This window comes from Leguminivora glycinivorella, chromosome 2 (assembly GCF_023078275.1).
Source record: "Leguminivora glycinivorella isolate SPB_JAAS2020 chromosome 2, LegGlyc_1.1, whole genome shotgun sequence".
NCBI lineage: Eukaryota > Metazoa > Arthropoda > Insecta > Lepidoptera > Tortricidae > Leguminivora > Leguminivora glycinivorella.
The window spans coordinates 4,171,611-4,315,789 of record NC_062972.1 but is presented as its reverse complement, the minus strand read 5'-3'; the positions used below and the strand labels follow the sequence as shown (position 1 = coordinate 4,315,789).

The 144,179-nt window shown below is 36.2% G+C and overlaps 8 protein-coding genes and 2 long non-coding RNA genes across 10 annotated transcripts in view; 5 read left to right on the top strand and 5 right to left on the bottom strand.

Annotated features, from left to right (window-relative positions):
- Positions 1-7,549: 7,549 nt before the first annotated feature.
- Positions 7,550-16,434, top strand: LOC125242334. The gene is made up of 4 exons (XM_048151111.1): positions 7,550-7,685; positions 10,595-10,722; positions 15,216-15,559; positions 15,799-16,434. Exons 2-4 carry the CDS (start codon positions 10,692-10,694, stop codon positions 16,024-16,026), a joined length of 603 nt encoding a protein of 200 aa, XP_048007068.1. The 5' UTR covers positions 7,550-7,685; positions 10,595-10,691; the 3' UTR covers positions 16,027-16,434.
- A 24,438-nt stretch (positions 16,435-40,872) lies between these two features.
- On the top strand, positions 40,873-51,774 carry LOC125235028. The gene is made up of 5 exons (XM_048141493.1): positions 40,873-41,145; positions 41,239-41,522; positions 43,388-43,431; positions 47,179-47,271; positions 51,274-51,774. The coding sequence occupies exons 1-5, from the start codon at positions 40,945-40,947 to the stop codon at positions 51,525-51,527; spliced, it is 876 nt and encodes a 291-aa protein (XP_047997450.1). The 5' UTR covers positions 40,873-40,944; the 3' UTR covers positions 51,528-51,774.
- Positions 51,775-55,884: 4,110 nt separating this feature from the next.
- On the top strand, positions 55,885-64,546 carry LOC125235023. Its single transcript, XM_048141479.1, has 5 exons — positions 55,885-56,243; positions 57,357-57,451; positions 58,439-58,615; positions 59,344-59,523; positions 62,509-64,546. The coding sequence occupies exons 1-5, from the start codon at positions 55,885-55,887 to the stop codon at positions 62,700-62,702; spliced, it is 1,005 nt and encodes a 334-aa protein (XP_047997436.1). The 3' UTR covers positions 62,703-64,546.
- A 17,904-nt stretch (positions 64,547-82,450) lies between these two features.
- On the top strand, positions 82,451-92,585 carry LOC125235016. The gene is made up of 5 exons (XM_048141468.1): positions 82,451-82,469; positions 85,359-85,470; positions 87,044-87,167; positions 88,860-90,752; positions 92,355-92,585. The coding sequence occupies exons 1-5, from the start codon at positions 82,451-82,453 to the stop codon at positions 92,583-92,585; spliced, it is 2,379 nt and encodes a 792-aa protein (XP_047997425.1).
- A 4,733-nt stretch (positions 92,586-97,318) lies between these two features.
- Positions 97,319-101,178, top strand: LOC125242333. Its single transcript, XM_048151110.1, has 2 exons — positions 97,319-98,254; positions 101,048-101,178. The coding sequence occupies exons 1-2, from the start codon at positions 97,456-97,458 to the stop codon at positions 101,059-101,061; spliced, it is 813 nt and encodes a 270-aa protein (XP_048007067.1). The 5' UTR covers positions 97,319-97,455; the 3' UTR covers positions 101,062-101,178.
- A 3,016-nt stretch (positions 101,179-104,194) lies between these two features.
- LOC125242343 lies at positions 104,195-104,908 on the bottom strand. Its single transcript, XR_007178850.1, has 2 exons — positions 104,607-104,908; positions 104,195-104,431 (listed from the first exon to the last, which is right to left on the bottom strand). It is a non-coding gene; the product is annotated as an uncharacterized LOC125242343 (long non-coding RNA).
- A 5,290-nt stretch (positions 104,909-110,198) lies between these two features.
- LOC125235009 lies at positions 110,199-113,691 on the bottom strand. The gene is made up of 4 exons (XM_048141462.1): positions 113,622-113,691; positions 113,033-113,215; positions 111,352-111,724; positions 110,199-111,104 (listed from the first exon to the last, which is right to left on the bottom strand). Exons 1-3 carry the CDS (start codon positions 113,689-113,691, stop codon positions 111,441-111,443), a joined length of 537 nt encoding a protein of 178 aa, XP_047997419.1. The 3' UTR covers positions 110,199-111,104; positions 111,352-111,440.
- Positions 113,692-129,254: 15,563 nt separating this feature from the next.
- LOC125234969 lies at positions 129,255-131,991 on the bottom strand. Its single transcript, XM_048141394.1, has 4 exons — positions 131,988-131,991; positions 131,560-131,763; positions 131,072-131,200; positions 129,255-129,878 (listed from the first exon to the last, which is right to left on the bottom strand). Exons 1-4 carry the CDS (start codon positions 131,989-131,991, stop codon positions 129,610-129,612), a joined length of 606 nt encoding a protein of 201 aa, XP_047997351.1. The 3' UTR covers positions 129,255-129,609.
- A 4,087-nt stretch (positions 131,992-136,078) lies between these two features.
- Positions 136,079-140,260, bottom strand: LOC125242342. Its single transcript, XR_007178849.1, has 3 exons — positions 140,008-140,260; positions 138,684-138,979; positions 136,079-136,183 (listed from the first exon to the last, which is right to left on the bottom strand). It is a non-coding gene; the product is annotated as an uncharacterized LOC125242342 (long non-coding RNA).
- Positions 140,261-142,627: 2,367 nt separating this feature from the next.
- The window catches only part of LOC125234960, a 2,826-nt gene continuing 1,274 nt past the window's right edge, over positions 142,628-144,179 (bottom strand). The window contains exon 1 of the mRNA XM_048141385.1: positions 142,628-144,179. This exon is cut by the window's right edge and continues 1,274 nt beyond it. Coding sequence (XP_047997342.1) covers positions 142,628-144,179 — 1,552 coding nt within the window.

The window sequence follows — 144,179 nt, the reverse complement described above, 5'->3', positions numbered from 1 at the left end:
CACTATCAGGAGATCACCCTGTCTGTACCGATTTTGATAAGACGTAGTGGCAGTCCTAGAAAGAAAATCTTTTCTGAGGGATTTGATGATTTTCATGTTACCTCAACATTGTCATTGTAAAGTCTGTGTATCGTTAGCCTGGTCTGTCTCTAACCATGTGTCTTATAATGCTATTTTTGTACAATGATAAATGTTAATATATTTTGGTTATGGTTTCTTTGTTAAAATGGTTAATGGTTTTTTTACTGTTTTGGTGTACTTTATAACAGAAAATGTAAATTGAAGGAAAAATATATATCAAAAGACAGTTTTATAAATTACTTGTTTCATTTTTACTCTCTTACGCTCTTAGACATAATCCCTAATTGCTTAAAAGGCTCGATTCATGATCATAAAGTAGAAAATAAGAGACTTTCCTCTAAACTAAATCGGTTATAAAGGAAATTACAATATATGTCTACCTAAGGCGTGAATTATACACAGACGGAGTTTTGCGAGGGCATGATGCCGCTTTAAAAATGTTTTGCCATATTTGCGCCTGGCCTTCAGGCCGTCTCTGTATAATTCACGCCTAAAAGTGGCCTGGATCACTGGAAAGAATTAGTCTGAATCCGTAAGTGTAACAATTTCAGAAGCTCTCATATTATCCACACGAGGGGAAAACGGCCTCCTCATCTTCCGTGGTTACAAATATTCTTGGAGACACTCAAGGAAGGACGGAGGCGCCCACTGGGCCTGTTCCAGCCACCGCAAGAAGGGCTGCAAAGCTAACGTTATTACCAAGGAATCTGACACTGCTATTGTGGTGACTAAGTTTAATTGTGAACATACTCATCCACCGCCGAAGCTGGATATGACGCAGTGGGTTGTTAGAGTGGAGGAAGAGTCAAAATAGAGTGGAATGTAAAGTTTTCAAGTTTTAGGGTGCCTCACATGAGGATCTTTTTATTTTGTATATAAACTGTATTGAAAGGACTGTTAAAAATAAACTGAGTATGACCGTGATTTTTTAGTTGTACATACATACATACAATCACGCCTGTATCCCATAAAGGGGTAGGCAGAACACATGAAACTACTAAAGCTTCAGTGCCACTCTTGGCAAATAAGGGGTTGAAAGAAAACGAAACTGTGACATTGCAGTGACAGGTTGCCAGCCTCTCGCCTATGCCACAATTTAACCTATATCCCACAGTCGCCTTTTACGACACCCACGGGAAGAAAGGGGGTGGTGAAATTCTTAACCCGTCACCACACAGGCAGGCATTTGTACAAAACCAAAAAATACGAAAAAATTAAGAGTGAGAAATAATTTTGCTATTTTTTTAGTGTATCATGGCAATGGCACCAGTAAAATATATATTCGTGTAGAAATTTCAGTTTTTGATAATATAATGTTTATTAGAGTTATTGTTCGTTATATTGTTGTTTATTATATTATAAGTAATAAATATTTAGTTATTTGTTTTTGTCATTAATTTCGTGATTTGTAGTTGACGTAGGTGTAGATATTAGCGTAACGTCGCCTCTTCAACAAAAATATAGACACACAGTCAGTTTACATTTTCCCAATTTTTCAGAAATACACTTTATCACCTCCAAAAAGGGTTTCAAGTTGCTAGTCTACGAGCAATACACCTACGCCAAAAACAGCGTGAGCAAGAACCGAGTGACCTGGTCTTGTTCGTCCCGGTGTTCCAAAAAATGCACGGCCCAAGTGTCTCTAGACAATAACGGGCAGTTTGTAGTACTTGATAGTACACACAGTCACCCACCGCCGATTTTCTATGTGAATGATGACGGGGAATATATAAGAATGTCGGCTAAGAGGCTGAGTAAAATTGCTGAGACTGAAGCGAATGTTCAGGAAGAGTGAAGACTTATTTTACTTTATTATGAATAAAATGTTACGTTTTTCAGTTTGAGATGTTTTTACTTGAGTGTATCTTATATTTTTTCTTATTATGCTAAAGATTCTAAAAAAAGCTGACTGAGAGGAATAAGCTAAATAGTACAGTATAGTAAGCTAAGCTATACCAATACCATGGTCGCAATAAAATATTATTTTAAAAAATATACATTTGACTAGGTACTATTTGTAGGTATTACGTTGGGAGCTAAAGTCGCATCGCGCTGCATGCTTAAAACATTGCATAAATGTATATACCTATATTTATGTTTCTTTTACTTCACATGTAAACAAAATCACAAATACTGGAATTAATAATCCTAGGAAAATATCGCTTACTTATTTTCTAGACATTCAAACTATTCAAAGAGACCCCACACTATCTCCCGAGCGTCAGCCTGTAGGTATAGATACTCAACTCTGGTCAACTATGGTATATTGGATACGACTGGACCTGATGTTGTCGCAGCTGCGTAGCGACACTAGCGACATCTACCAAATCGCTGTCTAGTCACCGACGCACGAGACGCTAGTGTGGGGTCTCTCACTCGCTAAGACAGATATCTTTTCAGGCCGTATTATAACGTCTTCTCGAGGCGAACCAGTGCTCCTCTACAACGAATACACTTACAACAAGAGCTACGCCTCAAAGAAAGAGAACCACATCAAGTGGTACTGTTCCTCGAGAAACTCAAGAAAGTGCAAGGTTAATTGTATTACTGATCTTAATAATAAAGTGTTGCAATTATTCGGAACCCATACTCATGGAACCAAAATTGTCAAACTGCCGCAGGTTTTTTCGTCTCGAGACATTTTATGGCACAATCTTAAATGTATTAAAAAAATATGTTGTAAAAAATATTGTAATACCACGCCAGTCAACGCTGTAATAAACATTTAAAAATAATTAAGTTTATGCAAATAAAGGTCAATTTCTACCGTGGAAGCAACTACAAAATCGCCGGTATAATGTCCTAGAATCGATAAAGTTGGGCAAAGGCAAAGCTATTGAAAATGCACATTTCTATAAATATACTCGTTTATAATTAAATAATGGCACACCACACTCGTTCTGTTCAAGTAAGTTTTGTGTCATATTAGACGGACTTTCCTTTGGTTATTCCTTATTTTCCTTTTAGTTATAAAATACTTAAAACATACGTTAAATAATGGCAACTCTGTCTATTGAACAAATAATTTAATTTATACATAAATGATGTCGTATGTAAAAAAAAAACAAAAATAAACATGTATTGTGTGTTGTCACGCTTGGTGTATATAGGTACTATATTTACCTACATTTATTTAGATTTTATTTTGCATACACATATTTTACACATGTGTTTGTATTTTAGTAATTATTTTTATTTGTGATTGGTATTTGCCAGCAGCTTTTGTAAGTATTTATAGCTTATCTGCACATTTTTAACTCAATACCTTCGACTTATTTTATAACTTACATTTAATTATATATATGGGGGGGGGGGGGGGGGCAAAGAATAATAAGAATCGTAAATCCACCCTATATTTATAAGAACAAAGTTATTTGTCATAGGTACCTAAGTAGGCTTAGGTACTAAGTTTTGTGATATATTTAATATTATGTAACCAGTCATGTAGCTGTTAACAAAAAATATTGTATTTATAAATAAATGACTTCAAATATGGAAATATAATCACCGAAGAGTTGAATGTGTTATTTTTAAGATCCATTTGGGCCTGGCAATTTAGTTTACAACGATTATTATATTTATTATGTTACCACATACGAGTATGGTTGCAAGTCAATTCCATAATACTCTTGAACGGCTCTCCGTATTAGTTTGTGCTTCATACATGGGGAAGCACATTGCGAGCACTAACCTTAGGCAGTACTTTCACCTTTGAGGAGGTAGCCATTAGCTAAAGAACTGGAAGTGCACCCGCCGACCTGACGTCAGGATGGCGGGTATCATTAATTTCTTAAATATCTCTGTAGTTTCAAGAGCACATTGCTTCAATTTTGGCGCACATTGCTAGCACTAACTCCTGAAGTATACCACACCAGGATTGCTTGATGTACACCCGCCATTCTGACGATCACCTGATATATGTGTTACTAAACTTTTGACAGTAATTTTGACTTGCAATTGTGGTTGACTACTTTATAACGTTTTACTGTTTAATAAGCTAAATAAGTATTTCCAGATCAGTTAAAAAGGCATAGCCGAATGTGTACGTCGTTTCCTGACTTAAGTGAAGATGAGCTACTATCCGATTATGACGGAGATGAACATAAATTACTTTCGAGAAAAATCGTGGCAACCGAATTTATGAAAAAACCTAGAAGACGACAAGTAAACATGCCTCCAAGGGAATTAGCAGAAGATGGCATAGGCCATTGGCCAGCTTGGGGAACCGATAGGCAAAGGTGCAAATTTTGTGGGTTAAAATCATTCATCTACTGCAGCAAATGCAGTTGTTATTTTTGTCTAAACAAAGACCGCAACTGCTTCCAAACTTTTCATTTGAAATGATTATTTCTGATGATGTAGTTCGTTTAATTTTACCAGTATTTTTGTGCGTACTTTATGTATGTTTTATTTTTTAATTAAGGAATTAATAATCTATACTTACAACCAATTATATATTAGGTAAGTACTTTATTTTCTCGCGTGTTTTGAGCAAAGTGGTATATTTGCCTTGCCGAAAATTACAATTCATGATTTCGTACATTACACACACTATTGTTTCTTCGTCTGACAAAAATACTATCTAAATCAAAAAGAATATACTATTATTGATTGCAAATGTTTTTTTTTTGTAACCTATTGTTGAATAATGTTCCAAATTGGACAGTAGCAAGCATATATAGAACATATATTGTGTGATTTTTCTTCATTCTGTATAAATTAAACTACAAAAAGAAAAAATATTTGTCTCAAAAACTATTTGTTTAATTATTATCAAAAATACGCCCATTTCTTCGGCTGCTTTTCTTTTAATTATACGGCATGAAATAAGCGAAATAAACATTTATTTTCCACTGTCGTACCATGGCAAGCAAAGTAACTCACACCTATTACGTATATTACCTATATTAAAACTAAAATGAAATATACCATGAAATATATAAGTTGTCGATAAGCATTATAGACTTGATCGTGAGTATTTGATCAGGTGCGAGTTTTAGTACCTATTAGTAGTTCGTAGTTTACGCCTTTCGCTTATTTCTATTAGGTAAATATTTACTTCACAATGTACTGACCACGACCTATATTTATGTTTCTGCAGGCAACCATTAGGTTTAATGAAACACTACTGACAGCATAATTATAAACATTATTTTTTTGTTATAGGTCCAGTTCTTATAAAAGGTAACAAAAAAGGTATATACCGGCTGCTATATCAACGCTATATGTACTCAAGAGCTTCCAAATCCAAGAAAGGAGTGGTATGGAAATGTGTCGATAGTAAATCAGAAGAATGTAAAGCAAAAGTTACCACGGACGAATACCTGAATATAGTGGTAACCAGAGGAAAACATAACCATAAGAACCCACCTTTGGAGTCTAAACCTAAACATGTGTATTTTACGACCTAAATATCTTGTTTATTTTTTATCACTTTACGATAACAGATAGAGAGTATAGAGACTCGCCTATCGGCTCGTTTCACAAAACTATGCCTCTCATTATGCACCAGTCACATAATAGTGCATTGCATACAAGTGCGGAAAAGAGACTTTGTAACGAAATGTACGTTTTTCAGTACATATGGCCATTCGAAATTTCAACATAGGTCCATAAACTAAGTACCAGAAGTTGCATCGAAATAATGAATATATGTGAATAAATGATTTAAAAGCGTTTGTAATAGAAATATAAGCCAAGTTTATTGTAATGCTAAGAAAATTCTTAAATACATCCTATAATTGTGTTCAAAACGTATCATTCTGTTGGCAGTGGTGGCAGTACAGAACCGGTTCCTCTGCCACATACATTTCTAGCATATTTCTCATGTAATGTCTAATTCGACACAGTTCTATCGCTGTTTAAGCTGTTTTATAGGCAGCTTCTTGCTGACTTAGAAATATATAGTCTCAGTTTAATAGTATCTGATTAACTTTATTTTAGTTATTTAAGAGACAAATATGTATGTGCATTTTACTTGAATTAACATTTTACTAGTTTTTAGTATTTGTAGCGAAAAGTTATTTGTAGTGCTATTTGAGCATGACCTTATTGGTCATCAACAATGACGCCTTAAGAGTTTCTTGGTTGTATTACTTGTATTTAGTTTGTTTAATAATGTGAGAGTCTTTTGATTATCTTTAGTTTGTTAATAATATGTTTTATTGAGAAGTAATATAAGTATTTGTCATTTTACCTTCATATTTGTCTTCTCAGGTGCCTCACTCATATTCTCTACCTCAAATAAACGAAATAAGTAACGTAAATACTGATTATAAATGTAAGATTTCAAATATGGCAGATGATTTTATGTTTTGAGAAAGTACAAGTAGGTACGTAAGATTTATAACTTAGGTATATGAAAAAATAATGTGTTTTCTTAAATATTGTGACATTGTTTAACATTTTAGATATATTAAATAGATATACCTACGAAAAAAAGCATTTTATGTACGCCTTCCAATCATGTGACAAGAGTAACTTCAAAACAAAAGGTAGGTAAGTGCTTTTTAAACTAATTCTGCGTTAACTACATGCCTTAACATGTGTACTTATACGTTTTTAACAATATTTGACAGGTGAGGCAGTTCTCATCATGACAGAAAAAAGCAAGCCGCTTCTACTTCACCGTCAATATAAATATTGGAAGCACCATGTGACGGTGAACAAGATTTGTTGGTATTGCTCAATGACGAAGTCTCGAATGTGCAAAGCTAGGGTGTACACGGATTTTTCTAATGTGTTTATGTACTCAAAGTATGAACACACGCACCCGCCTGGGCAATTCAGGTACTTCTAGAGCATTTTATTACAATTGGGGTAACTTCGAAAACGGGGTGATTAAATAATTACTTATGAAATGTATAATTCATACCTATAAAAGCACTTTGTAAATATTTTAGCAAGTCAAACTCCTATGCAATACTTATTAAATAATACTTTTTATTACGGTATAACATATTTCTATTTTCAAAATTATCTCTTTCAAACCTGACTATGAATTTTTGCCAAAATGTCATCATCTTACAGTAGGTAAATAGTATATCTCATAAACTATTTATAAGTATTAAAACGTTTTACTACAGTTACATACTTTTTTTCACCGGTGAAATCACAACATATACGGTTAACTGAAGATACTATGAATCATTCAAAATTGTTATACTTGTACTATGTATTGTAACTGTAATTAATATGTATAGGTATTTTGCGTTCAACAGCTAAGACGCTCATAATTACCCAAGGCTTTCGAAAAGAAACTAAGGAAATCAATCATCTACATACAAAATGTAATATATAATATTCGATTTTTTCTCTTTTGTTTGCTCCTATAATACAATCTGACTCAGCTGTTTAGGACTAAGTTCTCGTGCGTGTCACATTCTTTTAATATGTTCCTTAGATAGATCTTGTACTTACTTGAGGGTACTTACAAACTTCCAGTTTCCGTGGTGACAGCGGTAGATGGCGCCACTCTGCTCATGCTGAATGGTTATTCTTTCTCCAACCCCTCCCCGTTGCCAGGAGGCGAACGCTGGTTCTGCTCGGGCAGGACTAAGTGGAAGTGCTCGGTCTGTCTCCACGTCAATGATGATTATGAGCTGGTCAGCATATCCAATGAACATATGCATTTGCCTCCGGTATATGAGAAAACAAGTAAAGGACTTTTTGTTGAGACTGTGCATTAGAATAGCATGCCCAGACTTTTTTGAAGACCAATAAGGTGTAGCTGCAATCTACACCAGTAACGGAGTAGTAGGTTTCAACTGGAATTTAGGAGAGCATTTTCGTAAGATTAATGTGGAACGGTCTTCGATAATCAGATTTGGTCTGCATATTTATATGTATGCTCCATTAATATAGGGTTGTAGAAAGTCTCACTTCCTAACTAGCTGAGCGAAGTACGGTAGGTACGTATACATTACTAGAGTTCTGTTCCTACATCGGTCTTGCTATCCAAACATAGTGTACCCGCTTGTTTTGTGCATATTGACGACTTAAACATTCAAAATAAGGATCCTTAAAGGTTTCATAATCAGAGCCTTAATTATTACGACAGTAATGCAATTTTTTTTTCGATATCTGCTCTCTTTCTGTAGTTTCTGTATAGTAATCTAGTAATTGTCTATAAGCAATCTGTTGCTCAGTGGAAAATATAATGCCTTTATACTCTTTATAGGTATAATGTAGTTAGTTATAATAACTTAACGAGTCGGTTGTGTTGAAATAATGTGCAGGGTGTCTGTAAATTGGCCATTTATAGATTTAGAAAAGATTAATATGTTTTAAATCAAGCGTGCAGTTGGGTGAATCAACTTTTTCTTGCTTTTTGTAAGAATTACCCTTACTTATTATTAGGTCTAATTTTGTGATTTTTAACCTTTCCATCGTGAATAAAGATCCTTATTTCACGTATACCAATTAGGGAAAAATTTAAAAACGATTCATTTTTAATTAAAACAATATGTGACCAGTGGAAGAGACATTTTTTTCATACAAAAGTGAGGGACAGCTATGTCCATTGGGTCACTGCTCGAAACAAAGTTATAAAATAGGAAATCCTATAATTACATGTTGTATTGCGTAGCTAGTATATTTGTCTTTAATATAATAAGTATACATTAATTAGACTAAATCCCAATTAAATTTTCTGACCACATGTAGTCGAAGTATGCGAAATTTTGCTGGCAAAGAAAAGTTGATTCACCCAGTTACACTGAGTCAGTTTATTACATACTTCCCACATTCAAAACAACCCTTTATTTAAACGACCCAGATAGTGTTGAGTTCCTCACTCATGAGGCACCTCCTCATTTGTACCACTCATATTGTTGATTTGTCGCAGCACTTCACAACCCAAAATCACAGCAGTCTGATTGCGCCTTTATCTGTGAAGTACAAAAGACGAAAATGTACGCGATTATGATATTTCTTATTATTCACAGAAATGATTTCTACTTTTGTATATTTTTATTATAATATGAGTAGAGTTTATAAAATTTTTTGATCTCGTTAGAAGGATGAAAAGGTTAAAAATTTAACGATACTTTTCTATCGTGTAATAAAATATAGTTTTAGAAATTGAATTGGAGTTTACACATGAAATAAATTTAATTGTAATAAAATTCTTGCCTTCAGTAGGTACCTATACTAAATCAGTATTAAGTATAATTGTACCTGCATTAGACATAATATTATTGCATGTAAGAACCGTATCCGTCGATCCAAAATTGGATCTAACGAATAAAAAAATTCTCATTAGATCCAAATTGGATCTACGGGTTGGATCTATAGAGAATGAAGGTAAGTACCTGTGTACCTACCACGTAAAAAGCAAATAAATAATTATAAATTACACCATTTCGATATTTATATTGAATTTCAAAAGTGGCAACATCGTAGTAAGTGGGAAGACCGCATTTTTAGGGTTCCGTAGTCAACTAGGTTTCGCCGTGTCTGTCTGTCCGTCTGTCCGTCCGTCCGTCCGTCCGCGGATAATCTCAGTAACCAATAGTATATCTACGAAAGCTGAAATGTTTTATTAGGTACCAATACATGTATATGGGGGCTGATAATCACGCCAACATGAATATTGTTGGACAAATCGTTTTTTTGATAATAAAATATGGGAAAAAAAAGTGCGTAACTTTTGAACCATATGTTTAAAAAATATGAAAAAATCACAAAAGTAGAACTTTATAAAGACTTTCTAGGAAAATTATCTTGAACTTGATAGGTTCAGTAGTTTTTGAGAAAAATACGGAAAACTACGGAACCCTACACTGAGCGTGGCCCGACACGCTCTTGGCCGGTTTTTATATATATATTTATTTGAAAGAGACGACACTAATAATGTTGCCACCTTTAAAATTTTTATTCTTTTTTCCACGCTGTACCTGAATTAAAAAATATGACTGGATAGGGACTGCTTTACCAGGACGATAATGACACTCATAATCAAAGTCTTATTGTAAGGCTTGAGTGCACGCTGATATCGGGCGGGGCGTGCGGCGTGCATGTCAAACAATCGAAGCTCATACAAGTGCCCTGAGTCGGCGCTGCATAGGGTGGACGCACGTTCGCCCGCACGCATCGCTCCGAGCGTCCACTCTGGCCTTACGCTTACCACCATCTCATGGCCTTAGGGACCGTCCCCACTCAAGAGACGCATGTCCGGAGGCGCGGAACGGACGTCCGCGCCACGCCGCCTGAATTTAATTTAAAAAACGTCTCCTCTGTACATTTTGTATAGGAAGGACGCGCAAGGGAGGCGCAAGAGACGTCTCTTGGCGCGCTCCAGACGGCGCGGCGCGCGCCAAGCGACGCGTCGCCTGGGGGCGCGTCTTACGTCTTTCCTATACAAAATGTACTGAGGAGACGTTTTTTAAATTACATTCAGGCGGCGTGGCGCGGACGTCCGTTCCGCGCCTCAGGACATGCGTCTCTGTGTGGGGATGATCCCTTACGCTTACCACCATCTCACGGCCTTAAGCTTACCACCATCTCATTTCAGCTGAACTAATAACTCTGGACAATGGTATCTCCAGGCTAGCATTCCGAGAATACACGTTCAGTAACCCAACAATAGTGGCTCACGGGACCTCGTGGAGATGCTCGGGCCGAACCGCCTACTCTTGCAAGGTGTACATCCACGTTGACAGGAACTTGCGTGTCCTCAAATTAGTCAATAGACATACGCATACACCACCTCAACAGAGATGTTAATTATTTAAGTTACAAGGAAACTGAAAACTTAATATATCACATTCTTTAACACACACGCACATCTTTAGCTAAGTTACAACTACACATTATTTTGGGTGCATTTTTGCTTCATTCCGTAATAAATATGCATTATGTTATTATTGATTTTAATGATATAGTATGTTAACTTTACTTTTGCTTAAGTTCCCTGGTAATTGTTTTAATACGTGTATACTTGTTTATAAGATTATATTCGGGTACTATTCCTAAGTTGCATTTAAATAGAGATAAATATGACTGCCTATTTATAACATTTTTACACCTCAATATATTAGACTTAAGACAGGAGTGTATAGTTCACCGTCCACATAGGTAGGAATAGGAAAGCACTGATGTAATTTTCTGTTCCCCGGTGCATGCTGGAGATGCCAATGTATACCTAAGGGTCTCTTGCACCACCGAAAATGGAGGGTTAACCCACCATTTTATATAGAATTTGACAGATGTCAGTGGGATTAGCCTAAGGGATTATAAAATTATTTGGTAATGTAGATAGCTAATTAGCTATACCTATTTTAAACAATTTACTTAAATCAATAAATACTTAAATTTATTTCAAATCTTCTTATTGGTTGATAGTATAAACGTTTATTATGTGTAATGGCTCGGTACTTGAACTATAGGCGTTAATAAACTACCGAACCTCACCGAAAAGAAATGACATGAAATCATATTCAGCAGTATGTTTCTGGAGAAGTGGCGCAATGGGTATAAATAAAGCTCTTTTAATAGCGTCAAACTGCACAGGAGGTAAACCAGCTCATAAATGGAACGAGAATGTTAAATAATTCATACCAGCGAAAATTAAATTAAGTATACAATTTAACAAGTTGATGAATTTCTCCATCTGAAGTGGTTATCTCTTTTTTTACTAGCCTGCACTGCTAGCCTGCAATGGTGTCCCACTTAGGGTTGTAAAAAGACGGTTATTTTTCTAGCTTGAAAAAAAAAACCGTGAACAAAAAACCAGATTGTTCTGGACCATCAGTTAATACATTTATCCGGTTTTTTAGACTTTGTGCTAACTATTAAAGGAATTTAATTTAATAACTTTAATTTCTAGTCTTATAAAACTAACATTTACGAAATCTGTAGTTTGTAGTTATCGCTATTTACGGTTGGCAACACCACTGCCTCTCCACGCTACACGCCGCATCGGGGATTCCCCAATAAACGTTTGTACACTGAATGTTTATCGAATTAAAATGTACGTTATTGTTATTACAACTCACGAAAAACTTTTATTGTCGAATGTTTCGTTCATCTGAAAAAAAAAACTATTCAGAAAAAAAAACAATGATGCTCGGTTTTCTTTCATTATTCGAAAAAAAAAACATTTGGTATTTTTTCTTATTTGCATCCCTAGTCCCACTGCTGGGCAAAGGCCTCTCCCCTTAATCTCCATGATTCCCGGGTTTAGTGCCTCTTCCGGCCGTGAAGAAGGTATCTAGGTCGTCCCTCTATCTCCTTTTGAGGCTGCCGCGTCCACGGTCTATGTGGCATCCACTTGGTAGCATCATATCATCCAATAATTTGAGAAGTGGGCGTTTTCCAAAATAAATTTCGAATATCGAATTTCACCAGATCTGGACGTGTCTGGGCTCATTCTTCTCAGAATCAAGAGCTGATTCGATCCTGACGGTAAAAAAATGTGTCCCAAATTTTCCATACAAAATTCGAGTTTCCAATACGTCACGCACGTAGTAAGTTCATACTAAAATCGTGACGTAAAAGGAAAAAAAATAAAGACACATTTTTTTACCATCAAGATCGAATCAGCTCGTGATTCTGAGTGCGTACATATTGCTATTCAAATAAAGATTGACATGATAACGAGTGTCATATTTAGGTGACCTATTTTATAGTTATTTTTATTTTAGTAAACTTTTTCTATTCCATTGTACAGTCAAGTGCAAAAATACGTATCGAAATAATCGTCTCATAAATATGGTACTACGCTCTTATTACACCGGACTAAGATGCTATAGGACATATTTTTGAGTAAGATGTGTACACCCATATTTTTACACTTGACTGTACATAGTAGTAGTAAAACATTTTATTGCACAAAACAAATTACATAAAGTACAGAGAATACCGATAATAAGAAGAGTGTACAGAGGCAAACTTATCCCTTTAAGGGAATGTTGTCTTGTTGAATGATATGAGTAAAAAAACGTTACCAATATCTTATTTCAGCTCAAATCATTACCTTCAAGAGCGGAAAGAGAGCGCTTGTTTACCAAGATTACACGTTTAGCAACCCAACAGGCATCAATCTTGGGACAATATGGAGATGGAGGTGCTCCGGTCGCACCGCCTACGCTTGCAGGGTGTACATCCACGTCGACAATCATCTGCGGCTCCGCAAATTGGTCAACAAACATTCCCATTCACCGCCTCATTACGTTAGACTTAAGTCAGGAGTGTATAGTAAACCTGCGCCCAAACTTTTTTCTCCCCTCCCTTCACTTACTATTAGTTAGGTAATGGATGTGTGCACTTGTCCCGCGGTCCCGCGCCCCCTTTATAATGTTGCTGGGTGCCTCACAGTTTGAAACACGCTGGTATAGTAGGTTGAGTGCTGGAAAACAACGATGTGAAAATTTTTGTCATTACTTGGGTTGAACGTGTATGTTTGATTGAACGATTTGGATCTTTCTCTTTCATTATAATAAACAAATTTTAACAATATTTTAAATTTAATTTTAAATAAAAAGGTAATTTTTTTATACCTTTTTTTCTACTCCCGTACTGTTATTCGTGAGTTACAAGGTCGTACATAGAACTTTAAGACCCTACATAAAAGATGTCAGGACAAGTCTATCTAGTCTATACCCTGAAAACATTTAGTAGCAGTAGCACGATATAGCTGTTACAGTTCAGTAAATACATTGCTACCAACTTAACAAACCAATTCGCAGAGTCGAGACTCCTTCGTTTTCTGCTGCGTTCATTGGCGACGCGTCGAATCGCATTCAAATGTATGAGAACTCGATTCAACTCGGCTGGATTCGTCTTAGTGGCCAGGCTTCAAAGAACCATACCATAGACAGTTTTATTTTCATGTTTGCACTCAAACTGCATATTCAAAATGGTAGGCGGTCCACCTAGATAACTATTAAGATGACTGAAAGTAGGTATTTGTTGAATTTATAATTTTCTTTCAAAATAAGTGCTTGGTCGTAGAAAAAGTATTGTATGCAATGGTGTTTAACTGAGTCAAAAAATGCTCGTGGCGTCTTTATTAACAATTTTCGGCTTCGCCTCAAATTGTTACCCACGCCACTCACCTTTTTTGACCTCTTTTAACCACCAGTTGCATAAAATACTATTATATGTGCTTTAAATGCTAATGTAAAAAGGATTATTTATACATTTTTTTATAGATTACTACACAGAGCACCGAATATTTTTACACCATGGTTTAAGTATATGTGACTTTTTATGGGTAAAGGGACCTTATTGTCGATGGCGCTTATGTCCCGCGGCGTCGTATTTGTACACGAACATCGCTCATAACGCCGTAAGCGCCATCGACAATAAGGTCTCTTTACCCAGATAACGTCACATATCTTAGTATCATTTGACTTAGTTTTTTCCTTTTTTGTAGCATAAATATTAATTGTACATAGGTATTTAGGTTAGGTAGAGTAGCAAATCAGTAGAAATGTAGAATATAAGTAGAAGTAAAATGTATGTATTCAGTAGGTATTCAGTTTAAAGTCTCACGCTTTGTAGATTTTTTTTCTTTTTGTTTTCTGTTGCGTGCAACGTGTTTTTTTCTTCAGTTACAGTAGTGACCTTGTCTACTGGGAACACCCTGCTTATCGTTAATGGGTATACTTTTAAGAAAGGGGTTAACTTCACTGGCGGATCGCGGTGGTGGTGTAACGAACCTAACCAACGTCACTGTGATGCCTATGTTCATATCAACGACAAGTTTGAACTTATATTACATAGTCAGAAGCATAATCATGATCCTGTACTTTGTAACGTGTTTCAGGAGCGATTTATGTAAAACCTTTTTTAATTTTTATAATAATCCAATTAAGTATGAATCTTGATCTGACTATAAAAAGTTGTTATTTAATTTTTTTTACTGATTGTTGTTCATTGAATAAGTATTGTGTGAAATACCTAAATTATCTTAATTATAATCGTGTTCATTATGTGATCTCCATTGTCATTCTGAATATTTAATTGATATTTTATTAAATAAATGCATGTTATGTTATAGTTTTATTTGTACTACAATCCAAAATCCCAATCCCATATTATAAATAATTGCAAAGATATGTAAACATTAACGGAAAGTAAACAAGTTAGTTACCAGTTCTTGAAAACTAACATATTTTTTTTGTTGACAGTTGAATTAGACCAGCAGTTAGAACTGGAAGTACTAGCCCAGTATGAGGAACAATTAGTAGAACAACTAGAGGAAGTGGAACCCGAAGAAATAGTAGAAATGGATGAAGATTGCGAAGATGTTGCTCTTTTTGTACAATCTCGCAAAGGACACACTATACTTCAATATGGCGGCCATAGATATAGAAAGGCGTATAGGTCCAAACATGGCATTAGATGGAACTGTTCTACAGACAAGGGATGTCCGGCGTTCCTTTATCTAAATGACCATGATGAGATCATCATGTCCAACAAGATTCACAAGCACAGCCTTCCTTCAATGAGAATATCGACACGGATCAAACTGGTACGTATCGTTCAAGTTTTTTTATGTACATTATCTAAATCAATAAACCGACTTTATTTATGATCAAGACATTGAACTACTAAACAAATTGAAACTGAAATCATAATCATATTGATCGTTTGAAAAAGTTTATTTAACAAGGTGTTCTCATTTGAATAGGATCTCTTTTACATAACATTTATGAAGGGCAATTGTAGTAAAAAAAGATGAAAAGATAATTTCGTATCTTTTATTCACAGACACAGCAGTCGTCATCACGTCTCGCAAAGGCAAGGAGATGCTTCTCTTCCGGCAATACACCTACCGCCGTCAATACACCAAACCTAACAGAACCAGATGGGTCTGCTCCACGCTCAAGAACTGCCGGGCTTGTGTCTTCACTGACGATGATAACTTCATCACTTCGGCTTTTGAAGAGCACTGCCATGACCCGCCTAAATATTACCTTAAACCGGATCATGTGCTAGGAGCGATAAGGGAACCTATTGTTGACAGTTAGATTTCTTAATAGTAGTTAATGTAATGAAATGGGTTGGACTGTACTTTATTTAATTCTTAACATGACATCTTAACATCAAAGTGCACTCGAATAGACACTGATGATTTAGTTGCAGGTTCTACAGAATCTTGAGACTCCTTACAAGCGTCATAAATATATTGACAAAATGGTTAACATATTTTCAAGTTTATGTCGTACATTTAATTGTGCATATAATTTAAGTTGCCAATTTTTTTACTTGTAATTTTTGCATGTAAGATATTTTAGTTGTATACCTGAGGTATAATATTGTACTATGTTTGGTTTGGTTTAATTAAGGGGATCAATAATGAGGTTTCATTTTGTAAATATCAACGGAAGTTAATATTGTTTACAATGTTTAGGTTTAAAGATATTTATTCTCATAAAAGACATACAAGTCACTTACACGCGAACAGAATTTCAAAGTAAAAATAATCTTATTTACGGTAGCATACAAAGTCGCTCAAGTCAAGAGGTACACGTGTATGTTTACGAAAGGAATGCCTCTTTCGTGTAGTTTTTACTAATTAAATTAGGTTATTTGTACCTTTTCCTTTTTAATAAAATGCAAAATATGTTTATCGACTAATTCATAATGTCTTAAATCTCTTAATATAATTTACACACCAATTTTTGTGTCTTCTTACCCTTTAGGGTATTTTACAAATAAACCTACTTATATCTATAGTGTGAACACTTGATCTCTAAGCCTAACCCAACTAAAAACCTTTCTTCAACTTGGTTAGCGTTACAAATGGCATTTGTGTTGTCAAAAATGTTTCTAGATACTACTCTAAAAGAGTTTCGAAATTGCCCTACCCGAAGCAGTTTACAGGAGTAACTAAAATTCATGTTTTCAGGGCTAACTCAAGTTATGTCAAAACGGGGACGTCCGCTACTGATCTACAAAGACTACACATATTCGAAGCACCCTGCACCAATGAAGAATGGGTGGAGATGGTACTGCTCAAAGGTCAAGTCCTGCAGGGCCTACATCTTCACGGATAAGGACAATAACTTGACGGCTGAGAAAGGAGTCCATCAGCATGACCCGTTTCCTCTTAATCCATCGTGGCTAATGCCGATGCCAACACAAGAGTTAAAGAAGGAAAGGTATCCAATGTTGGACGAATCTCGATTCCGGGATTGATATCCGATATAGATCCTTAAAAATTTCATAATTTTCCAATAGTCTATATTGAGTCTTTTTTACTTAGTCGTTTTTAATTTGTTTATTTAATTTTAGTCTAAATTTTATATTTAATTCAATACATTTCTAAACCCATTTTTAATTAAGTACTAATTTGTAAAACGGGAAATGGACTGTTTATCGCACACTTACTTGGCTTTAAACTTGTCATTAGTCAAGTTTAAAGAAGTCTATTAAATCCCGATTTAGTTTTAAAACTACGAGTACAAAAGGAAATCGTGTTTAGCTTAAATTAATAGGTATAATGAGGTGTTTGTTACTTATTCTTCATTTAAAATTAATTTGTGGCTATGACTAATTAAGTTCTTTTCAAAGTGTTTGATCAAAGTACCTACGTTTTATAAATGTAAACTTATATAGACCGTGATTACCTTTTTGATTTTTGTCGAGCACCATGATCACGGAAAACTGAAGAAGGCGCGTGGATTTCAAAGTTGCGTCGAAATATCGAGTGCGACAAAAATCAAAAAGGTAATCACGTAACGGTCTATATTTCGGTCAATATAAGTCTAATGAAAATAACCGTGAATCGTTCAAAACTCTTTGTCTTTTTATGTATGTAGGTACTAAAACATGGTTCCTTTAAAAAAATTAAGTCAAAATACTAATATCGGTTTCGTTGGATTTTTTAATAGTTTTCCTATTCCTACAGCTCAGCTTATAACTCAATTTACACTGTAGGGTCCAAGACTTAAGCGAGCGAAGAATAGAAATGTTGACGCTACTTTTTTGTTATGAAAGCAAAAATATTTCACATGTCATTTTGAACATTCACAAACCGCTATCGTTGAGCCTCTGAGGGTCCTAACTAAATAAGACATTCCGTAGCGTAAGTATTGAACAATTTTAACTAAGACTTAAAATAGCCCAATAATTGTGAAAGGCTCGAACTCGTCCACAGAGGGTTCCATTAAAACTGGTCTTCTGCATTTCTAGTGTTAAAGTAAGATTTATATAGTGTTTAGAAAAGTTTAACTTTTGTTCCTAATACTTCACCATAGAATTACAAGTAAGTACAGTACAAGTTTACATATCGTCACTACTTTAAAAAAAACTTGTATCTTCGTCTGTCAATGAAAAGAAAATTGTAGTAAGTATGTATGGAATGCATATAGACTCACTGCGTTTTAACTTTGAGGAGAAGCATGAGATACGAGATTTTTTAAAAGTAGTGACGATATTTAATTATAATTAGTATGTAGAGTTGAAATAAATAAACCTGGAGTGCCCAATTATATCATGAAATATTTTATCAAAATTATAGATTTAGAAATATTATGAAATCATTATATTTTATTACATTTATATTCATAATAATTGCGTGTTTGATTTTCTCGAGTTTGCATTATGATACGTACGTGTATTTCGGTTTCGGTGGATCAACGCATTCGTTTATAGTCAATTTGTATAAGTAGGTACTAACTGATATCAAATTATTGATGTGTAAGCCCGACCAGAAATATATGACTAATGTCAAGAGGGCTCTGTTATTCTGAATTTCTGATTTATGCGGTGACCGTTATGTTTAGTATGAAGCAAATAGTTGTAATGAAATTCCGCAGCATGACGCGTAGATTTTGGTCTGGCTATTAACAACAAAGTTTGAACACATCATGTGGTTTTCTCTTTATTTACAGATGTAAAAAAAAAGGCAAGAAAAAGAACCAATAAATCTCTTGCAGATCTATAAGAGGGCTATAGCAAGAATAAAAAACCGGCCAAGAGCGTGTCGGGCCACGCTCAGTGTAGGGTTCCGTAGTTTTTCGTATTTTTCTCAAAAACTACTGAACCTATCAAGTTCAAAACAATTTTCCTAGAAAGTCTTAATAAAGTTCTACTTTTGTGATTTTTTTCATATTTTTTAAACATATGGTTCAAAAGTTAGAGGGGGGACGCACTTTTTTTCCTTTAGGAGCGATTATATCCGAAAATATTAATATTATCAAGAAACGATCTTAGTAAACCCTTATTCATTTTTCAATACCTATCCAACAATATATCACACGTTGGGGTTGGAATGAAAAAAAATATCAGCCCCCACTTTACTTGTATGGGGGGTACCCTAATAAAACATTTTTTTCCATTTTTTATTTTTGCACTTTGTTGGCGTGATTGATATACATATTGGTACCAAATTTCAGCTTTCTAGTGCTAACGGTTACTGAGATTATCCGCGGACGGACGGACGGACGGACGGACGGACAGACAGACATGGCGAAACTATAAGGGTTCCTAGTTGACTACGGAACCCTAAAAAAAAGATTACAAAAGTGATCCTAAAAAATATGCTATAGAAAAAGAAAATGAAAGATTAAGATATTTCAGACGCAAGGCAGAAAAGAAAATCAAAAGTGTAGCTGAAATTACTCCATGGGAAAAGAGAATCCAAAGAAAAAAATGGAGGGAAACCAGGTCACGACACAGAGAAAGGTTGAAAATGCGTGAAACTGAACAGATTCTTATGTAGGTATAACACATCAGAAGCCAGTGATGACGACGATAAAAAAGATGACATCATTAAAATATTAAGTGAATTGTCATGATTTTAAACGTGATAATTTTGTATTTAACATTAAAATACAAATACCAACCAAAGTGTTTATTGTTCAGATAATTTGTTTTCAACGACAGAACTAGATGTTCGTTTCCCAATATCAAATTTACGAGTAGGTAGGTACTAGAAAATACTATTACATATCTAAAAAAAATTGAAATTACGGTTTCAAATAACTTATCATTTATTTCGTATTACTATCCAAAAGATGCTTGCCCGTACCAATATGAAAAAACTTTTAAGAAAAAGATCGCGTATTCTTCTAGATTGTCTGTAGTAATAACCGCGATACCAGCAATTTTCACATTCTCCTTTTTCATGCGAACTACTCTTGATAACAAGTTTGATATTTAACCAAAATAGTCTTCGTTTAAAGAAAGTCATACATACCATAATATAACACTTTGAACTTTCAGAAGCAACAATCACTGAAATCGTAATTCCAGTTAATCCATTTCACCAAGAAAGTACAAGTGTACCTCCTATAGCTCTTGAATCTATCCCACCAAAATACAAGAAGTCCAAACAAGGCGCTACTAAAATTTTGCCAGCTCGCCTCACTGGTAGACACTTTCCTTCGAGGATCCCAGCTACAGGAAAGAAACGCACGCCTTGCAGAAGATGTCATGTCTGCAGTACTACTACGAAGTTCAATAAGACCAGAAAGGAAACTAGATACTTTTGTGACCAGTGCAACGTTGCATTGTGTCTAGAACCTTGCTTTGAGATGTTTCACACTTGGGCGAAATATTGAAAATATTGAAATGAGAGGCTACCTCGATGGTTCACTTTTTTTATATTAGTTTGTTATCAAATCCTTATTTGAAAACCAGCTCGATATTACGATGAGTGATTTTTGGAGCTAATGTGTTTTGTTTTTTATTTTCCTTCTTACTTGAGCAATCCCGTTAAGTTTGTACATTTGGATCATGTCTCCGATTTTGATAAAAATTAGTAGGCTGATAGAGTCCATGATGCTAAGCAAGATCCACTAGGTTTCCCAAAATGTCCTAGGTTGATTGTATGAAATGAAACTTTCCTTTTTTTTACCGAAAATTTATAGCCTAAGAATTAAAATGAATAAAGAGAATGTAATAGAACATTACGATACAAGTGCGTAAAAAAGAAAGTTTTAAATCGACACGAGTTACGAATTGCCTTTTCGCACGTGTATCGTACGACGTTTTCCAGTACAAATGGACATCCGAAGTTTCAGAGGGCCATCTGTACTGAAATACATCGTACGATTGTCGATTACACTTGCGAAAAGGAAATTTCCTTCCATTTTTCGCACTTGTATCGTAGTGTACTATTATTGTATGTACCTAATAATAATTTACATGCAGAAATGTCGTAATCAGTAAAGGGTTAACTGTATAGTTGCTCCTTTGAATTAGAAGAAAGTTATGGAAACATTTTGTGTATTTTTTTGCAGATGTTGCCAAGGTATTCCTTAAAGAATCCTCCGGATCATCGATGAAAAAATCAGCTAAGAATAATAAATACAGAAGAAGTTCCCGTGAAACGAAAAAAAGAAAACTACTAGAATATTCAAACACTACGACACTTTCAACCAAAGAAATAGCAGAAAAACAAATGCGACCAGCCTGCAGTTGTAAACTCAAATCTTGCGAAACTTTTACTGAGAATGATAGACTCGGTATTTTTCTACATTTTTGGAAAGATATCACGAATTGGTCCGAGAGAAGACAGTTCATCGCAAATAGAGTGACGCGAGAGGGAAAACGGACGTCTATAGTAACCAAGTCTTCTCGTAGAAAGTATACTTATAGATACACTTTAGAGTCGGGAATGGAAAGCATATCTGTCTGTAAAGTCATGTTTCTAAATACTCTTTCTATAGGAGACACGTTTGTTCGGTTGTGTGTTGAGAAACATGGGTAGTGATTAAGCTATTTTGTAGAGGCAAGTAAAGAGACTGACTATATACATAAAACGGACAGACAGAGTCGCACCATAAGGGTTCCTTTTGTTCTTTTTTTATACGAAAAGAGGAACCCTAAAAACTTTTTAACAAAAAATAAAACCGCCTTCAAAAATAAGCGCGTTACAAAACACGGAGAAACTAAAAAGCCAAAAATAATAAACCTTTCAATTCAGATTTCTTATCGTATTGCAATAAGCTAAACATCCAAATTATAAACAAATCAATTATTTTTGTAGTCGGTACCAGACCTATTCGTCGCCTTGCTATTGCCTGTTTGCCCCACCCAACCATACACAGGCTGGTACCGACTCCAAAAATAATTGATTTGTTTATAATTTGGATGTTTAGCTTATTGCAATACGATAAGAAATCTGAATTGAAAGGTTTATTATTTTTGGCTTTTTAGTTTCTCCGTGTTTTGTAACGCGCTTATTTTTGAAGGCGGTTTTATTTTTTGTTAAAAAGTTTATTTATTTGTTGATTTTTAGTGGTTCCTAGTGATATTATATGTATCAGTCCGAATACATGTACAGTAGTGAAAGAATTATCCTTTAACTCCTAACCATTGAGGAGTTGACCTTCCATCATCAGCTCAGCCACATAAAATTATTACCATCAGACGTAAATACTGGTGTACCTTTGAAAAATAGACTAAAAACATTACATGTGCCTATAACATTTGAAGAGTTCCCTCGATTTCTCCAGGATCCCATCATCAGACCCTGACTTGGTGCCAATGGGACCATCTCGGGGTTATACCGGTTCGATCAAAAAAAAAATTTTGAAAATCGGTCCACGATTCTCGGAGATATCGAGTAACATACATACAAAAAAATAATAATAAAAAAAAACATTCAGTCGAATTGAGAACCTCCTCCTTTTTTGAAGTCGGTTAAAAAGAGACCAAACCCTGACCAAGACGCCATATATTTGACGACCCACTCACCAAGTCACCAAATAATTTGTCGAAATCACCTAAATAAGGTAATGCTGAACGTTTGAGCTACATATATTTAAATATACATTATCCGACGTGGTCAATCAATAATCAATATACTTAATAAAATAAATTTTAGCTTGTCCTGTCTGTCTGTATGTTCGCGATATACTCAAAAATTACCTACTGAAAGATTCTCAGATACAACAGAGTTCTTACTGTAGGAAGATTTGATAATGAGATCCTGTTATCCCTCATCATCAGAGGCACAGGGCTCTGAGGTGTTTGAAACACGTTGCTATGATACCAAAAATTTATTCTAATACAGTATGTTACCATGCGGGCATTTATTAAAATCAATAATAATATGATCGATTAGCAATCGTTTTCCGAAATCCGCACATTCAATGTAGGTACTGCGTGTACTTCGTAATTGTCATTCCTCACATTGCTTTACTTATGAGCTGTTATCAGCACTTATTTGACAAGAGTCCATGCTTTACATTGCTACATGGCAATACATTTTTTGTTGGAAAGTTTATAAAGTATTTTTTATACACTCCTTTAAATAAAGCCCACTTGCTGGTCACACTATTATGACAGTTTATTACATAGGTAGGTTCTATGATAACCACAAAATTAAAATTTTGACAAAAACCCCGACCGCGACATAGTGGACCGATTTCCATAAAACATAGTTAAGAACACTCCCGACTAACTCAGCTTTCAAACAGAAAAAATACTAAATCTAAATCGGTTCATCCGTTCGGGAGCTACGATGCCACAGACAGACAGACACGTCAAACTATACCTACCCATCGTTTTTGCGTCGGGGGTTAAAAAACTACCGTTTTGCACGCAAAACCCAACCCAGCCGTGGTGACCCACGGGTCATGACGTGGGAAATTTGGACAACAAACTAAACTTAACGGCAAAGGTAGGTACAGTTGTTGTAAAGGTATTGTTTGAATTAACTAAACTACCTGTGCGGACTGCAAAGCCGGGGAGGGTCGGTAATCCATAGCCAAAAATGAGTATTTGTATATTATAACGATTTTGTCTGTATACTCAGTTTATATACCTATCCGAATCTGTAGTTAGATATACCTAGATAGAATCACGAAAATAATCATAAAGAAAATCAATATCTGAATACTGAACCGCCATACCACCATTAATTTAGAACGATGACCTATACTGTAGAGTGAGTTCGGAAAGAGAAGTCTCAAACTCTACCTACGAGGCACGAGCCCTTCCTCGCGAGTTATAATTGTTCCTTTGAGGCTTTTAATTGTAAGAAAGTTATAGAAACATGATGCGTATTTTTTGCAGATGTTGTCAAAGTATTCCTTAACGCACTACCTGGATCATCGATGAAAAAATCACCTAAGAACCCTAAATATACTAGACGTTACCGTGAAACGAGACAAAGGAGACTATTGGGCTGTTCATACATTTCGACAGTATCAAATAAAGAAATAGCAGAAAAACAAATGCGACCAGCTTGTACGTGTAAAGCCAAATGTTACGAAACTTTTACTGAAAATGATAGACGAGCTATGTTTCTACATTTTTGGAAAGATATCACGAGTTGGTCCGAGAGAAGACAGTTCATCGTAAAGAGAGTGACGCGCGTGGGAAAACGGAGATGTATAGTAAACAGTTCTTCTCTTAGAAAGTATACTTATAAATACACTTTAGACTCTGGAATGGGAAGTAAATCCGTTTGTAAAGTCATGTTTCTAAACACTCTATCCATAGGCGATAGATTTGTTAGGTTATCGATTGAGAAACACATGCGCAGTGATTAGGCTATTTCGTAGAGGCAAATTAAGAAAACTATTTATACATACTTATTACAATTTTGAAAAAAAAAACAGATCTCAGAGGGGATTTCCATTGTTCGCGGTCTAGCGCGGCCTACTTCACTTCAACTGCCCAGCCAACGGAGGCAGAGGATTTCAGTTGTATATTTTTGTAGTTTGTGAATTAAAAAGACTATCCTTGCAAAGTGACTGCAAACTGAAAAGCTGGAGTGGATCGCTAGTTCTTAGCCAAAAAAAGAGTATGATAGAATAGAATAGAATATTTATTTGTATTAATTGTACATCGTCACATTCATCTTTCATACACTATTTACAATTAGGTAAAATAATCATAAGTATTTTAAAATTACAATAAAATCATTACATTAAATTATAAAAATTAACAATTAATTAATTAAATAACATAAATAAATTAATAATCAAAGTTAAACTTAATTTGTTAATAATAATTCTCTCATCCAAGGTTTATTTTGACACATTACTCATCGAGAAACTCTATAGATAGCCTTTGTTAAAAATCAGTTTATGTATCTGTTCATGGATGCAGAATCATGAATGATCTTAAAGAAAAAAAAACATTCAAGTACTCTAAAAAACCTTTGTCCTGCAAGGACTACATATACATTCTGCAATTTTCCGCACAGACTTAGTAGAGTCAAATGGGGTGAATAGGGACAAGGCTTAAAATGTGATTTGCCATCCAATTTCTGCAAAAATACTACAGAAATTGTATCATTCAAATGTTATGATACTACACTTCGTGTAAGTAGGTATTTAGTAAGGTATCTGGTAAATCACATTTTTAGCCTCGTCCCTATTCATCCCATTTGACGTTGCCTATACCTATTGTAACTTGTGCAAGTATAAGAAAAAAAATGGATCAATAAAAAACTATTATGTTATCGAAACTAAATATTTTTTTACTAAACAAGACAGCTGTATCGGTTACCTGTAATGTAGCTAGAAAAATATAATTAATACCTACTCTATTCTAGGCTTGATCTTCGTTGCACCAGCAAGTATACGAGAGTTTGATCAGAGCTTGTTAACGGCAAGACAGCGAAACAAAGAAAAGATGCGAAAATACAGAGAAGTTTTAAAAGCAGATCCTGAGAAGTACCAGGCGTATCTTAGAAAACGTTCGGTGCGAGAAAGGGAAAATAGAAGAGCTAAACAGGCTGCGAAAGCTCTGATAGCAAAACTTTGATGTACGATAAGGAGACAATCTGCTGGAAATGATCGTCGAAATAGTGTACGGTTAGTCAGGGTACCTACCTAGTTATGAGGCAATGCTACTACGCAAATTCAAAAACTGAGTCTACGAGCCAGCTGTAACATAAAATAAAATAGGCTCTAATAATTCGTTTTAGACTTACTTCGTAATTTTTGTCAGTGTCTTAGAAAATAAAAGTGGATGTTCTATACGTACTTATATAATACTTACTTATACTTACACACGGATAAATCAGGAAGTTGTTGCATTTAACACCTCGGATTCTTGAACGTTCGTTTAAATTATGTCAACCCGAAGAATACAAATCGGGAAAGATTTTATTTTGTTATTTTAAATAAAATTTTAATTGCGTATTGCAATAGTCGATGTTACTTAAATGGTTTTATTTATCCCACCCGGTCGTATAGAAAAGTATATGCAGATTATGTATACTCTGTCAAACAAGTTTGTGTGACAGACTTGTTTGACCGAGATTATGTACCTACATTTTTTTGGAAATGTAAATAAGGCCGTCTATGGAGGTAAATAAATAGAGCAGAAGTGAAACACTTCCTTCCTGTGTTTGTGAATGTGCGAATACAATACGAGTTTTTAGTGAGCGTCAGGACCCCTGGACCACTACAGATATTTGATGTTTAGTACATACTAAAATTTAGTACCTATTTGATACTATTTGGTACCTGAGTACATATATTTGGTACCTCCACTGATATCGAAAAATCGAGCGAATAAAGTGGCCAGACATTCTGACGTCTGGACCATTTTTGGTTTACATAGTTCTAGACAACACTACTAATTGATATCTTAGTCAATATTTACTACCTATTTGGTACCTGTCAATATATTTTTTTCAAATTTTTTTGGCGTACCAGAAAAAAGTTATGATGGAATTTAAAGTTGTGAGCCCAGCCGTAGCGTTGAAGTATGTAGCGCCTGTCAAAAGAATAGAGGCAAATCCGCCTGCCCTCCTGCGCATCAACTTAAATAGGAATTTATTTTTAGGCACTCGCACATCATCTCTACTGACTAGTGGCATTAATATAGTCGAAATAATATAAAAGTAATTAGTGTAATTACACTAGTTTTCCATTTTCCTCCTGAGAGAACCTCCTACAGTCTCAATAACGTCTAATGTCATGTCATGTCCCTGAGAGACATCTCCTGGCGGAGAAATTTGTAAATCAGTTTACCCCTGACAGCCGGTCATTTTTGCGACTGTTCAGCAGCTGTAGAGCTGTATGGCAGATTTGGCGGCATTGTGGTTGTAGGTACTGATAGTAGATGATTGATTTGATGTTTGTATTTATTCTTAATTCATAATTGACACTAATCGATGCAAAAAACAAATGTTACCGAAAGCAGTGGTTTATTTATATGATAAACCCCTATAACGGAGCTCGTGGACCATAGACTGGTCCACATCATGAAAATACATCCTATATACCAATATTACCAATGACGCTGTTAATTATAACAGTTTATGCTATTTCCCCCCTAGAATTTGCCCAACTGTTGCCACGTGTTTACGTAGGTCTCTCAGGACGAAAATGGAAAACTAGTGTAATTACACTAATTACTTTTATATTTCGACTATATTAATGCACTAGTCAGTAGTAGAGATGATGTGCAAGTGCCTAAAACTAAATTCCTATTTAAGTTGACGCGCGCAGGAGGGCAGGTGGATTTGCCTCTATACTTTTGACAGGCGCTATATACTTCAACGGCACGGCCGGGCTCACAACTTTAAATTCCGTCATAACTTTTTTCTGGTACGCCAAAAATATTTGAAAAAAATATATTGACAGGTACCAAATAGGTACTAAGATATCAATTAGTAGTGTTGTCTAGAGCTATGTAAACCAAAAATGGTCCAGACATCCTGACGTCAGAATGTCTGGCCACTTTATTCGCTCGATTTTTCGATATCAGTGGAGGTACCAAATATATGTACTCAGGTACCAAATAGGTACTAAATTTTAGTATGTACTAAACATCAAATATCTGTAGTGGTCCAGGGGTCCTGACGCTCACAGTTTTTATCCTATATCGGTCTTCCCTGAAACATTTTTATTTGTTGGTCTTTCATACACTCCATTGGCAACTCCAACATTTAATACAGCGGTTGTTACAAAATATAGATCTCGTGTCTAAATAAAATATTAAATGTCCTACAGTGAGAATCATCCAATCAAAGCGAGGAAAACCTCAATTAATGTTTCGAGAGTTCACTTACACGATGGGCGGCTCAGGGAAGTCAGGGTCTTTCAAACGATGGGTCTGCTCTTCAAGCCGATCGAAAAACTGCAAAGCTACTGTGACCACCAGTCAAGACGGGGAAGCTGTACAAATCCTAAAGATATCGGAGGACCACAACCATCCACCACCTGCGTTTTATGTCAGTGCGTCTGGGCAATACGTTAGATTGTGATTTATTCGATTGTATTATTTTAGTGTATTAGTTTTATTTTAGTTTTTATTATTTTAATGTAGTTAAAATTTGTCTTATGCCTAATAAGGCAAAAGTGGTAGGTACTTCTACTTACACTACTTTGATTCAGATAATTCATACTTACCAAAGTTTAGATGAACTTATCAAAGTTGATTTGATGTTTCTATTTACGGCGACGAATCCTAAACGAAGCAAAGCATTCTATAGGTACATGACATGCATACTACTTCCTATCACATCCAAAATATCATTTACCTACCAATCCTAAAAACCTTTGTACTTATGCACAAAACAAATTGCGTCCTACAATAAAAAAGTGCACTTCCCTCCTAGCATGATAGAAAAGTGTGACTTGACTTTACTCCCTCCCGCCCAGCAGGGAGGAAAAAAATCCTTTTTGAACATGTCATGTGAAAAGTCGGTAACTCAGTAAGCTGGGTCCCAATTTAGATTTTTTTTTAATAATTAACTAATAAAGAAATTTCTATTTCAATATAATATACGTATAAAAAAACTTAGAAATAAAAATATCTTTATTTCATTATAATAACTTTATTCAAATCAATTAGCATAATTATCCATACATGTAAACAAATAAAAATATCAGTCAAAATTAATTAACGTTGGCAAGAACAGGCTTTGGACTGCGATCATCGAAACTTCGTTATTTGCTTCTCTATTGTGTTTTTAAAATATAATTGAGCAGTAATAAAGCAAAAAGACAAACGATAAAATCACTGGTTGCGGTCGTGACCCTGAACTGTGGCGATATTTAATCAAAATCCTTATTTAATATTAATATAATTTCATTGTTATACCTAATCATTCTTAACACGTCCGTCGTCTGTTTCATAAAATAATTAACTCTGATATAATTTTTTAAAGTCCAACGCCTTATGTTCCTCCTTATCCTTATCAATCACAGACGAAGGGTTAAGTGTCGACTGGTATCTACTTAAGGCTGTCTAGCCACTAAGGTTGAGGCAAGGAGAAACCAACATCACTCAGTCATTTCCTCAATGGAATGATAGCCTAATGCTTAAAAATAAAATACAGATATATTATGTTAAAACATAAAATAACTATAAATTTAAATAGATATCATACACGAAAGAAAAAACGACAAGGCCCACCGGTGGCCACCTAGTTGTATAAAATAACTAGATACATATTATAAATCCATACCTGGAAACCTGACATTGAACTTTTCAGATCTACCATCATTAACAATCAAAAATAATTACATGACATAAGTAGTAATACAATAATATTAAAATGTTTATGAAATGTGTCTTATGTGAACTAAATTTACATTTAATAAAAATGAGCAGTGTTTGTAAATGAAAAATTACAGTTTACAAACATTATTAAAATGACAGTATTAAGTACATATTTGGATTGTTTCTGTTTATGCAAACGCAATATTGCTATGTCACAAATATTTATTCATAGAGTAAAATATACAATAATTGTATTTTACAATGCACTTCTATATGTAAAAAATATGAGGTATTTAGTCTTAAAATCAGCCTTATAATTTGTATATTGATAAATTAATTTACTTTCATATTAAATTCTCAAAAAACAACAAGTACATCTAAACATTTTCTTATAATATAAACTTCCCTTTTAATTCTAAAATTAACAGAAAACATGAGGTAATGGGTTTCAAAATCAGTCTTTTTATTTACATCAGCTTCTTGAGTATGAATATAAAAATAATACTAAATAAAATTTTATGTATAAGAGGTATACAGTCTTAATGTCAGTCTTTCAGTTGCAAATATAGTCAAACAATTTTGAATGATCCATCATTCCGTCTGTAGAATCCAGGCGCAGCATGGTTATGATTATTACGGACCCGCTGAATGACATTACCTGCCCTGTGAATGATTGTGGTGACATCAACATGGCATCCAGTCTTTGTACGAGATATACAGTACCACTGTTTTTTTCCATATGCCAGTTTATTTTTCAGTCTGAATGCAAATCCTTGGTGGACTAAAAGTAAACTTCCTTTCCTTGTTGGCACAAAGTTGGCAACTGAAATGAAAAATGTGTTATTAGTAAGTGTCAAAGATATGGGAGTAGTTACTTGTGTCTGTCACTTTGGTTTGGTTTTTAGGTGTATGTGTAAATATACCCAAAAAACTTATAAAATTTTCTCGTGTTTATTGAATGACTGTAAAATGAGGTTCATATTTTTATTCCTTAATATTTTACTGTCATACAAAAGGATATATTAAACTCGTTTAATATCCTAACAACTGGAGAAATTGGAAACTGGAGATTTAACAAAAACAACAGTCATCTTTACAAGTTTATTTTTGTAACAAATCCGAACATCTGATCTTTATTCCACAACACATGCAATAAATTTCCTTTCACAGTTCTTTCTGACTATTGAACGATATTAAAACTAAGTTAGGGTACATCTAAAACTTTGTCTCTAGTTCTCAAAACAACTCAGATTTTGATTAGACACCATTAAACACCACGAATCACTCTAGGTACAAACAAAACACCACTGTGTAACACAATAACGTTAACATTCTTATATTAATTTAGTTGTAATAAAAATGAATACATTTAATCTCTTTCAACAAGTCTAAAAGTAAACGAAAGCGATTGACGCAACACCGATGACAGTACGACGCGCACGCGCACGACGCCGTCAAATGGAATTACAAAAAAAAACATAGCCGGTATATTTGAGACACGTATAAAATCTCTCGTGTGAATCAGAGATGAATCTAGATTGTCGACTATCTAGAGCACCATAATTGTATTGTAATAATTAATAAATAAATGTATCTCTCAATCACGTAAATCGAACATTGTTACACCTTTTTTATAAGCACATGTAAACAATCAATAACATCGTCAGAATTATTCAATATAAATACTACGGAATTCCGATTATTACGTTTCATAGAGATAACATTATTACAATCTACGATGTTAATACCGTATTACGCTAATGATAATGATTGATAAGATAAGGATGTTAGTACAAAGACCGTTCCATAATCGAGTTTCAAAATCGAAATTTTGTTTGATACTAGTCGAATTGTGTTCCGTCAATCAGTACGGAGCTGTCAGTCGCAATTGTCAAACGTCATGTCATAGCAAAGTGTTCTTGTTGACTCTTGTGTTTTGTAAGAAAGAAAGAATTTAATTTGAGACATTATAGTTTTATTGCATATTTTATTGTCACTGAGATTGTGAATGTTTTTCATATAGAAACGTGTTTGTAAAGAATTTTTAACCTATTTTACAATATCTAATAAAGTGGTGGTGACCAAAAGGGATTACAGTGCTTTAAGGAGGTGATATTAAGAACAATAATGATTAAGAATCGTGTGAGGGGTATGTAACGAAACCCGATTTAAGTGTCGATCAAGTCTATTAAGTGCAGTGCACGATTCACGATAGTTTGTAGGTAAACAAATGAATCTTAAGTGGGAAGTTTAAATGTAAATGTGTGTCGCATGTTTTAAAGAGTTTCAATATTTTATGAAATCTTACTTTGTTTCGAAATACCTCTTATTATTAAAATCACAGTTATTGTTTTCAATTGAAATGTTATCACTATAATTTACAGCTTTGTACCACATAACCTTACTTTTGTTATCTCCTATCATTACAAACAATAATCTGATAAATGTACTACTGATTTGCAGCTTTTCAGTTTTGTTTTATTTGATTTACTGCTAAGCTCAAGAAAGCAATAGGTTTTTTTTAATGCATGTATAAAGGCTGTAATCTTGGTCTTGAGTAATAATACTAAACTTATCATAAAAATTAATATCTTATACAAATTACTACAATCACAATGATCCCAGTATGCTTCCTGTGTACTTTAGTTCAATACCAATAGAATTCCTGGTCTTAGGTAAATCTAGTGGAAGAAGTGCAGAATTACTAAATGATATGTAATTAGTTAAACATCAACCAAAATGAACTGTATAAATGTCTTTTTTTATGAGCACAGAAATATGTAATGATTGTGATCTTAATTTAATGAATAATCAATTTTTATGTGTCAGAAAAAAAGTCAAATTTAGCTTGTATGCATACATAAGTAGCATTTTGCATCATGTTTATCAGCATAAATTGGGGTTTTGGGTGCGGTAAGGAATACCGGTATTATTTCAATCTGTTTGTAATTCAAGATATTGAATTACCTATGTAAGTGGCTCTACCTAGAAATGTACCTACCTAGAAATGTTTAAAATAATGTCTGTCATTCATCTTTTTCACTATTCCCAAACCCAAAACCCTGATGTATGTTTATCAGACAGATTGACTACACTAACTGTGTGTGTATGCTGTACAAGTTTGGTATTAAAAAAGCATACATGTTCCTATGAGATAAGTCCTTGCTGCAATGCTATTATCTGCTATCATTGTTTATTGTATGCATGTAATAACATGATGGACCATTTCAAATTTTTTGCTTAGTTTTGTGAACTTTTGTGATAGTATTCTCATTTGTAAGTGTTTGAGTACACACATTTTTTTAAAGTGAAGATATTAACTGTCTAAATTTATTTAAAATTGTAATACTTTTCTTCATATTAAAAGAGGTGTAGAAAGGGTACACAATTTTTTTGTAAATTGGTTGTATTAGGCTGAATTATTATTGTACATGAAGAGTAGTTCATATTAAAAATAAATTTTTGGGTCTATCAATAAAATTGGCTTTAGTTTTGTTCTCATATGGTGTACTTTGACCTTTATTTTTTTTTACAGAAGTCGTCTCTGCAGTTTGTCTGCAGACTCATATGAAATTAAATGCTAGAAAACATTATATTGAATTATTTTCCTTCCTTCCCTATTAGATGAATAATATGAGAAATTAGTCATTTATTGTACAAGGTTCTTAATAAATCCTAATTTGTTCCAGGTATATTCATAAATACAAGAGGAAATTCAAAATTATTCATATACCAAAACCACACATTCAGATTTATGTATAAGAAGGCATACGGGAGCCAGCTGTGGTATTGCTGGTACTTCTTTAGTAGATGTTGTCCGGCGAAGCTCCGGATAAATGACGCGGGGAAGGTGACAGAGAGTATAGGCCGGCACAACCATGATCCTCCAACCTGCTGGATGACTCCAGATGGCAAGTCATATAGCTTACCACCGCTGCCTTGCAAGAACAATGACCGAAGAACGCCATAAGGCTTCTACAAATGTTGCTACAAGCATGCAATTTTAAATTGCTGGCTATGAACAACGAATTTAATAGATCAACCAAAAGCCACAATTTACCACAAATCGTATGCGATTACCGGTAACGTTTGGAGAGGCCTAAACCCCAATTAAATCATGTGATGAAATAATTTTTTTGTTTCACTGCCCTGTAAATATGAGAACAAATTTATATTTAAGTAAGTATAATTATGTTGAGATTCTATTTGCCTTTATATTTTTATTGTTACAATAAATTGTTTAACATTTTTAGATTATGTAATTACATACTAGGCTTTAAGCATGCCCACAAATTATTCAAAGAATGAGATATACATATGTTATTGATACATTCATTATATAAATTGATGTTTTACATGTTATATTTTATTTACAAAAAAAAAATGTCTGAAATAAATGCCCAGTGAGACTAATATTTCTCTCACAAATGTCATTTAAAATTAAGTAAATAATTAGTTAACTGGGTAATGATTGTGGCGTTTTTAAGCAAAAGATATAATGAAATTGTTTTACTTACTTAGAAAATGATGTTTAAATGACCTTCACGACAAGCATATAATATTAAATATATGAAAATGACTTTAATTCAGCTTGAAAACTTCCTACGCTCAAGTGCAATATTATTTATTTATTTATTTAAACTTTGTAAATGACGATCCTTATTGGGAGAAACTATTCATTTTATTATTTTCAATTCATAATGTAATTTTTGACGATCATGATGAGAAGATAAACATAACTTTGGCATGTAACAAATTTATAGTGTAATTTTTATCATGAAATAAAGAAATCTAATCTAATCTAATCTATTGCACAGTAAAAATATACAGTTACAAAAGGCGAACTTAATGCTACATGGCATTCTCTACCAGTCAACCTTTAGGCCAAACAGAGAAGACCAAAAAAAGGTGCAGGATATGTAAAGAACACTAAAGACTTAATTTTATTGGACTACGTTATAGAAAAAAAAATAGGGACTTAAATAAATATATTTACCTATATATATTATGGGCTTAATACACTAAGTTGTTTACATAAAGAAACCGATTTCCATTGTTCCGCAGTTCTGTACTGAGTGCGTAGCCGAATGGCACAAACGCCCACGAAACGCTCACGAAACGAAACGCACGTAGATACCTATCTCCGTCGCTCGTGCGTATTGGCGCGACAGAGCTAGACTGCCTTTCGCGGCGTTTCGTTTTCGTTTCGCGTCGCAGAAATGCCATTCGGCTACGGCACCTGTTATGTGTTGTACATCTTGCAACTTAGATAATTAATAATATAGTTCAACAATCAAGTAGCTTATGCGGTTATCACATTGATACAATCCACATAATATTGTTTTTTTGTTTCAATTCTTTTGAATTCTGATGAAAATGAGTTTTAACATAAACTTCTCACTTATGGCATCTATCAATGAGCATAGTGAAAGTAGTGAAACTGATCCATAATGTCATCAACGCCGTTAAAAAGCCTTTTGTAGTGAGTAACAATAAGAAAACATTTTTTTAATTGGGAATAATCTGAAACTAGACGATATCTAGAAAAGTTTATACCTACGACATTTTAGTCTAAAATTGTGATCAGGAATATGCTGTTAAAATTATTCGGTTTTCTCATATTATACTGTGTGTGTAAGTGTATGTTGCGCTTGCACATTTAAAGGATCCTCCTAGGCCCAGCTATAAAGAAGACGGCATTGTAAATTTAAACCTATGAGGGTCAAAGAGTAAATTTCTTTTTGTTTATAGAACAGAACGAAATAAAACAAATGCAACTGTGCCATTCCATTTGAAAATGATGTACTAAACCTACTTTGTTATATGTAACAAGCAGCCCATACACCAATACTAGTACATCGTTACCTAGGTCAATGGGGCTTTAGTTAAATGGTTATGAAAAGCATGGCGTTAATTAGCTACAACTGCAACAATGGGGTCTGTTCTTTATAATTTTCTTAGTCGAGTGTAACTCACAGAACTCAAGGACCAATACAAGGTGAGCAACTATCTATTCTTAAAATACCTACCTTTAATGAATGAAAAGTCTATCCCGCGACTGAAAGGCCCCAGATAATCAGTTTTTTTATATACAAAACTGCTCATAAAGCCGGGGACGGATTTAGCTCGACGTGTCAAGCTGGATAGAGGGTGCGCACACGGGTAACTTTTCGCTGCAACTTTTTTGTCGCACACACCATCGGTCTATTGGCTAGTATGAAAGTGCGCCTACGATGCGACGCAACTTTTTATAGAAACACATCCATGCGGCAAAAAGTCGCCCGTGTGCGCACCCTGGCGAGTTGCGATACTTGCGATTCGTGTCGTTATTTGTCGCCTCGTTTATCCCTGTTTATTAAGTATAAGCCGAAATATTAGGCACCATTTCTTATAACATAGATCCCAAGTTAAGATAATTACAATTATATATTGTTGTTGTCTGACAAGTCACCCATAGATGCTACATTAGTAATGAAGCAGTATTGTTTACATAAGTCAATAAACTCGTAGTTTTATACTTTATAAAACGTACCTATGTTTAAAACCAAAGGAGTGCTTTTGTATCAAGAAATACCAAGTTTTATCCATAGTTAAGACGCAAAAGGAGGTGTCAATTCTCCATACACCTGCTCTCGACTCGACTATTTCCTCCCTGGTTTTTGAAGATAGAGCAATGATTTTTTCAACAGATTATTTTATTTTTGTCTGTGTCGGACTGTTTTGATTTTTTTTTATATAGATACTTATTATTAAAGACGCTAGTGCCCATCAACAATTTTAAAAAACGACCTCATTGATTATGGCGCAAAAAAGGTGTATTCAAAATTGGTAACAATTAGCCAAAAAAACTAAATGGTCCCACACCGACTATTTCATTGTTATTCAGATTCTCAATTTTCGTTACGATTGATTATGTTTTGAAGGAGGAAACAGTCGAGAGCGGAACCTCAATTTTAGAGATTTTTTGCAATGTCTTTTAACTAAGGTGCTCTTAATGGATATTTTTTTTTCAATAAATCTAGTTAATAACACTAGTATATTTAACTAAAATTTCCAAATTGAAAAGGGGGCACCTTTCCATTTTAGAATTTTCGCTCATGTTGCGTTTTAAGCTATGATAGACAATTCAAGCAAGATATAAAACCTTAATCAAAAATCACGTCAGAAATGATAGTTTGACTGATTTTAAGTGTTGTTAAAGTTTAAAATCATGACAGCATTTGTTAAGACTCTAGTTCCTCAAATATGCATTATAAATATACATATTAAGAGCAAGTGAAGTATAATGTAAGTATTAGTTAATGACATGCAATATTGTATTGTATAGGAATATCCTCTAAAATAGGGTTTCGTTGGAACTGAAATTGGGAATCCCAATTTTTGCAGAAATCAACCTATAGTATAAGATAGGTACGCCTTACGCCTGTTAGGTATGTCTGATTAAGGGCCAGTTGCATCAACCACATTTGACAGACACATCATCGTCACGCAGCAGACGTCTATGGAACTTCCCATACAATAATATTTAACGAACGATTTAACGGTGACAGACGGTTTGATGCAACCGGCCCTAAGATTATAGATTAACCTGACGAGTGAATATCCTTATATGTAAGATAAATAAGTTTGATTACCTATGGGGCCATGCCGAAATCGCAAAAAACATCAGCTTACATTTTAGTAAATCGTTTGTATTAGGTGCATATACGAAAAAAGCACTGGTGGCTTAGCGGTATGAGCGTGCGAATTTCAATCCGGTGGTCGCGGGTTCAAAGTGTTCAAACCCCAGCTCGGCCGGCTCATTTTATGTAGGAAATATCAATCGATAATTTTGCCACTCCTGTTTGGGGTGCCGTAGTCAACTAGGAACCCTTAGGCCGTTTTCACATTATCCGATCCGATATCGGATGTCGGAAGGATTTCAATGGAAAATATTCAAGATGGCGCCTGTAATGTATGGGATATCGGTCACACATCCGATATCGCATCGGATAATGTGAAAACGCACTTATAGTTTCGCCATGTCTGTCCGTCCGTCCGCGGATAATCTCAGTGACCGTTAGCACTAGAAAGCTGAAATTTGGTGCGAATAAAATCGTCCCACGATAAGTTTGCAACGATTTTCACAGCCTCGCCAGTGCAGATGTTATTTTAAGCGGCAAACTTTGATGAAATTATGACGTTTACTTAACCCTTGCAGAGGCGGGGCTATTCAAATCAATCACGCCGACAAAACGCAAAAATAAAAAGTGGAAAAAAATGTTTTATTAGGGTACCCCCCTACATTTAAAGTGGGGAGTATTTTTTTTTTTGAACCATAACGTGTGATATATTATTGGATAGGTATTGAAAAATGAATAGGGGTTTACGAAAATCATTTTTTGCTATTGTTAATATTTTCGGAAATAATTGCTCTAAAAGTTAATAAAAATTGCGTCCCCCTCTAACTTTTGAACCATAAAATAAAAAGTATGAAAAAAATCACAAAAGTAGAACTTTATAAAGACTTTCTAGGAAAATTATTTTGAACTTGATAGGTTGAACAGTTTTTGAAAAAATACGGGAAACTACGGAACCCTACTAAGTGTGGCCCGACACGCTCTTGGCCGGTTTTTCAGTGAAAATGTAACGAGGAAACCGGACCACTCCAATAAATGTAGGTAACAGATTTTGGCGATTTAGGAATCGACCCCATACCTAGTAAAACTTTATAGGTAACATGGCCGGAATCGTCATTTATTAACGAAAAGCGCATTATTATGTTGTACACTGGGTAGTTGAAGTTATTTGTTACTTAATAGGTAGTTCATGTTTTAAATAATTGTGCATTTTCGCGAAACTTTTTTTTTGTAAAATAAGTTAATCTACTCAGAATTACGAGCCCTTTCGATCCTCCTAGGTAAAAAAAAAAAGCATCTCAAATTTATTTTTTCCACTTCGTTGCAATTTTTCAAACACTTTGTACAGCGGTTACAAAGTGGAAAGGAAAGTACGCAAAATAATGGAAAATTTTGGGACCACTTTTTTGTCTCTTGTTTTTTGGCCTGAAAGGGTTCGTGATTTTGAGTAGGAAGAACATAAAAATTACCTACCCTAGAAAAAATATTTTTGGTGATTGTTCTCGCGAAAATGCCATGGAATTCTTGCATAGATAGTTAACAAATTTGTAACGTGCCTCTAGTAGGTAGAGTTTAGGAATACAACATTGTATCGTGCCTTTTCAATTTGTTTATATGTATATTTACCAAATATAAAACTTAACTGTGATCATGTTTGTTTTTTTTTACCTTTACCTTGTATATGGTTCAGCAAACGTTTGAAGAGAAGAGCTTGTGGTAGAAAGAAATCAACAAATTTTCTATTGTCAAAAAGTCACTAAATTTTATCGGACTGCAAAGTCTTGTATAATTTCTTTGGTAGTTTGGAATATACGCTACTGCCCGTGCGATGGGTTTAACTAATTTACTGGTATCAAAGTTACTATCCTGTTAAACAGGACATCCTTTTAGGTTCTCATGGCGCTTCATTTTACTTAAAATGTAATAATTTTTTAAGGTCTTTCAAGAAAGCAACAAAAAAATTGCAAAGGACTTATGCCAAGGCCACCAAGGGTTAATAAATATGAACCCTATTCTTCTGAAACTCTAGAAAAAGCCGTACTAGCAGTAAAAACCAAGCAACTGAGCTCATACGAGGCTGAGAAAAAATTTGAAGTTCCCAGGCGAACTATAGTAGACAAACTGCATCAAAAACACACTGGGCCAAAAGGAAGGCCAATGAAAATATCTCTTCAAATGGAAAACGAAATCGTAAACTTCATTATGGCTAAAGATTGCAAAATATCTTCTAAAGCGGACATCAGACGTATAGTCGCTGAGTATGATCTTAATAACGCCAAACGTATGTTCGGCGGAAAGCTGCCGGGTCATCGGTGGTTACAAAACTTTTTGCGACGTCATAACGATAAGTTAGGTATCTTCGAAAGGGTAAAACATGTAAAAAAAACTGTTAAAATATTGTAAAGCTTGTGTCTGTATTAAATTAAATGTAAGTAAACCATTATCTTGTTTGTCAAATTCTTAATAAAATATTGAAGATACAAAGACATTCATTGTTCACAGTTTCATGACATAAACATTAATGTTACCTAAATTTAAATTGCAAAATTAAGACCAGTGCAATGATTTGCGTCTCAAATTTAAATATAATTACAAATTGTCTGTACGCAATTATTACATTTTCAGAGGGTATATTGCAACCGCGCAGAAATCGCAGGAAACCCGGAGCTAGACCATACAGAGCTTATCCCCCTGAATATCTAGCTCTAGCATTAAAGGCTGTTAGAAGCCAGGAGCTAAAAGTGTCCGCCGCGGCAGCCCTTTATAAAATCCCAAGAAAAACTTTACTTAATAAATTGACACAAAAACACACTAACAAGCCTGGACGACAGCCGAAAGTACCTGCTGACGTTGAGAACAAAATAGTGAACTTTATTATCATGGCGCGAGACTGCGGAGAAATAACATTTACTTCAGACATACGACGAAAAGTGGTCGAGTACATACGCCTGTTTAGTTGTGAAAGTATTTTTGGCGGCAAACCGCCAGGAGAATCATGGTTGAAACATTTCCTATATCGCCACAGGGACAGGTTAAGGTTGTCGTTAGAAACGTTAAAAAGTAAACGATACAGAAACGTGAAGAAAGAGACAACTAAAGACTGTTGAAATTAACTTAATTAACGTTTTGTTACTTATGGTTTCCATAAAGATACCTAAACAGAATACTAGTTGAGACATAAGTTTATGTATAAGCCCTTTGATTATGTTGTTATAGTGCAAAAAATAAACAAATTAGATTTCATAAACGAAATAGGTATTCTAAATAAAGTCTTATAAACTTTCAAATATTTTTATTTAACTTTAAGTATAGTGCATAATTGCATATAGATCCATCCTTCCCATCTGTGACCTCTAGTACCGAAGTCGGGTCCTGGAGGGACACTACCTTAAATCCTTAACCTGACTCTCTTTACTTACAGAAGATATTCTTTTATTTTTAAACAAAATTGCATTCAATAAATTTCTAAAACTCGCTGGGACAGGGACTCGAACGAACTAAAATAAAAAACACTCGCTACTTTATTATACTACTTAATCGATAGTTATAAAATATTATTCAGAATCCAATTTCTCTAATAATTCGGTTGTAAAAATAAATAATCTGATCGTTAAATCTAGTAACTTGTTTTTTTTGTTTACTTATATATTTCAAGTCCCAGCGAGGCAAGCGAGTTTTAGAAAATCTTTGAATACATTTTTGCTTCTATTTGAAAATTAAAGGAATGTTTGAGCCATTTAAGGTACTTTCCCATCTATGTAAGATTGTCAAGTAATATTTATTTACTTATAGGTGGTTGTTATGACATGAAACATGTAACAATATACTTATTTTTTCAGTTGCAGAGCAAACTCAACGCAGGCTTGCTATGGTGCAAGTACAGTTGAACAAAATTTTCTATATTTTGCAACAAAATAATATGCAGGCTGGCCAGATTGCACCTACGACTATTCCAACTGTAGTGGATGAAAAAGTAGCTCTGGGAGGCATTACGTTCCCAATAAACACTCTAAACGAGATAGAGTTATTGGAGCGTCAGTTGGCAGACGAGGAATACGAAAGGGATTTGGTAGGTAAAATGGTTGTTGCTATTAAAATATAATAAAAACCGTTAACCTGTGTATTTTACTTGATATTAATAAATTTACACGCTTTGTTACAGATTGCGTGTTTCACAAAAGTATGCGGAAATAAGGGGAATTTAAAACTTTCTAAAATCGGGCTTTTGGTTGTGGGGGCAATGTTTACGGATAACGTACTGTCTCAAGTAACATGGAAGGGGAATAGAACATGCCCCAAAATGCCCTTCTCCAGATTTTTCAAAATAAGAGCAGTTATTTATAAAATATTAAAATTAGCAGACAGCACTTGCTCTTTGCAAGAGGTGGACCGTTTTATCCAGAATAGTGCTATAAAGCACAGTGCTCAAAGGGCTAAGCGCAAATCGTGAGTATTTTTGCCTAATTTATAAAGACTTTCTTTTTTTAAACAAATGTATTCATACATTATAACCATATTAAACCAATGTAAAATAGTAGAGACCCTGTTGGTTTGAAGCTGTAAGTGGTTATTTAGATTCTAAAGCGGAGTGAGGGACTCAAAACACGAAAAATAATCATTTTTTCGTGTTTCCCGATGCACTTGCATGCATGATGACGACCTGTTTGACTCAGTCGGTAGTGACCCTGGCTGCTCGGTCCTAGGTTCGAATCCCGGTAAGGGCATTTATTTGTGTGATGAGCACAGATATTTGTTCCTGAGTTGTGGACGTTTTCTATGTATAAGTATTTGTATATTATGTATATCGTTGTCGGAGTACCCACAACACAAGCCTTCTTGAGCTTACCGTGGGGCAATTGATTATGAAGAAAGCCTCAAGGCGGTTTAGTCTGTATGGGGTTCCCTCTATTTGGCATAACTTTGATTGACGGAACGATTATCGCATAAGAGACTTCGCATATACCCTTTTCGACGAATGTTAATTTGGCAGAAAACTTAAGTGTCATAATCTAAAATAATACGAATGTTACTTTGTCCGAAAATAAGTTCGCATAATTCTGTTTACGCCGTTTATATGAATAAAATTAATTTGCATAATTGTATTTGGTATAGTTCTTAAAATCAGAATATCCAATCGTACTAAATGCTGTCAAGAGAGTCGGTTCGGTTAGGTTAGGACTACGACCTCAACAAATAGGTACAACATTTTGTCAAGAATTTCGGTTAGATTAGGTTAGAACTGCAACATTAATATAGTAGTATTTGGGTAACTATTATCTGGCAGAAACTTTTTAGTTTTACGCATATATTTGATTCGTATAATAGTTCTTGGCAGAAGTCAAGTTTGGCACAGAAACACCTTACGCAGAATATGCTTTTCATTTCGTAGATTTTTGTAATACCGAATCATCTGTTGTCATAATGTTGATGAGCATAATAGTCTTCTAGTCGAACAATACATTTGCAGATAATATTTGTGCATAATATTTAGGCGGCATAAAATTGTAATTTGCTATTTGATAGCGAGTTGGATGTGTTGGGGATACAAGATACCTAACACTCCTCCTCGCTTCGCTCGTCGTCGTACCTAACGGTGACTCTGGGGCAGTTTTTTTTGTGATAACGAGTAATAATTCTGCTATAAGATTATTATGGTACATACAATTATGCTAAACCAAAGTCGACCAAAGTAATGTTCTGTAAAATTATATTCTGCCAAATGTATCTTATGCGTGGTAGTAATAATGCCAACTAAGTTTTCTGCAAAATTACCATTCGACCAAACGTGTTTCTGCAAAACATGCGAAGTGTATTTCGGACTAAAATTATTCTGCCAGATGAGGGTAACCCAGTAGTATTTATTACTTATGATAAAAATTCTGCGTGGTGAATTTCGACTAAGCCATGCTATGCAGAAATAATTTATGCATAAAAACTATTCAGCAAAATAACCTTTATGCATGAGATATAGAAATAGAAATCTTTATTTCTTAGAATATGGTACATACAGATATGGTCAAGTTACAATAGGTGCGTCATATTTTGCCTACATCGGCGTAGAAATATTACAATTTATTAATAACTAAGGAACTCGTTAACTGAATAAAAACAAACAAAATAAATATTCGGACAAGCAAAAATATGTCTAGACAAATTATGCGTAACTATGCTATGCCATAACAGATTATACGAAAGGTGAATTATGCCAATATAGATTATGCCAAAAAATAATTCTTGATTGTAAAATTATGCTAAAACAAGGGGAACCTATTTATATAATTCACATTGCCACATTTTATCTTTCTTTTCAGATCCACTCAAATGAAGTCCACGCAAAGGAAAACAAATACAGAACGTACTGAATACCCATATTGCATTACTCTTATCCCGTCCGCCCCCCGCACTCGGACGGATCGTTCTGATTTGTAAGGTCCGACCGAGATCAAGTCAAGAGTGAACAGGCATCTTCTGGGCGAGCTCACTGCATCGTAGGCCACGTCTTTGCCTTTGGCAAGTCTGTTTCCAAGAGTAAACCCATTTATAATATTTAAAAAAAGATCTCGGTCTCGGGTCTCGGATCTCGGCCAGACCGAGACTAATTTTAATTTTATCGCGAACTGTTAGCGTCTCTTCTTAGTCACCTATTTGTCGCTTAGCCTGGGCGGCCTGGTGTGACATATTTCGTGATTTAGATTGATTTCGTATATATTTTTAAGCCAGTAACAGTCAAATAATAGATTTGAATGAGTGAAGATTTGTTTAGGTTGTTTATTAAAGTGTTGAAAATATAGGAAAAAATACCATTTTCTTATTGTTAACCATTGCAAAAACATTGCATTTGATGTCGTCTAAATTACATTCTCTCATTTCTTTTTGTCCATTTGTCCTTGATCACGCAACTGCCTGCTGGTAGCGACATGCTAAAATTTATTATTAGGCTACTAATATTTCATAAGTAATCAGTAATCATAACAGTAATTAAATATAGAAATAAAGGACACGTGTTTTTTTTTATAAGCTTTTTTTGTTTAGTGTTTTACTTTACTTGGCAAACGCCCCCAATCGACCCTAAATCTATATCACGAAAGAACCTGCTGTCTGTCCACTTGCTCCCCGACCGCCCTGCAAAATCAATGGCGTTTAATGTATTTTTCAGTACAGATTACGCACTAGTTCGAGAAGTGGTTCATTATATGCCAGGTCGAAACTTCGGAGGCTCATCTGTACTGAAAAACGTCGAAAAAACTCGTGTCGATTTAAAACACTCTCTTCGGTCGTGTTTTAATTTATCGCCACTCGTTTCGAACTTCCTTTTTTACGCACTTGTATCGTAATGTACTATTTTTCTACTCCCGAAATGTTATTCGTCATTTACAGGATCGTGTATAGATATTTCAAACCCTACATAAAAGTCTGTTCCTCAAAGCCAGAGCACTAGGGCTTTTAGGTGTCGGTTTTAAGAATTGTATTTATATTTATCATTATGACCCTAATGGTCGCGGGTCTGTACCCAAATTATTATCTTGAGAATTGGTCGAAACAAATGAGGCCGTATTTGCATCAATTCCGTTTACATGTTCTAATTAACTGTTCGGATATATTAACAGTACCATTGTCATAAAATACAGGTATTACATGACGTATTTTAAGTGGTAAGTGGTGTTGTCACATTAACACTAATTGTATTGCTTTATATTTGAAACAAAAGGTGGGATGTCCGTGCTAATTTTCGCTTTGCTGGCTTAATAGGCCGTTTGTCCTTGAACACGCAACAGCCTGCTGGTAGCGATATGTTATTTTCCCCTCACTAGCTCGGAAACACGTGTTTTGTCCTTTAATACCAGCGGGTAAAAACGCATTTTATCCACTAGTGGGTAAAGTAATTTGACCTTGAATAAAGTCAAATTAACTGCTTTAAAATTGATAAAAGTAGGTGAATCTAGTAATAAAGATGATTTACCACCTGTGGAACTACTGGAAGCAGTGATAAACGCATTTTTTGCGTTGTAGTTTCCTCGCTATAGTGAGGGGAAAAGTTTTGTGTTACACTCGGGTGCAAATGTATTTTACTTCTCGTGTGTTAAAAAACTCGCAAGTTCAGGATTCTATTCTCGAACCACTCGCTTCGCTCGTGGTTCAACTATAGAATCCTTTCACTTGCTCGTTTTTCAATTCCACACTCGGCGTTAAAATACAACTTTGCCCCCTTGTATAACAAATAACTATTATTATTAGGCTGCTAATATTTAGTAACTAATCAGCGATCATAACAGTAATTTGACGCGTCTTCGTGGATGGCATAAACTAGTTGAGACTGACACTCACTGACACCAAAATCTTCGAAATCTTACACAATTTCTCTAAAACAGACAGAAAGTTGCAGGCTTGTGTTGAGGTTATCATCAATATTCACGAATGAAGGCCAAATAATATACCTACAGGTGATACAGATTTGCACACTTGATCCTGCTCACGTTGCTTGAGTCATCCTATGAAACAAAGAACACACTCAAGATTTAAGAGCAAATAAATACTCGGTATGCTTCTCGAATCTGTCACCATCATCATTAGGGTTGCAAAGTATCATCATATCAGATTTGTTGCAGGGTCACTAACGAAAGTAGACAGACCGGTAGTAAACATCAAAGTGCGTAGTGTTTTAGTATTATGTAGGCACCTATATTATACTGTTGCCTTCAAAATGTCACAACAGGAAAACCAGTTAGCTAAATATAGGCACAAATGGACTTTGTACCTGAAAGATAATATTTTGTTTTCATTAACTACCATAATACCTACATATGTCGAGTCTATGGTATCCGTACATAACATTATCTTTAACGCGTAAAGTTAAAAATAGCTTTATGTAGGTTGTACTCTGTAATAGCTGGGTTTATTACTCTTCTTAAGACATAGATGTTTTTCTTATGTATGCAATAACTAAATGTAATAAACAACAAAATACATGGAGCAAATTCTACCTGGTGCCTTAGCCGAATGGCATTTCTACGACGCGAAGCGAAAACGAAACGCCGCGAAAGGTAGTTTGGCTCTGTCGCGCCAATACGCAAGAGCGATAGAGATAGATATCTACGAGCGCTTCGTTTGGTGAGCGTTTGTGCCATTCGGCTACGTACCCTGAACCTAGAGGATGAATGTCACTTGCAGCATGGCAAGGCTGCAGAGAAAGGAACCAATCTAAGAAGACAAGATTTTGCTTGTTACGCCATAATTTCATACAAGTTTTACGTAGCCCTTGCGCAGCCTGGTATAAAAATCGTAGTCAACTTAGCTTGGTCTTACTCAAAACGAGCCGTGTGATGCTTGATCCAGCTAGCCAGTGAGGATCTGTCAGTGCTGTTGAAACAATGATCCAAGCCAAGTCTTGCAAGCATCAAATACCCATCGGGAAACCCAAAGTCATTATTACTTGTCACAATAAATACGTTCAGATGGAACAGGAATATGGTTCACAAATGATAAGGTACGTTATTATGACAGGGCTTTATTGATGACACAGACGGTACGGCCAGACCGAACAAATGCTTAATTGAAAATATTGGCTACGACCGGGATCGAACTTGTGACCTTTGACTTGGTGAGTAAATGTACAAGATTAATGATCAGACTGGTTTGTGACTGGAGCAAACAGATGCATAGTTTATGAGCGTGCGCTTTATGGATTTTTATTTACCCACCTGCAATAATTTACGGGTTCATATGCATACGTACATAGAAAAAGTTAAGAATACATAATACAGGCAACACGTACCTAGGTAGTACTAAGGCTTATACCAAAGACATGTACTCGTAACGTATATACAGGTAAAGTCTAAGAAAAAAGCGTACCTCAAAACCATACCGAAAAAGGTATAGTGACCTAGATGGCGATACACCTTTGGGGAATTTGTTACCCCATACAACATGTACGGAAAATAGTAACAAAATAAGAAAAAATCGTATGGGACAATTTTTTTAACTACTAGGATTGAAAAAGCTAGTAATTCTGAGTATAAATAGCATTTTTTTTCAAGAATATCACATTTCATAAAAGTGGAAAAAAAAAGAAATGCTCAATTGTGTATTAAAAATTAATTTACAGACGACTCAAAGAAGGACCACACTTTCGAAAAAAAAGGTGATAAACGAAGACCTTGCGCGTGGTGTTACAAAAGGCTTCGCTCTACGTTCAACAGTAAGGAGGCTTCTAACAAAGTTCCTAAAACCAAATCTTATTGCATAGAATGCGAAAAAGGGTACTGTCTCCGGTGCTTCTGCGAGAGCCATTGTATCACCCAATTTATCTTGTAAATAAATTATATAATTAAAGCGCAGATGCTTTTTTACTTATTTGATAAGCCTTTTTTGTTTAGTGGTTCACTTTACTTGGCAAACGCCCCCAATCGACCCAAAATCTATATCATGAAAGAACCTACTGTCGGTCCATGTATTTTTTTCACTATTATTAATTTGAGAAAAATCCTTGAATCTTTGTTTTTGACTCGAGCGGACTAAAGAGAACGGAGCAAATCTATCACATGTAGACGTAGCCTTCAGATGCCGTACCTGTAAGTTTTGATATTATCATATACTTCTCAATGTAAAATAATTCATATGTATTTATTGCGTCACTATCACGTGCTGAATCACGCGTGTCTTGAAAGTTACGCTCTCCTTAATATACTTTTTACTCTAATTCTAAGTAACTCAGAGTCTAATACTAAAACCAATTATCTATGAGTCCAGTCTTAATCACTTCTATTTAAAAATCAATAAAGTGCTATTACTATAATGTCTGCACTAATTCCTTAACCATACAGTAATTTAGTCGGACGTGACCAAAGTCTGGTCTTCTCATTACCTATCTCATTTATATACAACCCGAATGAGATTACTCCTTACATAATTATTAGGTAAGTAGTAAATAGTAGGATAGTTTTAGGTAATCTAGTCACATAAGCCCCGTAGTATAAGGGCGACCCCCGCTAGCTAAAGGCGGCTACTCACACACCTGCCGATGCCGCAGGAGCAATTCCGGTCGCTCTTGCGGTTGGACCACTTTCGGCTGTTCTCTACACACACGCCTGCCGTTCAGTCTGCAAGCGATAGTCTCGCTGAACGCACGTCCACGAGAATGGAGGCATTCTCGTGGACGTGCGTTCAGCGAGACTATCGCTTGCAGACTATACTGTACCGTCGAAACACCAAAGAATTGGCATAACATGTTGATAGTAGTAGCTTTCCCGTGTTCCCGATATATATCAAGCATTAATTGGAATGTCCGATTCCGTATGTCGCGATTAAAAAAATTGTTTGTGATTTTTTTATCCCAAATGTATAGGACCGGTTCCTTCTCCTTTGTGACCTCCACTTCGCTCGGTTGCCAATAAACTGACTATGGAATTGGCACAATAGTGCTACATATGCGACAACCCGGCAGGGCGGTTGGTCTAATCAAAAAACGTCTCCTCAGTACATTTTGTATAGGAAAGACGTAAGACGCGCCCTGGGGCGCGCCAAGCGACGTCCCTTGCGCGTCCTTCAAGCGGCGTGGCGCTGAAGTCCGTTCCGCGTCGGCGGACATGCGTCTCTTGAGTGTGGACGGTCTCTCAGCCACGCTCATACTATTTTTCGTCAACCTGCTCTCGACGACCGGCCTAGCCACTTCACGCTCAATAGGTAGCGAGAGCGAACTAAACGCATCTGGCTCTTTCGCACCCATACCTACGAGAAATAAATCCCTTAGGCTAGACTGGCTGCTCGCCCTTAGGCTTGTTTTGGATGTTGTGGGAATAAAATACTGGGATATGATTGGAAGAAATCGCTCTTTAGCGATAAGACCGCCTCTTGTTTACCTTTGTTCGTGTTTCTTCCTTGTTTTGTATTGTTGTATTTTATCAAGGTGTGCAATAAAGAGTATTTGTATTGTATTGATAATTATGAACTCTGCGATATCCATCGTCGTAAAAGATAGAGGTACTTAAGGTATATAACTCCAAAAACAATAATTTGGCATGTTCACTAAATCACTACACATCCAAGGCTGTGTCGCCAACTGTGTCGCTTAACTTCAAAACTGGTAAATCCATTCTGCTATAAGGTTGAATAAGTATCTTCCAGATCATATTGTATTTTTTGTATATTCAACCTTAAAGCAGAATGGATTTACCCAGGTTTGAAGTTAAGCGATACAACTAGCCAATTGTCTATGCCGCGTAGCGACCTAGCGAACGAACTGAAAAACCGAAACAGATGTCATTGTCGCTCTACTCGCACTACCTACTTAGAGAAGAGATAGGAACTACCTATATGTTGTCATAGGTTGTTGATATCATAACGTTCAACAAACGGCCTTCTGGTCCAAAGGCTGTCGGATCGGAGATAAAATACAAGGATATACTATCAGGGTGGCTACCCGAATGGCACAATCGCTCACGAAACGCTCACGAAACGAAGCGCTAGTAGATATCTATCTCTATCGCGCTTGCGTATTGGCGCGACAGAGCCAGCGGCGCGATAGAGATAGATATCTACCGCTTCGTTTCGTGATTTCTGACGTTTGTGCCATTCGGCTAATGTTAGGATAACCGTATCTACTAAATGTGGATAACATCTAGTGTAGGTATATAAATACACAAATAGGGGAAACTATGAAAATATAAGTACATATGCACAGTTTAGCAAGGAATGTCTAATTTTAAACATTAAGAGAAATGTAAGTAGGTACTATAATGTCCTATTCTTCCTATAGTTTAACGACCGGTCTGGTCTCTCAGTCGGTAGTGACCCTGCCTGCTGAGCCGCGGTCCTGGGTTCGAATCCCGGTAAGGGCATTTATTTGTGTGTTGAGCACATATATTTGTTCCTGAGTCGTGGATGTTTTCTATGTATTTATCTATTTAGGTATGTAATTATATCGTCGCTTAGCACCCATAGTACAAGCTTTGCCTAGTTTGGGGCTAAGTTGGTCTGTGTAAAACCCCCTAACTATAGTCCAATACTGCAACCACAGATGTCATATATACCATAGATCAAGCAAACGTATCTACTTAGCGTGTCAAATGAACTCAGTGAAATCCACTGAGTTGTCCGTCTTTGCTCGCAGCTTGCAGCTTTCGGGCGTCAATTTTTGTAAGTTGAAGTCAACCAAAACATAAAAAATGCCTCGTTACGTGATATTCAATTGCAACAACACAAAAATTATGAACAATCAAGAGCCTGAGACATATTTAAAATTACAGGCAAGAATCAACTTCAGTACAAAATTTGACACGCTCGGCCCCTATACAAATATATGAATTTGTTTCTTCTATCTAAATTAAGTTCTGTGACTGCAACTATGGTCCACAATTTCAAAAATAATTTAAGTATCATTACCAATGGTCCTTTGCGTTGAGTCCCAGTATTTTTATTCATTTATTTAATTTAATTAGACCTACAAATGATATAATAAAAGGCACACCCTGAACGAAATATTTACAGTTACTTTTCGACCATAGTTGGGAGATTTGGAAATATATATTAGTTATACATTTATATTTATTTCATTTATAATAATTGTTGTGTATTTGTTTTATTATATTCTGTTGATTTTCTTGTGTGTCATTTTATAATTGTATTTGCATGCATTTAGTTATGTTCTATTGCAAATAAATAATGATTGATTGATTGATTGATTGATACAACTGACATGCGTTATCTGTCAGAAAAAAATGTATTTGCGTATTCTGCGAATGGCCTTACTATATTTATACCCACATGTTAAGATAACAGGCTGATAACGGAGATTTATTGTCTACAAGTATTATCGAAAGAATGAGCTCATTGATTTGCACCGACACGTGGAAGTAATACACTATACGAGTAATCATATTGCTCGTTCAAGTGTGTTTACCGATTTTCATGAATAGTTGTATACTCGACTTAATACAGAGTGAGATTTTAAGGACCAGCCATCTCAAAAATCACAATGCAAAGTACCTAACCCACCATTTTACCTCTATATGGAATTTGACAGATGACAGCCCACTAACCCTGAGTTAACTGGTTGGTGCAAGTGGGCCTCTCTAATAAAAATAACCGTGAATCATTCATAACGCTTACTTAAATTTTGTTCGATTGAACAAAATTTAAGTAAGAGATATAATCTAAAATGAATACCTATAACTGAACAAAACGTTCACAACAATTCTTTCAGGGACATTTATAGTGACCAACCACGGAACAACCCTATTCCAGTACAACGGCTACACGTACTGGAAGACCAACTACATCAACCAACGGAGCGGAACGGTACGGTGGTACTGTTCATCACGGACACGGCACGGATGTCCCGTCGTGCTGACGTGTTGTCACACGCGGATTGTCTGTAGAAGCGGACTGCATAATCATGACGTGCCTATGATGCAGGTCGATAGTTATGGAAGGTATTATAAAATGAAAAACACCTAGATTCATCTACATTTACTCTATACACTTTGAAAAGGCTGAACAACTTCCGAAACACATCATGCTCTCTCTGTAGATACTAGACCTACGGAACCGTCTGTTGTGGTACTGGTCATCACGGAAGCGGTATGAAATTTACGAATTTCCCGCCGTACCGATACGGACGTGACGTAACGTGATTTCAAACACGGACCATTGGTAAAAAACCGGCCAAGAGCGTGTCGGGCCACGCTCAGTGTAGGGTTCCGTAGTTTTCCGTATTTTTCTCAAAAACTACTGAACCTATCAAGTTCAAAACAATTTTCCTAGAAAGTCTTTATAAAGTTCTACTTTTGTGATTTTTTTCATATTTTTTAAACATATGGTTCAAAAGTTAGAGGGGGGGGACGCACTTTTTTTTCCTTTAGGAGCGATTATTTCCGAAAATATTAATATTATCAAAAAATGATCTTAGTAAACCCTTATTCATTTTTAAAAACCTATCTAACAATATATCACACGTTGGGTTTGGAATGAAAAAAAATATCTGCCTCCACTTTACATGTAGGGGGGGTACCCTAATAAAACATTTTTTTCCATTTTTTATTTTTGCACTTTGTTGGCGTAATTGATATACATATTGGTACCAAATTTCAGCTTTCTAGTGCTTACGGTTACTGAGATTATCCGCGGACGGACGGACGGACGGACGGACGGACGGACGGACGGAGACAGACATGGCGAAACTATAAGGGTTCCTAGTTGACTACGGAACCCTAAAAACGGAATACGCAAACATAATAGAGAGCTATTATAGAATGGGTAAACATAGGCAGGGTAGTTGCATAAAATAAAGAGAAAATATGCTTCAAAAAGTCTGTGAATGTTCCCAAAATAATTTTCTTTCTTAGAATCTACTTCTCTAAATATGACAATTCATACGCATACTTATGTAAAGCTTCAAAGTAAGAGAATAAACAATGCGTTGCTATCGTTAGTGCGCTTTCACATTATCCGATCCGATATCGGATGTCGGAAGGATTTCAATAGAAAAAATCCATGATGGCGCCTGTAATGTTTGGGATATCGGTCCGACATCCGATACCGGATCGGATAATGTGAAAACGCACAGTAACCACGTAGAACCACTACGTAACCAAAACTGTGCTCGCTTGAGTTGTAGTCGTATATGAAGCTAAAATCTAAAAAATAAGGACAAAAAAGCCAGTTTGTTTGACGGCGATAGCAGCATTTTGCGGCTGGCGCTTTTGAAATGCATGAAAAGGGAATGTACATAATTATGTTATATTAATTATCTTATGTTGACCTAATGTAATAATAAAGTGGTCACATCAGCCACTAGGTGTAGACTGGCATTTTCAATGTCAATAAAATAATTAATAGAGCTGTGAAGTGAAAATAAATAAAAAAGATTTTTTGACTTATATTATACTAACATATTGAACATTAAATTGTAACTAGTATGATTTAAAACTTTAGTTTTATTTTTTACTCCTCGTTTTATTATAAATCTTTCATCCCGTGCGAATTATTCAACTATGCTTTTAAATCAACATTTGTTACTTTTTGATACTACTAGCGCCATCTGTAGAGCGCTGTGAACATATGCAATATGAAGTGAAGGACTTCAGATGGACGCGAACTCGCGGCTTTTCCGTGCCATTTTAGGGACGCCTCCATAAATAAAAATAAAAATTATAAAAATACCTTTACCCTTCGAGTCCCAAACATCTATAATTATGCATTTACCTACTTATATTTTACTGACATAATATGATGTCGCTGGGACTCGAAGGGTTAAATCGTCTAAGTTAAATCGACTTTAAGTGGTTTTTGCGTAGAGTGTATGTTTAAATAGCACACTGCACCTACAGTCATACATAGGTACTTTTCGTTTTATTATTCCCCTGTGTGAATCGTTCAACAATATTAAATCTGCATTTGGCGATATTTTGCTACCACTAGCGCCATCTGTTGAGCACTTCGAACAATAAATTGTTATGGGCAAGTGGTTCAGGTGTATGTATTATAAAAATAGATTATCATAAAAAAAATACACTACTAGGGGATCATCCACATATTACGTCACACCAAATTTCAGGTTTTTGGACCCCTCCCCCCTAATATTTATTGTTAATATATGGATGACGCCTACCGAGTAATATTTATTGCTCTACAAAAATCTGTGCCCGTCTGTTCAACTTTGGTCTAGCATTGATGCATTAGGTGCCTGAAAATAAAGTACATTGTATTAAATTAAAACTTTCAGAACCAGAATTTGGCATATCTCAAAAAGGAAACCAGCTTATCAAAATGGGCGGCTACTTATTCCACAGACAACGAGCTCAAGGAGGCAAGATCAGATGGTGGTGTCAGAGAGTCATGCATGGGTGCAAGGCCGCAATTTACACCATAGATAACTCTATAGTTAAATGTGTTGGAGACCATAATCATGTAGCTAACGTTAAAACGAACAAAAATTTGCAATCATAACATAACCAATCCATACTAATATTATAAATGGGAAAGTGTGTGTGTGTCCGTTTGTTTGTTCGTCTTTTACGGCAAAACGTAGCGGCTGATTGACTTGATTTTTTTAAGTGATATAGACAAAGGGATGGAGAGTGAAATAGGCTACTTTTTGTCTCTTTCCAACCCCCCATTTCCCTAAAATAGGTTATGAAAATTTACTATGGAGCATTCCACAATTTTCGAATTAAACGCGAGCGAAGCCGCGGGCAAAAGCTAGTTTATGATAAAGCTTTCAATGTTGCTAGTGTCGTACTACGAGCAAAATAATTAACCTTAGAAAAATGTACATTAAATAGTTTGGTCACCGTTCATAGTTATTTAAATTAAACTTAAGAAGTATGAGTAGGTTTTTACCATTAAAAAGTAAATATTAACAATGTGTTTGATTATTGTGTAATTTTATTCTATTATACAGCAAATTATATAATAACGCCATCTATTGGCACATGTATCCAACATGAGACGCTAAACTCGTCAAATCTGAGAAACGGAACGCAAAAACATTTGATTTGCTAACCTCCTAATGTCAACCTGACAGGTTCTGTTGCGTCACATACGCATTTATTTTTGTGTTTTCTTTTTTCCCTCCTATTTTGTTTATTAACATGACAAAATATTCCTACAACGTATAATCGGTGAATGATAATACAATGCTACTCCGCGTCTAAAACAGTGAAATAACCTAACCTTGAGGAGATTGTGATAACTCAAATCAACTGTTTACAATTCCAACATTCGAAAACAATACATATTTCCTAGTTCTTGCCTTGATTTTGAATAAACCAGTGCTTCTTTCTGCTCAGTCTAGTTGTCCTATCTGCGAATTTCATTCGCATAACTGTTGTGTTGTTGTGATCGTTCCAGGTGAAGATTTGGTGCAATGCGTCCCCACAAGAAAAGGCCACCAGATTTTGTATAAAGGTTACACTTACGTGTTCAAAAGTAGGCTGCAGTGCGGTGCAGAGCAGTGGTGCTGCTCGTACCGGCAGAAAACAGGTTGTATATCCGTGATAAACATGCAACTCAGCGGTGTGGAAGTTGTCAGAGATTTCCACAACCATAAAAAACCTATGTTCTCTGATGGTATGTAGGATAAATTTATACAGCAAAAGGGAGTGTACAGGTTTCTAATGGGGTGGCAACGCGCATGTGACACTGTTTGAGTTGCAGGCGTCCATAGGTTACGGTGACCGCTTTACATCAGGCGGGCCGTATGCTTGTTTGCCACCGACGTAGTATAAAAAAAAAAATTATGAGTATTAGGAATATTTGACATTATGGTTTTTCCTACTTTAAAGTAGCTAGATTGAAGCTCATAAGGTTTGAAAAAAGGGCACTTAATAATGAAATAAAACTATGGAAATGGATTAAATCGCGTATAATGAATTTAAAAATACATCCCGACGTTTCGAACTCTTTACAGCGTTCGTGGTCAACGGGTGACTGAGGAAAAATTAAAATGTGCAAAAGCTACCCACTTACAAGAAATATTAACGGCACTTAATAAATTTTGCCATTGATTTGATAACTTTAACATCAGGTTCCAGCATATTAGACATAGCAAGACCCATTAGTACATACATAAGTCTTGCTTAAAATTATCAAAATATCTCAACCTAAACATGCATCTAAATCTACTATGTGTTGCTTTTAATGCTTTCTTGATCTCTTTTTTATACACTTATTTATATGAAGAAATGTAACTTATTTGATTTTATATATTAAAAAAATTATATAAATAAAATAGCCTTTTATTTTTTCATCCTTTTATTTAGTTATAATGTTGTATAGCTACCAAGTTGTACAATGACACAATAATAAATATATAATGATAATTCCAGTAACCCAGAACCCAGAGGAACTGCCAGAATGGGTATCAATATATTTTATGAAGAAGGATGACAACGCCCAGCGATGCAACATATGCGAGACAGTTGTCAACGCTTCAGAGAAGTCCCTTGATCTCCTAGACCATTTAAAAACAAAACACGCAGAGGTTATAGAGTTACACAAGAACCCAGATTCATCAGTGGGGTTTCGTATAGAGTTTCTTCAGTTGAATGTTCTTGATGATGGTACGGAAAAGACACAGCCAGTGATCTTGGGTGAGGTCTGTGAAGGCCCTACGGAGGAGGTTGTCAGCGAAAAGACCATTGCCCTAACGGATTACGAGCCAACAAATGTCCAGTATGTCCTGATCCCTAAGAAGAGGAAATACAAGCGTGATCATGGTAAGTGTTATCATTTTACTATATTACTCTGGCTTTTGTCCGCAATATTGTCTGTGAGTATTGATACAATACAATTATTAAGGTAACTAAAAATTGCCTCTAAACCACCAAAACTAGTGAGTTTTGGTGTAGTTTTACCATGATTTTTTAGTTTTATGTGTGTTGTAAGTTAAATTTTACCCATCTGTTTCCCATTAGGCACAGATTTTGCATACCTTTTTGTATTTACTTTATTTGAGGACCAGTCTGGCTCAGTCAGCAGTGACCCTGCCTGATAAGCCATGGTCCTGGGTTCGAATCCCGGTAAGGACATTTATTTGTGTGATGATCACAGATATTTCTTCCTGAGTCATGGATGTTTTCTATATATATAAGTATGTTTATTATATTATCTATTTAAGTATGTATATCATCTCTTAGCACCCATAGTTCAAGCTTTGCTTAGTTGGGGCTAAGTTGATCTGTGTAAGGTGTCCTCAATATTTATTCATTTATTTTATTATTTCAAAACAATGTGATAAATATGCCTTGTTTTTTTTTTGATAATTCATAGGAAAATATTAATGGTTAATTAATGGGAGTATGCTAATGAACAGGGAGCGTACTTTTCATGCCGATGACATTAATCTGACGTCACGCTCCGTATAGGGTGATCCCAAATAGTTTTATTGTAAATTATTAATCATTAGTCGTCAATCATTTTAATCGTGTACAAATTACTTCAAATACAGTAGTCCATTTACATGTGGCATAAATAATACCTACTTGAAATGAGAAACGTGAATAAAATTATTTGATTTGTTTTTATAAATAAATTTAATTAAATAGTATTGTTAAAAACACATTACAATAAATACGTAGAAAAGAGAATTCCTCTCTAACGTAAAGCGCACCATCCTTCTTGTATTCATTACCATACAAAGAAATTCATAACTTAAAATGATTAATGACTAATGATTAATAATTTACAATAAAATAATTTGTGATCATCCTATATGGAGCGTGACGTCAAATTGATGTCATCGGCACGAAAAGTACGCTCCCTGCTAATGAATGTTTCGTGTTCCAGAGACCCGGAAACGCAGCTGGGTGTGGAAGTACTTCGACAAGCTGAGCACCATCATCTTCCGCTGCAACATCTGCAACGTCGTGCTATCTATCAAGGTCAGTTTTATATTTTTATATTTGCACTTTACATAATATTTATTATGTATATATACATATAAACATAATATTTAGCCCTTTAACACTTTCGCTACCAAGAACCCGACTGTCGGGCACACCGCTCGTAGAAGCGTAGCCGATTACATGGGTTTCCCCGTATGTAGCGAAAATGTCGTAGCGCCGCGTAGAGCCCGGTTTCGAAAGTGTTAACAGGCAAGATTCGAAAAAATCATGAGTTCAGACCTCATCGTCACCCTATAGTCCTAAAAGTTCTGTGCAAGAAAAAAATACAAAAAGATCTTACAGGGATCTGTGTGACCTTGACCTTGTGTTAGTACTAGTGTTGAGCTAAGCTAAGGCAGCGTCCCCACTTAGGCGTCGCGTGTCTCGCGGCGCACAACGGACGTCTCCGCCACGCCGCCTGAATGTAACCACGCACCTGGCCGCCGCCTGGCGGCGCGTCTTACGAACTTCCTATACAAAATGTACTGAGGAGACGTTTTTTGAATTACATTCAGGCGGCGTGGCGGAGACGTCCGTTGCGCGCCGCAAGACATGCGTCTCATGAGTGTGGACGCTGGCTAAGAGTTGGCTCACAAGTATCCCGCGTTTTGACGATTAAGTACCTTTAACAAATGTCTAACTATAGCAATGAGCTATGACTAGACATATGTAACTCCGTATAGATGGATAAAGTCTTAGAAAAAAAACGTACCTCAAAGCCCTAGAGAAAAAGGTACAGTGGCCTAGATTGGAGTTACAACTTTGGGGAACGCTCGGCTAGATGGCGCTAATATTAATATTTGAAATTTCACACATTGTTAATCTAAGAATATGGGCCAAATTGTCAAAACTGAGGTTCAAAGTTTCAAGCCTGTGTCGAGAGATTTCAGTCTATAATACACTGTGATTACACATTTTACTTTGACAGTAACTCTCTATAATACTCGATCCTCTTTGCTATGACTAATATTTTTATTCTAACAGGGCTGCAACACCAACAATATGAACCGCCACGTCCGCACACGCCACCCGAACATCTACCAAGTCGAAGTGGGGGCAAGGGGGAGGGGGACTCCATCCTGGACCTTCAGGAGGTGGAGACTCCCTACGCGGTGAAAACGGAAGAAATCACGGACAAGGATTATGATGACGGGAGTGTTGGTAAGTTGCTTAGTGCTTACCCTATATCAAAAACTTATATAACTCCGTATAGACCGATAAAGTCTAAGAAAAAAACGTACCTCAAAACCATACAGAAAAAAGTACGGTAAGCTAGATGGCGATACACCTTTGGGGTACGCTCGGCTAGATGGTGCTAATATTAATATTTGACATTTTAACACATATCAAGCTAAGAATATGGTCCAAATTGTCAAAACGGAGGTTCAAAAGTTTTAAGCCTGTATCAAGAGATGACAGTCTATGCAGTGTGATTACACGTTTTACTTTGTCAGTAATTCTCTATAATACTCGATCCTCTTTGCCTATATCTAATAATCGATGGGGAGTAAGGGGGTGAAAGCGGAAGAAATCACCGACGAGGAATATGATGTGGGGAGTTGGTCAAATGCTACCACTAAATCCCGTACTCGTTATGTTGTTAAGAGATTCGTCTCAGTTTTGGGAGGTGTTGTATAGCGTTTGGACGTTCATACTAAAGATCGCTCATCCCTAGTCCAGCCGAACGAAAGTCAGTTGAGAAATGAGGTCTGTAGGAAACTACAGGTCGACGATTTTCGTACAATTTTACAATTCAAGAGATTGGTTTTTATCGACCCAGATATTAGGCATTTATGACAGGCAAAGTATTTGTCAAATTTTTGATGTCCCCGCCCCAGCCCCGGTTTATTTTTTTCTTACAGTATCACTAACTTACTCTTTTCTTACAGTAGAGAGCCCTGACAAGAAGGCCCACCGCAGCTGGGTGTGGTCCTACTTCAAGAAGCTGAGCGGAACCCAGGCGCAGTGCAAGCTGTGCAACAGAAACATCTCCCACGGCGGCAACGCCACCGGCAACATGAACAGACACATCAAGATGATACACAAGGAGGTGTATACTAAGGTCGCAGGTGAGATGGCTGTATATTGCTGTTCTCTTCTGTACTAGCTGAGTGGAGCCCAGTGCAAGCTGTGCATCAGAAACATCTCTCACGGCGGCAACGCCACCGGCAACATGAACAGACACATCAAGATGATACACAAGGAGGTGTACACTAAGGTCGCAGGTGAGATGGCTGTATATTGCTGTTCTCTTCTATACTAGCTTAGTGGAGCCCAGTGCAAGCTGTGCATCAGAAACATCTCTCACGGCGGCAACGCCACCGGCAACATGAACAGACACATCAAGATGATACACAAGGAGGTGTACACTAAGGTCGCAGGTGAGATGGCTGTATATTGCTGTTCTCTTCTATACTAGCTTAGTGGAGCCCAGTGCAAGCTGTGCATCAGAAACATCTCTCACGGCGGCAACGCCACCGGCAACATGAACACTGAACAGGCACATCAAGATGATACACAAGAGGTGCAACCGGCTGTATATTGCTGTTCTCTTCTGTATTAACCCAGTCAAGCTGTGCAGACATCTCTCAATTCCAATTCCACAGTTTGAGGGCCAGCTGCATCAACCAAATTTAACAGACAATCATCGTAACGATTCCCAATTTAACGGTGACAGAGGATTTGATAACCGATGGCTCTTCCACGAAAAGTAACGATTCCCAATTTCGTATAGACTCTTTATCTAAGTATCATTTGTTGCATTAAGTAGGTACTGGACATGTAAACTGGGAACTCCATCATAATATTGTTTCAGGTTAAAAATTTAGAATAATGGTCGATCATTCTTTGTTGTCATGGGCCATTCTCATCCTAGGTCAGTTGAAACGTTGGTTTTATGGTTTTTTACTGAGGTAGCTACAAGTTCTTTCATAACGCGATACCTATCGAGCATCTTGGTACTGCACCTGCGTGACAGGACAAAATTACCCGCCCATACAACCATTTCAGTCGCAAAATCTTCAAATCAGTAACTAACTGTCAAATGTGACATAACGCGTGGTAACGTCGTGCAAACAATGCGACCGTATTGATACAATAACAAAATGTAGTCCGCAAACGACAATCTGAAATACGAAGGTTTCTCAAACTGTCTTGTGAAGTTGTGGACTGGTTGCTTTGAATCATTTAAATATTGAGCGAATTAAATAATAATAAACGACGACGACCATTTAAGCACTCTTCGACATTTTATAGAAATGTGGGAAAGTTAAGAAAAGTGCAGAATGATAATAAAAAAAAAATACAAATAGATAAGCACTTTATAGTTACTTAATGTATTAAATATATAATTTTTAATTCTTATTGATAAAAATGAAGTGTAGTGTTGCTTTACACAATAAAAGTAGGAATCAAATGAAATAGAGTATTTACTGTGATATTAATAGAATTTCTGTTGCGCAATGATAGTTTTTTTCAGTACAGATGCTGCTTTTTTTAACGCAGTAGTGCGAGCAAATAAGCAATGATTCATTTCTTGTCTGGTCGAAACTCTTAGCTTAGATTTAGGTACTGAAAATCGTCGTACGATACACGTGCGAAAAAGACATTCACAACTCGTGTCGATTTAAAACACTCCCTTCGTTCGTGTATTAATTTATCGCTACTCGTATCGATTTTCCTCTTTTCCGCACTCGTATCTACAAGTATTTTGTTTGGGTTACAAAAAAAACACATTATTTACTCTACTACGTTTTATTTATGTCTCTTTAACATTACAAATTTGTAGACACTTATCTATACAAAAATCTTGACAAAAGAAGTACAGATCGCTGAAATTAATGTTGATAGTAATATTAATGACGACTACTTCAACAAGTGTCAATTGTGAAATGCCGCAAAATACTAGTTGCTCTATAGAAGACCATAATAATATGATCCCCGATCCTTTACAACCCAGCAGCTCGGTACGCACGTTACAATTATTTTTTAATCTTCTTTAGTGAGGGCAACTGAGTACGACGGCATATTTAATTGTTTATAAAGTTTGAGGATACCTGGAAAAAATTAATACAAGAAGCCATTTTGAAAATATAATAAATATTCACTGCTTTCGGTCACGCGTGTACGCTGCGACCATTTTGCGACCGTTTGTCGACCGTTTGGTGACCGTTTGGCGACTGTTTTTTACATGGAATATTACCGTCTTAATCCTTTAACAACTTTATTGGTTTTCTAGGCATTATTTTTATTATTTCAGTATAGTATATGCACCGGAGCACTAAAACTTCACCAATCAATATACATAACACGCAAACACCGAGTAGTCAATAATATTATTACTGGTTAAACTGAGGTAAATTGATGGCGCGTTGATAAATTTAGACTTATTTTATGAAATCACTCGAGCAATTTAATTGGCCATGGTAATTAGCCCACATTATATTACAAATGCAAACAATATTTATCTTTAACAAATTCTTACGCCATTACATTTTAATGTCAAATGATTTTATTTCTTTTTTACTTTGACGTCTCTGACAGTCGCCATTTGAAAAGAATGAAATGAACGAATGATTTTGGGAAAGTAGTCGCCAAACGGTAACAATGTGTGATATGGGCGTTCTCCTGTATAGCTAATTTTATTTATGGTAAAAAAGTCGTTTTGCTACATTTAGGTAGGTATATTTGACCAATATAATCATCGCTATACTGAGGATTTTGTAACTTTTCTCCAAAAAAGTTTCTATATTAGGTCAAAAATTTAAAAATCGAAATCATTTATTTAGAAAATAGGCAGGAGTTTACTCGTCATATCATATTATATTACAGTCAAGTGCAAAAATACGTATCGATTTTATCCGCTCAAAAATATGTACCGAGACCTTATTCCGCCGACATAAAGTGCTATGGGACATATTTTTGATAAGTTGTACACACCCATATTTTTACACTTGACTGTACAAAAGATTTAACATTGAATTGAAATAATTGGTTATCCAAAACTTGCCTTAAGTTCATATCTTACCTTCCTACATATTCCTATTTGTTGACAGACGAAAACAGCTGGGTCTGGAAAGTGTTCGAAAGCGACGAAGACGAATTCTACTCGTGCAAGATCTGCCAGTTCAAGTGCACCAAGTACGCCAACATCGACAAGTCTGTGCTCTGCATACTCAAGCATCTGAAGGCGGACCACGGGGTCGTATCCGGTGACCAGATCATCACTAGTGTGGACTGCGACACCTAACCGCAGTGATAGTGGACTTTACTCGCTATCTAAGGTTTGATTTCATGTGAAACATCACAAAACATGAGTGTTAATTCATTTATGGAGTTACAGATAATTTTTTTTAGGAATGTATTACCAATTAAAAGCCATGACAAGACATCTGAATACAAACCATGGGGTTTTGTCCGGTAACCAGGCTATGGCACTGGTCCCACTGCGAGCTACTAAACTATCGGCTATAAAAACGAACAAAAGATAGCAATAAAAGAGACACGGCTATATTGATAGCTCACCACCGCTGGGCGAGTAACTATAAACATCGCCGTGACTCTTTTACTTACGCGGAGTGATTATCTTTTGATTTGTTTTTATAGCCGATAGCTCATAGCTTACTAGCTCTGTCTATCTATTACTAGTGTGGACTGCGACTCTGAACCGCAGTGATCATGAACTTTACTTGCTCTGTAGTGTGAAGGTTTGAGTTCATAGACGTTTAAACGCTAGCCGTTTTATCAAGACATGATTTTGAATTCCATCTCAAAGATGAAAATAAGTTAAATTTGTTGTAAAAACTACAGGAATTCCACCAAAAATATTGATGCAAGATGTTGATGTTGATGCAAGATTTATGGGGTCCAGTGAAATTTTGTTTGCCAACGTATTACTGATTAAAGTCACGACAAGACAGTTATCTGCTTATCAAACTTCTGGCGGACCATGGGGTCAAGTTCAGCGACAGATTATCAATGCTGCAATGATTGTGGACTTTTTTTTGCATTTTCTTTAGATTTGATTTCCTGTGAAGCTATTTTCTATGCAAGCCGTCTAAATGCTATAGTAATGTAGGATTACAAACCGATATTGTTTGCAAGCGTATGTGATTATCAATTAATATTATGTCACGAGAGTTGTCTAGTTTCTCAAATCATTTGAAACAGACCTTCGACATGTCTCTGGAGTGATAACTAGGGTGGATTGTACCTTTGATCTACATTCATTGTAGACTATTAGAAGTGATGTAAGGTCGATTTTGTAATCTAGATGCCTTGACGGCATATGTTTAGATTCTTTTATATCCACAACCTAACCGCAAAAGAAATATAGTCGTGTGGCCATATTTTTGGTACGTTGTCCGCATATATATTTATTACTTTGACTGTACTTTGTCTACCTTGAAGTGGTTCAAGGTCCGAGTATTAGCGGCGTGCGAGTAGAATTGAATACGTACAATGACTAGCCTGCGCGCGCACGTCACGCAAGCGGTGTGACGTCTCTCATATGGTTCTGTATGTGACAACGGTCACTTGCACCCAGTGTGACAGACCTTAAGATTTTCATTAATTGGTTTCTTGGGAACAGATCTTTAAAAATATTTCACACAGAGCTAAGTATATTGATTTAGAACTCTGTGTGAAAGCAATACTTTTTGTAATTATATAGTGATCTTTACATAGTTAATTTAAAAAAACTCACTAGTAATGTTGATTTGTAAAGTTAGGAGTGCACTAAAGTATAAATAAAAGCTTTTATAATCGTTGGTTCTTGAGTGCATTCTTAAAAATGAAAATGTTTTCGTGGACTGCATTTGTTTACTGTAAATTACAAAATGTTAATATTTTATTACTTAAGTTTCATAATAATATTTATTTTCTTCGGAATGGTAGCGAGTTTTAGTTTTTTGTTTTTAGTAAGTATTTATATTTATAACTTAAAATAATTTTTAAAATAGTATATGTAATTCGGTAGGCTAATTTTGTTTGTACTATATAAGATTTTTAGTAATAGTAGGGTTAATGGTCAACCTTCTTTTTATCTAAGTAAGTTGTATATTTTACAGAATATAAATAAAACTATTGCTTGACTAATCTTGTTAAATTATGCCCAATAAGTTATTATTACAAGGTATTTTATGGGTTACGCCTTGACTACACTTTTCTCAGTATGGAAATGCAATGACAATAAGTCAAAGGTTTTAGGTAAATAGTAATGATACCTACGCATAAACAAACATGCCGAAGTGAGTACGAGCTAATTCAGTCACTTGCTGACATGAATGCGAAATTTTTAAGAAAAATATACCTAGTTCTAAATTTTAATATTACTGCAAATATTTTTTATACGATTACATTATATTAATTCTGCTCAATGACTACAACCCGGACTCGATGATTTGAACGTTTTTTTCTTTTAATATAGGTTCAGGTAAACCAGTGTTGCTGGAAGTCCGGAAACGTATAATATTGAGCAGCATTCAAGGCAAAACTCCATATAAAATATCACAAGATATGCACCTCCCAAGAACCACGGTACATGGTATCATCCAACATTACAGGAAAACCGGGAAAGTACAGACTTCGGATATACGGGGCCGGGGCCGTCCTCCGATTACAACAGCTGCAGACAATTTAATGCTTAAGACTATTATTGAGCAGAACCCGAAGGCTTCACTAAATAAACTTGCTAGTCTATGGAGTGACATGATTCACAAAAGCGTGTCTGCGGATACTTGCAGCCGTGTTAAGAAGAAATTTGGATACTGATCGCATGGGCTTTGAATTTTGTTTTTATATAAGGTCAGTGTGGAGAAGACCGTCTACTGAGTATAACTTTTGTATTTATATATCTATCACTTCTTACACCTCCGAAGGTATACCAGTTTTTCATCCTTAATCCATTGATCTTCAATAGATATCCCTAAGACGAACACTAGTTAACACAAAACTTGATTCGTGTTTCGAACTCGACCACCGAGTTCAACAAGGTTACGTAAAAACTTAAAATAAAATAGAAGCAGTTGGAATATTTGTGCATTATGTATGTAACTTGTTAATTTAATAATCGTTCTTCCTGTCTAGTACAATTAATGCTATTAAAACGCGTTCAATTTATGGTTATATGTCCTGAAATATGTAACTTGGAAATTGTGCCTAGTCGGAAAGACCGGCATATAAGGGTAAGGCACCTTTTTTAGGCTTTATGGAAATAAGTCGACTTTAAACTGGTGTTGTCAGGTTAATTTTAATCATAAGTTTCGGCTTTGCTTTTGTCTGGACCTGAAAAAAGAAGGTTATCAACCTCATTAATTTACGGGAAATATGACGGTCATGCCTTATAAATAGAAAATTTCTGATATGTTGAAAATATCAACGTTATTTGTTTTAATAATATATATCACATTTTTACACACCCCACTGCGGTCCATGGACCGCAACGTTGTCAGTCGTCTCCAGGCCCTTGCAGTGCAGTGACGTGCCGTGATGCATTTACTTTCCACGTGAATAATGCGTTCTTGTGTGCTTAAAGATTGTTCTAATCACTTGAAAAAATCAAATAAAAGTCAAGGTGTGACATTTCATCGGTAAATTAAACAAAAAACTTGTCTATAATATTTTAAGATTGAATATTCTACAAACACGCGAGCGGGAGCGGGACTGCCGCCATTTTGGTGACGCAATCATAGACTAGAAAAAGTTAACCGCGCAGATGTGCCATTTACATTGTTCCTACTAATGTGTTTCACCCGGCATTTGTCACGGCTCATGGGAGCCTGGGGTCCGCTTTTGACGACTAATCCCATGATTTGGCGTAGGCACTAGTTTTACGAAAGCGACTGCCATCTGACCTTTCAACCCGAAGGGTAACTAGACCTTATTGGAATTAGTCCGGTTTCCTCACGATGTTTTCCTTCACCGAAAAGCGACTGGCAAATATCAAATGACATTTCGCACATAAGTTCCGAAAAACTCATTGGTGCGAACCGGGGTTCGAACCCGCGACCTCCGGAACGAAAGTCGCACGCACCTACCGCTAGGCTACCAGCGCTTCGTTAATATTTTTTGAGTGAAGTTGTATTTTTAGCACGCTCACTTTTTGCAGTTTTCTTTGGCCTAGTCATGAAAAAAGGGAACAATGGATACGCTTTGTCCAAAAATTGTGCTGAGGAAACTTGGTTACCAACTGACTACACATATATATGTTCATTCATTGTATTTTAAAGAAGAAGATAAGTACAGCACAATTATATTAATTTGTGTTGTTTAAGTTGTAAATAAATAAATCATTTTGACTAGAATAGCCGTATTTAAACTAAATGTAAAATTCCCGTTAGGCAGAATATAATAATGTGTCACATCTGATGGTGGACCTACTCTATGCGTTAATGGCCGCTCCCCCCACCCCGCGCATTTGTCAGCATGTGCAGTGTTTTCGCTTGGCAACGTCGCCTCTAGTACGTAGTACATATACCTCAATGTCTATCACATTAAAAAGTGATTTTTGTCACATAAGTTTACTTTAATTCACCAAAGTATTATAAAAGCTGTGTAGAATATAAAATTTGCTAGCCCATAGGACCATGCGGATCACTCCAGACTACTTTAATAGTCTACAATAGTTTAATCCCCTCAAACTTAATTTCAAATAAAGTACCTATTAGTCCAGGTCTATTGCCCGCACTGACCTTACCCATTTCTAAGTACAGAGATGGCTAGCTGAGGGCATACATTTTTAAACGGCCGCGCTATTTCGCCTGCCGCTGCATTGAATTAAAGTGGATGTGTGCACCTAATAAATAATTAACCTTGAAAATTGTTTTGTTCAGTCAACAGGTGGCAACCCAGCTATCTGTTTTCTAAAAGCAACCACTGAACAGCGTTTTACTGATCGTGTCAGTATGACAGTTACCTTTTCGTTAGGCGTGACTGGCGTGAGTTTCTGTACAGATGTAGTTCGAAAAGATTTGTCTTCGTATTGTTACGGAAACATACGAACGTGTCATGCTAATTCAGTCAGTCTCAGTAGAAGATGAACTGACATTTAGTGAACTAGCATGACAATTACGAACGTCTATAAAATATAGTTTTAAATTTTAATATTATTGCAAATATTTTTATACGATTACATTATATAGTTAAGCGTTTGATTTTGCTCAATTTATTTACCTACTAGCGGGACCCTATGATTTGAAAGTTTTTTCTTTCAATATAGGTCGAGGTAAACCAGTATCGGTGGAAGTACGGAAACAAATAATATTAAGCAGCATTCAAGGCAAATCTGCATATAAAATATCACAAGACGTTCAACTCGCCAGATCCACGGTACAAGGTATCATCCAACATTACAAGAAAACCCGGAAAATAACTTCTTTAGATAAAACGGGCCGTGCTCCGATTACAACAGCTGCAGACAATATAATGCTTAAGACGATTATTGAGCAGAATCCGAAGGCTTCGCTAAAGACACTTGCTAGGCTGTGGAGTGACACGATTCACAGACACGTGTCTGTGGATACTTGCAGACGCGTTAAGAAGAAATTTGGGTACTGATCGCATGGGCTTTAAATTTTATTTTTATTATATACCAACCCTAAGGGCATACATTATTAGAACGGCCGCTAATTCTCCTACCAGCTATTTGTTCCTTTACTGTATTGAGTTACAGTGGTGGTGGTGGTGGGTTGGATGTGTGCATCTAATAAATAATAAAATAAAAAACCTTGGAAAGTGTTCGGTCAACAGGTGACAATCCAGGTGTACCTATCACTTTCCTAAAAGCAACCACTAAACAGCGTTTTACTGATCGTGTATATCCTCGTGTTCCGTCACTGCATAGTTATGACAGTTTCGTTTTACAAGGTGTTTTATGGATTAGAACCGTAAGAGACTCTTACGCCTTACTACACTTTTCTCAGTCTGGAAAGGTAATGACAATAGTCAAAGGTTTTCGGTAAATTGTGATGGTAAGTAATGTAAGTATGCATAAACAAACATGCCGAAGTGAGTACGAGCTAATTCAGTGACTTGTAGTAGATACGAATGCGAGATTTTTAAGAAAAATATAGTTATAAATTTTAATATTACTGCAAATAATTTTTTATATGATTTACATTACATAATAAGTGTTTAATTTTGCTCAATTTATTTACATACAAGCGGGCGGCGATGATATAATTTTTTTTTCTTTTAGGTAATTTAGGTCCAGGTACAGGTAAAACAGTACCGGTGGAAGTACGGAAACAAATAATATTGAGCAGCATTCAAGGCAAATCTCCATATAAAATATCCCAAGATGTGCGCCTCGGCAGATCCACCGTACATGGTATCATCCAACATTACAGGAAAACCGGGAAAGTACAGCCTTCGGATATACCGGGCCGTCCTCCGATGACAACAGATGCAGACAATTTAGTGCTTAAGACTATTATTGAGCAGAATCCGAACGCTTCACTAAAGAAACTTGCTAGTCTATGGAGTGACATGATTCACAAACGTGTGTCTGCGGATACTTGCAGCCGTGTTAAGAAGAGGCTTGGGTATTAATCGCATGGGCTTTGAATTTGAATTGAATTTTGTTGAGGGCATACATTTTTGAAACGGCCGCGCTATTTCGCCTGCCGGCTATTTGTACCTATACTGTATTGAATTAAAGTGGATGTGTGCAGCTAATAAATAATTGACCTTGAAAAGTGTTTTGTTCAGTCAACAGGTGGCAACCCAGCTACCTGTTTTCTAAAAGCAACCACTGAACAGCGTCGTGTTCCGTCACTGCATAGGTATGACAGTTTCGTTTTCAATACGGCGTGAGTTTCTGTACTGATTGATGTTTCGTGCCCAGGGGGGGGTCACGTGGTAAAGGCCCAGGCCCCAGGGGGGTCACGTGGTCTATTTGTATGGCCAACCTAGGCTCCAGGGGGGGGTCATGACCCCCATGACCCCCCCCCCTGAATCCGCGCATGGATGTAGTGCGAAAAGATTTGTCTTCGTATTGTTACGGAAGAGTACGAACGTGTCATGCTATTTCAGTCAGTCTCAGTAGAAGATGTACTGACGAGCATGACTGAACTAGCATGACAAATGTTTCCGGAAAAATACGAAGGAAATCGTTTTTTCACTACATCTGTAAGTATGTATTTGGTTATCCTTTTATTCTGCCTAAAAGATTAATATTTTTCAACCAAAAGAAAATCTTATAACTACTCAATCACAGCCCAACAGCTCCTTATCCATTCCATTATACAAAAACAAGTTGTATATTTCAATTTGACGGCCTACCTGTTTCATCACAGTGATTGAGATTAACAATTGAATGTCAATTTTATGACCATTTCTGGGACGATATTGTAACTCTGCGACTAATAGTGACAGGTCCTAGTTCGTCGCTTCCGAGGTTTGTTTGTATCATATTCGTACCAATGTCCTGCCAACGCATTCTTATGTAGCAAGCGACAAAGTAGGCCTTATGACGTCTTATCTTAATCTGGCTCGGCCACTTAGTCGCTTATTCTTTCGGGTTCAGTATATATTTCAGTTTATAATTTAATTTAGTGTGATTTTAAAAAGTTATAAAAATAAAAACTCTTGGACAAGACAAAATGCGTACGTATTGATACTTGCCTCAAGGTTGGATACTGCTACCCTGAATCGTCTGGAAGATATCGCTTACAGCAGTTATAGCGATAAGACCGCCTGTTGCTTTATTCTTACTAATCTTACTGTACATTTTAGAGGATGCGCCCACGGGCGACAGTCGCTGGGCGACTTTTTTGTCGCACGCATCTAGTTTATGAGCTAGTATGAAAGTGTACACACCATGACCAGCACATGTGCCCACTCTCATACAAGCCAATAGACTAGATGTGTGCGTCAAAAATCGTCGAGCGACTTTGTCGCCCGTGGGCGCACATGCACTCTTATACATATTTGTGGTGCAACAAAGACTGAGGTACAGCGAGGCAAATCTCGACCGGAGGGCAAATGTATCTGGTCCATTTTTTTTCCATGTTTTACAATGTTTGCATTATGAAATAGAGTGTCCACCGGTTATATATGGTATGCGTGTTCAGTGAATACATGTAGAACTCAACATCATAGTGTAATAATGGAAAAAATGGATTACTTACAATTGCTCCCAAGTCGAGATTTGTCCCGCTGTACCTATGTAAGTACTTCTTAAAGTTGTTGTTGTTGACCAAAGTTGTAGAACTTATTACATAAAAGTATAGAAGTGGTTTCACGGAAGTATAGTGTGGCATAGTGGGTTTGGGTGGTGGCCTAAATTATACGTTGTACTTTTTGCAATAATAATAGAGTCAGATCCAATTAAGTTGGTAGTAATTTTTATAGCTTAGCCTGAACTGTCTTAGGCGACTTTAACAAAATTATTACATTAAAAATTACAAGTAGGTAATAAAATGTACATGGTATGTACGGAAACGCTAGAATTTTAAATGATTAATAATGTAGGAGCACTATGAAATATATCTATACAAGGATACATTTAGGCCACCCTATACCTAATAGATAAAAATCAAACCACACAAAACATTTATGACTAGTTAGGTTTATTTTATAGAAACATCAAGTCACACATTGAAAGTTTTCTACTTTAGTATTCGGCAAATATCACTATAACGGTAAACATCACTATGCTTAATATTTTTTAAGTTACACAACCATACATAATACATGTACATATTTTTGAGAGGTAGATGTTACTATATCTTTATAAAAATATCTAATGTATTTAACAAAGATATTAAATAATACCAACTGTTACCACTAGTTGTGGTCGAAACGACAATCTTTGGTAGTCAACGTCAATTAAAAAGTATCACGTGACTTTTCTGACGATCTGCCATTCCGATGCATACCTATATTTTTTATGGCTTTTTCAATGTAGGGTGAACTTGAAAAAAAAACGATTTTTTATCAGTTTCGTTCATTCCAATTAGTTAGAAAAAAGTATTATATATACTAATATACAATAATGACAATCTTAGTGATAACAGATGGCAATATCACAAATTACTTTATTAATTTTGTTTTCTCCCTTTAGTAAGTATTTAAAGTAGTAAGAATTTAATTGGCAATTTGACAGCGATATTAATTAAAACAATACTTAATACTTTTGATTTTGTTGATAATACAATGTCTTATAAGTAACACCCTGTATTTGATCCTAATAAATTTGAATAATTCTTTTAAAATAATTTAAATAAAATTTATTAGTAAGTACATGTTTAACAAATAGGTACACTCAGCATTCTGAGACGATGATCATCGACAATTTGAGATATCATACATAATAGGTAACTAAGTCATAAGAAAATTAAATAAGGGTTATTTTAGCAGTAAGTATTATAGATTATTGATATTTATTCCCGTAAGCTGATAACAACACCAACATAATATCTATGTAAGTATATGACACATTTTATTTTGACATCGAATTCATACACTATACCTATGAGGTACACAACATTTTATATTAAGTCTAATTATTGTTGAGAACATCAATTTATTGCTTAAGGAATAAATACTAAATTAATATAATTAAGATTTGGTTTATTGGCTATAAAAACGAACAAAGATAAGCACTCCCGTGCGAATAAAAGAGACACGGCGATGTTTATAGTTACTCGCCCAGCGGTGAGCGGTGTCTCTACTTTTTTGTTCGTTTTTATAGCCGATAGCTCGTAACTTTCTTCCTATTTTGATAATGGATAACAAACTCCCTAAGGAGCATTGTGGTCACTTTAAAAGCAGAGTAATTATGAAACAAGGAAGTATTTACAAACCAGAAGCTCTTGACCACTTCAGTAATTCGGTTCTGCGGTGAATAAAACCCTCAAAATAAAAACCAATTTAATTTTTTTCCCCTCACTAGCTCGGAAACACGTGTTTTGTCCTTTAATACCAGCGGGTAAAAACGCATTTTATCCACTAGTGGGTAAAGTAATTTGACCTTGAATAAAGTCAAATTAACTGATTTAAAATTGATAAAAGTAGGTGAATCTAGTAATAAAGATGATTTACCACCTGTGAAACTACTAGAAGCAGTGATAAACGCATATTTTTGCGTTGTAGTTTCCTCGCTGTAGTGAGGGGAAAAGTTTTGTGTTACTCTCGGGTGCAAATGTATTTTACTTCTCGTGTGTTAAAAAACTCGCAAGTTCAGGATTCTATTCTCGAACCACTCGCTTCGCTCGTGGTTCAACTATAGAATCCTTTCACTTGCTCGTTTTTCAATTCCACACTCGGCGTTAAAATACAACTTTGCCCCCTTGTATAACAAATAACTATTAAGGTTGTGGTGTCGATTGCAGATATATGAGTGCGTAATAGAAGAACCAAGGTTTGCTCACTGTTGTTTAAGTTTTTTAGGCGATTAGAGTTCAGAATTATTTCACTTTCAAAGTTACCCCAATGCACGATATTTATAATATGATTTATATGATACATACGAATAATTCTGTATCTGCTTAGAACTACTGGTTATTAAGGTCTATAATTATACTTTGAGCTTAAATAGTATGATATACATGTATTTACATATTATATAAATATTTTTTCGTCTTTTTGGCAGTAGGTATCTAAACTTATACATAAGTATATCTAATCTAAGACTAAATTCCATTGATTTCACAGGCAAAGTATTTTGGCACGGCGTTTTACATATTTGTACTGTTTTCTACCCTTTTCTGGCATACATTTTGAAATATACATAATAAAAAGTAGAGGAGAAAGTATATTCACAATAGTAAACTACAATACTAATATCAGATGTAAACAGTCAAAACATAACATATTTGATACGTTTAATTCAATCTTTCCTTTTCTTTTTTCTATGCTGATGAAGCACTCTTCAAAAATAATTAGGTACTTACAAATATTTTAACCTAGACTCCAACTTCCTAACTAGTTCACTCATTTTTTTTGAACAAGTATTAGGTATAAAAATGTAACTTCGATTTTTGTTAAAGATTAGAGAAGAGAGCATTAGAAAATAAAACGAATCATGTGAGGACACGAAAGCAAGCACCTCGGCAGCGTTTTTTAAATACTTACTTATATCGCTGCTCCTTACTCCAAATACAGTCTGGCAAAAAAAAGTAGAAATTAAAATTTGGCAACATAGTACCTAGTGTCGTCCCTTCAATATATGTGAGAAAACGAGACGACACTACGATGTTGCCACTTTTTAATTTCTGCTCTTGTTTGGCAAGCTGTAAATCAAATAACTTTCCTGTCTTTAAACAACAAAGGGATGCATCACGATATATAAGAAAAATGAAGATTATAATGTTGATAATCTGCGCGTGTATCAAATGTTTTTGGAACAGGGATTTTTAACTGATGACAATTCACCGTAGGCTTTTTATCCAACAATATAAACACTATTAGTAAAATACAGTTTTAGCTTGACGACTCACAAAAGTACAGGAATTGTCAGGTATCAATTATCAAGTTGGTGAAATAGGCCTGATGGACTGTCAGCGTATGAGGTCAATACCTATTTAATATGGTTTTAGATTTAAGTCGCAGCAGCAGGCGGCTTCGGTCCGCAATTATGCGTGCTCTGTATGTAAACGATCCTGCCCTGTAAGTATGGAGCGCCGCCTTGCACCACGGGCCGCGCGAGCACCTCCAGCGAATCTTGCCGTTCCTCGCGCAGCCGTTGAACCTGAACCTGTAGCCGCCGACGTTGATGCCCATCTTGCCCTGCTTGCTGAGGCAGTAGGACGCGAAACAGTCGATGCCAGTACCGATGAGACCCACTGAAACGAAGAAAGTGTCAGTATTGTTGAGGTAAATTATCTATTTCGTCACTACTTTTAAAAAAACTTGTATCTTCGTCTGTCAATTAAAAGAAAATTGCAGTAAGATGTATGGAATGCATATAGACTTACTGCGTTTTAACTTTGAGGAACAGCGTGAGATACGAGATTTTTTAAAAGTAGTGACGATTTGTATGATGATCAAATTTTTGGATCGCTCAGGTAGTTATTGAGCGAACCAAGAATCAGGACTATGTCATCTAACGTTAAAAGGTTATACTAAGGTAGGTAAGTACATACTTACTACCACAATTAGCTATACAAACCTTTTATTCTTCCAAAAATATTCGTGAAGCAGAACACGAGGATAATCGACCCACTGACAACGATATCCACCGTTTCATTTCTGCATCAGACGCATCGTGGCTCGCCGCACTGCAAATACTAAATCAAGTATAGAAACTTGTTTAGCTTACACTTAGCTTCTAAGGCAATCTTAAACTTAGAACAAAGGAGAGGTACTTGTTTGTGCTGATTATTTGTTTACTTCTGAATTACTATTTAACATCGCCATTAACTATATTTTTCTCTTCCAGTTCGTTTCGGGATCTCCAATCGAGGCCACGTGGTCGTCCACGTTGGGCGCCACAAGTTCATCAAGCACGAGTGCTACAGGAATAAGATCAGGTGGACCTGCAGTAGAAGAATCCAGTTCGGCTGCAAAGCTAACTTGACTACCGAGAACTGCTCCGGAATCCCTGATATTGTCAGGTCTTCTTTGGACCATAATCACGCTGCGTGAGTTAGGGCTTTATAATAAATATTCTTATAAAAGAAAGACATCACAGGCAACGCTCAAAAGAAGCATTAATTAATATTACAAAGTATTTGGTTATTGTGGACCACAGCAGTTTTATTGGACTAGTTATGTGTGTATGATCTGGCAGAAGTATCTTTAATATAATTTTAATCCTCTCATTTAAGATATTCCAACGTTTTTCTGATTAAAATAAATTCGATCTCTTCTGCACATTCACCAGGATGATCATATTTTTAGCCATTCCTTCTTTTTTATCTAGTTTTATTGTATTTAAATAAGAATAACTGAGTGGCCTTAAGAGCTTTCTAGTGCCTTAGATATTAAGCAGATCGGACATTAAACTTTTTAGTATGTATTTATTACATGTAGTTAGTTTAAGTACTATGCAAATGTATGATAAGTGATATTTCAGAAATAAAATGAGAATATCGAATCATAAAATAATAATGTAATCTAAATTACTACTTATTATATTTTATATGTAAAAAAATATTCTAGGAATATTTTGTCTTATTTCATGTTTAATTAGGTACTTACTAAATACAATAAAGATGTGCCTTTTTTTCATATTGTTAAATAAAACGAGGTTTTGTATTTGTTAGTTTTTATTATATTCAAATAAATTGTTGATGGTATATCTTGGTGCCACCCTAGGAAAACAACCTGGAGAACGCCAATCACTAAAGAAAAGCTGCTGTATCTATGCAGTTACCTATAATTTGTCACAGTAGTATGGTATGGCATGGTTATCCGTGGATATTATGTTGACTTTTCTTATATGTTGCCATATTGTAAGTGTGATAAATAATTGATTAATCACTCCCTTAGGGTCAACTCACTTAATTATTTTTATAACGCCGGGTGATCATGTGCACCTACCAAAATATGAACCGGCCCATTTGAACTAATTAACATATAAACATAAGTCACATTGAGTTAACATAAGTCAATGTTTAAGTATGAGATATTCTGCTAGTATCTCATACTTAACTGTATTTGGTTCAGCTCGCTTCGTCGTCACGATCCAAGGGAATACATGCATTGAGATCGGAGAATAGAAATTCGTGGAGCGACATTCCCATGTCGACAAAATCAGGTGGGCTTGCGCCAGGAGGCAACAGTTCGTCTGGCAAACCCAATATCGTCAGGTCTTCGCTTGTGCATAAATAAACAAGTTGATTAACCCATTCAGGGCCAGCAACTCAGCAAATGAGTCATGATGAAACAGTTTCGCAGGGCCGATGACTCGCATGTGAGTCCTGAATAAATTCTGATTTAAACATAAACAAAACGCAATATGACGAAATAATCTATTATGTAAGTATAATTTGAGCTAACAACCGTTTTCATAAGGTATAATGAAAAAAAAATTACTGTCAATTAAAATAAATACGCTCAAATGAAGAGGATTCACACTAGTGACCTATTTGACTAATGTAGCGTGTTTTTTATTCTTTTGCTAAGTGTATTTTCAGTGAGATAAAAATGAATAAAAATATTGTAATATCTGGGATGATATAATATCTGACATTTTCAATTGTTTCAGATATTGCGGATGCAGGCTGACGATCGCGGATCAACCGGCAAAATATTAAGTAGATCCGCCGTTGTCAGGCATGCATCCGCAATATCTGACACAAATGAAAATGTCAAATATTATATCATCCCAGATATTACTATATTGTTATGCGTTCGTATTGTTATCTTGCTCACTTAGTCCATCATCAGAACCGGCAAAATATTTAGTACGGATGATGAACTACTTAAGTGATCAAGATCTAACGGATTCTGACGAGGAAACCGGAGAAGGCCCTCGGATAGAGCCCGCAGAATGGTCATACCGTCAGCAGCAGCAAACCAAAGTGCCAAATTTTATTACTTATTACATGAGCTGAGTGACCAAAGTCACCAACTCAGTATTTTGAATTACTGTTTAATGTTACGTTTTTAACATTTTTAATCGAAAATATCAATGCTTGTGCAGTGAAGCTTTTCGAAGCCAATGATCAATTACACGCCAGAATCACAAAATGGAAAACGTTGTACATGCCAGAATTTCGTGTGTTTTTAGGCCTTTTATTTCATGTGGGGACTATAAAGTTGGCAAGGATAGTGGATTACTTTCGATTAGGTTAGTTTAGCAAAAATTGTCAAGAAATAGGTTTTTATGAATTTTTATGTTGACAATGGTGATGAAAGTAGATTAAATAAAGTATCTGGACTAGTCGAACATTTTAATAAAATTATGGCATCGGTGTTTTATCCCGATAAGATACTTTGTATCGATGAACCTCTTGTTCTTTGGCGTGGCAGACTTTGGTGCCGTCAATACATTAAAAACAAATCCCAACAATACGGTGTTAAACTGTATTTGTTAACTGACCAGTTTGGATGTGTATTGAAGGTTATAGTATACGGAGGAAAGGCTGATATCGACCTTGTTTATGGTTAATTGGTTAACCCTTTCAAGCGAGCTATGTCTATTCGACGTCGCCACATAGGCGTTAATAAACTTTTAATTGACATCACTCGCTTGAAAGGATTAAAAAGTAAAGGCTGACTAGAAATACACATAATCACGCGCTAAGTAGCGGAATTTCATTATAAATATTTTTTTAATAATTTTCTGAACCGTTGAAACAGAAAACAGTTGGTTAGTAAAAATGTTGCATAAGATTGTTCAACTGGCCGGATTCATAAGCGGCAATTTATTTTTCCCCTCACTAGCTCGGAAACACGTGTTTTGTCCTTTAATACCAGCGGGTAAAAACGCATTTTATCCACTAGTGGGTAAAGTAATTTGATCTTGAATAAAGTCAAATTAACTGCTTTAAAATTGATAAAAGTAGGTGAATCTAGTAATAAAGATGATTTACCACCTGTGGAACTACTGGAAGCAGTGATAAACGCATTTTTTGCGTTGTAGTTTCCTCGCTATAGTGAGGGGAAAAGTTTTGTGTTACACTCGGGTGCAAATGTATTTATTTTACTTCTCGTGTGTTAAAAAACTCGCAAGTTCAGGATTCTATTCTCGAACCACTCGCTTCGCTCGTGGTTCAACTATAGTATCCTTTCACTTTCTCGTTTTTCAATTCCACACTCGGCGTTAAAATACAACTTTGCCCCCTTGTATAACAAAAAACTATTGCGTTCGCGCCAGGCCCGAGACCCATGAGCTGAGTCACGCGTGTTAGCTAAAAACGGTTTGTATGGTGGCCCGGCGTGATGTGTACGCTCGACAGCCCTTGGCCATGAATGGGTTAAAGTATGTATAAAATATGTCTTAGAGCCAGTTTAGTTGCATCGAAATATCGGGAGCTCGACAAAAATAAAAAAGGTAATCACGGTCAATATCCCAGTCAATATAAGTCTAATAACCATACAAAAATCCACTTATTTATAATCTGTCCCATCTTGTAGGAATTTGAATAAGCTTTATAAAATAATATTATTGTATTTTTTCTGTTTAAATATTTATATTGTTTATCCGCAGGTAAACATTAACAATCAACATTATCAACAATTTATGGTACTAGCCACCAATAGTCTGTCCGATAATTCCAGATTAAGACCCTTCCGAGTATCTCTCGACAAGTCGATACTTACTTGAGAGGTTACAACAAAATTAATCATCGACATTTACTAGCACAGTCCTTCATACAAATGTGTATGTTTCGCGTCCCCAGCAGACACCACAATTTCACCTACCGTCTTCACCACAGCCTTGCAGTTAAATCTCCGCCGGTACCGACAGTACCAGAGTTGGACCCGGTTCCCGCGGCCGGCGTTGTGAGGCGTGAACGAGAACCCTTGGTATATCAGGGAGGGGTGGGTTCCGTTGGTTTGCATGATTTGAACTGGAATAAGATGATTCGTCAGCTCGATGCCTGTCGGGGAAACGTTCCAATGGCAAGCCTGGGTAACTTTATGGCAGTAAAATAAAGAACAAGAGAATTTAATTTTACTGTATTACATTACACAATGCCTAGTGAATACTGACTGGAATCTACCGAAAAAAATAAGGTAGAGACTCCTCTCTAAATTCCACTAAACAGTTTCCTTTGGTGAATAACATTCCTGACTAGTAAATAAGGATTGCAATTTGCAAGTTATACAAATATTATCCTAAATCTTCAAAGTAAACGAAACTAAACAATACGAAATCACTTAATTTTACAATTTGCTATTTGGGTAAATAATAAATATTTCTTCGATTTTTGTGACATTTAGGTTAATGTTGTTAGTTAAAGAAAATATATATCCATTATTCTCCTCAAATAAACCATAACTATGGATCACAGTTTTGCATTTGCCGGTTCCGCGTTAAGTTTACAGAATATGATATTTACTTTTTGTTCGACCGTTAATTACCTACGCCTACTTAGTGGCTAATCTGGAATCTGAACAAATGGTACGAGCGCCCTAGACATATTCCTGGAAGTCAATATGTTAAGTTCTTAATCATTTATTACATTTTACATGTTTTGTCTCACTCAATCTGCTACAATAACGAGCAGCGTAACGTCGAGCGTCCAACATAACACATTTGTTTGAAATGGACGCCGCTCAGTTTGAATCCTAATATGGGAATTCGCTCTTATACAAAGGGTGCGAGTGTACCATCCCACCATCCGTATCCACAACCACACCATCAAAGGTCTTCACTACAGCTTTACAATTAGCGCCCTTCCTGAATCGACAGTACCATAGCTGAAGTCTATTGCGACGGTAAGCGTTGTGGGGCCTGAATGGTTGCCCGTTATATACCAACTTGGGGTACATATCGCCTTGCAAGAATTCAACTGTAATCAATGTTTTTTGTTAACTAATGTAGCAACTGCCAATTGCAAAAAGTTTACAAAGCCAAGCAACGGTAAGGAAAGGACGTTAATTTTAAATAAAAAAATAATGTAAGGGGTGAGAAGTTTATTTTTATTGCATAACAAAACATGGTTCATCAAATAATTACCTACTTAAATCTATGTCGAATTATAAGTCTCAATCTCACTCAGTTATCATTACAGATCTTTACTTATCATCCGACTTCTTTTATTTTGTCTTTTTCACAAACGTTCTCAAATCGGGGTGACGTATTAAAAAGCGGTCAAACCATTTATTTCCTGGCCGTCCATTTTTAAAAGTATTTCTCTTTCCAAGATCTGTCATAATTTGTAGTGCAGTATTCATAATATCCCTTTTCTTTACAAGTCCGTACTCACTTTGGTTTATAATCCAGTCTCTTAAATGGAGTTCCCCGTCTTCGCCTAATACAGGAGTCGGTCCCTTCTTCATCTTATCAGACCGATTCAGTTTTACGCGCAAATAAATTGTACTTTTGGGTATGCCGTAAGTTCTGGATGTTTGATTGAAACTTTTGCCGCGTCTTATGTCGCCAAGAGCACGTTCTAATGCCTCAGCAGTGTACGCAGTATCAGTTTTTCTACGACGATTTTTGTTCTCCTGTGGTTCAAAGGCGTTTTCTAAAATGAAGTAACGCGTATGAGGCAATTTTTTTTTGATAGGTCATGGTGCATTGGTATACGTTGTCGAGTTATACTCCAGCATGGCATATATTAGCGCTTCTTTCTTATACAGGCTAGCGAGCGACAATGCAAACGCAAATTAAATAAAATATGAAGAATCATACAACTTTGAAGATAATAATTTATGAAGTGAAATATATTTTATTTATTTTATTACTTGTTGAGAACACGTACAGTCTAAAGTACAAATATTTGCACATAAGTAGTAGTTACCTACTTATTTACAATAATGGGTTGTCACAGAAAATAACAACAATTAAATAAAATAAAAAAAAGATTAAAACAACGCGTGATATTCTGGCACTAAAATCTAGATAAACTATATATTTTTGACAAGGAATTAATATTTCAATATCATAACAACATATCATACGCATATTCTTCTTGCTTAACAATTCAATTATTAAATGCTTACTTTAAAAATAATAAACAGGTAGGACTAGGTACATAGGCAAATAATTAGTAAGACGTTTGTGGTTCCGACAGGCGCGGATGCCTGTTTCGTAAAATTATTTAACTGCACATGCAGTATAGTAGGTACCCAATTGTGTTTTCTGTTGTAAAAAGCGGGAACCATAATTATTTAATGTACATCTTCATATCAGGATGTCTTTTTAAAAATTGTTTATACCACGTATTCCCAGGTTTCCCCTTCAGGAAAGCATGCGATCTTCGAAGATCAGTTGCAACTAAAATTGCGATATCCAAGATTTGCTGTTTCGCGAGGAGTTCTTTGGTACCATTACTTATAATCCACCGTCTAACTCGTTCTTCTCCATCGTCACCTAATATTGTTTCTGGCCCCATTTTCAGCGTTCCGAAACTTTTTATTTTAAGTCTGTGGCAAATGGTGGTCCTTGGTACTCCGTAAGCTTTGGCCGCCGCGTGTGTAGACTTGCGCTTGGTAATGACGTCGTAGAGCGCTCGTTCCAAAGCATCCTGATCGTATGTGCGACGAGGTGCCTTTTTTGTTTGGTTGACAGGCTTACTTGGTTGGTGTTCTGAAATATTTAACGTATAAATTGGTTTTGTAGGTGGTACGACTCAAAATTAATAAAATTAGTAATTATTGCCGGCCGAGGCCGAGCTGAGGTCAGCAAACATGTGATCTGAGGCTTTCTTATTTACTGGCGAAGGTGTGTATACAATTTTTCTGTTCAACGGAGCCGGGAAGCGGTAACTTCGATTAGCGCAGCGAAATTGTAATGAAATTTATCGCTTTCCGGCTGGAATACAGAAGAGATTTTAAAAAATGTATTGATCTACTGATGAATTAGACCATAAAGACTGTACACACTTAATCTCAGGCACTCATGATCAGGTAAATATTTTAAATTTTAGGATAAAATAGAACTTTTTTTAGACTTGTCTCTGTTAATTTAATGTACCAGTACCAGGGAATGACATAAAACAAGTACAAATTATGTAACATAGTAGCTCACGGTAGTAGAGATCACGGTTTAACTCAACAACACTATCCATTTTCGGGCAGTTTTAATAATTAATTTAATTAGGAGGAACAAACATTCTCTGTTTCGTTATAATCATTCGGTTCTTGCTTGCTTCTCATCACTATTTCTTTCAAATCAGGATGTCGTTTTAAAAATCCATCATACCATTTTCTACTTGGTTTCCCATTTTTGAAATTAGTTATTCCCATATCATCAACAAGACTTTTAGCAGCATTAAAAATTTCCTTCTTTGTAACAGGCGCATTCCGACTGTTATCTATAATCCAATCTTTTAGGCGTTCTTCTCCGTCATATCCTAGTAATGTATCTGGTCCCATTTTCATCTTTCCGAAGTGATTCGCTTGGAGTCTATTGAAAACTGTAGTGCGGGGTACTCCATGAGTTTTGGCTGCCCAGGTAATGCTTCTCTTTTTTACGGTGACGTCGTAAAGGGCATTATGCAAAGCTTCCTCGGAGTAGACGCGAAAGGTTTTCTTCTTTTTCGATTTGTTTTCTAAAAATAAATGAATAAATGCCATTAGTTAGTAGTCAGTATCAAAGGGTCAAAGTTAAGATGCGAACTTTGAACTTGGATAAGGTGGAAATCCAATTAGCTAATGTAGATTACTATAAATCATGACTGATAATTAGTAATAATTTCTAGACTAGACTAGACTTTTAATAAAAATGTCCGTAAAAATTGGGCGTTCTTTACGATACCTGTATAAAAAGTTTAACAAATAATGTATTATTTATTATTTATTTAAGGAGTACCAACAGCTATTTACACAGATAATACAACAAACATAAAAAACAAAGAGCCAATACAGCAACTCACAAAAGAACAAAAATATAAAGACGTACACTTAGTGCACAATTTAGTGCATAATGTAATGATATATTTTTTTATGTATGTTCTAAATTATTAACGCGGTAAAGCGTGAGCGAAATCAAGAAATTTGCACACTTTTATTATCATCATCTGGTTATTCTAGTCTATTACAGACTATTAAAACAACGTCTTTGCAAGTAAAGCGGTTGCGTTATTTATGGCTGTGTAAACCAACACAGGACTTGTAAACGTATAAAAGTAGAAATGGTTCTTCGAGTATAACTTGTTCTTCTGGTGTTACGCTATCTTGAAAGCAATATAAGGGATTGATTGTATTTTAAGCAGTCCAAGTCCATTTCAAGCAACAACTTGGTAGGTAGACTAAGTGACCGACCACACCAGAGCGTCGCGTGTCTCGGGGCGCGCAACGGACGTCCGCGCCACGCCACCTGAGTGTAATTCAAAAACCGGCCAAGAGCGTGTCGGGCCACGCTCAGTGTAGGGTTCCGTAGTTTTTCGTATTTTTCTCAAAAACTACTGAACCTATCAAGTTCAAAACAATTTTCCTAGAAAGTCTTTATAAAGTTCTACTTTTGTGATTTTTTTCATATTTTTTAAACATATGGTTCAAAAGTTAGAGGGGGGGGGGGGACGCACTTTTTTTCCTTTAGGAGCGATTATTTCCGAAAATATTAATATTATCAAAAAACGATTTTAGTAAACCCTTATTCATTTTTAAATGCCTATCCAACAATATATCACACGTTGGGGTTGGAATGAAAAAAAATATCAGCCCCCACTTTACATGTAGGGGGCGTACCCTAATAAAACATTTTTTTCCATTTTTTATTTTTGCACTTTGTTGGCGTGATTGATATACATATTGGTACCAAATTTCAGCTTTCTAGTGCTTACGGTTACTGAGATTATCCGCGGACGGACGGACGGACGGACGGACGGACGGACAGACAGACATGGCGAAACTATAAGGGTTCCTAGTCGACTACGGAACCCTAAAAACGTCTAAAACAAAATGTACTGAGGAGACGTTACACTCCGTCGCGGACGTCCGTTGCGCGCCCCGAGACATTTTGGCCGGTACCTACTGCTACGAATATGAAAGAAATCGCGAGAAAAATATCGACGAGCAGTCGAGCACGTTAATTTTACTTGTGTAGGTCAGTAAAGTATGTAGGTAGGTACTCCTGTAAAAGTAAACACACACGTAAGTCAGATATCAATTTTGGATTCATGTTTACAGATTGCATCGATTGGCAACAAGAACTCCAAAAAGTCACTTTTAACTCCATGCATTCGCCTTATAAATTACCAAGAGGAGACAAAAACAGAACTAAAAGAAAAAGATGCACTGTCTGCTACCAAAAGAAGAAATCAGTTTATGTAACTACGTGTTGTGCAAAGTGCCCGAAGACCCCCGGTTTATGCTTAGGGAAATGTTTTGAAGACTTTCATAAATATAATGTTACCCATTTTGTGAATACAGGGACGGCCCTATTTTGAACTACCTAGTATGGACTAGGTAACATTTTTCTGAAACTCTCGGCATATAAATCTGTATGAAGAAATGAAATGGAGAATGTCTAGTCAGTCCTTGTCAAAACTAGGACACGTTACGTAAGAATAATACTGTGCACAGTGCACATAATATACATAACTTATTTTTTAAGTGTACCTATGCTTTCTATTTCTTTATGAGTCTTGTAAGTCTTAATAGTTTTTTTTACATGGGGGTTGTTGATGCGATAGTTTATTATTTTTCCCCTCACTAGCTTGGAAACACGTGTTTTGTCCTTTAATACCAGCGGGTAAAAACGCATTTTATCCACTAGTGGGTAAAGTAATTTGACCTTGAATAAAGTCAAATTAATTGCTTTAAAATTGATAAAAGTAGGTGAATCTAGTAATAAAGATGATTTACCACCTGTGAAACTACTGGAAGCAGTGATAAACGCATTTTTTGCGTTGTAGTTTCCTCGCTATAATAGTGAGGGGAAAAGTTTTGTGTTACACTCGGGTGCAAATGTATTTTACTTCTTGTGTGTTAAAAAACTCGCAAGTTCAGAATTCTATTCTCGAACCACTCGCTTCGCTCGTGGTTCAACTATAGAATTTAAATTCCACACTCGGCGTTAAAATACAACTTTGCCCCCTTGTATAACAAATAACTATATTAGAACTATTTTGAGTTTTCAAACATTTCTCTTTCGGACAACCAAACCAAAACCACCAAACCAAATGTTTGTAAACGACTTCGTCATAAAAGAACATTTTGTTAATAAACTGTACTGAACAATTTATAGTCAAGGAGAATATTTGCACATTAAATCAAGATTCAACCGTACGTCTTTTATGTAGCTACTTAAATAATAGCAATTATTAGATAATAATCTACTAGTTATAATGTAAGAAATACTAGGTATTAGTATAGCTAAAATCCATGTCATTGATCACAGGTGAAAAGAAGATTGAAGTAGAAGTGCATATACCTTCTGCCAGTGCCGTGCACACCCTCCAGAAGTTACCACGAGACAAACGGAACCAGACCATGCGGAAAAGATGCGTTATGTGCTACAAACAAAAGAAAATCGTTTTTGTGTCCACGTGTTGTCCTAAATGTCCCAAGTTCCTGGGTTATGCGTCGGGAAATGTTTCGATGACTATCATAATTATCATGAATAATGTATTGAAAACCGTATGAAGTAAAAGCATACATCTGTTTTAATAATTTGCAGAGTAACGTTGTAGTTTTAGGGGGAGTACAGAATACTAACCGTCGGAAGAAATGTACGAGTTTAATAAAAAATAATATTTGATAAACGATACATATTAGAGTGGTCATAGTAGATAAGTAAAAACTAAGGTTTTCTCATTTATCATAATTGTACGACTCGTAAAGTAAGTTAGTGTATCAATATCCCGCTAGATGTCGCTGTACCGTCCATGCAGACCTGTACATCGCGGTGTTAAGATTTTTCTTGGATTGTATAAGTATTCTGTCATATTATTTGTTAAGTAAGCTAAATAAACCACCTATTTCGGATGAACAGTTTTGTTTGATTTGTTCATGGTCCTTCGTGTCGCCGGATTCCGGCAGGAATAGCAGTGGAAACGGTTTTTGCGTAAATCAAAATAAATAATTCGTCAGAAGTGGACGAATTATTTAACGCACCTATGGGCAGTGGATTGCTGTTCGGGGCGATTTCAGCAAGTACGTGTGGAGCGTAGAGATGGGTAGTGAGTAAATACTCAAGAGTAAATATCGAGTAAATACTCAGTATTTACTCAAAATACCCGTATTTACTCGTTTTTACTCAAATTGATGGGTATAAACTATTTCGCGTGCTGAAATGGAAATACAAATTAGAAATATTGGTGTATTTTGTTATCGACTACTAAGTTAAGTAATCAAATTTATATTAATTTTATTTTAAAGACGTGCTCTCCATACATGTAACTATTTTTCACAAAAATAAAATTCAGAAATTACCAGTGTGTTATACATCATCTGATAGGTCTTTAAAAATTAATTGAATGTTTCTAAAAAAGTTTTTTAATAATATGAACAGTTTTGGAATAAAACGATAATTAAGGCCGAAATAATGTTTATACCTTTATAACTTTCGAATTCGTTGTTGGAAAAATATCCAGAAACCGTCAAATTATTGGCCATATAATACAAAACACAAAACTAGTACTTTAAACGTCACCAGCTGAGCCATTTTTGAGTTTTCTTTAGAAAACCCTTAATAAAAGGTCGTAAGTGCCACATTAACAATCACTTCCGAACGTCATGCCGTTATCTAGAACATCAATTTCATTGAAGTCTCATACTTTTACTGTAAATACCTGCTTTCTTAAAACAAAACTGCTAACTAAACATTATCACTATTTTTTTCTCACAAAGATTACCTTTTTTTCGACAAACTAAGACTCCCATAAGCTTCTAATAATATAAATCTCATTTAAACATGTCCACACAGTTAAAATAAACACGACTAAGTACTTAAATCTCATTTTTTAAATTATTTTTAGGTAACAGTTTATACTCACCCAAATGAGTAAATACGAGTATTTACTCGGTGCTTTGAGTAAATTACGGGTAAATACTCAGTATTTACTCACCCCTACCCATCTCTAGTGGAGCGTACTACTGCGTCCAAGAGCAGCCGACAGAGGGCGCTTTGGAAGGAAGGCTCCGGCAGCGAACAATCTACATCCGTGACGTCACGGAAGGGTATGGTGCAAGTGAATGGATGATACAGGTAACGAAACCAAAGGACAAACTGTGAGTACTTTTACAATTGTTAAAGAAAAAACAACCTAAATTCTTGTGCCATAAAAACCAGTGTGTTAAAAAGTGGTTCTAAATAGAAGTGTAGTGCCAATCTGAACTTTATGTATGCGAATTGAAAAACTTTAACATTCATCATCATAGAGTCAAGAAACAAGCAAAGTTGGACTATAAGTACATTAGCTTACTAACTTAGAATAATTAGTTTAAGGATTTTGATTCAGATGGGGAACCTATGCCCAATTTTTTCGGAAAAATTACATCTTAAAAACACTTGTAAAATTTTAAAAACTTATTCTATAGACTTAGAAAATTTTGTTACTATAAACACTTGTAAAATTTTAAAAACTTATTCTATAGACTTAGAAAATTTTGTTACTATAAACACTTGTAAAAATTTAAAAGGTTATTCTATAGACTTAGAAAAATTTGCTCCTATAAACACTTGTAATTTTTTGTAAACTCATTATAGAAACATAGAAAGTTTTTAGTGTCATAGCGATAGAATTAAATTGTTCACGGGTTATATCGGTTGTATTTGGAATAAAATTAAAATTCTATATTTACGTATCTAAATTTGGACCTTGCTGTAAATATTTACAGGTTTTTTTTTAATATATATTTTATAATAAAAATGGAAGCCCTGATTGCAGGCCAAGAGGATGTAAATAAACGTATAACCAAAGCTCGAACAAATTATAAAAAATCTCCGAAAGAGTGTATAACTTTAAAGTATATAGAGGTTAGAATAGATACTTTGGATGAGTTGTGGACGGAGTTCTTGTTGGGTCACAAACGATTGATGGAAAATCATCACAACGAATTAAAGTCGTCTACATATGTTCAGAGCGATTTCTATGATATAACCCAGGAATTGTATGTGGAGTATAAGACTGAATTAAAATCAGAGGCTGAAGCCTTAACCATTCGGACCAGTCAAGAACAACCCATACAAATCCCCGGTACCTCTTTTGCTGCAGTAAAAACCAATTCAGTGAAGCTACCAAAAATTATTATTCCAACTTTTTCAGGCAAATATACCGAATGGACTACATTCCGTGATTTATTTGAGTCTCTTATTCACAAAAACGAATCCATAGACAATGTACAAAAAATGCACTATTTAAAAGGGTTGTCTGGAGAAGCGGAACAATTACTTCGGCAAATTCCGATATCTAATTCCAATTATTATAAGTGCTGGGAATGCTTAAAACAAAGATATAATAATAAGAGATTTATGTGTCAAACTATTTTAAAACGGTTTTTATCTCAAAAGAACGCAACTTGTGAGTCAGCAAATTTTTTAAAGGAACTAATTGACACCAGTTCGGACTGTCTTCATGCTCTAAAAAATATAGGTATTGACGTCGATGCTTGGGACGCCATAGTTATTCATTTGCTCACTCTCAAGTTAGACCCAGAAACTAGAAAGCAGTGGGAATTAACTGCATCGTTGCAAACCACGGAAGAAACCTTACCTACTTTTGAGCAATTCAAAGATTTTATCACAAATCGATTTAGAGCTTTAGAGTTCACAGAAACAAAGAAAACTGTAAATTATAACCCCACCCCCACTACTCATAAAGCACGCGTTTTACATGTAGTTCAAAGCAACCAATGCCCATTTTGTTCAGAAGGTCATAAAATTATATTTTGTAAACAGTTTGCAAAAGAAGACGTAGACTCACGACGCGAGTTTGTCCAAACCAAAGGCTTGTGTTTCAATTGTTTAGGTGGATTCCATTCAGCAAAGGTATGCCAAAATCCTACCCCATGTCGAGTCTGTAAACGTCGCCACCACTCATTACTTCATCCCAAGAATGGTCCTGGTACCAGTGTTTCTTCCGACGAGGTAACAGAAAGTACAACTAATGTTGGTACAGTGGAGGAGAGCACTGAAGAGTTAACTGAATTATCTGACTCTGAGATAACCAACATCACAGCTTGTTTCTCTTCGGGGGATGATGGTCAGGTATTGTTACCCACTGCAGTTGTGGGAGCTCAGTCGAAGAATAATGAGTACTATCCTGTTCGAGTAATGATAGATCCTTGTTCTCAAGCTTCATTTATTACGGAGGCAGCTGTTCAATATCTGGGATTGAAACGTATACCAATACGCAGTAATATTTTTGGTCTGGGGGGAGAAAAGAATGCAACTCCAAAGTGGAGAGTAATACTTAACTTACAATCGTTAGTACACCCTGAAGAAAGGCTTTCAGTAAAGGCATATGTACTGAACAAAATTACCACCATAATGCCAGCAAAGAAAGTAGTAAACTTGGGCTCTATAGACGTCACTGGATTACAATTGGCTGATCCAAATTATCACACACCTAACAAGATTGATGTCTTATTAAGCGCTGTGGTTTATAGCCAGATTGTTGCAGGTGAGGTAAAGAAAAATAAAGAAAAAACACTGGTAGCCCAAGCCACTTCGTTGGGTTGGATTATAGCAGGAGAAACTGGATGCAACCAAAATGCATCCAACGTATCTGTGTTTCACACTTACCTGGTTGAAGATGATCTTCTGAAGAGATTCTGGGAATTAGAGTCTGACGTTTCTATGGTTAAAAGTCGTTTATGGACTGAAGAAGAGAAAAAGTGCGAACAAATATTTGCAGATTCAACTACTAGAGACGACACGGGAAGGTATATTGTAAGACTTCCGTTTGATGATGATGACCCTAGCTGCAAATATGGCCATTCAAGAGATGTGGCAGAAAACAGATTTTATGCTCTAGAGAGGAGATTAAACAAAAACCCTGAACTGTGCTCCCAATATAAAAATGTGATCGATGAATATTTACAATTAGGACATATGGAAAAAGTACCTGAAAAAGAGAAATATAAAATAGACGCCGTATACTTGCCCCACCACGCAGTTGTTAAAAAGGAGAGGGAAACTACCAAGGTGAGGGTGGTCTTCGACGCGTCCTGCAAAGGTAAGAATGGAGTGTCTTTAAATGATAACCTTTTGATTGGACCGAAACTACAGCCAGATTTACGACATTTAGTGTTGCGTTGGAGATTATATCCCATGTCTCTAGTAGCTGATATTGTGAAGATGTATAGACAGGTCAAGGTCAAAGAAGAAGATGCAGACTTTCAAAGGTTATTATGGAGAGATAGTCCTGATTCAGTGCTACAAGATTATCGACTACTAAGAGTAACTTTTGGCACTGCTAGTGCACCATATTTAGCGGTCAAGGCTTTGCAACAAACAGCTCTAGATGAAGGAGAAAATTATCCTTTAGCCACTGAAAGAGTAAGTAAAGAGTTCTATATGGATGACCTTATGACAGGTTGCGAAACTGAAGAAGAAGGGATTCAAATTTATAGAGAGATGAACGAATTACTGGGAAAGGCTGGATTTATTTTACAGAAATGGACTACTAGCAACAACAACTTATTGGAGATGATTAAAAAGGAGAAAAACGAAGTAGGAAGTGGAATAGAAATAAAGCAAGACGAAATAATCAAAATTTTAGGACTTACCTGGAATCGAGAGAGTGATGAATTTCACTATGCAGTTTCACTTCCACCCATGAAATTACCGGTAACCAAAAGAAGTATCATTTCTGATATTTCAAGGCTATTTGATCCATTGGGTTGGGTAGCTCCTAGTGTTATTTTAGCAAAGGTTATGATCCAGAAGTTATGGCTAACAGGAATATCATGGGATGAGGAGGTTCCTAAAAACATAATAGATGAATGGCGTACTTATCGTGAAGAATTGACAATGCTCACACTTGTCCAAATTCCCAGATGGATAGGAGCAAAGAAAAGCAGCAAAAAAATCGAAATTCATGGTTTTAGTGACGCATCAAAAATCGCATTTGCTGCTGTGGTATATGTCCGAGTGATAGACGAAACTGATAAAGTCACGGTTACATTAGTCTCAGCAAAAACCAAAGTGGCACCTATTAAACAGGTGTCTATACCCAGGCTGGAACTATGTGGGGCTGTTCTTCTAACTCGGCTGTTGATGGAAGTCGCGGAGCATCTTAAAGTAGACAAAGGCGATATTCATGCTTGGACAGATTCTACGGTCGTCCTAGCTTGGCTTAACAGTCACCCAAATAGGTGGAAAACATTCGTTGCGAATAGGGTGTCCGAAATATTAACTACTTTAGATGCCAGCCAATGGTCCCATGTTCCATCTAAGCTGAATCCTGCAGATCATGCTTCACGAGGATTACGTCCATCAGAGCTTACCACAACTTCAATGTGGTTCAATGGACCAAAGTACCTTCAAAAGGAACCAATAAAATATGACAGACCGAAAAACATAAATACAGAACTCGAATCAGCAAATGTATTGCATATTACAAGTGACTGCCAAATCTGGGATAAGTTTTCGTCGTTAACACGATTGATCAGAGTTATTGCCTATTGCAGACGGTTCTTAAACTCAAGGAGGTCTGTCACTGATAAACATTTCACAAAATATTTGACCAGTAAAGAACTAAAGGATGCTTTCGATGTTTGTATACGACAATGTCAAAAACAATATTTTGAGGAGGAAATTAAGAAGTTAAAAGGCAAAGAAACCCAAATGCCACGAGGTTCAACTATAAAGTCCCTGAACCCATTTTTAGATGACCAGGACATTATGAGAGTTGGAGGGCGATTAGAAAATAGTACCTACCTAAGCAATGACAGAAAACATCCAATAATACTGCCCAAAGTCTCTACATTGTCTCGTCTTATAGTAGTGGACGCACACATTAAGACTCTACATGGTGCACCACAAATTATGCAAAATTACATCAATTCAAGATATTACATTTTAGGATCAAAAGATTTAGTGAAGGCCTGTTTTAGAAAGTGTGTCATTTGTATTCGATATTCTGAAGCAAATAAATCTCAATCACAGTTAATGGGACAGTTGCCTTCAGCAAGGGCTACTCCAGCACGTCCGTTCAAATTTTGCGGGGTCGATTATGCCGGGCCTATCCAGCTACGAACATCTGGCGGACGTGGACACAGATCCTTCAAAGGATACATATGCCTGTTTATTTGCATGTCCACGAGAGCTGTTCATATTGAAGTAGTTAGCAGTCTCACTACTGAAGGATTTATACAAGCCTTTAAGCGGTTGGTAGCTAGACGTGGACCCTGCCACGAAATCTGGAGTGACAACGGAACCAATTTTCAGGGTGCCTCCAGGGAACTTAATTTATTGTTACAAGCGGAGAACAGGAACATGTTTGCAGAAATTGCAGAAGCTTTAGCAACCCAAGGCACCATTTGGCATTTTATTCCACCACATGCTCCCAATTTCGGCGGTCTGTGGGAAGCAGGCATCAAATCAGCGAAGTACCACCTAAAAAGAGTTATAGGTGAATCTACGTTGACGTATGAAGAAATGGCTACGATGCTGGCTTAAGTGGAAGCATGTTTAAACTCTAGACCCCTAAATCGTTTAGATAATGATCCAGACAGCATAAATGTCTTAACACCTGGACATTTTCTAGTTGGGGAACCACTAATTACAGTGCCAGACTACGACTATTCGAAAGTTAATGTTAGCAATTTAAGAAGATGGCAGTTTACACAACGCATGGTACAGGAGTTTTGGCGAAAATGGTCGAATGAATACCTTACAAGGTTTTTACATCGCTATAAATGGTCCCAACAAACTCCAGAACCAAACATTGGAGATGTTGTTCTAATCAAGGAAGACGACTTGCCTCCAAGTCGTTGGCTATTTGGTCGGATAGTTAACAAACATCCCGGTGCGGACAACATCACTCGCGTTGTTACTCTACGTTCAAAAGGGTCCTTAATAAAACGCCCAACCTCAAAACTATGTATTCTGCCGATTAGTACCTAGGTTACACGTCAAGTCTATTTTTGTCATGTATTTTACTCAAGTACTATTTATGTTTCGTCCCATGTGGACACTATTATGTTAATTTTAAGTTAAGGTTACGTCCAGTTGATGAAGTAACAAATCAATTTTATTATTGTTTTCATTAAACATTTTATATTCTTGTTGCTAGTATTAAGAGTATTCTTATTCTTGATGTAAAAGCAAATTGCATTACTGTAAGTTTAAATTATGTATTAATAGCGTTTTAGTTAGTTGTATAAAGATGTTTAAGCCGCCAGGAAATTTTACGAAATCCCACTTCATTTATGAAGGAAGCTTTGTCACGGTGGGCGGAATATTTCTCTAAGTAACGTAAGACGTTCCTTGGTGGGCGGAATGTACGACTCGTAAAGTAAGTTAGTGTATCAATATCCCGCTAGATGTCGCTGTACCGTCCGTGCAGACCTGTACATCGCGGTGTTAAGATTTTTCTTGGATTGTATAAGTATTCTGTCATATTATTTGTTAAGTAAGCTAAATAAACCACCTATTTCGGATGAACAGTTTTGTTTGATTTGTTCAATAATATTTAATGTATAATCATTATACATAATGTATTTGGTTAAATTGTAATAATTATCCTCTAGTCATTATAGCCAAATCCAATTATTGATTACCCTTGATAATATGACACATAACATAACATACAATCACGCCTGTATCCCATAAAGGGGTAGGCAGGACACATGAAACTACTAAAGCTTCAGTGCCACTCTTGGCAAATAAGGGGTTGAAAGAAAACGAAACTGTGACATTGCAGTGACAGGTTGCCAGCCTCTCGCCTACGCCACAATTTAAGCCATATCCCACAGTCGCCTTCTACGAAACCTACGGGAAGAAAGGGGGTGGTGAAATTCTTAACCCGTCATCACACAGAATAATATAATATAATATGACACAAATGTCAAATTGGCCTTTATAAATGTAAGTTTTTGTGCTCCGATCGGAGTCCACTGATTTTGTAAAAGTTTAAAGAATAATTTGTGAATGTAAATCAATGTTTTGTAATTGCTAAGATCTCATTAATATTATTGTACAGTTTATCTTTTACCCAATAACTTAAGAATAACTTATGAGTTATTTTATTTTTTAGAAACAAGAATATATAATTTATATCATACAATATTAAGTACAGATTTTAATAATACATTATTTAAGGATATTAAATAAGTAGTAAAATAAAAGTCTTCAAAGTAATTTCAAATGTCTATTTCTGAATTCTACAACACAAAACTACATTTAGTCTTATATATTATTTGAACATTTTTACATTAGCTGCTGTCAACGGAAGGACTGAGGGAATTATGCAAGTTGCAGAGATGATGATCCTTTGTGGCCTATTTCACAACGGTGACAATCGCCACCCGACACTGACACTTCGCCGTTTGTTAAAGAACAAGGAAATATTAACGATTTTAATAGCCTACATTGGTGTCCCACTGCTGGGCAAAGGCATTCCCCATGGATTTCCATCCGTCACGGTCTTGAGCAATCTCCGGTCAGTCGCTAAAGCCTTCGCCACACATAAAGCGTTTTGATAGCGTAGCGTTAGCGGAGCGCAATGATAGCGGTGCGCAGGCGGAACGCTGGCATTCCGCTCGCTATCCACGCGCATTCCTCTCGCAATCCGCGCTCGTTGGTTCCCGACGGCGTGCGCTGGGCGCAACGCCAGCGTTCGTCCGGCGCACCGCTATCTATGCGCTCCGCTGACGCTTCGCTAACGCTCCGCCTACGCTCTCAAAACGCGCATGTGTGGCCGAGCTTTAAGATATGCGTCTAGGTCATCCCGCCATCGCCGCCTGGGTCTGCCAGATCCTCGCCGTCTCGCACCCAGACTGTGGCAATTTTAATTTTTGCCCACCTCTGTGGGTGCATGCGCCAGACATGGCCGGCCCAGTCCCATTGACGATGAATATTGACGATGTTTAACAACCCTTATGAACCCAGAAATAGGCAGAGAATTGTCAGTGTAAAGTGTCAATGTCACTGTGGTGAATGAGCCCACCATCCATAATTACGTCACACCAAATTTCGAACTTTTGGACCCCTCATATGTCAAACTTTTTTTATAGTAAAAAGTTTTGTGTTTTAATATGTACCTACTGCCATACTTGGCATGACCCCTTCTCCTACCCTGTTGCTGTGATGTAATAAATGGATGACTTCTGATCTCTTTGCAGCTAACACTTTATTTATTGTTTGTATAGACAGATTGATAAGAGCTGGCACACTGGCTTTTGCGATTTCGCTTCTTGAAACATGCAATCATTATAATGATCTCCAGCTTTTTTGCCTTTTTAAATACATATCATCATCTACATATAGTGAAAGATATCGAAGGAACAATATGCAGTTATTGATGAGAAAGGTGGTCAACACCTTGAAAATTCAACTAAAGGCAAGTTCCATTACAAAGTAGAATTAAAGCCTCCGCCACACATAAAGCGTATTGATAGCGTAGCGGCAGCGGAGCGCAATGATAGCGGTGCGCTGGCGGAACGCTCGCAATCCGCGCGCGTTCCGCTTGCAATCCGCGCTCGTTAGTTCCCGCCGCCGTCCGCTGGGCGCAACGCCAGCGTTCGTCCGGCGCACCGCTATCGTTGCGCTCCGCTACCGTTCCGCCTACGATATCAAAACGCGCATGTGTGGCTGTGCTTTAAGAAGGAGAAGTGTGTCTTCTCTTTTTTGTGGTGGTTTGCCATGTCTAAACTAAACTTATTTTGATTTATTGATTTTAGGGCCATAAAAGTCGCATTTGATAAAATTAAATAGAAATTGTATGGCAAATATGTGGTAACTTGAATGATAATTTTTTAACTTGTCACTTGAAACCTTTACAAAATATATTTGTGACATAATATGGCATTTACGTATGTCATTACGTACAGAGTTCCGTTCTCATTGGGCTACTTACAAGAAATCGTAAATTTACAGACATGATACGATACGATACGATCATTTATTGATAAAATATATTTTACATGTCATTTTCTTAATTCTAAGACTGACTGTTTACTTATAAATTTCATAATACATCTACCTACTCTATATGAGGTCTTTTTCAAGCTAAAATGATGATCGTAACGTAATATTCGTGATAGTAAGTATTTTTCTTAATATATTTTTCCTTTTTTTTAATTCATACATGCCAGTGATCGTAAATGACTTTTTATTAACTTATTATGAAACTACTTACATTATCTTAATAAGTTACAATGGAAACAAATTATAAAAGGTATAAAATGAGTGAAAATCCTATAAAATATAGGCACTACAAACACAACCGTTGATATAAAAATAAACATCATACAAAGAAGGACTTAGTTTGTTGCTATACTTATTCAAAATTAAGTAAAAACATTGTATCACTATCGATTCAACTCATGGAAATTATAAGGTCAAGCACTTGACCAGACCTGATTATTCATAATTATCTCACACATTAATATATCATATTACATACAGTTAATCCTAAGTTATATATTGAAATGGAAGTAATGTATACATCGGAGGACACTGACATAAAAACGAAGAAGAAACAAGTAATTAATCAATTATCTTATGAATTTTCTTTGTTAGATCGCTGACGATGACCGGGCCATATAAATATCAATTGCAATCACGTCATAGAATTATTATTTATGTTCAATAGATTTAAGGGACCGGCCACATCAGAGCGTCGCGTGTCTCGGGGCGCGCAACGGACGTCTGCGCCACGCCGCTTCAGTGTAATTCAAAAAACGTCTCCTCAGTACATTTTGTATAGGAAGGACGTAAGACGCGCCGCCAAGCGGCGCGGCGCGCGCCACGCCGCCGCCACGCCACCTGGGGCGCGTCTTACGTCCTTCCTATACAAAATGTACTGAGGAGACGTTTTTTGAATTACATTCAGGTGGCGTGGCGCGGACGTCCGTTGCGCGCCCCGAGACACGCAACGCTTAAGTGGGAACGCTGGCTAACGCACTTTTTTTACTTTTACTCTTGCTTCTTCCACTTACGACGAGTTGAGGTTATCTAGAACACTCACGTCTTGTCATTCTAGCTCGGAATTTAACTAGAAAAATGACACTAACACAATGTTACTAAACTTCTGATGGCGACGCTTCGGAAGCAGATCAAAGAAAGAGCTCATTACTACGAAAAAAAATTGTTCTGAAATGTCAATGGTGTAAACCTTGTTTTAAAATTGTAATGTTTATAATATAGGGTAGCTTAAGAAACTAGTGACGTAAGGAGTCTGTAACCGACCAGTACACGCTATACTAGTACTCCCGTGTTTTATTCTGGAATATATCCTGAAACCTTTCAGTGGCGACGAAAAAGAACATACGCGTGTAAAAAGTGAAGTTTTTACGATTAAATTCAGTAATTCACGAGTGAGAAGATGTTAGCAACGAATCTGGTGTTAGGTAACAGCCTGGTGTTCGACCACCGCACGCAGGAGTGGGCCATTTTTAAAAGTCGGTTTACACAGTTTTGTTTGGCAAACAAATTTACAGAAGAAACCGATAAATCTGGTGCTACACGGCGAGCGATACTACTTTCTGCCTTGGTGGAGGACACGTTCCGCATCGCTAAGGACTTAGTGTCTCCGGACAATCTAGATTCGATCGGCTATACGGACCTTATTGCGAAATTAGACGGCCATTTTGAAGCTAAGCGATGTGTTTTCGCGGAGCGATATTTATTCTACAAAGCGGAACAGCGCCCGGGAGAGGAGTTAAGTGACTGGGCGGCGCGTGTGCGCAGTTTAGCACAATATTGTTCGTTCACTACAGAACTCGATTCGGCGTTGAGAGACCGTTTTGTGCTTGGTTTAGAAAACAGAAAGGAAAAAGAAAAACTTTTTGCTGAAGACCCAACTTCGTTGACGTTTAGTAAAGCATTGCAGCTGGCTCAGAGTGTGCGCTGCGCCCGGCTGGCCGTGCATGGCAACAGCGGCACGGCTAGCGCCGGCGCCGGCACGTCTACAGGTGTGTTCGCGATGCGCCCCGCCGCGGAAAGTGATAAGAAGAAAACCAAGTGTAGTGCGTGTGGTTATCACGGACATTCCAAAGATCAGTGTAAATTTACTCAGTATTCGTGTAAAAAGTGCGGAAAGAAAGGCCATTTGAGCCGAGTGTGTAAATCTAAAGTTAAGGCCACAAATTTCTTAGCGGAGGATACTGATGATATTTGCGAAGGTATTTATGATTTTTTCTTATCCGTTCTGTTAATGGGAAACCTATGATGCAATCGGTATTGATTAATAACAAGTCGATTTTGTGTGAAGTTGATAGCGGCAGCGCAGTGTCCGTCTTACCCGCCCATGTTTACACAAAAACATTTAAATCAAAGTATGCTCTGTGTAAGTGTAACGTAAGGCTCAATTGTTACGATGGCAATAAAATCACACCTGTAGGTTATATCTTATTACCGGTTAAGTTTGATGACCGTACAATTGAAATTAAGTTTTTTATTATTGCTTCGATTGATTCACAAATGGCACAGTTACCATTGTTAGGGCGTGATTTTATTAGCAAGTTTGACCTACATTTATGTAACTTTAATTGTCATAACATAAAGGAGGATCAGATATTTAAAAACTTGTACGAAAAGTATTCGCAAGTATTTTCGGAAGAACTTGGCACTTTTAAACCTTATCAAATTCAGTTAAAAATTAATAAAAATGCAGAGTTTAAGTTTTTTAAGCCTCGAACGGTACCTTTAGCGTTAAAGCCTAAAGTTGAAGCTGAATTGCAGAGATTACAAGACCTGGGAATATTGGAGAAAGTCGAACATTCCGATATAGCTACGCCGATTGTTCCCGTGTTGCGTTCGGATGGAAATATTCGTATCTGCGGCGATTACTCAGTAACGTTAAACAAAATGTTATTTATTGATAACTATCCATTACCGCGGATAGAAGATTTATTTTCTAAATTACATGGCGGGGTAGAATTTTCAAAATTAGACCTGTCCAGAGCCTACAATCAGCTGGTACTAGACGAACCGTCACGCAATTTAACCTGTATTAATACCCATAAGGGGTTATTTCGGTATACCCGTTTAGTGTTCGGTTTGTGCAACTCGCCGTGTATTTTTCAGCAATGTATGGATAAACTGTTAGCTGGCATTGAGGGCACGTGTATATTCTTAGATGATGTATTAATTACCGCGCCAAATAGGGAATCACACGTAGCTAGGTTAGAACAAGTTTTAGGCAGACTAAAGGAGGCCGGCTTACGCGTTAAACAGGAAAAATGCGAGTTCTTTAAGGATTCCGTAGAATATTTAGGATTTGTTATTGACAAAAATGGGTTGCACAAGTCTAAAAAGAAAGTAACTGCTATTTTAGAATGTCAACAGCCTAGGAACGTGTCGGAATTGAAATCTTTTCTAGGTATGCTAAATTATTATAGGGCATTTATTCCCGCTGCAGCGAGTGTGTTAAGTCCCTTAAATTTGTTATTAAAAAAAGATTACAAATGGCAGTGGGGCGATGCTCAGAACGACGCGTTCGAAGCAATTAAGAAGGAGCTGGCGTCTGACAAAGTATTAGCTCATTACAACCCTGATTTACCGACGATCGTCACAGTGGATGCGGGGCCCAAGGGCCTAGCAGCTTTACTGGCTCAAACGCAAGCGGATGGTAGGGAGCGCGTCGTGGCCTACGCTTCTCGTTCGTTATCAAAAAGTGAGCAAAATTATGCTCAAATTCAAAAAGAAGCGGTTGCAATAATTTTTGGAAAAAAAAATTTCATCATTACTTGTACGGTAGATCAGAGCCTTTTATTTTAAGGACTGATCACAAGCCTTTAATTTCAATTTTTGGCAGCAAAAAAGGCGTACCGGAGTTTGCGGCTAATCGATTACAACGATATGCTCTTTTCTTATCAGCGTACAATTTTAAAATAGAGTACATTAAAAGTGCAGATAACGTAGCTGATTTTTTATCACGCGCAATACAAGATTCGCAACAAGTTGCTAATGAGGATAGTTTAGTAGAGGATGAAGCTTTATTTATAAATTTTATTCAATATGACATTCATCCTATTTCCGTGCAAAATATACAATCAGAAACGCGAAATGATCCCGTTTTGAGCTTGGTATCTAAACATATTTTGCAAGGTTGGCCAAGAAAAATAGTTGATAGCAAGCTTAAGCCATATTTTAATTGCCGTTTGCAGTTGTCTATGGAAAAAGGCTGTCTGATGAGGGGCCATAAAATCGTAATACCAGTTATCTACCGGGAACGTTTATTGAATGAACTACACAATTCACATTTCGGGGTGGTTAAAACAAAAAGCATCGCGCGTAAATACATGTGGTGGCCAAATATTGATAAACAGATCGAGGAAAAAATTGGTTCTTGCAGTATTTGTTCCTCGATCCGCGCTGCACCGCCGCGCGCGCCGCTCGCGGTGTGGCCCCGGCCGCACGCGTGCTGGCAGCGCCTGCACCTGGACATGGCGGAGCTGGCGGGCTACCGGGTGCTCGTCGCGGTTGATGCACACTCCAAATGGGTGGAGGTTTATTTTATGTCGAGTACCGACTCAGCGAGCGTTATAGCGAAACTATGCGACATGTTTGCTAGGTTTGGTTTAGTTAAAACGTTAGTTACGGATAATGCTTCGAATTTTACTTCTGCGGTTTTCGAGGATTTTTGTAAAAGTAATAGCATACAGCACGTAACAATTGCGCCTTATCATCCCGCATCGAACGGTCTCGCTGAAAATAGCGTTAAATTTATTAAAAAGGGGTTGAAAACAATTTTAGCGCAAAATGTATCGAAGACTGATTTTTATAATAAAATAAATTATTTCCTTTTTGAGTACCGAAACTCTGTTCACGCTACGACTGGACACTCGCCAGCAGAGTTAATGCTAGGGCGGCCTCTGCGCTGCCGTTTTGATTCACTCATGCCAACATCGAACGACTCATCAGACGCCAATTCGTCAGTATCCTCAGCTGATAAAATTGTGTTCCAAAAACAGATCTTACAGCGTAAATACTACGATGGAAAGAGGCAAATCCAATTTAAAGTCGGAGACAGAGTACTTATTAAATCATATTTTAAAAACGGTACAAAACATGCGTGGTTAGAAGGAACAATATTGAGTACCATTGGCTCGTCAATGTTCAAGGTTTACATTAAAAGTCTTCAAGTAACGACTAGAAAGCATGTCGACCAGCTGCTTATGTACAAAGGCAGTAGAGATTTGGAAAACGATGACTACGATGACGATGTACCCGTTCTACAATCCACTGAGCTCAGAGAGGTGGAGCCTGCAGACACCGCAACACCACCGCCGGCGCCGGCGCCGCAGCCAGCAGCCGCGGGGGAGGAGGACGACGATGCCGACACCTCCGATGGCTCATTTTCGAGTGTTGTCTCGCCAACGTCATCGCCGCGACTACAAGGTACCACATCTGTGCCGGAGCCACCAGAGGTACCGACTTCTCCAAGTACACACCTCGCAGGAAATAATGACGAGCCATTGGAACCAGATGTTTTTGTACGACGTTTTCCTCTAAGGAGTACAAGGAATCCAAACCCCGATTATTAATTTAAAAAAAAACGTCTCTTTTGTCTTACTTTTACTATCAATTATATGAATAGTTTTGAACTATTGGTGGAGGGATGTAATGTTTATAATATAGGGTAGCTTAAGAAACTAGTGACGTAAGTCAGTCTGTAACCGACCAGTACACGCTATACTAGTACTCCCGTGTTTTATTCTGGAATATATCCTGAAACCTTTCAAAAATATAAACTAGGAGTAAAAGTACCCATGGTACACATTGACAAGAAACATAGAAAATACAGATACCTATTCATATAAAGTAAACTAAGAATAAACGTAAAGACGAAAATAGAAATCAGTGATTATGAAAGTCGTTGAGCTTAATAATCTGGTTGCCGTGGGTGATGGCGATGGCCCTGCACTTGTTGAAAGACTTGCAGCAGCGCCACCGCGTGCGGCCCTGCCGACTGACGTAGTGCCGCATGAAACGATTGTTGCCAATCATGAGGACTCTCCTCCCATTCTGCTCTACGAATGCCACCAGCCTGAGACCTGAAAGAACTATGGGTTAACATCTGATTGTAAATAAGTTATTCTTACGTACTCGTTCTTAGTTATTCGCTAAAAAGCCTTATAAACTTATGATTAATAACCTCACTCAACTTTCACTGAACTTAAACAACCTCCGCGTAATAAAGAAGGCCTAGTAAATGCTGTTACAATAAAAATGCTGACGGAAATTATCATAATTTTATTGCCTTAAAATGTAAATAGAACGTCTTTATAAGATTAATAATAACGGATAATAATGTTGCATGAACATGAACACTGAGACTTATAATTAACGGTATATACAATTTGTTAAAGATATTCAATTAGATTTACAAATTGTTTAATAGATTAAGCTTATTGGCTTCATACATTATTGTATGAGATCATTTTCTTCTTTATGATTATGTTCTCCCGTTACTTTCAGCAGCACCTCCCCGACGGTTACCGCTGAGACCTTACAACCCTTATGTCTTTTTACACATCTCCACGAAATTCTTTTACCGTGACAATAATCTTGACGAAACTTGAACCTCTCGTAGCATAGTACGATAGCTCCACGTTTGCTTCTAGTCAGAATGAAATTATCGTAAAATTTACACCCATCTGAAAATCAAAGGATAATAACTTGATTAAAAAAACCGCTGAGAAGTAAACAATATTTTCGAATCATTGACTGACAAATTAACACGCAATACATATGATTTCTATGTTTAATGTCGTTAAATACACACAAACTAACTAAAATAGGTACGCATAACCACTAGCATTTTTAAATGTTAATAATTGTTATTTCCAAGCTTACAAAAATCAAATATCTTATATTTTAATATATTGTTTTCATAACGTAGTTAAATTTGAGTATTTTAATAGTAACATTAGCCAACTTTGTTTGTTGTAGTTTCATCAGGCACTTGATCATTGGTGACATTTTGAGGTTCACTTAGAAGAGGTGTTTGTACTTTGTTTTCGTCTTGTTTAGGGTAATCCACAGTAGCAGCTTTATCTGGTTTTGAAGAATTATCCTCCTTTGTTTCGTCATTTTGATTACATTCTGGCTTCTCAGTAATGCTTATCTTTGCAACATTATTTTCAATGTCCAATTTTGTGGGTTCTTTTGGAATGTCGACTGTCGAGGAATGCGCTATTACAGGTACTGTAACAGCATGAATTATTGGAGCTCCAGGCTCGACAGGAGTCTGATTCAAAATATCGCTCTCTTCAAAACTTTTTAAAGGATCTACTGGTTCACTTGTGTCCATTTTTTCGAGAAAGGAGTCTTCTTTGGTTTCATTAATGACAAGGGATGAAAATTGAAAATTTTCCGTTACTGCAAATTGTTCGTTATGTTTCTTTTTAATTAATTCATATTCTTCTCCGTCGGATAATATTTCGATGGGAGCTTCATCTCTCACTACTTCAATGACATCATCATCAGAATTGTCTTGTGTAGCACCAGAGGTAATATCACTTATTACCAAATTTAAGCCACCACCTCCTAGAACAATAAATTAATTTATCAGTAGGTATAATTCTTCGTATCAAAAATTACTATGTTCTATTAATATTACTACTACTTTAAAGTATTACTACTGTTTCAAATGTGGACACCTATTTCTATAACATATAATTATTTATACTATTACTCAATGCTATATTGATAAAAATAAAAAATAAACGTTTTTTGTTGCTTAAAAACCAGTATTTAATCTCAGTAAAATTACACAGTAGCAACGTCAATCGTCATGATTATGTTCATTCATAATAATGACATTTCCTGCAACTATTCTGACAGTACACTTGCACTGGCGGCGTATGCGTTTAGAGCAGCGCCAGAAACTCCTGTCATCCCGAACATATTCTTTATGGAAACTGTGGCCTTTCACAATTAGGAGTTCGGTTCCACGAGAAGATCTGATGATCTTGCCTGTTAGCAAAATTAAATTTATATTTTAGACGACGAAAAGTATGGTCTAGTCTTCTAAGTGGAACATGAAAAAGAACATACACAGTAATCTTCTGTCTATAATTTTACGAGTTCACAAACGGAAAATAAAACCAGAGAAGAATATTGCTTAAGCAAAATTTATTAATGACTATGTTGTCCTTTTATGGAGATGACGTGGGCTCCGTGAGTTTTCACTCTGACTTTGCATTTATCCCGTCCATAGTAACTAGTGCATATCCACGAAGTTTTCGAGCTCTCGAAATTTGCGGATGTGTAGTAACTCTTGTTGAATGTGTATTGTCCTATATGAAGAATGACACCGCCACGACGAGACTGAGTAAAGAAAGCTCGTTTACCTGCAAAATATCTTTGCGTTAATTTCCATTTTGTCATTATCATACACTTAAAACTCAATATTAATTTTCCTTGATATTGCCACAAAATAAAAAGACTAATATAAATGCATAACAACATATATTTTTTATATCTGACTAGTTATAGGTGTGGTTAGTCATGAGTATGCTCTTTAACCTGATGTTTAACGATCCTATCCTTGTATGTTATTAGAGCAGCTCTACATCTTATGCTGCTGTCGTAGTATTTGGCACAAAACCACCTGAATTTTCCAGGTTCCATTAGAGCCTTTTCGTGATATCGATATTTTCCGAGGTTTAGTATTCTTTTCCCACGTTGCGACACAGTGTAGAAGAAGCCTGAAAGTATTCGTAAATCACTTTATATTTAAAAATATTATTTTGAATCTCAGCAACAGTGGTTACATTTTTTTTAATATTTCCAAATTGCTCAAAGGTTGCTGCAGAACTATGAATATCAAAAAAATCACCCTTAAAATAACACAATTCGTGGAAAAATAATCCGATTGGCATTTTATTTTAAAATATAAAAAGATGTATATAGACTAGAAAAACGAATCAAAAGCATTCGCCGGATGATTGTGAGCGTTGTTCAGACTGATGATCTGATCCTGGACAGTGTGCACTTTGGCCGTGCAGTCGGAGTGGGAGGCGCACTTCCATATCTTCTTGATGTGGTTGACGCAGTACGTCCGGCAGATGAAGGCGAACCCGTTCACCACCAGCTGCCGCTTGCCTCTTGCCGATGTCTTGTAAAACACTGGAATGGTAAGTTGTAACTTAAGTTGTATTTAATTCAATTCCGATATAATTGAATCTGCTGTTGAGTTAAGACATTTTACATTACACACGATCACAATACTCATTACCTACTATTGTCTGTAAGATGTATACATTTTATGTACATTACGACGTTGCCAAGCGAAAACACTCACACAAATGCGCGGGGTGGGGGGACTCATTACGCATACTACCATCAGATGTCTTATTATATTCTGCCTAGAATTTTACATTTAGTTAAAATGTATACTATTTATTTATTTACAACTTAAACAATAAAAAATAATATAATTGTACTGTACTTATTTTCTTCTTTAAAATACAATGAATGAACAATATGTGTGGTCAGTTGGTAACTTTCCTCAGCACAATTTTTGGATAATATCCATTGTTCCCTTTTTCATATGCAAAAAGTGAACGTGCTACAAATACAATTTCACCAAAAAATATTAACAATTTATAAACAAATAAACTTTTTTAATATTGTAACATATTCATGAAGTAGTAAGTAGTTACAATAATTTTCCAAATAGAAATTATATATTTCGCAAATATATTAGAGGTGAAACATTAGTAGGAACAATGTAAATGGCACATCTGCGCGGTTAACTTTTTGTCTATGATTGCGTCACAAAATGGCGGCAGTCCTTTCGCGTTAACTTCAAATATTATAGACGAGTTTTTTTGTTTAATTTACCATGAAATGTCACACCTTTTTTATTTGATTTTTTCGAGTGATTAGAACAATTTTTAAGCAGACAAGAACGCATTATTCACTTGGATTGTAAATGAATCACGGCACATCACTGCACTGCAAGGGCCTGTAGAAACAACGTTGCGGTCCATGGACCGCAGTGTAAAAATTCTCTTAGTAACGTCGCCTCTAGTACGTAGTACATATACCTCAATGGTATACTATGTATTAAGGGTTTAGAGGCTGTAATATTTTTCATATCCCTACTTTACCTAATTCTTCAATATGCAGCCGGAATTTATGAGACATCTGTTTGACCGTACACGTCCTTTAATTAACAACATGCCAACTTTATAAACAGTATATAGGAGGGTGGAAAATATGATGTAAAGAGCAAACAATCAATTCAATTTTTATTACTCACGCATATTTTTAATGTATGAAAACACACTACACCACATACACTAGGATATAAAATGTATATCACACTTGAGTCTATTCATAATTCTACATACTTAAACATACTTCTAGCCGCGAACTTCATGGACACTTTTTACATTCATTAATAATGTGTCTATGCACTACAGCTACGTTTCGGTAACACTGTATATTCTGTAGATTCTATGGATCATCTTGTTTGCTCATTAGTCATTAACCAATCTATACTATAGCACAGAATATATAATAGTACAAGTACAGAAGGCCCACTGCTTTGATGTTCACGAAATGCCGCCTTTTTAAATGCCTACAAAATACTAACAAAGAAACGAGCCGCACGTGCGCAGCGTCGAATGATAGGGTTGCCTATGGATTAAAACGAATGAACTCTCAGATAAAATGTTATACTATAATATCCAAGTCTTGGGTACTTTCTAGGTAAATATACAGTATTTATATATTTTTGTTTAAGCCTTCTGCATCACAAGCCTTATTGAACTTTTCCGTGGGACTTAATCAATAAGATCAGTGTAAGATTGTCCTATTTTATTCACGATGTCTATTTAACTAAGCATTATTAGCCATTCCACACGTGGACATCGCATACGAACCTTGAAAAAAACTCGCTACGTAATGTAACAATTGAAAGTGCGAACGTGCTTTCCGTGAGAACGCGCGCCACCCCTGATTAGGCCGCGAACTCGCGGCCGCCAGCATGTACTTGTAGCGCGGCGATAGAATCGCGAAGTGAGCTGCCCCTGATTATAGTCATATTGTTTGTCTATATCTCTAAATTTCTTATAATATGTAATAGTGTACGCTACATGCGGTATAACGGCAAATGAGATCAATATCAGACAAATCATTCTTATTTTGTTACACATTATAGCAGTAGCTATCATATCAACACGAAAATTAATAGATACGATACAACGCTATATAGTCACAGTGAGCTGCAAAAGTAAATGAATGGAATTCATTCATAAAGTACAAGTACAGCTGTAACTACTTAAATATTACTTAGTTATTCAATACATATTGATTTAACGAAATGTGTTCATTTCAATAATTATTTATGCACTTATAAAAAAGCTGTGCAGCATGCGGATTTCTTTTCTGAAAGTCACCCTTGATCCAAGTTCCATCAACCAATTGTTGGTACGGTGGTCTCTCATGATTATGTTGTCCTTTGCATGCCTCTAACCCTTCGGCAGGATTTTCGTTTCTGCTAATGATGTTAGCTTTGCATCCTCTTAGGATGCCGGAACATCGCCATAACACCCTTCCAGACATAAATTTAGAAAATCTTTTGTATGTGTGTCCTTTATACATAAGAAGTGGATATTTTCTGCCAAACGGGATAAGAGTCACTCCTGGAATGATTAAATAAATTTTCGTTAAATTTTTGATGGATCAACATTGTAGTAAGTATGTCTAATGAAGCTGCTATAAGCTGATTAAACGTTAGCACGCGTAACAGAACATCCAATGGGTATGATGTTAAATAACCTCCTTATTCAAGTATTATTAGATTTCTTCATTTTCTAACCAACTAAAATGATTATAAACGCCTTGTTAGACTTGCTAAGTACTTACCTGTCATGGCACTCTTGGCTATGTATAATGAAACTGGTTGAAGCAGGGCATTGAATCAATACACTTCGATAAAACATTTTATTCCTTCTTAATATTAATATTTGGTATTAGCCATCGTCCAGTTTTGGATCTGCTTTTTGGCGGGTCATGATTATGGTCATTCCCCATGTCGATCTCGTTATCATCGACGAGGCAATAGGCCTTGCATCCTGTCCTGTGGACCAGGACGCATCTCCAGAACACCCTGCCCGAGCTGTTCTGCTTCACCCGTTTGTACACGTGGCTTTGGATCACCATCACCGGGTACTTCTTGCCAGTTGGAAGGTATTTAATTTCTGCAATGGATTTTTGTACATTTTTAACATCAAGATTGGTAAAAGGTTTTACGTTAACATTTACCTATTTAACTCATTCGTGGACACGTATGCTATAGCATACGCGTAGTCATTTGTTTCCTTTGGTCTCTCAGATCACGTCACTATCCGTCCGTGAATGTGTTAACCTCTTATCTGCGGATAATAAATATGGCCACTTTTGCACATCTGTGGAGACTGATTTTGGTCGCTTCACAGACAAAGCATTGTAATGTCGAGTAGTTTGATAAACTGTTGTTTTTCTCAAACTTGCAATGAAATGTTGTCATAACGTACTACAAATTAGGTCGAGAAGTACTACGTATCTGGAGCGCTGAGTGAGGATGATATGTAATGGAATTTCATAGTAATTTCCCCACCTAAGCCTGCAATGCTCGAGTCATTTGTTTCTTAACGTCAAATTCTGACACAACGCCACAGAATAAATATTACTTACGACAACGCCATCGTCAGAAAAAAAACATGTTCAACAATTTACATATTCTCAGCTCAATTATGTACGGTGCCGCCCTCTATTAATTTTTACTCTTTTTTGCCAGACTATAATGCGGCAAATGTAACCCGTTAAAACGTTACCTCAACAGATTAAAAAAAAAGTTTGGCCCGGAATTTGAATGTCACCTTTTAAAAAGTTACCTCAAACAGATTTAAAAAAAAGTTTAAGCGCGGAAATTGAATAGAAATATACAGTGTGCTACCACCACCCGGACCTTATTAAATCCAATAATAATACAGTCATTTAGCAATCGTTTGCGCATATAAACAAATCATAGTTATTGAAATTAACTGAAAAATAATTTTCTTTACGTTCCTTAAAATGGGCTGGGAAGTATGGCTTTTTGGGCGCAACAACTCGAGAGGACTGTAAAGGGATTTCATATTATTTTTTAGGCCTAGGCCTGCAAAGAAACTTTTTTTTATAAAATAGTGTCCTTTAGAGCATTTTTTTTTATTTCATTGTATGTTTGAGAAAAGCACTATACATGCCTCGGCGTGAAAACGGATTCCCGGCCTCGTATCCCTATCCGGGTATATACCCACTTGGCCAGAAATCCTCATTTTCCCGGCCTCTGATGTAATGTACTATTCCAAAATCCCAACATTCAATGTAAAGCGTGCTCTATAAATTCAAAATATTAATTTATTTTTCATTGTGGAAATCAGTGGAAATGTACTGTCACTTTGTGTTACAACGTCCACCATAATGTTGGAGGTGTAAAAAAAACAATGATTTTAATTAATTTAGATACTTATATTATAATATAGCTTCTGCCGTTGCACACGAATTATATTAGATATTTTATAATAAGTACAAACCAGTTTATTCAAAAAAACTGCACATAAAAAATAAGTTCCATCTAACTTCCTCTTCTTTCATCTTGTTTATCTCGATTGCACGGTCCGCTCTAAACTAGGTCAATTTCTTCACTTCAGTTTTTTTTATAATGCTCATCTTCCACCAAAGATCAAAAGAGAAAAATTTCATCTCTATATCCTACTCGTATTAGTCAAAGGTCCACTCCATCACCACGTCATTTTCAGTCTTTAATAAATTTCGCCCGCGTTTGGTGGCAGTGGTTATCATTCACCTGCAGTATATCATCGAGCTGGTCCGCCGAGGACCGAACGAAGGCTTTACAGCCAGTGGTGGTCCGTCGGGAGCAATGCCACAGAACACCGCTTTTGGACAAAACCTTGTACGTGAATGTCTGGTTTTTGTACATTAGCAAGGGGTACTTGCCTTTGCCAGAAGGAACTAGTATCGCTGGAATATAAAATTGAATTAGAACGGATTTAATGGAGATAAAATTATATTATAACATTGAAAATTTAGGAGTTAAAGAGGTAACGAAAGATAATTCAGAAATATCATATCGGAATAATAATTTAATGTTTTCGGAATAATAATTTAATGTAGGCAACGTATAAATATATCGTACATAACCTACATTCAATTAACTAGGAACAATTCAAATAAATGCTTATATTATAGGAACTACAAGCAGGTCAATTCAAACTTACGCCGACATCAGAACGATATCCGAAATATGTCATTCAGTCATCGTACATTTCGCCCGCGCCCATACAGCTACGGGTGAACAAGCGAAATGCACTATATCCGAATGACATTCTTCAGATGTCCTAATGAATTAATGGTATCAGTATAGGTATTTAGAATTGGCCTGTTAAACTACCTCAGCGATGATAACAAGAACTATAGAGGAAAGATTGTTACTTATTATAATGATATCTAGAAGGAGCTAATGTTAATCTTATTTATAATATAATATATACTTCTAATTTTATTTAAATAAATTAAATTTAAAAGATATAATTGTCGATGTCATGGCTTACTGTTTATAGTATGGTCTCTTGTCAAAAAAGAAGAGCCATTTCAGCATTATACCCGTGTAAAACACTTTAGTTTAACTATATAAATTGTTGATATTTCGAAAAAAAGGGGATATCAATAAATAGTTTACTAAAAAAATTGTTAGACCAATTATTGAATGCAAAACAAACAAAAAATCTGGTATGCTACAATAGGTAACATTACATATCGCATATTATAATATTGCTTAAAATTTCATTTATAAAAACAAATTTGTACATATATAATAAATTTGTACAATAAAAATACTTCAGCCAAGTGTTTTAACTACCATATTTATTCCGAGGGTATCGTGAAAACATTAATGATTTGGGAAAAATCAGCAAATAGTTTTTGGCCCTCGTCTCCGTTTTTGTTTTTTACTTTTAGCCTTCACGTATAGCGGTAGCACAGTATAATATAAGTTTACGTATCTGTCTGTATGTCCGTCTGTCTGTCTGTCTGCTGCGCCTGCCCACCTGTCTCGGTTACTCACAGTTACCGTCTGTCAAAAACGTGTTGACCTGTCATGTCTCACTCGTAGCTACAAACGGATGGTACCGATTCACCTCGATTTAGCTTTTTTTATTTGAAAGCTGTGCTAGTCGGGAGTCTTTTCATATATTTGATCGCCAGTGTCCGAGATGTGGCGGTAGAATGTTAGTATAAAATTAAATTAAGATTTTCTAGCATTACCAATAGGTACATTAATTAATATATGCTTAATAAAGGATATCATCAATGTTTCGTCTCAGTTTTTGTGTAAACCGATAATATTTGAAGATCAGCTTCTTTCTGAGCCTCTGTTGTGCCCATAGTGATCTTGGGCGGCGGGTGGTCATGAGGCTTGTAAGCGAACACGCGGGTTCCGTAGCTCACGGCCGACGCTCGGCAGCCCTTCAGCCTCCTGGAGCAGTACCAGGAGATCCGGCCCAGGGCGTTCTCCTTCTGGTAGCTGTACGTGTACCCCGAGAACAGGAGCAGAGGGTGCTTGCCGCCCCTGTTGGTCCAGATGAACTCGCCTGTCAAATATATGGGATTTAATAGGAAACAATTAAGAACTGTTGTGTGGATGTACGAGTAGATTGTTATCACTAATAACGTGAAAACAACACTGTTGTCACAAAAGTTATTCTGTTCAATTATAGGATATCAGTTGTACTTATAAAAGTATTATGATTTTATGAAGGTTCGGAGAGTACCTAAGGCGAATAAAAACGTCAAGTGTCAATTTAAAATTTCGATTAATAATATTTATTTAATGTAATAAACGTATTATAAAATATAAAATGTTCATAACAGTCAATAAATATAACGAATGTTTGTATTATCTTTCTAGTTAGATCACATGAAAAGGCACAAGTCGTTGTGCTATTAAATTTTAACTCCAATAAATGGACTAGTCATTAAATCTTAAAATTAGCTATGATACTAATTAATACGTGTATCAACTACCACTACAATAACTTTGATAAATCGTAGGTGTTCTTTTTAATAAATTAAATAAAAATAACAACAGGAAATACACAATAGATTCAGTCATTACGCCAAAACATAAATTGTTTTTAAATACCTTTTTTAGAAAGTAGAAGTAGAAAATATTTATTTGGCATACAGATCATAATACGCCAAATACATAAAGTACACCAAATTGTTCAGCGAATACCGTGTCTTATAGACGCGGCACTGGTTTTCAGGGCACCCAGAATTTAGTAATAATCAGGTCAATATTTTTGAAACAGAGGTGTTTTATCTTAAAACTGAATGCCCATGTTACTATAAAATAAGGAATAGAAGTTAAGATCGTCTAAAAGAAAGGATAAAATAAAATGGGAAGGCAAGAATTGGACAATCTAAAAAAATCATATTTTATATTGAGTATTATATCAATTAACTGCGTAAAAAAAGCGAGGGAAAAAAGGAAGGGCAAGAAATAAGTAAAACAAGAAGAATAAAATGAAGAAAGGAACAGAAAACATATATTCGTTAACAAAAAAGGGAAAGTCTCAAAATTAACCAGCTCAATTTAGTTTCGTGGAAAAAAAATCCCAACAATTAAACAAGAATGTACCATCTCTGACCAAAGACAGGCCAAGCAATGGCATCAAAGTCAGTATAGTGCTGGCATAATGATCAGCATCAGTCTAATAGTCATCACTCGAGAGATATTACCTATATGGAATACATAAATAAATATACAAGCTGCAACATGCATACCTACTATGTGCGTTTCACTAGGCACATATGTCAAAAACTTTGGGTGTATCAATACACTCTCACAAAAACGTTGTTCCGCTTCACAAACTGAGGTTTCCTGTGACAGTGGTCACCGCAGTCGTCAAGTACCTGGAAGTCCTCTCCTGTGAACAGCTTGGCAGTACACCTCTTAGCCGTGCCTGGCTGGACCATGGTGCATCTCCATTGGCCGATGTTGTTGTTGAACTTCTGTAGACTGTAGGAGTAACCCTTGAATATGAGGAGACGACCACCTCTTTGAGATTGGGCGAAGGTAACTGGAAAATTGTAATACATTGAAAAACTGCATTATATAATTGACAATGTAATAGACAATATGGTTGGTATAGGTATTATAAAAAATAATTCATCTTCAAATCATAAGCAGACTGTAAACTGATGGGAACAAAGACATTGGTGCTTATTTGGTGCAAAGCAACATGCTAAGATTGTCTACCATCTTAAATAAAAAAATATTAAACACTAATTTGTTATATTTTTAGAGTATAACATACAATAATAGTTTTCACGGTGCCTTAGCATAAAACCCATCCTCTAACTGAATATATTTCTGTCTTGGATGTGTATGGAACCCGTGGGCTCTGATGAACTGCCCGGTCTCCGAGACCGTGATCCTGGCTCTGCAGCTCTTCAGGGTGCACTGGTTGCACCTCCAGCGTTGACCGTCTTTGGCGCTATTCGCGAAGCAGAAAACGTACCCGTCAAACATGTACAGCTCCCTGCCGCTGGTCATTGTGATACTTTTGAAGTCTGTGCGGATAGATGTGATTTTTAGGAATTTGAAAAGGCCAGTTTCACTTGAAAGTCCGCACTACTACACTGCTAGCAACCATGTTACGGTGGATTCAATTTGTGCCCTCGTCTTTCATTGAGCCATAGCATAAATACATTTACGTTTTCCGTCTAACCAAAGAAGAAACCGTAGTCAGTGGCAATGATCTGAGGCAAGTTCTTACACAGTTAAAATTACAGGTTTGTTTCTACACATACTTAACACTTCAATAAGAATAAGAATAAGAAAACATTTATCGAGACAAATAAAAATTGAATATTTACACAAAAATATTATAAATAAAATAGACACTTAGCATGCATGTCAAAAGGAACGGGCTCAGCATGTTATGCTGCGTCGCCATTTTATTACAAATTAACTGCGCAGCGCTGATTTTCAGTCCGCCCCCTTTTCTGAACCTCATTAACAACTATGCGGTGTAGGTATGTATTTAACACGAACAGTATTTATGTTGAAATACGTACTTTTACATTATAGTACGTACTTTATTACGTACTTTTAAATAATAACGTACTGCTTGAAAGGTTCGAGGTTTATTAACGAATTGGTGACAAGCTTGAAAACTAACATCAGCACAAGTTTAATAAATACTAAAGGCTTATAAATACCAAAGACATATATAACTCCGTATAGACAGATAAAAAATGTACCTCAGTACCATACAGAAAAAGGTAAGGTGGCCTAGGTAGATGGCATTACACCTTTGGGGTACGCTCAGCTAGATGGCGCTAATATTAATATTTGACATTTTAACACATATCAAGCTAAGAATATGGGCCAAATTGTCAAAACTGAGGATCAAACGTTCTAAGCCTGTGTCAGGAGATGGCAGTCGATGCACTGTGATTACTAGGCTTAGGACTTTTTATGACATACCGTGATTCTAAAATCCGTGGAGTCGACATTATATGAAAAATTTTCGAAGTCAAAGTCAAAGTCCAACAGTTTGATGTCATATTAAATATAAATATTTATACATACTGTGACAACGTTACCTAGTTCATTTTAATCGCATAAAATCTTAGTAGAAATGTTTCGCTGTTAAGTCGAAAAAATATTTTTTAAGTTTACCTATTTTCACAAAAGGTTAGATTAAGTTAAATATTTTACTTAGCCAACTACAGTTTGTTCACTATCGCGTTTAAACTTTTTTTGCCGCTTTTCAATTCCAATTTTAAATCATATAGTGTTTCTGGGATATTGTAGCGAGACGACGCTTTTGTAATATGTATGTATAAGGAGTCCTGTCTTGAACAGTTTTAGTAGCTGTCTTTTTTTGAGTGTTAACGTGTATGTATGTATTTAATATATGTTCCATCATTGGCCTTATAGTAGCTCGGGGTGGCATGTGTATGCTCCCCAGCAGCTTCTATTACGTTTCCATCAGTATTTACAATGAGGTAGGCCTTGCATTTGGACGTGCAGCGCAGTCGTGTGCCACCAGGCCGGTTGAAGTGGTAGTTGTACGTGTAGCCTTGGTACATGTATAGTTTCTTGCCCTTTTCTGTGGTAATCTCTTGAACTTTGTCTAGTTCTGAAAATATTGATAATGGCAGTGTTGTATTTTTGTAGGGAATTACTGAATATAAAGTATAAAATAAATTAACAGTTTTGTTTATTACAAATTTTTGTATTTATGCCATTATGCAATGTTTAGCATTATCAAAGATATCAAGACAGCTACAATAATAAAAATCATCTAAATATCTAAACATAGACCACTTATTTATTCTCAGATTTTTCAACTTCACCGTACTCATATATGTTGATCAGTTATAAAACAAAATATTGGCCATTCGCTGTGCGTCTATAATTTCTTCTATCATGCCTATGTTGGCCACTTTGTTTTACCAGTCCCCCATTCTTAGTGACGATGATATAAGCCGCGCACATGTTTGTTTTGTCACATCGCCAGCGGTGGTGTTCATTTCTTGCATACTTTAAAGAATATGCGTACAAATACCCGTCGTATATTAATCTCTTTTTTCCACTTAGAAGTGTAATTTCTTGAGGCCCTACAAGGGAAGAAAGCCAAATGAAAAATACAAAAAAAGGAATTGCTACTTTTTTGTAAAGAAGATGTTACACCTGTAGTAGAGGTTAATCAAAAGGCTATTTTATATTTATTTTATTATTAATGATTTTGCAATATGATCATGCAAATGAAGATTTCTACAAGTGAACTTCTAATTTTTTGCAAATCATCAAAACCCTTGTAATAATTTTGTACAAAGTATTCATCCTCCTGCACTCTATGAGTAACTCGGTTCCTGATTGATAAACATTCTTGGGATCCTTAGATGCATTCCAGTAGTTTAAGTCTTCAACTTGATATAAAGCTCGTGACATCAGCATCTGTAGCTTTTTTTCTTTCCAGTTCTTATTCTTTCTTCTTTTTATATTACTTTGCGACAACTTTATGAATTCAGTCTAATATATCCTTGTTGCGTTTTAAAATATCTTTTAGGAGGATGAGTGTGGTTTCCGACAGCTTTCAGCAGCAAATTTTTGCTAGTGACCGTGATATAAGCCTTGCAAGCAGATGTATTGGTGCAGCGCCAATACTGAGCATCTTGGCGTTTATACACGAAATGACATGTATATGAGTGCTCCTTGTAGATTAAGTACTTCTTCCCGTTTGTCATGTAAAGTTCCTGTACAACCTCTAGAACAAAGGATTTAAAGTGGAGATTAGGAATCTAGGAATAATACTCAATTAATGACTGAAATGACTACACTATGTAAAAGTACAAGAACGTTGAACAATAGACAAAATATAAAAATAGAGTTTTTAATTTGGTTAACAAAAACGGTCTTTTAGACATACTCTATTACCAAATCCGCGAAATGCCTATCTATCTATATCTGACTCCACAACATTTCACTTATTTTCGTTACATGCTTAAGTTCTTCGTAATCAAACTTTTAAATATTTATTATCACGCGTCCTAAAAAGTCGAGCTCTTTCATGATAATGTTGGCCCTCGACTCTCAGGAGTTTCTGTCCACAGGTTTCGATGAAAGCCTTGCAGAACGAAGTTCTGGTACAAGTCCATCGTTCTTTCTTCGGAAGTTTACATTTGAATGTAAACGTAAAGCCGTTGTGTAAGAGGTATTTTTCTCCGTTAACAAGGTTCAATTCCAATATGGTATCTATAACAAAGGAAGTCGGTGAAGGGAAACTAAAAGTAAGAAAGGAGCATTGGGATAGTGATGGTATAGCCAAACCTAAGACTAAATGACTAAGTTCTTTTTGTTCTTGTCTTTACTGCAACGTGTACGACCATATACAAGATTTAATTTATTTAGAAATGTAAACACTATAGGTACTAAGGCTTTTCAAGAACAATTATATAAATATATTTGGTTAGTCCTGTTTTTTCCTTTATGTAGGTTTAATTTTCGTGCAATCATACTCATTCATATTTTTCAATAATATTTCAATGTCATTATTCAGTTGTCACGTAAATAAAATACAAAGAAATAATTTAAGTGTAAATACGTGTATTCGTGAAAAACAAAATACTGGCTGAAAACTAAATTTACTTGTCAAAAGAGCTCATTAATAAGGGCGCACTAATAAAATAAATCTTGATATTTTTCTGTCTGTATTTTTTCAATATTTCCTCTTATGTTGACCTCTTATTTTAGTGTATTTTCCATTTCTATCTATCGAATGTTTTGGGGGCGGATGGATATGTTTGCCACATAATTCCAAAAATCATTCTGTAGATCAGTCTTGAGAAAAGTGTTGCACTGAGAGCCATATGTACAGCGCCATCTTTTGGTTGCCTTGGACATTTTGGCCAAGTAAAATGTGTAGTTTGCGAACATTAACTGTCTCCGACCATTTGTAAGCTCAATTTCATGAACTTCGGGTACGTAGTTTATGTAATCTGGAAGTAACAAGACTGATAATTTATTGGAAAAAGACAACAAAACCTTGATTTACTAACAAGTTTAAGGAAAATAAAACAATATGGTGTGGTACTATGTTTATTTAGACATAAACAGTGTAAAACTTCTAACTGCTAAGGAATAAAATTGAGTATACGCACAAAAGTCAAATCGCGTTCTTTAATAAAATTTGTCTGCTTGGTAGCAACTGCAATCGGATTTTAACTGGCTATAACAATTTTTTTTTACATTTTCCTTCAAAAACATTTTTTTTCCACAACCAAAATATTTAAAAAAAAAGATAGTTTTGATATCTACAGTTTAAGCTAACCACGGAACCCTAAAAACAAAACTACACTTCTTGCAATGAGTCTTCTTGAGATGAGTGGTAATGCAATGGAGGTACACCGACAGTGGAGGTTTAGTGCTTGAAGAACGTGTACCGTTAGAAATAAATTCAAACATAAGTTACACAAAAATAAATCTAAAGTTTATAATACGTCCCTTCAGAGGTCTTATAAAATTTAATACGCTCATGATTATGCTCGTTGACACGTTTGACAATGACCATGTCGTTAGTGAGGAGGACATAGGCCTTGCATTTGGAGTAGGAGGTGCACGACCAGCGACAGGTGGCCCGTGAGGTGTAGTGCTTGAAAAAAGTGTACCCGTCGAGGTAAAAGTGCTGCTTTCCATTCTTTGTGGTAATAATCTCGCCTAAGGAAAATAAATGAAAAATGAACTATGATATTATACAGCAATGAATGTGGTGCACCTATTCAACAAATTTGAAAGCCTTCTGAATGGGCATGAGATAAAAATAATGGTAAACAATTTAAAAACAATTAAGTCTCTCTGTTGACATTATGTAAATGACAGGTACAGTGACCAGTATTTATGAAAATGAAAAAGATTTATTAAAGCAAAATGCACATAAAAAGAATTTACAGCGGTCCTAAATCGAAACAAAGCTTAGGTTTATGTGGGGTATTTCTGTCAGACAGATAAATTATCTTTAATTATATGTCTATTACCACTTTACATAGCCAATTTCATTATCCACCAGTCTTTTCATAGGGTGATTATGGGATATTTCAGTTTTGACTATTTCTAAATTTGGTTTTACAAGAAGATATGATTTGCATTTAGGCCAAGCAGTGCAGGTCCATCGAGTAATGTCGTTTTTCTTTAGATAATGCTTGAAGAAGGTATAATTCTGGTGGAAGATATGTGTTTTGCCGTTCGCCAGAGTGATAGTATGTGCTGAAATAGTATAACATTCTAATGTTTATTTGAATATTTAAGTCACTGTTATTATCGTAGAATAAATTATTGTTTCTATAAAAGTATACAATCAAATCGTTTTCTCCATTCTAGTAATAATGTTTATTAGTCAAGAAATTCGTGGAACACAAATATAAATCACACACGCATATATCTTCCAGTATTTAGCTGAACAAACTTCTTCCTATTATGATTATGTTCTAGATTCATATCATTCTCGTTCAAATTGAAGTCTCTGTCAGCGCTCAAGTAGCTCTTGCATGACGGAAAAGACGTGCAGCACCACTTGTCGAACAGTTTCCTCGAGTACCTTTTGTAGTACGTATAGCCGTCGTGGAGAAGCAAGTTCTTGCCATTTACCATTGTTATCAGTTTCACTAGAAAGAGAATATCAGGTTTTCATTTTGAGATTACTTATTTTCTTATTTACCAATAATTTCAAAAGCTACACGTTTGTACACCATTTTGTACAGAATATTGAATAAAAATAAAAAATAAAAACATTTTTAAATTAACAAAATAGATTTAATACTACCATATCCATCTCCAATTTAATAACTAAAGAGACAACGAAGATTATTTTGCATATCTCCCATTCGCACATCGATGCAATGGCTTCTTCTCATGCACGTGATTGTCATTGCCCTCGAGGACTAGAAGGTTCTCGTCGACGCACAAGGACGCCTTGCACTTGGTGGTGCAGACCCATCTTTCGCCACACTTCATCTTGTAACGGAAGAAGAAAGTATATCCTTGGTACACGAGGGACTGTTTGCCGGTAATCATCGTGATGATTTCAGCTGTAATTTAATAACTTCTTAGTCTCCTTTTGCTTGCATACCGTTTTATAAATCATGTAAGATTGGTTGGTTTTTTATGTGTGCCGCTATCGCTAATATCTACATTAATTTCTCCGAAAACTATTAGGTTTGTTAAAATAATCCGTGTCTGTGTTATTATTTATTTTATTTAGAAAAATAAAAATGTACATACATTTACTATATAACAACATAGAATTAGAATTCAATAAATAGGTAATGAAAATATCATAAAATATTTGATTCTAGGATTTGGTGTCTACCAAATCCTGCAAGGCCAGCTTACAAGTAGTTATATAGGTACCCACTCTTTGCATGGATAATACCGCATCTTTTGATTACTATTTTATTATTCTATAAGGTCGGTATAAATAGATTCTATCTATCTAGTCTAACTTTATACTGTTTTATTCAATATTCTCTGCATTTTGTAACAAATTATATTCACTTGTTGACTAACTACTTGAAATATCTTCCGTCCGGGCATCTATGTAAAAGTTTCATCTCGTGGTTATGGTTGAGTTTGCCGTCTGGAAGTACAAGCTGCAGGTTTCCATCTACGTAGACGAAGGCTTTGCATCTTGGAAAGTTGGTGCAGACCCACTTGTGGCCGCTCTTGGTCCGATATCGGTAGAAGAACGTGTATCCTTCGTAGTAAAGGCACTCTTTTCCGGAGACCATGGTGATCATTTGGGCTGTAAATAATATTATACTACGTTATCTCCTTTTTAGTCCATCTCGTCGGTGAAGAGAAAATTACGTATGCAGTTGCCTCCAATACGTATCCATAAGATAATGTATACTTTATGCGTATGCATCTCTTAGTATATTATTAGCTGAGGATTAGGTCTTATGACTAGAACCGCCTCTAACTCTAATACGGTATGACTGTCCCGAGTATACGAATGCGCAAATTGCTTACTTCACAAATGATGTTAATATAAATAAAAAAATATAAAAATGATTAAATATGAAATATGATGTTTTTTTTTTCATTTGCTAGTGTAACGGTTTCTTTTTACTCCAACCTTTTTTGTATTTTGCGTTTGGTGCTGGCCGATTTGACGATTCAAAATTCAAAATTTTTATTCGTTCTAGAGATGATTCAGGAAAACGCCAGAATATCGCCGGTGGGCCTTGAGTCCAGATCGGTTACGCTATATATCTAAATTTTTACCTATATTTTTCACTAAGCTCTTCTATCTACACTACATATAATATAGTTTGTGTGCTATACGTTTCCCCGGTTCGGGTAAGTGTTGTAAATTTTGTATATAATCTAGTTGTAAGTTCTTTATATCCTGTGTCCCTTCCTTTCTTTTATATCTCAGCTCTACCACACCTTCTTGTTTGGCTACTACATCCGTGAACACCAAAGTGATACTGATGGGTCACTTCCTGACTTTGGTGGGCCGGGTGTGGTAGTCACAAACCTATTGTGACTATCCTAACGCCTAAATATTCTTACGGCTCTTCCTCCGGGTTCGAGGCTGCTACCCTTCCTCTCCGGACTCGAGGCACTTACCCTCTACTCGCCGCTCGAGTCCGGAACGCTGCTCTACAAGATCTTCCTGCAACTATTCTTCCTCTTCACGCTGTTCCTTCTTCCGACAAGCCCGGGACAACCTACGTTCGACGCGTCGTCCCCGGCCTACTATCAACTAACATCTGCTCAGGGAAGTGAAACCTTAAGGCTTTGTTTCGCGGAATTTCCTACCCTTCAGCTCAGTTTCTTTCCCACGTCCCTCTGACTTTTATTTCTGTTTTCTCTTATCATATGTAAATAAACTTGTAAATATATATCTTCTTTTTCATAATCTACCTTTACATATAACGCCCTTAAACGTTATACTAGGACAAAATGTATTGAATAACGTAAACTATAATTATAACATAATAAAAACACATTTAATAGTAAACTTAGAAATAGAAATAAAAAATATACCCGTCTTAATCGTTACGTAAGGGTGCCCAAAAGGCTAGTCGTAGTGCCCCGCTAGCTAGCAATGCTAATCCACAGAACGAAACTTCCTTGGCTGAAGACCTCAACTCAAACGTATTTACGTCACCCTCGGCACGGCGTACATATTTCCGGCGTTTGGTGTTGAAACCCTGGGGCCGCGGGGCCTAGTCCGCGTCGTCTCTATTTATGAGGAGCTACCTAAGCGCTTAATAAATGGTTCTGGTGACCAGACTGGCCAATATCAAAAGAAATTGGAATTAAAATGATATCAACTTTTAGCTGGTCATATTATTGTAAAACAAAATGCATCCAGAGGAGTAATATAACGGGAAATTTTTCATTCTGGTGACATTGGTATTCGAAATGCTGGCACAGCACATTATGTTGACTAACGAGGGACGAAAAATTGTCGCAAAAATAATAAAAATCACTACAATGTATTGTATTTTTAATTGATAATCATAATTTAAATACAAATAAGTTGATGTTAAAAGTTATGTGTAAAAAAATTATTGATAACTTATTTCTATACTCTGCCATATGAAGAAATAAGCAAAAAAACAGTATCAGATCATCATTCAATCAATTTGTCAAATTATAAGTGCATATTATGATATCGTATTTAAATAAAAATAGCGGGGAATTATTCAGGCTTCGGCCCAAGTCAACCTACAACTAGTAAACGATATCGTTGGAGCCCGATCTTTAACGATTTACAAATCAAACAACATTATAAATATGGACGCAATTATCATACATTACAAAGAATTTCAAGATTCTTTTGGATTTTTAGTTTGATCTTATAATTAGTTAAATTAATATTTTACTTTTTAGCTAACAAGCTCATGCTCAAAACAGTGACTGACACCATTTGACATTGGTATCCAAAATCAAAACTTACATAACAGGAGTATTGTAACAAACAGTCTTTAAAACATACCTAACCTAACTTCAGCCTCTGACATACGCGCTTGGACATCAGTGTACCTAGTGAGCCTTTCCGCAACCATGCTATTGAGGATGACGAGAACATCAAAGCCGATAGCATCATAGCACGAAAGAGTTGGAACCCTTCTTCTTGCAGTCTTCATATTTTAATACAAATATAGTGTCAATTAACTTCAGCATCTGACATAGAGGCCGTAGGAAATGATAGAGTAGCTGATCATGGGGATCACCAAGTCATCAAAGCTGACGATAATGCAACCCTTCTCTGTGTCCAGCTAAGTGCACTGCAGAAGACCTTATAAAAGCTACCCCCCGAGGGTTGGAGGTGGCAAGATATTGGCAAAATATTATTTAGTTTATAACTTATGATCCCTTTACACGATAAGAAGAAGAATACGAGTATCATTCCAGACAGTTTTGAAAACCTATTTAGCTTCAACATCTGACATACACGCCGTTGGAAATCATAGAGTAGTGAGGCCTTTCGTGGTTGTGGTAGGGGCTGATCTTGAGGATGACTGAGTCATCGAAGCTGACAAGCACGAAGGAGTTGCACCCCTTCTTCTTGCTGGAGCACCGCCAGCGGGCGCCGGTGCGAAAGTTCTTATCGTTAATCTTGTGGAACGTGTAACCGTTGTACATGAGCAGTCTCTTGCCGTTTGTTAGGTTTATAAATTTCGGCTCATCATCATCTGTAACCAAAAAAATTTAACGTGTTTTGTGGTATCATGTTACATGTCTCAAAAGATAATAAAAAAGTAAGTAACTTTTTGATACCGCATTTAAGCTCTGTTCCACATAGAACCATAGAGATTATACAATCATCGTCCTCCTTCTATGTTTGAATTTAGTGCAGGCGAAATATTAAAGCTGACATAATTATATTATAAGTTAGCTGCTTTTAACAAATGTGACTTCGTCTTTTTTTTATAAGCGGTACACACAAGAATGGCAGTCTGATATAGACGTCTAACTAATACTAATAGGTACGCAAAAGTTATAAGTAAGTAAAAGTTTTGACGCATTTGACCATATTGAGTTTACTTCAGTTGTGCGTTTAATTTTCTTCGATTAAGGTATGCATAAAAAAATAATTAAAACACTACTTAATATGTATTTTAAAGTGTAATATTTAGATAACACAACCTCAGGTTTACATATAGAATACAAGAAAAAGAAAAAATAAATTATATAAATTTCTAGCTTAATCTAAAAAAAATACACTACTAGTCAGTGAAAGAAATATTCATAGCTTTAACTTTCTTTCTATAACTTTCATAGGATACTAGTCTACTTGGATGTTTTTCCATAAAGTCAGCATGCATAGTCTTAATAGTAATGTTTTTTGGCAGACATAACTTATTTTTTGCATAGCCAGGCAACTTAGAAACTGTAGGATTAAAGCTTTTTATATGATCTTCTATTGGAATTGTATGTTCACTCTTCCTCTCATGCCTTCCTCTTCCATCGTAAAAGACTTTCGCAAATACATTTCTATACAGTACTGAGTCATTACTTTTATTGAAACCCAATGTTGTTAGGAAGAACTCTTTACATACAGGGGTGAGAGTTGAATTTTCATTTTCGAAAAAGTATTTAACTGACATTTTTCTTATTGTGGCATTTCTACGTTTTGTTGCAATGCAAACTTTTTTCATAAATTCTCTTCTTTGACTAAAACCCAAATTCCAATATGTCTTGTTAATATATTGTCGCATGGCATCAGTGAAATGACTAGTACATTTTTTCCTACATATTAGAGGATCGCACCCGGGTTTGACCATAAATTTTAGCTTTCGAGTTGCCGTTGTTTTTTTCTCCTTGGCCTTTTTCTTTTTTCTTCGTAATTTGGCCGCTTTTGTCAATTTAATTTCATCAGTATTTCCAGATTCGTCCGTATTTGATGCATTGCTACCGAGTAGTGACATAATACTCTTAAAGGAAAGACCTACAAAGTATAAATAATGTGTAAATATCTTTGTTATATGTAATATGATCTATGATTTTAAGATATGGGTTATGGCAAAACAGTACATGTATTGTTTGTATTGAACTTTATTTAATAACGTAAAATTTACAGAAAAACCGTTTTTACCTGTCAATCAGAAATATATTTTTCTGAGACAATATTTCTGATTGGCAGGGTAAAAGAGGACAAAGTCTATTTTTTTGTTATTATTATAATTGGGCTTACTCATGGCCATAGACTAGCCGAGGCGAAGACATCTATTTATAATAGTAGTTAAGATGCGAAGTGTAACTGTTGGTCATGAATAATACTACAATTATTACTGTATGCTAGTCAGCATAAACACATTTATTTATTATCTTGTCGTCCAATGATCTTCAATAAAGCATGAATTTAGGCGTATTAGCATGATCGCGAGATAAATGATAAAACATCAGGACTTCAGGACGTCCCTATCGCACATACAAATAGTGCGATAGGGACGTCCTGAAGGCGTCCCGATATGCTTGAAGCCGAATGGCACAATCGCTCACGAAACGCTCACGAAACGAATCGCTAGTAGATATCTATCTCTATCGCGCTTGCGTATTGGCGCGACAGAGCCAGCGGCGTATCGCTTTCGTTTGGCGTCGGAGAAATGCCATTCGGCTACGGGGCCAATCCATAAGCCGGTTCTGTAAAAACATGTCACGGATTAATAATTACATAAATAAATAGAATAGGTACAATATTGTTAAAAGCTCATATCATAAGCTAAAAACCATTTCCGGTTTCCGGTTAATAGTATTTTATACAATCGTGATATAATACAAAGCTTTTCAGTCGAGTACCATGTTTAGGCCTAATAGTACGGTACGAGAGTGAAAAGCTTAATCATATCACTATTGTATACAATACTTTTTCTACGAGTCATCATCTTCATCATCAATGGACGGAAATATCATCATTCATGCAAGTTAAAATTAATGTTAATAGAGTCGTTCACCGTTGTATCAACATCGAATTACCTAGCAACCAATTGTTTGTAATAACCGTCTCTGATTGGCCGTTAACGCGACAGATAAAAAAAAATGTGTTTCAGATGCAGGAAAATTTGCCAGGTATCGCAAATTAGTATAGAAATTGTATGAAGTTCTATTTTTGAAATTATTGCAGTTAACTAAAGTCAACTATAATGAGCTTATTATAATTGAGTCGGAACTGACATAGAGTATCCAACACTGAAAAGTTAGCACTTATAGTTTAGTCTGTGGTGTCCTAAATTGTATGAAGTTCTATTTTTGAAATTATTGCAGTTAACTAAAGTCAACTATAATTAACAACTATTATAATTTATATTTTTTATTTTATTATTATTTTTATTTAGTCAACTATTATAATTGAGTCGGAACTGCCATAGAGTATCCAACACTGAAAAGTTAACACTTATAGTTTAGTCTGTGGTGTCCTAATTGACAGATTACAGTCGACAAGTAGAAAAAAAATATTTCCGGCTTCGTAATTTTAACGTAGGTTCCTTTTGGCGTACATAACTGCATACTTCGATGAAAGTGTTGGCCACATATCCTCAACACTTGCGTTGCGTCGCTAGCGCTACTGAGGACAACAAACGCTTACACCGGAATAGCACACTCTGCCGGGACGAGCAGCGCCAACGAAACCCCCCACTGTAATTTTCGGAGAGCTTGTGTAATAAGTAATGAAGTTGCTTGCCGTTTACTAGTGTGATCAAGCCCGTTCCTGAAATTATCGACACTATCAGAAGCAACGAATATGTTCCAATATTTGCGATCAGTGATCACCTATCAAACCCAGTGCCCCAATGACCTTATTGACTATGTCCTCAACATATGGGCACTTCGCTGTTAACGTTGGCGACCTTCGTAACTTTATGCTAAGCGTAACTGTTGGATATAGATACTACTTAATGTATGTCCAATCATTTTATTAAAAGTGAATTGTATACACCCTGTTTTTATTGAATTCCGTTAACTTTAAGGGAAGGTTCTTTAGATCAAATATAATTATTTTCTCTAAGAAACTAGCGTCTTAACTCTTACGCTTATCGAGTTATTAAAAAAATAAAGATAATTACTGAACACGTGTGTGACAGCCATTACCAATTCCTAATGTTATTTGTTTTGACATGTGCCGTCAATCACTTGACACTAACTTGAATGTTATTCTTAAGGGTTTCTCACACTAAAAATTTATTTATTATGTATGAAAATGATGAAACATTTTTTTTGCGAATTTAACTAAAAGTGATATACATGGTGGTTCCTGATAATGAACCCTAGCTACGTGTCGAATTTAACGGAAAACAAAAAAAACACGGTGTATATTCTGATTGAATTGAACACATTCATGAGCAATTTGAACACATTAAAAAATTCAGTCTAAAACAGTTCCGGCTTCCCAACTTTAATATAGGTGCCATTAGATGTAATCTTATACTCAGGCGCAGTATGGCAATGCTGACCAGATATCCTCAGCACGTGGCTCGCATCGCTGCTGAGAACCACGAAAGCGTTACATCTCACGTTACTCCTCCTGGTGAGTCTAGAGGAGCACCGCCAGCGACACCCGCCGCTGTAACCGCCGGAGACTTTGTGGTACGTGTACCCGTCGAACCTGAAGAGTTGCTTCCCGTTTATGAGGGTGATCAATTCGGCTGCCGAATAAAAAATCATATCATCATACACAACAGCCCCTCTAGCACAACTTGCCTTGTCGCGCGCGAGTCCATACTTGAAGCCGCGCTTGATGTATGGACTCGCGCGCGACAAGGCAAGTTGTGCTAAAGGGCCAGGAATAATGAAATCAGGTATACCCGGGACGCGTATTACGTATTGGGATTTTTTAGATTTGGATTACTTAAAACGAATCGTTTACCTAATGAGTGTTCTGTGCAAAAACTAACATAATTTTAAAATACTCAAAAAATATTACACACTTATAAAATAACACAAAATTACACAAAGAAAAAAAACCTACAACTACTCATATTATAAGCCTAACTTTGCGCGAGGCATTGTTCCCAGGACACTGGCCGAATTACCTTTCTGCAGGGCCAAACTTACCCTTTGAGCAAAGACTATCCTGCCCGGAGGACGCCAGTCGTACCAATAAGTTTTTCGGAAACCTCTTTAAATATTTTTTTTTGTGTCTGATGACCACGGCCCAAAAGTTTCAACCGCCAATGCCACAAACTCATAGTCGTTTGTCAAAAACGAGCAGAATAAATAAAATAAATAATAAATAGAAGTTAAATAAAAACATTAAACAAACAGAAGACTCAACCTATTCCCAAATTTAAAAGGATTTCATGATCATTTATAAAACTACGTTTTATTCTGATAAATTTATTGCCAAAAATGACGAAATGTATAATTAAAATTAAACAAGTATTAGGTATACAATTATTTACATTAATTTTTATAAAACTCTAAATACAGCTTGTATACAAGTAGACATATCACTAATAGAGATCAAGAAGTTTATATAAGGAATGTAAAATGATATTTTTGTACTTTTTAGAAGTCCTTCATATGGGACTAACCCGTAAGTATTGGTAACTTACAAAATATTATTTAACTAGTGACTGATTTCCTAAAACTATCGAATATTATACATGTAAATAGAGATAGATATGAGATGGTCCATTAAGTCTCTAATAAATATAAGGTCCGAGCAAATGTGATAGCTTCCTCTCAGAACGATCTTATCCCCGCTAATTTAACCGATTTACACTTAAACTTTAACATACGTTCCATGACTTGTCTTCTTAAGCACAGGAGGATCGTGGCAATGTTGGTGCCCACTAATTCTCAACAAGGTTTTCGCGTCACAAGTGAGCACAACGAAAGCATTGCACCTCCCATGCTTACTCTGAGTAGTGGAACAGCGCCACCTGAAGCCTCCCGAGTACATCTCTCTAGAGATCTTGTGGTAGGTGAAACCATTGAGTATGAGCAACTGTTTACCGTTGACGAGGGTTATGAACTGGAAATCTGAAAGAAAGTTTTGTTTAGATTTCGGTAAAACGGTTTCACGGAACATCCGTGCAAATGTCACTAGTAAGTAATGTCATTTTTGTGGTCATCTGGAAAATGAAATACATGTAATTATAATAATAAATATATTATTTTTATTCATTTGTCGACTCGAGTTCGTCCAACTCTGACATAATACGGCCCAGCCTTCATATATTTCGGTGGTTCATGGTTATGCTCCCCGAGGAACCTGACCAGTTCCATGTCCACGCAACTCTCGTTCAGCACGATGTACACTCGGCAGCCCTTGGCCCTGTTGGAACAGAACCACCGGATCCCCCCGGCTCTTTTGGCCCCATTCCTGTGGAACGTGTATCCGTCCACCATGGTTAGCTGCTTGCCGGATACAAGTCGTATTGTTGAAACTAAAACGAAAAAAATATTATACTCATAAATTACAATGAATACCAGAACTTAAATTTATTTTTATTGAAGAAGTATCTCTATAGAAAATCTTCTGCGGTACCGTTATTATAAATTAAATATACCCAGTAAATATAAGTCAAGCTCAAGAAACCAAAACAAGAAAAACTATCAAACATAAACATTTATTTGTCAATGTACTACAATGTCGGCATCAGAGTTTACCCCTTCCCTGCAAAAATTTTTTTATGCAGGGATTTCATTTCTCTCTGCATCTTAATGTAGTACATTTTTAAGAAATTTGGAAATAAAGTTTTGTATACAATATGAAAGTAGGTGATTATTATGATTTTTTTAAACTATCGAGAGATATTAACAATAATTAATAACTCTAACTATAAAATGAGATCGCGTGCATAATTAATTTCCATATTAGTTCAAGTTCATCCTGGAGTGTCTTAATCTCTCAATTAACAATTTAACAAACTGCACAGAAACCAAAGAACTTTCATATAAAAAATCAGTCATTTGAAATTCAACCATTAACCAAGGCATCATCCTTTACATGTCTATGGATTCTTGCGTGCTGCTAGAGTCTGTCTTCTCACTTATGGATATCGAAGGTTTCCGCCCTAGCTTCGATTTGTGTTCCCTGTTATTTTTCAGGTAGGAACCCAGAGTCCGCCTTGGGATGTTGAAATGCTGTGATGCTGTGTACACTCCCATCTCCCCACTCTTCACGGCTGCCATGGCCAGTTGCATTTCCTCTTGGGTCCATCTTGCTCGTAAGCCCATGCTTCGATACCTTCTCCCGCGTATCCTGCCAGGGCCTAGTGAAGGAGGATACAACTGACATTTTATAATATAATGATTATTACAAAATATCTCAATTATGTTTCTTAACAGAGCACGATAAAGAGAGACGCAGAATTTCAACAACACCACTATTTTGCTCGATTTGAAAAACGTTAAAGCGCCGCGCCGTAGGTACCTATCTTCTCTAGAGGCTAATAGAAAAGTATGGATAAGTAATAAATACGACGTTGAGTAAACATATATAAATCGTTATAAAAGTTAAACTCAACAAATCGAGATTAATACTAGGAATAATATTTAAAAAATAGCAAAAATACGATTTACAACGTTTTATTAAATTTAAAATATATATGTATCTGGCTGATAATTAAATAAATAATGTTAAATAAAATAAATTATATATTAATAGTAAAAAAAATACTATAAATTAACCAAAATGACCATAATTTTTAAAAGTCACTGAACAAATGTTGATCAGTATAAGGAGAATAGCCTACAGTTCAATTCTTCGCCTTTGTTACAGGCCCCACTCTGTATATAAATAATGTAGATAAAGTAAAAGTCCTTTGATATTATACACAATATTAATCAGTACACTGTCCTTCACGGATTCCTGTGATATTAACCGAATCGTCGGTACAGTGCGCTGCAAACTTTTAGACCACGTGACGTGGCGCAGAAGTGATTTTTCTTATTAGGTAGTTTTTTGCTCGTATGTGTACGACGCGTGAACTTGTCCCCATCAACACGGCGCCTAATGGTCTAACAGTTTGCCGCGCACTGGGCCTGTCCTTTCTTCCGAAACATTACCCTACTACTCGTATATGGCTAGGTTCATACGACGTTTCTTTTCCCTGTGGAATACCGTTATGTGACGCGGACCGACCGCGCGAAGCGATCCGCACCGGATGACCGGAGTAATATGTCTAAAGTTCGGGGAGCGTTTTAGAGTGGCGCGGACTACGACAATAGCTACTTTATACAAATTGGTCTTGCGGATCGGTCTAAAACCAGTCTCAATGTTCGCGAACTTTGTATGGCAACTTTCAAAATTGCTCACATAATGGAAACAATAACGTCATGTGAACCTAACCTATGTTTATCAAATAACCGTCACGATTGATCAAAAACTTTGGAGGCGGGTGGTTGTGATATTGATTAGCGAATATCAATTTATTCTCGTTCGATAAATGTAAATATGCTTTACAATTCTTTGAGAGTTTCGAGCAAGCGAACCTGGCCCCTCCTTTGCCGATCTTAGAATTCCGGCTGAACAGATAGTTGTCGCATATTGCTATGATTGCGCCTTTGCCCCTGGTTGATCTTACAAATCGAACTGAAAGAATATAAGTTGGTGAATAGGTATGATTTATAAGCAATTATGGTCCTGGGGTGGATTGCGACTACCGCTCATGGAATCTATTGATATTGTTTTAAAATTATTTGTCATTAGAAATAAAAAAAAAAAAACAATCGCAAAATACATAACATATATTTACATTCAAATAAATTTCACGTGACATAGTTACCGTGTCCCTGTCCCTTACAAGTTCAGGAGAGGGGTAAACATTTTAATTAGAAAACGTATTCTCTCTGGGGGTCTACCTGTCTTTGACGACGACTTTGATATTGATTGTTAATAAAAAATCATGACGATTTATTAGATTCTAATATACAATCCCGAGGGCGTCTTACAGTATGTGCTAGGCGGATGGTTATGCTCATTGCCTTGCTTGAAAATGATATCGTCGTTGCTGACGTAAGCAAAAGCGGTGCACTTCTTGCTGCGGGTATTCGTGCATTTGTACCGATACCCGTTGCTCACAGGCCTGCTTATGGAGTAGGTGTAGTCTCCAATGCAGAGAAGCCGATTTCCTCTTGTTAAAGTTATGTATTTTGCTAAAAAAAAAAAAAAACAATAAACTTAACAGACAAATACGAGATTTTGTATCAAGAAGTACTTTTTTAACAAAATGGTCACAAAATGGTCAAAGACTTGGAGTATCAGCATAATACCTGGATTTTCATGGGACCTCAATGTTGACATGACAACCTCTAGTTCCAGATGCCGTCGTACGCACTGTGCACTCTTTGACTTACTGATCAGTCAATTTAATATTTACCCATCACGTTTAAGCCCCATTTCTTAGATGGTACGAGTTTCTCGGCCGTTTTGGTCGAGAAACTCGTATGATATTATCGTATGCGATAATCGCCTGGCGATTATCGTACAAAAACGTTTACATTCGTGCGAGAAATAAAAACTCGCATACGAGTATCGTATGCGATACTCGCCAGGTGAAATAGTTTAGACGGACAGTTAAATTTTCGGGAGATATTTCCATAACATTTCTCGACTCGTCTAAACCGGTTCTCGTTTTGCCTGTCATGACATTTCTTCTCGAACGTTTATTTTAATTTAAGTTGAATAGTACCCAATAATATTAAAAACACTATAAATTATTTATGATTATCGCCGTACGTTACCTATCTTGGTTTCGATACTTGCGAACATGAAATATAGATAAGATTTATTTTAAATGAAAGCGATTTTTAACATGATAATGATAACGAGTTTTGCCTATAAATAAAACCGTCAACTTCCGTAGCAGTGTTAAATCAACCTATCTCAGTTTTGCAAACCAAAAATAAAAGGTTGCTGATTAATTTTTTACATTATAAACACATATGTTTTTTAGAAAACTTTATATGCTTTTTGATATAATATTTTCATCCCTCAGTTACATGTATATAATTTACTTTTTGTAGCGGTTCATTTATTTTAATTTAAGTTGAATAGTACCTATAAGGGTTCCGTTTTTGCCAATAATATTAAAAACACTATAAATTATTTATGATACGGTCTAAGTAATAATTATATGATACGATAGGATAATCGTAAAATAATTAATTTTAGAATATATTTTGATCGACCGTTTAGCGTTACCTAAAAGTTTAGAAAATGTGGATTTAAACAAAATAATGAACCTAAATACTTTTATTGCTCCGTGGATAAATTACAAAAACAAAAAAATAGACTTGCTTAAGTTTTGAACCTAACCAACACCTTAGACATTCATTCCGATGTAAAATAAATTTTAGTAGCCGATTTTGACGTAGTGTCCAGCAGACGCCTTCATGTACTTGATAGGGGTATGATTGTGTTTCTTAACAGCTTTCAAAATTTTGTCATGTTTGCTGACAATCACGAAAGCCTTGCAGCTTTTAGCTAGGCAACTTGAGCATCTATACCTAAAGCCTCCTCCCGGTGTGTTGCCTTTGTTTCCGTGGAAAGAGTATGTGTAATCGTTGAAGCAAAGGAGTTTGGTACCTCGACTGAGAGTTATGTATATTTTTTTTTTTCAATTTATTTGTATTTTTTTTTTGTTGTAATCTAAAAACTTCGTGATTCACACTAAAACAATGTTACCATAGTGTAGTGTATAAACTTAGCTGCGTGCTCAGCTCTGTATGAACTGTAGGTTCAGGGTGTGGGAAAAATAAGAGCGCGAATATTTTTTTTCAACGACATTTATTCTATAAAAATAGACTTATTAGACTTATTCACAGTGTTATTATAGAATTATAATAAATGAATTCCATAACAATATTTCAATTACGTACCGCTATCAAACAATAAATAAACAAAACAACAAATACATAAATAGATACTAAGTAGTAACTGTCACATAAAACTGTAAAATGTATGTAATGTATGTATATTTAGAATTTTAACCAGTAATCACTGTGTGTTGTGTTCCTGTCGGTGAGTAACGCTGCCAGAGCTCAACGAGGGTGCGGTGTGCTGATGACGGGAGGACTTACGGAACTAACTTGTTCCGTCTATTGTCCTTTGAGTCGTCGGCAACCCGAACCCTCCTTAGAACTTGTACACTCCTTTTTGCTGTGTACTTAACACAGCAAAAGGGAATGTACAAGTTTCTAATGGGGTGGCAACGCGCATGTGACACTGTTTGAGTTGCAGGCGTCCATAGGTCACGGTGACCGCTTTACATCAGGCGGGCCGTATGCTTGTTTCCCACCGACGTAGTATTAAAAAAAATGCATATTTTATGTTTTATACGCCTTTTCAAAACTATAATATATGACACTCACAATACCTTCCAATTGAAAAGAGGAAACTAGATCTCATTGGATAGGGCATCACCTATTCCTTTCAACTAATACTCGTTCGAACGTTCGAAAATTCGACAAGAGGTACAAGGCCCTTAAAGTTCGGCCACACATGCGCGCTTTGAGAGCGTAGGCGGAGCGTTAGCAGAGCGCAATGATAGCGGTGCGTCGGACGAACGCTGGCGTTGCGCCCAGCGGACGCCGGCGGGAACTAACGAGCGCGGAGCGAGCGAGCGGAACGCCAGCGTTCCTCCGGCGCACCGCTATCATTACGCTCCGCTATCAAAACGCTTTATGTGTGGCGGAGGCTTTATACTGCACGTGCCACTCCTCAAAACAATAAAGACACAGCGCCGGTTTGTCCGCACACCCCCCGCATCGGATCGAGGTTTCTCTCCTGATCTTCTTTTGTTTGCACACCCAGCACTTCAAGTATCTTTTGGCTTCAAGTCGCAGCCTTGAGTTCTTGAGCAGTGGAATCTGTTCCGGCCAATGACCGAACACAGGATTAGGTTTCATTGCATGTGATTCCTGGTAATCTGGAATATAAAACGATATTCAAGAGACAAAAACCTGTCAGCTTGTAACAATTTCACAATTAGTAACTCATTTTTTATGTTGGGGACAAAATAAAAAGTATCGGTATCTGATATTTATTTACTAGCAAATTTCTCTATTGATTTTTGTACTTATTACTGAAAAAAAAACTGATATCTAAAGAAATTATCTAAACTATTTTATATCGTAGTAAACTATAATATAGACTAGTAATTTTAGTTATGGGCATTCTCTATTAACACAAACTGTTTTTCTCAGCGGTCTAGTAAACTTAAATTCAGAATAATGTAAAAAATAATTAAAAGTTTCAAAACAATACAATAATAGAAAAGCAAAAATAAAATGGGAGACAAAAATACTAAATACTAATAAAGCAGCAGATTAAAAATAATGGTTTTCATGATTTTGCTATTCAAACTATTTAAAGCTGCGCGTATTTTTAAAGGAACTTAAAGTGAGTAAGAATAATAAATCCTAAAAGAGAGTCCAAATGCGATTTATGTACTTAATTATAGGTAAACGAGTGTGATCAATGACATAATATTTTAAGAAGGGGCCAAGTTGGCTGATTAAAACAAAGGCCCTGCACTTTTTGCTGACACTGTTCAAGCACTTGTATGTTTAAAGTAGGCACATTTTGCGATACTTACCATATCTATATCTATTTTAAAATAGTGTCCAGATGACTTTTCATGTACTTAATAGGCGGATGAGTGTGGTCATTGACATGTTTCAAGATGGCACATTGTTGGCTGACCAAAGCAAAGGCCTTGCACTTTTTGCTGACGCTGCTTGTGCACTTGTATTTGAAGCCCCCGATGATATGGCTGTGGCAGGAATAAGTGTATCCTCCGATGCATAAAAGTCTTGTTCCTCCGCTTAAGTTAATATATGTCGCTGAAAAATAAAATATTCATGATTTTCACAAACTTGCTTCGTCATTCGCTGTTTGCGGAGCATAGCGGAGCAACACAAAACTTAGAACCATTTAAATAATGACGTTATTTAACTTTCAAAAGTTGATTTGAAGCTTTAATATATAATAACATATTGGTTTTCAAGGACCGATAAATATAATATATTTGATATGGTAACTCAATAAAGTTTTACGAAATATGTACTTTTAAGTTGTTTTTACATATTTATTTTAAGAGCTAAATAATCAATGGCACAGTGAACACAATTTGGCCAATATATAACAATAACGACACAGTAGCCAACTAGGTGTGGTAAATATACACTCGTCGATCCCACAAGTTTTCTCATTATAAAGATAACAGTATTGAGCATATAAAATAAAAATAACAACAGATGGCAATTTCAGCCTAGTTTTCTATAAACGAAATATGCATAATAATTAATTCGGCACCTGTCGTATATCAACCACAGCTATGGCGGATATCTTTAATTTCCGATTTTAGCAACCCAATCCTTTTTTTTTTTAATACCATGTCGGTGGCAAACAGGTATACGGCCCGCCTGATGGAAAGCGGTCACCGTAACCTATGGACGCCCGCAACTCATTTTTAACATAATCAACAAAGTCAAACGTAGAGTCATAGGTCAAGGTGATAAACAATCATAATTATATTTGGAGAAGAGGTCGTTCCATTTTCTAGCATTCGTTCTAAAAATATAAGTTTCATTGGTATATGATAATATATAACCATATAATTAAGAATTTTGTTTGGCAGGGGTTATCCTCCAGGTCGCATAAACGGGCGCTGACCGTAGTAAAGTATTCAATATTTTTGAGGTCTTATTTTACGGATCCATATGTGAGAGTTATCGTTTGAAAGATAATTAAACCTACTATAATTGTTTACACATAACTATAGTATTTAAGGTAGCTGTTTACATAATATTTGAAAATATGTGTTTTTTATCGAGCATGAATCGCACAAGTACTGGTAAAAAATGCTTCTAAGTCAATAAACAATAACGTTACCGCAATTGATGTTATTATAAAATTTACGCGACTATTCATGAGCTTTCTAAAAATATAAGTTTTATTGGTAAGTGATAATATAACCATTAAATTACGAATTTTGTTTCGTAGTGGTCACTCCGCCGGTCGCATAAAAATGAGCGCTGACCGTAGTAAAGTATTCAATATTTTTAAGTTCTTATTTTACGGATCCATATGTAAGAGGTATCATTTGAAAGCAAATTAAATCTACTATAATTATTTTTGAATAACTATAGTTATAAAGGTAGCTGTTCACAAAATATTTGAAAACATGGGTTTTTTTTCGAGCACGAGTTGCACATATACAGATAAAAAATGCTTCTAACTTAATAAACCATAACTTTACCGCAATTAATGTTATTATAAAATTTACGCAAAATTTCATGCGCTTTCTAAAAATATAAGTTTTATTGGTGTATGATTATATATGACCAAGTAATTACGAATTTGGTTTAGCAGGTGTCACTGCGCCCTGTCACGATATGCTGACTGACGTCGCCAAATTTTCTACGTTACTCAGATCCTATTTTACTGATAAATTTGTTAGAGGTATCATTTGAAAGCATATTATGCGTACTATCTTTATTTCTAATATTTCAAGTCGAAACTGTAGAAGTTTACAAAATATTTGATTAGTAATATGTGTATTTTACTGTGCATGAATAGCATTGGCATTGATAAGACACGCTTCTAGCTCAATAAATTATAGTTTTCCGCAATTGAAATAATAACAAAATAAACGGAAAATGTATGACTTACACAAAAAATAAGTTTGGTTTGTATTGCATGAACAATTAATTTGAATTTGTTCAGCTCACCTACTGCGCACCATCATATAAATGGATGTCCACCGTCGTTGCCTTTTTTCATGATTTTTCAGATTTTATTTCACTAATCGTATATTCATAATAAATATAATCTATCACGTATCGAATTTACTTATATACTTAATTGATCAGTAAAATAAAATCTGTAAAATGATGAAGAAATTAAGGCAACGGCGGTGGACATCCGTTTATATGACGATTGACCGTGCGCAGTGGGTATGGTGGACAAATTAACATTAATTGTTTAAGCAAATCTAACAAAACTCATTTTTTGTAAAGGCCATACATTTTGCGGTTCATTTCGTTATTATATCAATTGCGGAAAAATATAATTTATTGAGCTAGAAGCATGTTTCACTCGTATCAGTGCGAATGCCATTCATATACAGTAAAAATACACATATTGTCAAATATTTTGTAAACTTCTACAATTACGACTAACATTATTAAAAAGTAACGATAGTACGCATAATATGCTTTCAAATGATACCTCTCACAAATTGATCGCTAAAATAGGATCTGAGAAATACATAAAATTAGGCGACGGTTAGCACCTATTTACGTCACGGGGGTGCAGTGACACCTGCTAAACCAAATTCGTAATTACTTGGTTGTATAATATCATACATCAATAAAACTTATATTTTTAGAAAGCATATGAAATGTCCTGTAAATCTTATCATAACATTATTTGCGGTAAAGTTATTGTTTATTGGTCATGCACCAAGATACAATCTTAAAAATTATGAAAATGGCAACGAAAATGGTCATCCATGTATATGACGGTGCGCAGTGAGTATGATGGATAAATTAACATTAATTCTTTATACAATACTGACAAAACTTATTATTTGAAAAGGTCATACATTTCGTTCACACGTTTATTTTGTTATTATATCAATTGCGGAAAAAATATAATTCATTGAGCTAGAAGCATGTTTTACTCACATCGGTTCCAATGCATATATTCAAATATTTTGTTAGCTACTACAGTTACAACTAAAATTATTGAGAACCAATGATAGTACGCATAATATGCTTTCAAAAGATTCCTGTTAAATAAAATAGGATCTGAAAAATATAGAAAATTTGGTGACGGTCAGCATCCATACGTGGCCGGGCGCTGTGGCCCCTACTTAACCATATTTGTAATTACTTGGTTATATAATATCATACACCAATAAAACTTATGTTATTAGAAAGCACACAAAATTCCGCGTAAATCTTATACTAACATCAATTCCGGAAAGTTGTTGTTTATTGATTAAGAAGCATTTTTTACCAGTAGGTACTTGTGCGACTCATGGTCTATAAAACACATATTTTCAAACTCCGTGAATGACACAACTTATATCCAAAATTAATAGATAATCTTTGATATAAAAAACTACCTAAAATTTAACGTAACCGGATTTCGTCTTTATGTATTTTATGGGCGGATGATTGTGCTCCTCGCTCGTCTTGAGAATGACGTCATTCTTGCTGACGTAAGCGAAAGCCTTGCAACGCTTGCTCCAATAGCTCGAGCATATGTATCGAGTGGAGCGGCTCGTTTGCCCGTTGATGCAGTACGAAAAGTTGTTGATGAGGAGGATTTTTGTACCACGCTTCGATGTTATGTATGATGCTGGAAATAAAGAATTTGAAAAGTTTGGAAATTAATACGAGTATTTTGATAATGGCTGAATAAAAGCGAAATAAACGTCATTTTGCGACATCGTAAGATTTCTTTAAACGGAATTCGTCAGCAAGTTACAGTTAAATTGTAAATGTCGGTCTCAGCGATGGTCCCTATACAACGTGTTTCCGGTATCACTCAAAACCTCAGACACCCCAACTGATTTTAATTTTTTTAAACTCATCTAGAGTATTCATCTTTTAATTTGATCGTTACTTTTTTTTAATTTGAATTTTTAATTTTCTATACAGCTCTACTTGACTTTTAACTCTACAGTCAATAAAATAACTGCTAACTAGCATCATAAACCATAAGACTATTTATTTGTGTACGTTACTGCAACGACATAATGTTTACCAATAGACAGCTAAGATGTCACTGTAAAACACTTTAAAGCTTTATCACAGTAAACTTCAAATTGGACAGGTAAGCAAATTTAAACCCAATATTCAAAATGACAAGTTTGTAATTAGGTACGAAAATTTGTTACCCAATATTCAAAATGACAACAACGTTAGTAATTAGGTACCAGAGTTCAATTTAAACAACCTATGACTTATGATAAACAATAAATGATTAAACTGACAATCGATGGAATCAACGTCAAACTAGTAAACTAGCTTTCCTTTGGAAAAAATAATCGTCCAAATTACTTGTAACCAGCCAGTATTAATACCCCTAAATACTGAAAAAGGTAAACAACCTCTAGCAATGCGATATACACAATTTTTTGTATTATTTATTTTTATTTTTGCGGTACAATAGAATGGGCACGTAAAAAATAACTAATAATACAAATTTAAATAAAAATATTACCCCCATCAAGATATAGCTCAATCGATTCTACTCTCGATTCTGAACAAACTGTTTTCAGGTTTTTAGTGTTAAGTGAAACACGGTGTATAGTTAGCTAAACATTCAAACAGAAACTTCCCATTCCCCATCAAAATAAAATTACTTGATAGCTTCTTTATTACCTTAAATATTTTAACACGCCAATTTAATATAACGCCCCGAACTTGTCTTGACAAATTTGATTGGCGCGTGGTTATGATCAGTGTTCACCCGGAGTATGACGTCATCTTTGTTGACATGAACAAACGCTTTACATTGCTTGCTCCAGTAACTTGAACAGGCGTATCTGGTACCGCTGTCGCGCAATGGCCTTTGACACAATAAGTATAGCCACCAAGCATGAGGAGTTTTGTACCTCTTGCTAATGTTATGTATTTTGCTGGAAAATAAATTTATTAACTAGATTGTATTATTTTAGTATACTTCCTATAGAACGATTATTGATTCAAAAACAACAAAAGAGAAATAAGTGGGAAAATAAAAAGTAGGGTAACCATGTAAGTAATTACGATGTGCTGCCAAGTAATTTTGTCAGGAAGTAATAATACGAATACAGCATACACTAAACATGTCTTTATTAGTTACGTACAATTATAAGTTCAAAATGCGTTTTCAGAATGACTCCATCTTGCTGACACAAGCACAATTTTACATTGCAACCCAGTAATGTGATAATACATTATACTAATTTCCCACTTTAACATACAGTCCTGAGCTGGTCTTTTCATATCTAACAGGCGCGTGATTATGCTCATAGTTCACCTTTACTATGACGTCATCTTTGCTGACATGAGCATACGCTTTACAATGCTTGCTCCAGTAGGAAGAACAAGTGTATCTGGTACCACCGTCGCGTAATGGACCTTTGACACAGTAGGAGTAGTCGCCGAGCATTAGAAGTTTTGTACCTCTTTGTGCAAGTGTTATGTATGATGCTGGAAAATAAAATATTTAAGTAAAATTGGTAACTAATCCATAGAGAGTTGAGATGAAATGTATTGACGATGCAAAAGCGGTCTATTTGATCCTACTTGAATAAATTATTCTTTACCTTTATCATTTCTTAAATATGCCTTGAAGAATCTAGCCGTTAAGACGCTATGAATGGCCAGTGAAGAAAATTTCACAAGATTTCTTTCCGCAGTTCACCACCTTTTAGAGGAGGTAAATTCTCCTCCTTTATCAGGACAAGATCACCCAGCTGAGGCGGATCAGTTGGAGATGTCCATTTTCTACGCATTTGAAGAGAATGGAGGTATTGTTCACTCCATTTTCTCCACAACCGTTGAGACATAGCTTGTATTAAGTTAAACCGATTCAACCGTGAGTTCGGAATGTCCTCGAAATTGTACTCCGGAACCGAAAGCAAAGGTCTTCCAATAAGTAAATGAGCAGGCGTCAAAACCTCCAATTCATTAGGATCTTGGGTCAATGGGCATAGAGGACGACAATTAAGGACTGCCTCCACCCTGGTAAATACCGTTACCAATTCGTCAAACGTCAAAACCTGTTCACCTATGACGCGCCGCAATAGTGTCTTAGCCGACTTTACGGTCGCCTCAAAAAGACCACCGAAATGTGGCGCCGCTGGCGAATTAAACCGCCACGTTATAGACTGTTTGGCCGCGCCGTCGCTAAGCCCTTGTTGTGCTTCCTCAGAAGCCAAATATTTCCGCACATCATCCAAGTATCTGTTGGCACCTGTATAATTGGTTCCGCAATCTGAACGTATCACACTCGGCATACCGCGTCGAGATGTGAACCGTGTCAAAGCCGCAAGAAACCCTTCTGTCGAAAGGTCAGTGACACACTCCAAATGAACCCCTTTGGATGCAGAGCAGATAAATACGCAAAGATACGCCTTCAGAATTTTTGCGTTCCGCAAACGAGACTGCTTAATGCTGAATGGACCAGCAAAGTCAGTTTGAACTGTGTGAAACACACCAGTTGAATTAACTCGATCCCATGGCAGCGCTGACATAATCGGCGCTGTTGGTCTGGCTTTGGTTTTAAAACATTTCATACACTTGAAAATTCGTGTACGAATCACTTGTCCCGCAGAAAGAATCCAAAATTGCCGCTGTAATACCGACATCAAAACCGTTGCCCCCGCGTGGCAATAGGTCACATGAAAATGATCCACGATCAAAACCGTTAGAGCATGTGATTTTGGTAAAATCACCGGATGCTTTCGTGGAAAAGACAAACTTGAATGCTCCAAACGACCTCCAACGCGCAATAAACCGTCGTCCGCAATAAACGGCAAAAGCCGACGTAGCCGCTTGGAACATTGTTTATTCTGGTCTAAGCAGTGGATATCATCCGCAAACTCCTCCTGCTGAACCAATTTGATTAACCGCTGCAAAGCGAACCGTCGCTCTGGGACTGATAATACCCCCCTAAGTTTCTCGGACAAAGGCCTGGCATTGTTGACAAACCGGAAACAATATGCTACGACCGCCAATAGCATATTTAAACAACTAAACCGCGTAAAAATATTGTCTTTGTCAACAATCCCGATCAAGGCCTGAACATTTACCTTCACTTTCCGCAATCCAGGTAATGGATCATCCGCTTTGTCCATTATATTCCTGGGCCAGGTCTCCGCATCACCTGACAACCAAGGAGGTCCCCACCATAAAGGATGCTCCAATAGCACTGACGCGCGACAACCGCGACTCGCGACATCAGCAGGGTTCATTTCTGAAGGTAAGTGTCTCCAGGCTATGTTTAAACCGCAATTTAGAATCTGAGAACTCGATTGCCCTCAAAAGTCTGCAACAAGTGTGGCGATATCTTCAACCACGAGAGAACGATAGTGCTGTCACACCATCCGAAGATTCCGTCTATCGTCAGGTCATCACTAATTGCAGCAACAACGTATTTCAAAAGTCTGACTAGCAACGCCGCACCGCTTAATTCAAGTTTCGGTATAGTTAGTTTCGATTTAACCGGCGAGACTCGCGATTTTGCCATCATCAAACTAACCTTGACCCTTCCGTCATGTCCCACAGTCCTCAGATAAACCGCTGCACCATACCCAAGTTCTGATGCATCTGAGAAACCATGCAGAGAACACGATTTGACGTCTAATAAGACAAAGCGTTCCAACCGCAGATTTGAAATGAGAGGCATATCCTTTAAAATGCCTTGCCATTCCGCAACTACGTCATCAGGAGCGTTTGCATCCCATGACAAATTTTTCAGCCAGAGTTGCTGCATGAGGACCTTACCCTGAAAGATGACTGGGCAGATCCACCCCAAAGGATCAAATGCCCTAGCTAAAGTTGACAATATTGACCGCTTAGTACATCCACTAGTGTCATCCAGCTTCGTACGATATGAGAAACAGTCACTGCTAGAATCCCATTGAACGCCTAGGATTTTATAGAAACTAGGCCCATCCGCATTGTCAAATATTTTGCGAGGTTTTTCTAAATGCTCCTCTGCTATGTCCTGTAAGACTTCCTTACTGCTTGACGTCCATTTACTAAGCTCAAAACCGCCAGAGCGTAGTAAATCCGTCAGTTCCTGCTTCAACTTGCTTGCGTCTTCTATGGAATCGGCTCCACCTAAAATGTCATCCATATACACCGAAGACCGCAGAAGTTGTGCCGCAGCAGGAAACTGCATCTCTTCGTCATCTGCCAACTGCCTTAGCGTCCGAATCGCAAGGTATGGGCTTGACTTCATTCCGTATGTTACGGTATTTAGCCGATACACACGCAAAGGTAAGTCTGGGGACTCCCGCCAGAAAATGAGCTGGAAACGCCGATCCTCCTCAGCAATCAAAATCTGTCTAAACATCATCCTGATGTCCGTTGTAAACACGTAACGATGTAGCCTAAACCTACATATAATTTCCGCGATATCCCGCTGTAGTTTTGGACCCGCATGCAAACAATCATTTAGCGCAACACCATTAGTAGATGCGCAACTAGCGTCAAAAACTACGCGAATCTTATCACAATCCTTTTTAAAAATTCCATGATGAGGTATAATGTAACTACCACTGGCGTAGTCGTTTGGTTCCCCTTCACACAGTGACATGTGTCCTGTTTCGGCGTACTCCCGCATAAACTCCGTGTATTTCTCCCTGAAGACCTCGTTGCCTTTTGCAAGGAGCCGCCTCTCCATGGCTAAAAACCGCTTCATAGCTATGGGTACAGTGTTACCGAGTTCAGGGGCGCCCGATATAAAAGGCAACCGTGCTGAGTATCTACCCTCTTCAGTCCGTGAATGGGTATCTCTAAAAATGGTCTCGCATTCAAGATCTTTAGGGTTTTCCGCCTTA

Excerpts from the sequence above, each read along its gene's own strand:
- LOC125242334 (XM_048151111.1), top strand. The coding sequence starts at position 10,692 with ATGCTCGGGCCGAACCGCCTACTCTTGCAAG. Across the intron at positions 10,723-15,215 it reads GAACCGCCTACTCTTGCAAG|TTGAATTAGACCAGCAGTTA; the intron begins GTGTACATCCAC and ends TTTTGTTGACAG. Across the intron at positions 15,560-15,798 it reads TATCGACACGGATCAAACTG|ACACAGCAGTCGTCATCACG; the intron begins GTACGTATCGTT and ends TTTTATTCACAG.
- LOC125235028 (XM_048141493.1), top strand. The coding sequence starts at position 40,945 with ATGGTGCAAGTACAGTTGAACAAAATTTTCTATATTTTGCAACAAAAT. Across the intron at positions 41,146-41,238 it reads AGGAATACGAAAGGGATTTG|ATTGCGTGTTTCACAAAAGT; the intron begins GTAGGTAAAATG and ends GCTTTGTTACAG. Across the intron at positions 47,272-51,273 it reads GCTTCGCTCTACGTTCAACA|GGACATTTATAGTGACCAAC; the intron begins GTAAGGAGGCTT and ends CAATTCTTTCAG.
- LOC125235023 (XM_048141479.1), top strand. The coding sequence starts at position 55,885 with ATGATAATTCCAGTAACCCAGAACCCAGAGGAACTGCCAGAATGGGTA. Across the intron at positions 57,452-58,438 it reads ACGTCGTGCTATCTATCAAG|GGCTGCAACACCAACAATAT; the intron begins GTCAGTTTTATA and ends TTATTCTAACAG. Across the intron at positions 58,616-59,343 it reads TTATGATGACGGGAGTGTTG|TAGAGAGCCCTGACAAGAAG; the intron begins GTAAGTTGCTTA and ends CTTTTCTTACAG.
- LOC125235016 (XM_048141468.1), top strand. Across the intron at positions 85,471-87,043 it reads ATGCGGAAAAGATGCGTTAT|TGGAGCGTACTACTGCGTCC; the intron begins GTGCTACAAACA and ends ACCCATCTCTAG. Across the intron at positions 90,753-92,354 it reads TTCCACCCATGAAATTACCG|GGTGCCTCCAGGGAACTTAA; the intron begins GTAACCAAAAGA and ends ACCAATTTTCAG.
- LOC125242333 (XM_048151110.1), top strand. The coding sequence starts at position 97,456 with ATGTTAGCAACGAATCTGGTGTTAGGTAACAGCCTGGTGTTCGACCAC.
- LOC125235009 (XM_048141462.1), bottom strand. The coding sequence starts at position 113,691 with ATGACCAGCGGCAGGGAGCTGTACATGTTTGACGGGTACGTTTTCTGC. Across the intron at positions 113,216-113,621 it reads CGCGAATAGCGCCAAAGACG|TTACCTTCGCCCAATCTCAA; the intron begins GTCAACGCTGGA and ends ACAATTTTCCAG. Across the intron at positions 111,725-113,032 it reads CCAGGTACTTGACGACTGCG|GCGAGTTCATCTGGACCAAC; the intron begins GTGACCACTGTC and ends TATATTTGACAG.
- LOC125234969 (XM_048141394.1), bottom strand. Across the intron at positions 131,201-131,559 it reads CCATCCGCCTAGCACATACT|TTCGATTTGTAAGATCAACC; the intron begins GTAAGACGCCCT and ends ATATTCTTTCAG. Across the intron at positions 129,879-131,071 it reads CTCGAAACTCTCAAAGAATT|GCCCTGGCAGGATACGCGGG; the intron begins GTAAAGCATATT and ends CTCCTTCACTAG.